The 144,179-nt window shown below is 32.7% G+C and overlaps 8 protein-coding genes and 2 pseudogenes across 8 annotated transcripts; 7 read left to right on the top strand and 3 right to left on the bottom strand.

Annotated features, from left to right (window-relative positions):
• Window positions 1-10,736: 10,736 nt before the first annotated feature.
• LOC131598635 (uncharacterized) lies at window positions 10,737-16,506 on the top strand (annotated as a pseudogene).
• A 16,555-nt stretch (window positions 16,507-33,061) lies between these two features.
• Window positions 33,062-37,325, top strand: LOC131596632 (beta-galactosidase 5-like). Its single transcript, XM_058869355.1, has 16 exons — window positions 33,062-33,431; window positions 33,521-33,616; window positions 33,739-33,851; window positions 33,985-34,051; window positions 34,130-34,222; window positions 34,352-34,495; window positions 34,692-34,780; window positions 34,876-34,981; window positions 35,071-35,158; window positions 35,241-35,521; window positions 35,606-35,784; window positions 35,878-35,987; window positions 36,081-36,190; window positions 36,280-36,504; window positions 36,595-36,797; window positions 36,878-37,325. The coding sequence occupies exons 1-16, from the start codon at window positions 33,258-33,260 to the stop codon at window positions 37,035-37,037; spliced, it is 2,238 nt and encodes a 745-aa protein (XP_058725338.1). The 5' UTR covers window positions 33,062-33,257; the 3' UTR covers window positions 37,038-37,325.
• A 79-nt stretch (window positions 37,326-37,404) lies between these two features.
• LOC131596634 (thioredoxin H-type 1-like) lies at window positions 37,405-39,152 on the bottom strand. The gene is made up of 3 exons (XM_058869356.1): window positions 38,989-39,152; window positions 38,080-38,202; window positions 37,405-37,738 (listed from the first exon to the last, which is right to left on the bottom strand). Exons 1-3 carry the CDS (start codon window positions 39,073-39,075, stop codon window positions 37,592-37,594), a joined length of 357 nt encoding a protein of 118 aa, XP_058725339.1. The 5' UTR covers window positions 39,076-39,152; the 3' UTR covers window positions 37,405-37,591.
• An 8,517-nt stretch (window positions 39,153-47,669) lies between these two features.
• Window positions 47,670-50,460, top strand: LOC131594203 (uncharacterized). Its single transcript, XM_058866289.1, has 7 exons — window positions 47,670-47,811; window positions 48,152-48,293; window positions 49,222-49,369; window positions 49,448-49,523; window positions 49,627-49,738; window positions 49,866-49,957; window positions 50,229-50,460. Exons 1-7 carry the CDS (start codon window positions 47,779-47,781, stop codon window positions 50,274-50,276), a joined length of 651 nt encoding a protein of 216 aa, XP_058722272.1. The 5' UTR covers window positions 47,670-47,778; the 3' UTR covers window positions 50,277-50,460.
• A 9,185-nt stretch (window positions 50,461-59,645) lies between these two features.
• On the top strand, window positions 59,646-65,929 carry LOC131596635 (probable GTP-binding protein OBGC2; annotated as a pseudogene).
• A 17,913-nt stretch (window positions 65,930-83,842) lies between these two features.
• Window positions 83,843-88,891, top strand: LOC131596636 (probable GTP-binding protein OBGC2). The gene is made up of 10 exons (XM_058869357.1): window positions 83,843-84,012; window positions 84,083-84,531; window positions 85,836-85,927; window positions 86,263-86,346; window positions 86,712-86,789; window positions 87,186-87,386; window positions 87,478-87,585; window positions 87,786-87,860; window positions 88,034-88,221; window positions 88,374-88,891. The coding sequence occupies exons 1-10, from the start codon at window positions 83,897-83,899 to the stop codon at window positions 88,471-88,473; spliced, it is 1,491 nt and encodes a 496-aa protein (XP_058725340.1). The 5' UTR covers window positions 83,843-83,896; the 3' UTR covers window positions 88,474-88,891.
• Window positions 88,892-91,046: 2,155 nt separating this feature from the next.
• LOC131594204 (dehydration-responsive element-binding protein 2F-like) lies at window positions 91,047-92,355 on the top strand. The gene has a single exon (XM_058866290.1). The coding sequence runs from the start codon at window positions 91,146-91,148 to the stop codon at window positions 92,028-92,030; it is 885 nt and encodes a 294-aa protein (XP_058722273.1). The 5' UTR covers window positions 91,047-91,145; the 3' UTR covers window positions 92,031-92,355.
• Window positions 92,356-105,905: 13,550 nt separating this feature from the next.
• Window positions 105,906-108,447, bottom strand: LOC131594205 (protein WALLS ARE THIN 1-like). Its single transcript, XM_058866291.1, has 6 exons — window positions 108,154-108,447; window positions 107,895-107,957; window positions 107,583-107,699; window positions 107,038-107,482; window positions 106,720-106,871; window positions 105,906-106,332 (listed from the first exon to the last, which is right to left on the bottom strand). The coding sequence occupies exons 1-6, from the start codon at window positions 108,366-108,368 to the stop codon at window positions 106,137-106,139; spliced, it is 1,188 nt and encodes a 395-aa protein (XP_058722274.1). The 5' UTR covers window positions 108,369-108,447; the 3' UTR covers window positions 105,906-106,136.
• Window positions 108,448-114,388: 5,941 nt separating this feature from the next.
• Window positions 114,389-114,901, top strand: LOC131598636 (uncharacterized). Its single transcript, XM_058871217.1, has one exon. It carries the CDS (start codon window positions 114,389-114,391, stop codon window positions 114,899-114,901), a length of 513 nt encoding a protein of 170 aa, XP_058727200.1.
• A 22,919-nt stretch (window positions 114,902-137,820) lies between these two features.
• On the bottom strand, window positions 137,821-139,581 carry LOC131598637 (uncharacterized). Its single transcript, XM_058871218.1, has one exon. The coding sequence runs from the start codon at window positions 139,579-139,581 to the stop codon at window positions 137,821-137,823; it is 1,761 nt and encodes a 586-aa protein (XP_058727201.1).
• Window positions 139,582-144,179: the final 4,598 nt, after the last annotated feature.

The raw sequence follows: 144,179 nt of genomic DNA on the forward strand, positions 1-144,179 counted from the left end.
GATGCTTCAGGTCAGAAGGTTAATTTCTCTAAATCTATCATTTATTCTGGTTCTATTCCTAGTCATCGGCTCTCCATCATTGCTAATCGTCTGGGATTTAGTACGGGTCAGATTCCCTTCACCTATCTTGGAGCTCCCATTTTCCGAGGAAGGCCCAAACCTCTTCATTTCCAAGGAATTGCTGACCGTATTCGTATCAAACTCTCGGGTTGGAAAGCTAGCTCACTTTCTATTGCGGGCAGGATAGTTCTCGTGAAGTCGGTAATCCAAAGCATGATGATCCACACTTTAATGGTTTATTCGTGGCCTAATTCTGTCTTGAGATGCATTCAGCGATGGGCCAGGAACTTCATTTGGAGCGGTAATATGGACAAGCGTAAATGCGTCACAGTTGCTTGGGATATTTGCTGTAGGCCGTATGATCAAGGGGGTCTTGGAATTAGGTCCTTGGTTACTTTAAACGAAGCTGCCAATCTAAAACAGTGCTGGGAATTATTCAACTCTCAAGAACAATGGGCTAGTTTGCTGCGAGCAAGAGTTTTAAGAAACAACAAGAAGATCTCATATCATATCTACTCTTCTATTTGGAGTAGTATGAAAACATCTTTAGAAGACATCAAAAGTAACTCAAGTTGGTTAATTGGCAATGGTAAAAAGGTTAGATTCTGGGGCGATTCTTGGATCGGTTCGCCTGAACTTGATTCTTTCATTTCCTCCGCCGGCTCTCATCCGTTCCGTCATGACAGAGTTGCTGACTACATTCAGCATCGTCAATGGTGCCTTCCTGAAAACGTTCAGGTTCTATTTCCTCATCTCTCTGTTTTTTGTCTAAAATCCATCTGTCTGTGAATGATAAGGAGGATTTTCTCATCTGGTCCCCTGCTACGGACGATTTTCTCTCTTTGAAATTGGCCTACGAGTTCCTCTTTCGTGACCATAATTTGATGGAGTGGGGAAAAGCTATTTGGAATGTCAATATGCCCACATCTTATTCTCTTCTGTTCTGGAGATTGCTTCATAACAAGGTGTCGACTGATATCTCTCTTGTGGGTCGTGGTTTGCACCTCCCTTCTCGCTGTTCTCTTTGTGGCTCCCATGAGGAATCCACGGTCCATCTGTTTTTTAATTGTCCGTATGCGGTCAGATTCTGGAATATTATTTCATCTTGTTTGTCGCTCATAACTTGTTCGGTTGAGGATATTTGGAGGGCATACAACAAGCTATCCCCGGCTCAAGGAAAATTGGTGATGCTGGCAGTAGTGATCTGCATTGTTAGTAAAATTTAGAAGGCACGAAATGCTAAACGGTTTGAGGACAAGGAGATTCCGTGGGCTTCCCTTCTTAATGAGGTTAAAGTGGAAGTTGCTTGCTCGGGTAACACCACCCAAAAGGTTGGGTCAAATTCCATTTTAGATTTTAATCTTCTCAAATGTTTCAACATTAAAGTTCATCCTCCTAAAGTTTCCATTGTGAAAGAATTTCTCTGACATCCACCCATCCTCCATTGGATAAAATGTAATACTGACGGTGCGGCTTCGGGTACTCCTATTCCGGCGGCTTGCAGAGGTATTTTCCGGGATCACGTGGGAAATCACAAAGGTAGTTTCTCCAAGTTCATTGGAGAAGGTAACTCTCTTCTTGCTGAGTTATATGGGGCTGCTATAGTAGTGGAAATTGCTAAACAAAATAATTGGTGCAATCTTTGTCTTGAGTCGGATTCTAAGCTTGTGGTGCTAGCTTTTACTAAACCGGATATTGTTCCATGGGAACTCCGAAACAGGTGGGAAAATGTGCTTCATCATACTAACTCGATTAATTTTTTGGTTACCCATATTTATAGGGAGGGGAATCAATGTGCGGATAGGCTAGCTAACATAGGATTACATATTAATGATTTTAGATGGTGGGATGTAGTTCATAGGGAGATTCTTATGGACTTTGCTAGAAATTCCATTGGTCTTCCCAACTATAGATTTATTTGTTAAGGGGTTTTGGTTTGGTCCCCCCGGTTTTCCTCTCCCTGTATCTTCTTTTTGGTTTAATATATTTTGTGGTGGCTTTGCCCACCTTATCCAAAAAAAAAGTAATAAAAAAGTTAGATTCAAATTTTTTGTTTTTTCAACTTAATGCTAAATAATAATTCATACAAGAAAACTATTTCATCCTTAACTATCGGATTGTAGGAAAATGTATTTCTTTTAAATTTTTATTTTTTGAATTTTAAAGTTTTAAGAATTAGTTCTTTAACACTTATTTTTTTATTATGTATTTGTTAAGGTTGCTCGACAAGAAGTGGATGATGATAATATGCTTCTTGTGATGATTACGGAGGAAAATTATGGCAGTAGTAAGGTGCTGGACAACAGCAGTAGTAGCTACAAGTTATAGGATAGCAGCTGCAATAGTTTGAAAAGTGTTGCAGAAACGTGTTTGAAGCAAAACGTTATGGTAACGGTTCGAGATAGAGTCTGAGGTAGTGATGAGTGGTACTTGGATTCTGGTTGTTCAACACACATGACAGGTAGAAAGAATTGGTTTGTCAAAATCAATCAAGCCATGAAGAATAAAGTGAAATTCGCGGATAACACCACTTTAGCGGCCGACGGGGTCAATGATGTTTTAATCATGAAAAGGGATGGTGGTTATTCCTTGATCAAATATGTGTTATACATTCCTAGAATTAAATGTAATCTCTTGAGTATTGGCCAATTGCTTGAGAAGGATTACACGATTCGCATGGAAAACAAGATTTTACGTTTTTTTGGACAGAAACATGGTTTTAGTCCTTAAAGCTTTTATGCCTGTCAATAGGACCTTCAAGATATATTTGAAAGTTATGGAGCATAGGTGTCTTGCTACAGCGACAAGTCGAGAAGAGTGGATGTGGCACTACCGTCTTGGACATCTCAATTTTCGAGACCTCGACGCGTTACATAGGAATGGTATGGTAACCAGGTTGCCAAGAATCATTGTTCCAACTGAGATGTGTGAAGATTGTGTGCAAGGAAAGCAACACAAAGGTAGTTTCAGCAAAGATGTAGGTCATGGGACCAAATGTCACCTTGAGGTGGTGTACTTCGACGTTTGTGGTCCAATGCAAGTCAACTCGTATGGTGGCAATCGATATTTTGTCACATTTATCGATGATTTCAGTAGGAAACTATGGACTTATCTAATCAAGAGGAAGGATGAGGTATTTGAAGTGTTCAAGAAGTTCAAGTCCATGGTTGAGCGGCAAAGTAGTCACAAAATCAAAATTCTCAAAACATATGGTGGAGGTAAGTATACCAAGAATGAGTTTGTGAATTATTGTGATGAGGAGGGTATAGTGCGTGAGGTTGTAACACCTTATACGCCTCAACAAAATGGTGTTGTCAAGAGGAAAAATCGTTTGATAATGAATATGGTCCGTAGTATGTTGAAGGGTAAAAGTTTATCGAAGGAATTATGGGGTGAAGTCGTTTCTAGAGCCACCTATTTGTTGAATAGATGCCTTACAAAGAAGATGGACAAAGTGACTCCAGAAGAGGTATGAAGTGGATTTAAACCAAGTTTAAGTCATTTGAAAGTTTTCGGTTCAGTTGCATTTCGACATATTCTAGGACAACTTCGAAAGAAGTTGGATGACAACGGAGAATTGATGTTGCTTATTTGGTTAGCATCCTACCGGACATTACAAGTTTTTTGATGTGAAGAGTAAGAAGATCGTGATCAGTCGTGATGTGGTTGTGGATGAAGTGAGGTTGTTTGACAGCAGAAAAATGACCATAAAAGAAGTGGAAATCAATTCCCCTTCTGGTAGAAGTCGATTTCCTTCACGATATCTGCATACTGAAGGTTTTGATTTTTGAATAAGTGGAAATTGATTCCCCAATTCCTGGAAATCGATTTCTTGAAGCAAACCCAGAAAATCAGCATTTGAAAATCCTGAACAGCAGCAGATCAAAGTCGAAAATGATGAATCTAGTAGACGACCAGCAAGGCAAAGAGGTTTGCCTCAGAGACTTCGAGATTGCAAAGTATTATGGGACAATGAGATTAACAATGATGGTGATCTTATTCACTTTGCGCTTATGGCCGAATTCGAGCCTGTTAGCACGTAATAGGCATTAAGCGATCCAAAGTGGCTGTGTGCGATGAAGTAAGAACTAGAATCGATTGAGAAGAATAATACTTGGGATTTGGTTGATTTACCAGAACGAAATAAGGCAATCGATCTGAGATGGGTCTATAAGGTGAACGCAAATCTAAAAGGCGAAATTGTCTAGCATAAGGCTCAACTTGTTACGAAGGGATTTCTGCCAAGAGAAGGTATAAACTTTGATGACGTATTTGCACCAGTTTCTAGGCTGGAAACCATTAGGCTAGTTGTTGGGATTGTGAATTGCAACAATTTTTCGATGTATCAAATGGATGTGAAATCTGCATTTTTGAACCGTCCACTTGAGGAGGAAGTTTATGTAAAACAGCCCCTGAATTTGTTGTGACAAATCAAGAGGGAAAGGTCTACAAGTTGAATAAAGGCGCTCAATGGTGTGAAAAAATCTCCAAGAGCTTAAAACAAACGCATAGATGGTTTCCTTATCGATGTTGGCTTCAAGAGGTGTGTTTCAGAGCATGGTGTCTATTTGAAGACGAATGCGAGCAAAGATGTGATAATACTTTGCTTATATGTGGACGATGTGTTGATCACATGAAGCAATGAGTTGAGCATTTCTAAGTTCTATAGTGAGCTTATGGAGGAGTTTGAAATGAATGACCTTGGTATCATGACTTACTTTCTTAGAATAAAGTTCCACAAGTCAAAATTGAGACTACTTATGCATCAAAGTAAGTATGCACTTGAGATATTAAAGAGGTGTGATATGGAGCATTTCAATGCTGCCAATACACCGGTTGAGGTAAGGTTATAGTTGTCTAAAAGTGATGATGAAAAGGATGTGGATACAACGCAATATTCGAGATTGATTGGATCGTAACGTTATCTATGCAATACGCGACCAGATTTGGCGTTTAGTATCGGTATTGCGAGTAGATTCATGGAGAGACCGAAGGTGTCTCACTTGGAAGCAGTTAAGAGAATCCTACGATACATCAAAGGTACTCTTGGCTGCAGAATTCTTTTTCTCGCAGCTGACACGGGCAGAAAGTGTGAATTGCTCGGTTACACGGATTCCAATTCGTGCGGAGATAAGGACGATCGAAAGTCTACGGATGGTTATATCTTTATGTTATGAGGAACACCAATATCTTGGTTTTCTAAAAAGGAACATGTGGTGGCACTCTCTTCTTGTAAGGCCGAGTATATCGCAACGTCGTTGTGTGTGTGTCAGACTGTGTGGCTTATGAATCTGCTGGAAGAGTTGACAGCAAGGTGGAGGAAGTTGTCACACTCTTGGTTGATAAATTTTTAGCTATTTGTCTTGCTAAGAATCCCATAGCACATGAGAGAAGCAAGCATATTGAGACGAGGTTTCATTACTTGAGGGATCTGGTGTGTGCAGGCCAATTGCGATTAGGATACTGTCGAAGCGGAGAACAAGTTGCGAATTTGTTAACGAAAGGTGTAACAAATGTGGTTTTCAAGAAGGTAGTGACAAGTTTAGGTATGAAGAACTTTGAACATTTGACTTAAGGTGGTGTATTCAAGTCCTTGATAATTCAAATGCAAGTGTGAAAGCTTTTGAGACCATTTTGTGGAAAGCAGCATATTGGAAAAGCACTTCTGGAAGTTTGAAAATTCAAAGTTGCGAAGTGGAAATCGATTCTCATATTTCTGGAAATCGATTTCTTGAGAGTTGAATTGTTTTATTTTTAGATTTTCAGTTGTGGAAATCGATTTCCTGAGAGATATTTTATTTTTCAGTTGCTTTATGTGTCTGTTTTGATTCCAACTTGTATTGTTGTGTCTTATAAATATCTCTCATGTAACATTGGTCAAAATTAATGTCATTTGTTATAATTTTTTTCAATTACTCCCTCTCACTCAATATCTCAATATTCTTCATCTTCTAAAATTCTCCATTGATTCACCCACAAGTTTTGTGCTTGCTCTAACAAAAATTACCGTAAATTCATTTTTTTATTACCTTTATTAGTTTATGTGAAATGAAAAATTAAAACACTCTTTGAAACTTTGAAATAGATAAATAGATAAAGTTAGTCAAATGATAATCAATACTATACTAAGAAAACTGAAGCCTCAGTTAATTACATTCTGATCCCATAATAATCCATGGATTAATCTCATTTTAAGGATAAAAGTGTCATTACAAATATATTTAGTCTGTCATTAATTTATTAAGTATTTTCATTAATTATTTTGGATGCTTTTACGTTATTTATGCAGCAGACATAATCATCATACAAGCTGCCACCATTTGGTCCAATATCCTATGCCTTCCATGCGCCAACTTTTAACCTTTCCAACTTCTGAATTCAATTTTTAACAACTTCCAATGAATCCTTCCAAATATTGGCCATTCGGATTCTTATACTTGCTATATATCAATGACATCCGTATAGACCCTCCCAAACATATTTCTTTCTCCAACTTAAACCCTAACAAAAATCGATTTTCTTTCTTTTCATCTTCAATGTCTCGCAGAACCGATTTCATACGTGATGTTGATGATTCTAAAGAAACATGGCGCCTTGCTGTTCGTATCAACGATCTCTGGACTGTCGTAAATAGTAAAGGTGTCGAGCATCTTGAGATGGTTTTGATTGATTCAAAGGTTGAATCGTTTTTTTGTGGGTCTTTGTATAGCAAGGGTTTCTTATTGATCTTCTGTATATTTTTTTTCGCTATCAGCTTATCTAATATTGTTCTGTTTGTTGTTTTTTTATTTAGGGAGATCGTATTCAAGCCTTGGTCCGTGGTGACCATACTTCGAAGTGGAAGCAACTGCTGAAAGAGGATATGACCTGCGTCATTAATAATGGGAATGTTTATGAAAATGATTTCCAGTGGAAGCTGTGCGATCATCCCAAAATATTTGTTTTCTTAAGCGGTACAACTGTTAAACCAGTTGACCTTAACAATATACCATCTGAGAAATATTTCTTTAAAGATTTCGCCGACATACTCGCGGGGGGATGTAACATGGACAGACTTCAAGGTATGTCAAAGATATTGTGTTTGAATATATATTTTGAGTTGCTTAATACTTATTAAATATCTGTAATAATTTATTCTTACAATCTTTTCATATTCAGATATCATAGGTGTGGTTGATGAGATTGAAAACTGCCAATCCAAGACAGGAGGAAAAAAGATTGTCATTTCTTTTAAACTCAAAGATTTGAGGTATATTTCGATAATACTGTCGTACTGAATTCTTATTTTGTCTGCTGATTACACATTTTGATGGCTATTTATAATTTGTAGTGGGAACATTGTAACTTGCACGCTGTGGGACACTTACAGAACCAGGTTTTTAAATTACTATAATGACGATTCAAAATGTGGAGCAATAGTCATTGTTCTAACTCATGCAATCATTAAGGATTCTCAGGGTAAAATAGAGTTATCTGTTTATAATCATAAATCATGAATGGATTTTTAGTAAACTTAGTAACTTTTTCTTTTTTGCAGTCTCTAATGGCTGGAGTGGCTCAAAACTGTTTATCAATGACGATATTGCTGTTATCAATGAATTCATGTCAAAGTATATCACAGATTTTGTATTTTGTGTTTTTTATAATAATTGTTCTGTTAAATAAGAATTTTACAACGTTTGATTCATTGATTCATGGTAATTGTGTTATTTTGTAGGCTGTCTGAGTCTCAGAGGAATGAAAGACCATTGCAATCCACTCAGACGATGTCTTCTTGGTCTGGGTCAACCCAATACACAACTATTGATAAGTTTATTTATAATGCCAAATGTATGTCGCTAGCTGAAGTGGCAAAGTTAAAACAGGTATAAGTCTGAGACCTTTTTTACATAATTATGGTACATGGATTAGTGAATAAAATTTTTGTTTGCAGGAATCTGTGTGTGTAACTGTGGCTACTACTTTGAAATTTGCTGTTTCCAAATATGGATGGTTCTACTATGGATGCACCGGCTGCACTTTGAAGGCTTCCAATCCAGATAATCCGTTTAAATGTGGATGTGGTGAAAATGTTGTGAAACCTGTACCAAGGTGATTTAAATACGATGTTTAGGTTATTCAGATATTTTTTCATTTTTTTTAGTGACTGCTTATTAAATAAATTTTATTACCTCAAATGTTAGGTACAAGGTTGATATTCATGTAATTGATGGAGAAGCCAAGTTCCGCTTTGTATTTTGGGATACTGATTGCTTTAATATCATTGGAAAAACAGCCGACGATATGCGCAAATCCATGATAGAGGTTTTTAGTTCTGAATAAGATTTTACCTTACGTGATTATAATACATGTTTTAATATTTTAATACCGCATCTAAATCTGCCATAATCTATTTTCTATGATATGTTTACAGAATGGTGAAGATGATCCTATGGTATATCCAGACGAACTTGACGTACTTTTGAAAAAAAGATTTGCTTTTAGAGTTAAAGTGCAGCCAAACTTCAATCAAGGATCCGTTCAGAAACTTTTAACAGATTCATCTTCTGTTGATCAGATTTTAGAAAACTACATCAAACAGCAAGATGAGCAAAATAAAGACATTGTAGTCAATGAACCAAAAACACCAACAGATTCCTTGGTAGACACTGCTATATTTTATTTAAGTTTTTCCATAACTGTTCGGCTATTATCAAATTTAATTCCTAATTTCTCCATTGTTGTTTCTTCAGAATTTCAACATTGCTGGAAAGGATCCAAGAAAGGAAGATACCATTGATTTCTCAGCTGTAAGTACATATCAAACTCCTCAATCATTTAGCTAAACATTGCATTTTTAGAGTTTAATACATTTTTATTGTCCTGTAGCATTCACTTTCGGCATGTGGAGAAAATGAACCCGAAATCAACAGTACGGTCACCCCAACAAAGGCGAAGTCAACAAATGCACCAGACGGTGAAAATGAATGTGAGTTTGTCGGAGCTACACAGTACTCGGGTACCAAACCCCTAAAAAAAGTGAAGATAGAAGGAACCAACTGATATGTTGGTGATTAAAAAAGCACTTACTTTAAGCAGAATGTTCATTTTCAATTTCATGTTTTAAATTTTTGCTTAATATTTGGATAATCATATTTGGTTGTAGAAGTATGTTCCTTTTCAAACTTGGTTTTCGATAAGACCATCCCATTTTGGATAATATATGCTTATCAAGGTTTTATAATATTGCTTCTATTATTTACAAATACCGTGATTATTTTCAAATGTTGATACGTCATATATCGCCTGAAAAAATATTCAAATCACGTTGGACAATATGCTTTATTAACACATGCACGTATGAAAACTAATAGGAGGTTTTGAGTGTCTTTTTAATATAATTTAATTCTGTTACAAGATTATTGTCATATTCTTTTAATCTTATTATCAAACACTTTTTTGCAGCAAATTAATATAATATGAGAAGCTACCTTTATACCTGACTTTTCGTATTAATTTATATGTAAAATAACCCTAAAAGCGCAATCAAAGGATAATTATTAATATGTAGTTTATGTTTTGTGCTATACGCAACTTTGGAGTGTCTTTTACAATATGCTCTATTAACACATGCATGTAAGAATATTGATAGGAGATTTTGAGTGCCTTCTTAATATATTTTAATTGTGTTTCAACAATATACTCATGAATTTATTTTATAAACTCAAATAATAATTTTTCCATGAATGTTTTTGGGTTTAGAATAATAATTACCATATATAAGAATACATTAACAAGTCGCTTTTATAAATATACAGTAGCATGTCGCATATATAAAAACACACTATCAAATATGATTATCGAAACAAGTATTTTTTTTAGGATATTTATTAATATGTAGTTTATGTTTTGTGCTATACGCAACTTTGGAGTGTCTTTTACAATATACTTTATTAACACATCATGTAAGAATATTGATAGGAGATTTTGAGTGTCTTCTTAATATATTTTAATTCTGTTACAACAATATACTCATGATTTTATTTTATAAACTCAAATAATAATTTTTCCATGAATGTTTTTGGGTTTAGAATAATAGTTTCCATATATAAGAATACATTAACAAGTCGCTTTTATAAATATACAGTAACATGTCGCATATATAAAAACACACTATCAAATATGATTATCGAAACAAATATTTTATTGAGGAGCTACCTTTTAACGTGACTTTTAATATTAATTTATATGTAAATTTCCCGAAAATCAAAAAAATGTAGTATATGTTTTGTGCTATGCGCAACTTTTGGTATACCCATGTAACTAAAATGTCAAATAATATATATACTTAAGAGAATAAGGTATTATACATCTTAATACAATAATGTGTTCACCTACTCCATAACTATTCGTATTCCTTTGTTTTATAATGTAGCAAAAATAAATTAAATAGCTGTCAATGATGTCATATAAGGTTACATATGATTGATTTTAATAATTGCAAGCTAAAACTATTGTGTTACGTATTAATAATGACATTTCGTTTTTCCATGCTAGCTATTAATTGATGGCGTGCATATTTTGTTAAAGCATGCTCTTCCCCTTAATGAGTTCGTTAACATAAAATCAATCTTGAGTAACAACATGCCATCTATATATTACACTTAGAATACTGCAGATGCTCATAAACATATTAAATGGAGTTTGGTAATCGATCTGTGGATTTTAATATGGATGATGAGAGTTGTATATTTTTACGTCAGATCAGCAAAATGAAAGCTGCTAAGGCAAGGTTTAATAGAATGAATGTCCTCAGGCAGAAGAAGGCAAAGCGGTTGAAGAGAGCAAACAAAGAGAACAAGTGTTTCTTCTCTCCATCTTCCGTCCAACAATCTTCGTCGTTCCGAACACCTTTATCAACAATAACTATGAATACCATCAACATTTCCTCAGCATATTCACCTAACCACTTTCAACCATCTTCTTTAAGTCCCCAACCTTCAAACAGATTGGGTCTGAATCTAACAAACAAAGATAATGACTTTTTCTTCTCTCCAATTTCCGTCAAACAATCTTCCTCCATCCGAACACCGTTATCAACCATAACAATGAATACCATCAACGTTGCTGAGTCATCTTCACCTAACACATGTCAACCATCTTCTTTAAGAACTCAACCTTCAACTGTTGGGATTTTAAAATCTCGGAGACCCATCACATATCGTACGAACGGGCTGGGTTTGAATTTGACAAAAAAATTTAACAGCACCGTCAGTGGTTCAAATGATCATCCTGAGGTTTCTGCAACTCCTGTCCCGGCCACGGACAATAGCAATTTATTTTCGGATTCTGATGACAATAGTACAGAAAGTATATGAATATTAAGTACTTCTATTATTCATAACCCCTTATCAGATTGTAATTAACAAATAACATGCAATTTTTTTATTTATGCTTCAGGTTTTGAAACGGACTCCGATATTGAGTACCCGGATGAATGTAATAACATCTCTACAGACATGCATTCTGCATCGACTTCTTCAAATGGTAATGCATTCCCCTATGCGTGTTAAACTCATTATTATAGGAGGTAATACTACAATAAAAATATTATACTCAAATACTTTTTATTTTTATAGGATACTACGATGTAGGAGACGCTGATTCTGTATGTCAACAATGCGGTGCGCAAATGTGGTATCTTGAAAGAAAGGATAAACATCGGAATAGATCTATTCCAAAATTTTCAATGTGTTGTCGAAATGGCAAGATTCAACTTCCATTTCTCAAGATGCCACCTAAATATCTGCAACATCTTCTATTTGACAGTGATACGGTTCAGTCTCGCAATTTCCAGCAAAACATTCGAATGTATAACATGATGTTTGCATTCACATCTCCTGGTACTAAGATGGATAACCGTTTTAACAATGGAGGTGGTCCTCCTACTTTCCGTATTCAAGGGCAGGCCTGTCATAGAATTGGTAGTATGTTACCCATGCCGGGACAGACTCCAAAATTTGCCCAGCTATATATTTACGACACTGAACATGAAATACAACACAGGATTAATGGGATGAGGTATTTATTTGCCAATTATTTTTTGTCACGTCCATATTTGTTATTTGAGATGTTTTGATATTTTTTTTAATTTTATCATGTAGAACAAAAACTGGCGTTGACATTGATATTGTTACAAAATTATCTCAAATGTTGTACGAACACAACGTACATGCTCAGTCTTTCCAAATGGCAAGAGATATTTTGTCTCAACGAAGCGTAACAGATTTGAAATTGAGACTTATTTCAGACAGAAAAACTGATGGACGTATTTATAATCAGCCAACTGTTTCCGAAGTTGTCGCATTGATAGTTGGTGATGTCGATACAGCTGAAAAAAGAGATATCATAATGCACAAACAGTCGGGCGATCTTCAAAGAATTTATGAGTATCATAGTTCTTATCTTGGATATCAATATCCATTGCTTTTTCCATATGGCGAGGATGGATACAGGCCAAATGTGAAACATCGGGATCACGGTCACGTGGTACGTTCCACCACACCAAACAGTCGTGTTGAATTGGAATACGATGATGTTCCATGGGAAGAAGCTACAAAGAGAAACAGGCTAACGATAAGAGAATGGATGGCATTCCGAATTCAATCAAGACTGAACGAGGCACCGACACTGTTAAGAGCGCGAAGGCTATTCCAACAATTTTTAGTTGATGGTTATACAATGTTCGAATCGGAGAGACTTAGATGGCTTCGTAAAAATCAATCCAAATTAAGGGTTGGAAAATATCACAATTTGAATGAGTTAAATTCAAACAGTGTGACACAAGGCTCAAGCACCGGAAAAAGAGTTGTTTTACCGTCGTCATATGTTGGCAGTCGTAGATATATGGATCAACAGTATTTTGACGGAATGCCAATTTGCAGCTATGTTGGTTTTCCTGACCTATTTATTACATTTACATGTAATCCAAACTGGCCGGAGATACAGCGTTACGTAAGACAATCAAACTTGAAGCCGGCCGATCGTCCAGACATTATTTGTCGAGTATTTAAGATGAAGTTTGATGAGTTATTGTCCGATCTAACCAAGAAATCTGTCATGGGCAAGGTCCTTGCCTGTAAGTACATTTGTTTTCCTTCATTCTTCCAAACTTAGAATTTTCGTTTTAAAATGGTTCACATATTTATATGATGCAATTTAATTGGAAATATATGACATTTCATTAACAGATATGTATACCATTGAATTTCAAAAGAGGGGTTTGCCACATGCTCACATAATAATTTTTCTTCATCCGACCAGCAAGTATCCAAATGCAGAGGATATTGATAAAATAATTTCAGCCGAAATACCTGACGAGAATTCTGATCACGAGCTCTATAACTTGGTAAAGTCACATATGATACACGGTCCATGCGGAAGACTTAACCTAAATGCTCCGTGTACAAGGGATGGTAAATGTTCCAAGTATTTTCCAAAGGAGTTCCGTCCTCAAACAATAGTCGATCAAGATGGCTTCCCTGTTTATCGAAGAAGAGACAATGGTCACACTGTGTTAAAGAATGGAATTCGGTTTGATAACCGTCACGTTGTACCATACAATTCAGGATTATTAAAGAAGTTTCGAGGTCACATAAATATGGAGTGGTGCAATCAAAGTTCTTCGATAAAGTATCTGTTTAAATACATCAACAAAGGTTACGACAGAATCACTGCTGCCGTTATTAGGAATGATGAGGTGACCCAAAATGCCCAAAAAAATGTTGACGAGATTAAACAATATCTTGATTGCAGATATGTTTCTCCTTGCGAAGCATGTTGGAGAATATTCTCTTTTCCCATACATGGAAGAAAACCCGCGGTTGAGAGGTTATTTTTTCACTGCGAAGGAGAGAATTCTGTGTTTTACAGAGACATGGATCGCTTAGATACCGTGTTGGAAAAGCCAAGTGTCACAGAATCAATGTTTACTGCTTGGTTTGAGGCAAACAAAAAATATCCTGAAGCCAAGGAGTTAACATACAACAAGTTTGTTGGAAAGTTTGTTTATGTAAAAAAAACAAGGGAATGAAAACCGCGGAAAAAGGGTTATACAATTGGTAGATTGGTATGGGTTCCTCCAAGCTCGGGTGAGTTGTACTATCTCAGAATGATGTTAACGCATGTAAAAGGTCCACATAGTTACGAAGACATAAAAATAGTTAACAACAAGAGATGTAATTCTTTCCGCGATGCTTGCTTTGCTATGGGATTTATTGGGGATGATAGGGAGTACATCGCTGCCATTGAAGAGGCAAGTCATTGGGGATCTGGGCATTATTTGAGGTTACTTTTTGTTCATATGCTACTATCAAGCAGCTTGAATAGACCAACACATGTTTGGAAAAAAACATGGCAATTATTATCGGACGGCATATTATATGAACAACGTAGAATCGCAAACAATAGAGGTTAGTATTCATCAATACTATATAAAAAGAATATACAGCGCATGCCACCCATAACGCTATTGAATTTTTTTTTTTTCAGAGATGATTTTGTCAAATGAAGAATTGATCAATTTGACATTGGTAGAAGTTGAAAAATTACTTCAAAAGAACAGGAAGAGTTTATCCGATTTTGTGGGAATGCCACAGCCAAATGGATATGTTGTTCAGCAATTAGGCAACAGGTTGATTTATGATGAACGTAACTACGACATCATAGAACAACGTCAAGAATACAATACATTATATCAACATCTCACAGGTATTTGTGCATTTCATAAATTTCAGTTTTATCTGTTACAAATTTACGTATCTTATTTGTTGAAAACCGTAATATATAATTTATTACGATTATAATTAGATGAACAAAGAACTGTTTTTAAAACTATTATCGGCTCTGTCAATAACGAAAGAGGAGGTGTCTTTTTTCTGTACGGCTATGGCGGCACGGGAAAGACGTACATTTGGAGGACATTGGCGTCTTGCATTCGTTCGAGAAAACAGATTTGCTTGACTGTTGCTTCATCTGGTATAGCTTCTCTCTTGCTACCAGGAGGTAGAACAGCACATTCAATGTTCAAAATTCCAATCCCAACATTGGAGGAATCCATGTGTGACATCCCAAAGAATACTGAACGAGCCGAGTTGCTTCGGTCAGCCAAGTTAATTATCTAGGACGAAGCTCCAATGGCTAACAAGTACTGTTTTGAAGCACTGGATAAAACCCTTAAGGACCTTATGTCAGACACAAAGCCTTCCAAGTCTATATTTGGTGGTAAAGTTGTTGTTTTTGGCGGGGATTTTCGTCAGATCCTTCCTGTTATTCCAAGGGGCAGCCGTTCTGACATCATTCACGCGAGCATCAACTCTTCATACATATGGGATCACTGCAAAGTTCTCAGGCTAACAAAAAACATGCGTTTGTTGCAATCCACCACACCTTCAAGTTCAACAGAATTAGAAGAGTTTTCAAATTGGACTTTAGATGTTGGAGATGGAAAACTGGCTGAACCGAATGATGGATATGCAGATATTGACATACCAAAGGACATGTTGATATCCAATTTTGATGAACCGATAAAGGCAATTATAGATTCGACCTATCCTGACTTTCTGCAGAATTACAAAGATCCCCAATACCTTCAATGTAGAGCAATATTGGCTGGAACTTTAGAGACAGTTGATGTCGTAAATCGTTATGCGCTAGATATGATTCCAGGTAATTATAATATACGCTGTTGGAAAATTTTTATCAATTAAATCTTTGTACTGCTAAATTATATTTTTACATTCTGATACAATCTTTTGCCTTGATTGTAATTATGTAGGAGATGAAAAGATTTATTTGAGCTCCGACTCAGTTGATCAAATGGACGCTGATGCTTCTGATTCTTTTGATGCTTTGACAACGGAATTTTTGAACACCCTGACGGCATCCGGTCTTCCACAACACAGCATTAGACTTAAAGTTGGCACCCCTATAATGCTCCTGAGAAACATCGATCAATCTGAAGGGTTGTGCAATGGTACAAGACTCATTGTTACAAAATTGGCCGACCATGTTATAGAGGCGAGGATTATCTCCGGTAAAAATATAGGAAGTTCATTTTATATTCCAAGAATGGATATCTCTCCAACACAATCACCCTGGCCTTTTAAATTAACAAGAAGGCAATTTCCAATCATTGTGTCCTACGCAATGACGATTAACAAGTCGCAAGGTCAGTCGTTAGACTATGTTGGGTTGTATCTGCCAAGGAATGTCTTCAGCCACGGTCAGTTGTACGTTGCAATATCAAGAGTGAAAAGCAAAAACGGTCTCAAGATACTAATCCACAACAAAGACAATGAAGCGGCAGACACTACCACCAACGTGGTATTCAAAGAAGTATTTGAAAATGTCTAATTATAATCCATTTAATTAGTATCATTTTGTAATCCAGTGTTTGTTCAAATTGTCACGTGGATGACTGTTGTAGTGTTGGTATTAAATTACAAATACTGAACCTGATAAATGCATAGTCTGAATTTTTTGGGTAGATTCAAAAGCCCAACACATGGTTCCTTTCATATTGTAAAAAAAGTTGCCATCTATTTTAAAGTTACCATATTCCAAAAAGGGTTAAGAATTAATATATTCTCTAAATCCAAAAGAGAAGCCTACATATATCACACACACACACCATTTGAAATTATAAAACAGACCTAACAACTTAAAGTTAACAACTTTCGAATTCTTTTAAAATTAATACAATAGTTATATATATATATATATTATATATCCAGCACCCATTCATATAAAAATACTACTTTAATTCGTGCATTAAAAAAAGTACTTATACCATCCTGCATGGTTATCCATAATTTGTTTACAGCAAAACAAAATTAAACTTCCTTAAAAAGCCAAAATAGTTCACAGAATTATAAAACAACACATAATATATCAGCAACACATTCTTTAGTTATTCCCACGGACAACGCAGACCAGAATTTCTTCGACAGGTGGGTACCTAATGGTGAAATGCAAGACATCACCTTTCTTGAAAGTCCTGCTCTTCCCAAACTCATACCACCCCCTGCAAAGAAACATTTCATTCTTATCTTCTCTCTTCTTGAGCACACAATTGTATGCCTTGCGTCTGTCGGTGTCATACAGCCCAATTGTGTCCTTGCCTTTCAATTCACACGCAGTTATGACCTCGGCAGGAATTTGCTACAATGCAGTATAAATTACAGACATTAGTAAATGGAATACTTTCGGTTACTTATTGTCTTATTAAGAACTTACAAGAACTTGCGTGCCCACTGATGGTGGGTTTTTAACCTCCATAATCCAACTTTTTTCATTTTGAATTACAACCGAATCATCATTATGCCTGTATTTCAAATAAATAGTTAAAACTATTATATAATTAACCAAATCTAATACTAAAACGGAATATACATTTACAAATACGACACTTCTACATATTTTTAAACATATAACATAAATTAATTTAACTTACCCTTCCGTATCTGATGATATTGAAACGTGGTCATCTTCAACCTCTTCCATAACCTCTTTTCCCTTCCTGTATGAATCCCTTTCTTTTGCAATGTTACTTGGTCCTTCTTGGTTGTTTTTGCTCTTAGACGGCTTATTAAATTCTTTCCCACACCCCTCTTCACTGCATCCAGAAGAAACACAATAAACCATTCTTTCTAACATTTTAACTTCAAACACAGCCTTATTATCATTATTTATCACGCGCTTATTATCATCTTTAAATTACATGTATTAAATCGTTTCCTGCTATCAGGATACTACTAACACGCAAATAATAAATATCTAAATACCAAATAGCAAGTCTATTGTATCTAAACATTTAAACTATAATCACACTACTTTTATCATTCTTTATTACTTACTGATTATCACATTGCATCTTAGAGATATCCAACATTCATCCAGAAACGAATCGAAACATTAACTGACATAATTTTTAAAACAATAGACAGGCCAAGCAATTAATATCTATGTAACATATATAGTGTATACATTTTACCTTTCAGAATCTGAAGACAATACAATCACATTTTGTTGGGCTTCTCTTCTCGACATTCTTTTCCTTTTCCCAGCACCAACAACTACATGTTCTTCAGTTCTTGCTTCAGTGTTTGCAGAATGCTTTCTGTACACCCCAGATTTGCTTGATTGCCATGCTGCCTTCCATTCAACTGAAGTGCGACTGTTCGCAAGACCAGCCATTATTGCCTTAAAATCAGTTTCGCGTCTCCAAAGGCATCCCTTCCATTTTTTCCGGTTATTCCTCTCCCAAACTTTCCTCCATTCCACTACAACATGAATCAGTTCCAACACCCTGCGAATCCCAGCCTCCCTCCTTAGTCTTTCCCAATTGTTCTCCATTCCAAGTTCCTCGATAGTCCTAAAAATTGCAACAACAAAAATTATAGCGGAAAAAAACAACAACAATCAACATGCAACTTACATTTCTTCAGATTTAACAAAATCTACATATTTAACAGACAATCCAAGCATTCAAGCTAAATGATATTTACATCTCTTCATAAAAAACAACATCTACATGTTTATTATACGATCTATACATTCAGTATACATGCAACTCACCGATCGGGAATGTCATATGGCGGAGAGTACGTCATTGCCAAGCGAAAGTTTCTTTGCTGTGGAGACCAACTGTTCCTCACCAGTACGAAACCCTAACGTCCTTTGGAGAAGTAATGTTTATTCACTTAGGATCCCAACCTCTCTATCTATACTTCTTGAACCAAACGACGATAATTTAATATAATAGTTAAGGAAACAAATGTATCTGAAAGGTTACTTTAATTAAAATGTAATACAATTGGTTAATATAGGAAGTCCGAGCGCACGTTTCCAATCAAATCTAAATGCTTATTTTTGGATACTCAACAGTTTTTTGGTTATAATATACCAAGTCATGACCATTTTTCAACAACTTCCTATATATGATAATTGGCACACACTTAAATGTTGGGCCGTGCAACATGTCCACACATATTGTAATCAATATATAATAGATGCACTAACTATTTATAAAGGACAGCATTGTAACAAAATTATAGTTTTCATATTTACATTAAAAAAACCACATTAAAGATAGATGTCACTATATTTATCCATAACATACAAAAAACACATATAATGTGCAAACAAACAAATACTATATTCGTATTATATGAAAAATATATTTCAAACTAATATTCTATCAACAAAATATGAAATTTATATTTCTCAATAATATTATAACAAAACCCATCATGTTGGCCCTTAACATGTTGGAAATTTTAATTGGGACGCGACATAAATTTTTTAAATTTCCATATCTTTTCATATATTTTTTAACCTTTAAGATTACTTAATATGACTTACATATTTAACGAAAAAAGTTGTTATGTCTTGATTTTCAACAATTAAGGCCTACAAAATTTTTATTTTATTCAGCTATTAAACTTTTTTAAAAGGTAAATTATTACCGATTTCTTTTACAGTTCCCTTTTATCAGTCCCATAATTTAATATAATCAGGATATTTATCAACAACCATTATCGAAAACAATGTACATTATAGAAAGAAGTTTGCTTCATAAACTTAGTACACCCATCTTAAAATATTTTATTAAATTCATTGGATGTTTTATCATTTTATTACACAAATAAAACTGCCTCCAAATGATTAAATTATACATTATATCCTTTTTCTATTTGTCAGTGTTAAACAACACATATCAAGTTTCTGTTTGTAATGGTAGAATGGTTGAAATAAAATCCAACATTATTACACAAAGATTAAACTCATGTTATACAGGTTTTTACAATTACAAAAACATTTGATTGTATCATTCTGAATTATAAAAAACAGCACTTTACAAAGTCCCCATCCTAACGCCTTTCCACGATTAAATGCACATAAGGAGAAAACCGCAACATGCTCCAGACTAAAGTATCGCCATTGCAAAGTTTGATACTCTTAGCTAATTCATACCAGCCCTGAGCCATGTACCTTTCATAAGTGCTTGGGACTCCTTTCCTCCTCGCCTTATGAAGCCTGCAGTTGAACACATTTCGAGTCGCCGCGTCTACAACTTTAATTTCATCCTGATATACTCGGAGGCATTTCTTAGCTATGTCCTTTGGAAAATGCTGCATAAATACACATATATTTTAGCTTACATTTCATATTGTTCCTATATTAAATGAATACGAATCACATTAAATTGTGTTATCTTACCATCACATTTTTTGCACTTTTTTTGCCGTTTGTAATACGAGTTTTCCAAGTGAATTTCTTTGCGCCATTCGACAACTCCTCTCTAATATCAGTAGACGCCTTCCCTTTCCCTTTCTTTGATTGATTTCCCTTTCTCAATATATGTTGATTGACTTTTCCCCGTGATGAAACCGCCCGAGCTGAATTTTTTGCCTTTTCTTTAATTCCTACGCTTCGTTCACCACACAAATTTTTCTTTGAAACCATCCCTGGATCCCCATTAACACTGTCAATCGTTTTATCCTCAATCGTTTCTTCCATTGGCTCCTCCTTTACATCCAGAATCACAACATTTTCATGAGTTGAAGGTTGAGGAACTGCAGTGGGGGATGTCGTAGCCATTTGATCAAACCGATGTACTTTCCCATGTTCTTTTGCTCTTTGCGCTTTCTTCGAAGCTTTTTTTGCCTTATCTGCATTGTACCCCGTTTCAGCAACCAACCCATCTATCAACCTCCACGCCCCTTCGTCGCTAACAACCAAAAACAATCATAACAATAGTTAAATATTTGTCTTATAAATTTAACGAAATTATTAAGCCATTTGAATTACTCAATAAAAATTATCTTTATACGAACAAATTCAAGATTACTGATGATTCACAGGAAATGATGTTGAACAATCCCCAAATATTCAGAATATGAACAAACAAATATGTAAAACGATCCTTAATAGAAACACAGACTTAATACAAAAAAGAAAATGCATACCCAACAGTAGTAAAAACCCAAGAATCACTAATCGAACCAGATGTAATCTGTTTTTGCAAATTCAGTTTGAAATACACATTAACCCTAACGACTCTTGGTACGTATTTATTTAACATACACCTACATACTTAGAGAACACTGAAAAAAACTTCACAGAAAAAACACGACACAACCGCCAATGTTTCGTCACCCCCACATCTATAATAGCCATAAGAGGGCATATATCCTAGTTAATCATTAAAAAGTTGATTTCAGAAAAAATTTCAATTGCAGATAAATTTTCGCCTTTACCAAACACATGCATCTCAACCCATTTAGAAACAATAATGCTTCAACACTGAAACTTGAAATAATAACAATCGGATTTATATTCTTAAAGTAACGATGAAAAGAAGTACCTGATTTCTACGCCGTCTTCGTCTGATATACATCCGTGGACAGTTTTCCTTTCTCCGGTCATCTTCTCTACCATGCAGGAAATCTGGAATTACCGTACTGTTCAGAAAGCTCGCGCGTTTGGTTTGCCGAGGGTGCTTTTGTTTTCAATAAAAAATGAATTTATAACCTGTCTCTCTGCTACCTCATAATGTTGGCAATTTACAGCTATTAATTTCCAATGGGCCAAGATAATTGTTGGGTTGCCCTGACCAAGAAAATTCCCAATAGCCCAAGAAATGTAAAAGCGATTGACTAATATGTTTATTTAACAAACACAATTAATAATTAACATATTCTTTTTTAAAATAACCCACTCATCATATTAAAACTAATAATTTTTTTTTATATAACAAAATTACCAATATATTAATTTGTTATTATTATTATTTACATCTTATTTAGCACAATTAAATACACAATAAAATAATTTTAACAGACAAAATTTGTGGAATATATTTTTTAAGCAATGCATCATAATATATTCCCATTTCATATCATGTATATTTAATTTATTATATCAAATCCACACAATGTCAAAACAAGAGCAATTGCATAACAGATTATCATAACATACATAACAGTAAATTAATATAACAGATTATCAGAGCAACTACATAAGTTCTTATCAATCCATAGCAAATTAATAACCAAACAAAAATTCTGAACATTAAATAAAACAAGTTCTTAAAATTACATTCAAATTAAGAATGCAAAATTACTAAAACAAGGTAAATGATTAAACCAAAAAATATTGTTCTTCAAAAAGTCGTCATCAATGCATCCACACTAACCATTAAGACATCAACAAATCACCATCTTCTAAACCTGCATTTTACATTCATAACAGTGTTAAAAAAATTCCAGAAACATACGGATTAGATGAAAAGCATTCAATATCAATGTTATACAACATTATATGTCAACAAATACAATCCTAACCATTGTTTTCAGTTTCTTCACCAACTCTGTCCAGATCTTCCATTCACTGTCATCCATAATACAAGCATTTTATGATTCTAAAACCCAAAAAATATAATCTAACATATTTTCAAACTTTTCGTAAAACTCTGAACAATAAAGTTATACCTTTCATTTTCAAAGCGTATCCAACCAACACACACTCCATCTGATATCTCTACCATTCTTGGTTTCATATCCAATCCCACACTGCCCATAACATCAGATACAAACTGAACATCTTCAACAACAGCAAACCTAACTCCAGATCTGATTCTTTCATGACGAAGCATCCAATTGATTGCAACCATCTCATTCTGCCACACCCCTCCGATGTTCCTCACCTTGCTATCACTCTCCCACATGCATGCAACATTGTCCCGTACATAAACAGCCAAATCAGTGCACGCCTTCGTAACCCGCTCTTTCTTCATCTTCGCCCTCATGCGCAGTAGTTTAGATCTTTCTCTAATCTTCCTTTTAATGGCGAATCCCTGTAAACGATCTTCAACCATAATAAATTTTAAATTTCTGCATGATAAAGAACAAGGTTAAATCAAAATCAAACTCTTAAAAAATATGAAAGAAATATTTTGGATTTAGAAGAAAAGAATCCACAACCTGCATGCTTTCTTAACCTGGGAGAAGGTACCCATTTTCGTTCAACAGATGCAGTGGATTTCGCTTCTGAGATTAAAACCTAATTTCAAGTTCCTCTCATCCACTTATATACTGAAACGTTCCAACCTCTTTAGTCTTCTTTTCCCAAAGTACATCTTCACATACATTATCATTACTCAGTAGGGAAACGTGCAAAAAACGTGGGAAACTGGTATACTGGCTTTTTAGATGACCACATTAAAATTATATTAAATTTTTCAAATGAATAATTAATATCGTTTTATCTAAATACACATCACTCTGTTAATTTTGAAAAAATTTAATACATTGAACTATTTACATTGGGTCTTCACTTTATTTTTTTCAAAATTGAATTCGATTTATTTTTAATTACATTAACTCAATTTAATTTTTACAATTCCTTTACTACTTAATTTAATATTAATTATCTTCATTCATTGCTTTTTTTGTCTTCTATATTTTTCGCCAAAGAAATTTAATATATTCCCTTTTTTGGTCTATTTTTTGTTATATATTTTTGACAAGCTAAAATTTATTATGCTCAAATAAATTGATTTCTAAACAAATACATATATTTTTTTTTATACGACATTATTTAAATATCAGAATGAATTTTCATACACAATATAATAATTAATGAATTTATATGTGGAACATTTTAAAACAATTTTCATAATAATATTATTATTGGTTATATAAATTATTACGCGACCCATGCGAACCCAGGGGTAATGGATACTTATGGTATATTTTAAAGAATAACGTTCGAGTGCGAACACAATGGTGTCTAACTACCTAATTATATGAATTTCATATTAAATTAAACTAATTTTTATACGCATTTTATATTATTATATAATTTATTATTATATATATTGAATTTGCGTGACCCGTGCGAACGCACGGGTCCTTTACTAGTAATAATAGTAGTAGTTATAATATTGAAACATAATCAAACCGATAGAGTTGTTGATACTAGTTTGTAATCTGCAGATAGCTAATGGAAAGGATGACCAAAGTAAATGGCAATCATTTATAGTTGATGCTACTTTTATTTTTATAGCTACCAATGTTTTCTTTTGATTTTGTTTTGTCAGCACATTCTATTTGATAAAAAAAAAAAGTAGTAGGTAATTGGTAAATTAATTACAATGAATAATAAATTAGTTGATTGCGGACAAATTATTAAATTAAATTTATTGTGATTTCAAAATTTTAAAACTAATTTATAAATATGAGATCACATTCAAAAAAAGTAAAATATAAACTCTAAATTAGTTAGACAAAAACAATGGTGCCAGCTATGAGCTATCTACATAAAATTAAAGAAACCTAATTTGATAAGAGGGATCAATTTAGGAAGAAAACAAGAGTGAACATTTAATTGATATATGAGGTACACCAAACATTAGCATCAATTATGTTTATTCTTATTATAAAGAATTTGTTTGTTTCTTATTTGGCCACGATGCCTAAAAGTTAAAGAAAACAAATACAGATTGATGCTATTTGCATATGTATATTTGTCTGTTTGTCACCATAATATATGCCAATAGTAACCACTCCTAGCTAACATTTTTCAAGCAAAAGAATGTGTTTTTTGTTTCTCTATTTTTACTTCTTTTTTTATAATATTTTTGATAGAATGTTGAGTGAGTGAAATAATTAAATAAAAATTGTGTTTTGTGTAACTGTTCTTTGAATCTAATTAAATTATTGTATTGTAAATTAAGAGTGTTATCTTGTAAGATTGATAATATTATGAAAATAGTTAGTTGAATTTGAGTAAAAGTTCAATGTTAGAAAGGTGTAGGATGATCGTGAGATAAAAGTTTAAGTTGTTAGTTGAACTCTCAAAGAAAAATTCTTATGAGTTTAAAAAAGTTGCGTGATTTAAGATTGAACCAGTATAAGTTCTAGTGTAGCTTCTTATCTTTTAGTTTCCTTATTTACTAATTCACGATTAAATATTTTTTTCACCTCTTTTTTAAAGTTGACCAAATAAAATTTATTGTTTTTGTAAAAGTTTTGAAAATTATTTTTATCCTAATTTATATTTCTCTTCTGTTTGAAGTCAAGACATATGCATCATCTTGTCATTTTTGTCTTTCAATAAGCTAATGGCGTCCTTTGCACGACCACTCATCTCAACATCAAACCATTTAAAATAGTTACATCCTATTTTTGTAGCACCTATATCAAAATCCAAAAATATATTAACACAAATTAATTAGAATGGGATGATTACCAACACTATAGCAATCAAAAACATAGCATAAAACAATGACAACCATTAAACCTTCTTGTTAAATTTTCGTAGGCACACGATGCAATCAATAATGATTCAATATTACACTAACATCTATTTCTTTTTTTCTCAGACCAGACTTATTAGCGTTCGCAACAGTATAATTAAAATCAGTCATGGTGAAAGAGGAAATATGTGAATCAAAAAGAAGAAAGAAAGAGAAAAAATGAGAAGAAAACGATGAAACAAGAGGATCGGTCACAAATTATATTTTAATAATATTAAATTAATATAAATAAATAATAGTGTTATAAAAATATTAAATAATAGATTATAATTTTAATTGTTCACTTAATACTTAACACATAACTGAATGAAACGTCATATCATTTAAAATGAAAGTTAAACAGAAATACAAGATTGAGTGACTAAAATTCAAAAAATATAAAATTAAATAAATGGACCAAATAAACATTTTTTAATGAAAGAATTGAAAATAGAAAGAAAAATAAAAATATGAGTTTAAAAACACATTTAAGTTACATTTTTTAAAATAAAACAATATAATATATATTGTGGTATGAGTAGCAGTGATCATGACACTATCAAATTGTCCTTTTTACAACGGACCCATCATAATATGATGATGGACTTAGAAGAGAGGCTTATCAACTAATATATTATTATATCTATAATATAAGAAAATTAATGGTTATGGAAAAGTCAAAAACACCCTTATTTAACTTTTTGCCACCACATTAAAATTGTGGTTTTTTGGTCTTTGCACCAAAAAGTTTTTAATTTTATTATTAAAATAATACAACTCTTATATTTTATTAAACTTACCAAATCTCTCTCCATTCTCTATTTTTTTTATCTTTCATCACTTTCTCACTTCTTTCTTCCACAAAAAATATTTTATTATTGATATATATTTTTTATATACGAAAAATGATATTCATGATCGAAATATTTTTTAGTCAAAAATGATATACAGGAAAAATTTATTCAAAAAAATCTATTATTGATCTAAATATTTTTATATACGAAAATTTAATATTGATTCAAATATTTTTGTAAATGATACCTAAATAAAAATAATATTTGTATACGGAAAAATTATATTACTTACGAAAATTGGTATTTATGATCTAAATATTTTTTATTTAAAAATGATATACAGAAAAAAAATCTACTATTGATCTAAATATTTTTATATACGAAATTTACTATTGATCCAAATATTTTTGTAAATGATACCTAGACAAAAATATACAAGAAAAAAAAATCTATTATTGATCTAAATATTTTTATTTACGAAAAATGTTATTTATGATTCAAATATTTTTTATCCAAAAATGGAATAGGCCAAAAAATCTATTATTTTCTAAATATTTTTATATACGAAAATGTGATATTGATCCAAATATTTTTGTAAATGACACATAAACAAAAATAATATTTGTATATGAAAAAAAATCTATTATTTAAGAAAAATGGTATTTATGATCCAAATATTTTTATTCCATAATGGTATACGGGAAAATAATTTACTATTGACCTAAATATTTTTATATACGAAATTTATTATTGATTCAAATATTTTTGTAAATGATACCTAAACAAAAATGAGGCTTGTATACGGGGAAAAAATCTATTATTGATCTAAATATTTTTATATACGATAAATGATATTTATGATCAAATATTTTTTATCCAAAAATTGTATAAGGAAAAAAATATATTATTGATCTAAATATTTTAATATACGAAAATTTAATATTGATCCAAATAATTTTGTAAATGATACCTAAACAAAAATAATATTTGTATATGGAAATAAATCTATTATTTACGAAAAATGGTATTTATGACCCAAATATTTTTTATTCAAAAATGCTATACGGGAAAAAATTTATTATTGATCTAAATATTTTTATATACGAAATTTACTATTGATCCAAATATTTTTGTAAATGATACATGAACAAAAATGAAGTTTGTATACAGACAAAAAAATCTATTATTAATCTAAATATTTTTATATACGAGAAATGGTATTTATGATTAAATATTTTTAATTCAAAAATGGTATACGGGAGAAAATCTATTATTGATCTAAATATTTTTATATACGAAATAATCAATTAATTATCTAACTTTTTTCTTTTTTTTAACATTTTTATTTAAAATAAATTATGTATCCAAATTCGTCTAACTGAACAATATTGAATATTAACGGAAACTTGAAGTTACTGATTAAAATATTTTTTATTAACAAGAACATGAAGTTACTTATCACACTATATATATATATATTGAATATTAACGGGAACATGAAGTTACTTATCATAATATTGAATATTAACGGGAACATGAAGTTACCGATCACAATATTGAATATTAACGGGAACCTGAAGTTACTGATTAAAATATTTTTTATTAACAGGGACATGAAGTTACTGATCACAATATTGAATATTAACGGAAACTTGAAGTTACTGATTAAAATATTGAATATTAACGAGAACATGAAGTTACTGATCACAGTATTGAATATTAACGGGAACATAAAGTTGCTGATTAAAATATTGAATATTAAGGGAACATGAAGTTACTGATCAAAATAGTGAATATTAACGGGAACATGAAGTTACTGATCAGAATATTAAATATTAACGGAAACCGGAAATTACTGATTCAAATATTGAATATTTAACGGGAACATGAAGTTACTGATCACAATATTAAATATTAACGGGAACATGAAGTTACTGATCACAATATTGAATATTAACGTGAACTTGAAGTTACTGACTAAAATATTTAATATTAATATGAACACGAAGTTATTGATCAAAATATTGAATATTAACGGAAACATGAAGTTACTGATCAAAATATTAAATATTAATGGGAGCATGAAGTTACTGATCAATTTTGTTCCTTATTTTTTTTAGACACAATTTAATGTTAATTGTTCTTATTTTTTTCCACAAAATGTTAATTACTTTTAATTTAATTCTTTTCTATTAAAAAATATATATGTGAAACAAATGCGCGTCCCGTACCAGAACCCGTGCGAACGCACGGGTTTGTTACTAGTTTTATATAAAATTATATAACCATCTTTTTATAAATATATAGATCTACCCACCTCACTTTCTTTAATATTTAAAAATTATATTTTTAACTTTATTACTATTTTAATTATTTCATTAATTACTCATACAAGGTTTTCATTTCTTATCAAGTAAAAGCTAACATGCTTATATAGTATTCTTTTCTTTCTTAAGAAAAAGAAAGCCCAAAATATATATCTAGTGTACAATCATCATGGACATATTTAACTCTAAATATGCTATAGCTAGTAGCTACTACTCTATGAAAGCTATTATGGGTATGCATAATACATTTACCTAATATTTTACTTCTCTTTAGGAAAAAGAAAAGAAGCAAAATAAGGATATAGCACAAAAATGGCACATGATGAAGTCACATGGAAGGATACCCTACAAGAGAAGGGCATCACGAAGCTATAATGGAACAGACACACATAGAAGATAAAATTTGTCGTGTGGGAATAATAAAAAAAAAAGAGAAGTAAGCATTAGGGTAGTGGTATGGAATGGACATATGCAACACGAGTGAGGAAATATGGGTCAACAGCACATGCAATGCAAACAAACAAACTTGTGTGATGCACAATGAGGTACGGATAAAAGATTGATTAATAATAGATTATCTTGAATCAATTGCGAAGACAAATCTCTTATGATGATATTTTGATCAAGACAAATATATATAGAAAAGGAAAAAAAATTAACAATGAAATAAATTTTAAGATAGGTTGTAAGTCTCTTAGCAAATGATTCAAGATTTCATCAAACTATAACATTTAGAAATTAATCATGGCATAGTTAAGGTACAAATGACATAGTTAAGGTACAAATGTTTTGATAATATAAATTTTAGATGCTCATTTAAAAAGTTATTCTAAGCATTATTTAATTATTTTTCAAAAATAGCATGAAGTGACACTTTTAAATTTTGAATTTTTCTAAATTCACGAAAAGGCTAATCGATCAACTCAAGATAAAGGGACCAAGATATATGTATTTGTTTGAATAGAACTAGTAACAAACCCGTGCGTTCGCACGGGTTCTGGTACACAATGCGCATTTGTTTCAAATGAATATTTTTTAATAAAAAAATGCTTGGTTACCCGTGAAAAAATAATAATTGAATGTATAATTAATAAAAAATATTTTGATCAGTAACTTCATCTTCCCGATAATAATCAGTATTTTGATCAATAACTTCATGTTCTCGTGTACAAATATTATTTTTGTTTAGATATTGTTATAAAAAATATTTGGAGCAATAATAAATTTTTCGTTTATAAAAATATTTAGATCAACATTTTTTGATAAAAAATATTTAGATCATAAATACTATCTTTTTTATATACAAATAGTCAATAAAAGATTTTTTTTCTGTATACAAATTTTATTTTTGTTTAGGTACCATTTACAAAAATATAAGAATCAATAGTAAAAATATTTTGTGCTAGTACAATTTCCATTGTTATTGTTATTGGATCACCTGTATAATTTTTCGTTTATAATATTTTATGTGTAGAAATATTATTTATTGTTTTGACATTATTTATAAAAGTATTTGAATCAACCATATACTTTTTCCGTATTTTTCTATATAATAGTATAAAAACATGTATCATAATACTTTCCCGTATTTCCTGTTTTTGAATCAATCATACATTTTACTCATATGGTTCTATGTATAAATAACACTAAATAATAACATAAATTTAAATTTTAATATTATTATAATTTGGGTTCTCTTACAAAATTTATTATTTTCTAGTAACAAACTCGTGCATACACACAGGTTCTGGTCTGATGCGTGCATTTGTTTACATAATATATTTATTTTAAATATAAGATTAAAAAAGGAAAAAATATTTAAATCAATAATAAATTTTTCCGTGTATAAAAATATTTAAATCAATATTAGATTTTTTCGGTATATCATTTTTTGATCATAAATATTTGGCTCATAAATATCATTTTTCGTATATTAAAATATTTATATCAATAATAAAAAATATTTCGTATACAAATATTATTAATGTTTAGATATCATTTACAAAAAATTTGAATTAATAGTAAATTTTCGTATATAAAAATATTTAGATCAATAATAAATTTTCTCCCGTATACCAAATTGAATCAAAATTTTGTGGATCATAAATACCATTTTTTATATATAAATGGCATAGTTAAGGTACAAATGTTTTGATAATATAAATTTTAGATGCTCATTTAAAAAGTTATTCTAAGCATTATTTAATTATTTTTCAAAAATAGCATGAAGTGACACTTTTAAATTTTGAATTTTTCTAAATCCGCGAAAAGGCTAATCGATTAACTCATGACAAAGGGACCGAGATATGTATTTGTTTGAATAAAATATTAAATTTTCAAAAGTGTTAATCACTACAAGAAAAAACGTCTTCAATCTCGTAATTTAGCGACGTGATAAGAGAAATGACTAGTTGTCTTAAAATTTTGCATAAATATATAATATCAATTATTTTGGATCATGAAAGTTTAGCTAAGGACAATTTCACGTTTTCAATCTCCTCAACAAAAATCAACTTCGAATAGTGTAAATTTCTTTACTGAATAGTATGTTAATATTTCAGTAAGCATTTATATATTTCATATTTTAATTATTTAGTCAAACATTTCAATTCTAATTAATATGTATAAAGAAATATCTGTTGAAAGATATTAACTTTTCAAATAGATTTCAGTTAATTCGATATATTAGTTTCTCAGTTATTAATTAGCTAAGAAATACAGCTCAAGTTCATGGTCTACTCAATAAAGATTTGATTGTTGCACAAGGATATGTTTTCAAATTTCACAACAAATATGATAATCTAGTTGGTGATTGATTATAGCTTATAAGTTAGTCCCTACATATGTTAGCATTTTTATTTTTTCGGTGACCCTTCAAACAACTCATCAAAAATATTATAAATAGTTAAAAGAAATACGAAAATATAAAAATTTAAATATATTTTTATTCATGCAAATATAGAATTTTGGTTTTTTTGGCTGTGTAAAAATATTTTTTCATTTTTAGTTTTTGTAAATATATAATTTTTCTATTTTAATTCTTCATGTTTTGTTTTAGTTTGTCAGTTCTTCGTGTTTGTTTAGCTTTTGAAAAATAAATTTAAATTAAAATTGATTTGTGATGTTTATTTTTTTATTATTTTAATATAAAATAAAATATTTATACATTATTGAAATCAATTTTAATATGAATAAAAATAAAACAATATAGACAAAAAAACATGTATACATTTAAGGTGGAAAAATAAAATTTAAAGAGATTAAAATCAGAACTCTTCTTATTAACATGATAATTTGCTTAATAGGTTATAAATCCTAAATTTTAAGATCATATTAATACGAAGAGTTCTGATTTTAATACTATATATATATATATATATATATATATATATATATATATATATATGAAAGTTCATTTTGACATTAATCTTTGAATATCTAGAAAATTTTATTATTAATTTAAATATTTTTATATTCAGAAGATCGTATTTATGATCCAAAAATAGTATACGAAAAAAAATCTATTATTGATCTAAATATTTTTATATAAGAAAATGTACTTTTGATCTAGTTATTTTTGTAAATGATACCTAAACATAAATAATTTATATACAGAAAATGATATTTATGATCCACAAAATTTTGATTAAAAAATGGTATACGAGAAAAAACTCTATTATTGATCTAAATATTTTTATACACGAAAATTTACTATTAATCCAGATATTTTTGCAAATGATACCTAAACATAAATAATATTTATATATCGAAAAAAATTATTATTGATCTAAATATTTTTATATACGAAATATGATATCTATGATCCCAAAATTGTATACGGAAAAAAATTTAATATTAATTTAAATATTTTTATATACGAAAAAATCTATTATTAATTTTAATATTTTATTTTTTAACCTTCTATTTGAAAAATATATATCATGTAAATAAATGTGTGTATCAGACCAGAACTCGTGCGTATGCACGAATTTGTTACTAGTTTTGGAGATGGTGTAAAAGACAATATCAAATAATTTTCCAAAAGAAAACTTGTAATCAAAGCACATAAATTAAATTTCTTCATAAAAAAATTTCAAATTTTTATAATTTCACATCCTACTTTATCAACCAAAAAAAAATCAAAGAGTTCAAATATGAAAATTCTCATTCCTTAACACTTGAAGTGAAAGCACATCAAACTGTATATATACACAACAATCAATTATGATCATTTCCACAACAACACTTTCAACTTCTTTTCCATATTTTTTGACCAAAGTTATATCAAATATAAATCTAGTTGTAGTAAAGTTGAAGACATTAAAGCAATAAATAGTACCCCTTTGATTAAAAAAAAGAGCAAAAACAAGAACCTTTTAGCATAGTACTTTCTCACTCTCATTCCCACATATTCAAAACACTTCTCAAATATCAAAACAAAACAAAACAAAAATAGTAATAAATTTCAAATTACCCTACATGTAAGGAATTTCCATTAGTTAATATTACTACTCCTAGAACAAATAAATAAAATCACAGACAAAACATTAATACAACAACATCGTCGTAGGTACAGTGTTTTTTTTTTCTTCCTTAGATCAGATTCAAAGATAACAGAACAAAACAGAACAGAACACACTTCACAACCCATTATGTTTCTTTTTCTCTCTATTTATTCCTTCTGCTAAACTCAACTTCTTACATCTTTTCAAAACTTTCCCTCCATTGTTCTAAGCTATGGAAACCATCTCAGTTTCCAAGTTTCTTCTTTTACTTTTCTTCTCTCTCTTCTTTCTTGGTTCTCAGTTTGCTCATTCTAGTGTTACATATGATAGAAAAGCTATCATCATTAATGGACAAAGAAGAATACTTATTTCTGGTTCCATTCACTACCCAAGAAGCACCCCTGAAGTATGTATACTCTCTCTCTTTCTCTCTCTACTTTCTTGAAGAAAAAAATAGTCTTTTTTGTAATGTATGTTGTTGGTTTTTGTGTATAGATGTGGGAGGATCTGATTCAGAAAGCAAAAGATGGAGGGTTGGATGTTATTGACACTTATGTGTTTTGGAATGTTCATGAACCTTCTCCTAGTAATGTACTATTCTGGAATCTGGATCTTGTTTTGATTAAGTTTGAATATTCTCTTAAAGGATCTTTTTTCTTCTTAATTCTTGTTACATTTTTTGTTTGTTGTTTTAATGATGTTTTGTGTTGCAGTACAATTTTGAAGGAAGGTACGATCTGGTACGGTTCATTAAGACTGTTCAGAAAGTGGGTCTCTATGTGCATCTTAGGATTGGTCCTTATGTATGTGCTGAATGGAACTTTGGGTATGTAAATATGCAATAATGCAAGCTGAAACATTTAATGTTTTGTTTCTTAATGTAGTTTGTTTTTGTGATTAACGATGATGTTTTTTTTTGGTGTGATTTAGAATGATGTTTTTTTTTTTGGTTTGTGTAGAGGTTTTCCTGTTTGGTTGAAGTATGTTCCTGGGATCAGTTTTAGAACAGATAATGGTCCTTTTAAGGTTGAGTTTAATTTTTAATAGTTTTGTTTCACTAAAGAAATATTGAAACTTTGTTGCTTAAAAAGTGCTTTTTTTTAGGCTGCAATGCAAGGTTTTACTCAGAAGATTGTTCAGATGATGAAGAATGAAAAGTTGTTTCAGTCTCAAGGTGGACCAATTATTCTTTCGCAGGTAAGTTGTTACTTTCATGTTTGACATTTTGGTTCGAATTAGAATATTATTGTCTCCTACATGTTGTGAAAGATCAAGAAAGAATGGATCTAACACGATCGAGTTGATGATAAAATCTTAACTTTGTAGATTGAGAATGAGTATGGACCGCAAGGAAGAGTACTTGGAGCTTCTGGTCATGCATACTCAAATTGGGCTGCAAAGATGGCTGTTGGATTAGGTACCGGTGTCCCTTGGGTGATGTGTAAGGAAGATGATGCTCCAGATCCGGTGGTGAGTGACCCTTCTCCTGATCTTGTGTGATTTACGATGAGTTTGATGAAATCACTATGACACTGCGATTTTGTTGAAGTTTAAAAGTGTAACTTTTGATGAAGTGAAGTCATTGTCATTCTGTCAAACTCACCGTCGATTATGGTTACCTTTTTAGTTAAGAGTCGAGTATGATTCATCCAATACTTTCTTACAGATAAATACTTGCAATGGTTTTTACTGTGATTATTTCTCGCCCAATAAACCATACAAGCCTAAACTCTGGACTGAGTCTTGGACTGGCTGGTAAGTTATATATAACATTGTTCATGTTTAAAAATCCGGTTGGGAAAAATTAGACACATTTGTCTTAATTATTTAACCTTTTGGTCTTTTCTCAGGTTTTCGGAATTCGGTGGACCTGTTCCTCAGCGACCGGTTCAGGATCTAGCGTTTGCAGTTGCTCGTTTCTTACAAACGGGTGGTTCATTTTTTAATTATTACATGGTAAGTTAACTGATTTTTTTCTGATAAACAAAACATGCTTTGTTAATTTACTAAATACGAGTATTAATCGTGATTAATGATAACTATAGTATCACGGAGGAACTAATTTCGGACGATCAGCTGGAGGACCATTCATAACTACGAGCTATGACTATGATGCTCCAATTGATGAATACGGTTAGATAATTAATCATACTTTGAAAACAACTTAAATATCCTCATTAGCAAATCGTAATCGAGAGCTTAAAACTGATTTCAGGTTTGTTAAGGGAACCTAAATATGGTCATTTGACGGATCTTCATCAAGCTATCAAACAATGTGAACATGCTTTGGTTTCTTCGGATCCTACTGTTACATCATTAGGAACATACGAACAGGCACATGTATTCTCTTCAGGAACGACGTGTGCAGCTTTTCTAGCAAACTATCATTCGAATTCGGCTGCAAGAGTGACATTCAATAATCGGCACTATGATTTACCTCCTTGGTCCATTAGCATCCTCCCTGATTGTAGAACTGATGTATTCAACACTGCAAGAGTAAGAATATCCAAATATTTATTATTATTAGCATTGTCTTTGGGATCAAGTTATTGATGATTGGATTGTTATGGTTTCATGAAGGTGAGGTTTAAACCTTCACAAATACAAATGTTCCCTAGCAATTCTAAGTTGTTATCATGGGAAACCTATGACGAAGATGTATCGTCTCTAGCGGAAAGTGCCAGAATTACAGCTTCTGGACTTCTAGATCAGATAAGTGCTACTCGAGACACTAGTGACTATCTTTGGTACATAACCAGGTTAGTGAATTTCTTCGTCATCGAGCTTTTTTCTTTAACCTTTTTAGTTCGATGCAGTTGAAATCTCACTGTTTTCTGGTTTTCATGATACAGCGTAGACATAAGTTCATCAGAATCATTTCTTCGCGGAAGGAACAAGCCTAGCATTAGTGTGCATTCCTCTGGCGATGCCGTTCATGTGTTTATCAATGGAAAATTTTCAGGCATGTATAGTAGTATCTTATACTTATTGTAATCAACTTTTCTCATTCAATCAATTTCAAATAATTGAGACCGATTCCTATTTCCTTTTGCAGGCTCAGCTTTTGGGACAAGAGAGCAGAGAAGTTGCACGTTTGACGGCCCTATCGACCTACGTGCTGGAACTAATAAAATCGCACTTCTCAGTGTAGCTGTTGGATTACCTGTTAGTACCTTGCTTGTGACTCCAACTTGTACTCGATCATCACTATGCTAGTTATTCACTTCTTTCGGGTTTTTTTTCTTTTTCCGTAGAATGGGGGAATCCATTACGAATCATGGAAGACAGGAATCACCGGTCCAGTTTTACTCAAAGGTCTCGATCACGGCCAGAAAGATTTGACAGGGCAGAAATGGTCATACCAGGTCGGCCTAAAAGGCGAAACGATGAATTTGGTGTCTCCTAATGGTGTATCATCTGTTGATTGGGTTAGAGAATCATTAGCTTCACAAAACCAGCCACAGTTGAAATGGCACAAGGTAATAACAGTTACTTACTGGTTTACATTACTAATAACATCTATTGAAAGTCTATCACGAAAAGCTTCTAATCTAATTCAAAAATTTCAGGCCTATTTCAATGCACCTAATGGTAATGAACCATTGGCATTGGACATGAGCAGTATGGGAAAGGGTCAAGTATGGATCAATGGACAAAGCATAGGAAGATATTGGATGGTTTACGCAAAGGGTAACTGCAATTCTTGCAACTACGCTGGAACGTATCGTCAGGCGAAGTGCCAGCTCGGTTGCGGACAACCTACTCAACGATGGTACGATACTACTTTTCTCTAAACTTCAACATTGCTTCGTTATCTCTAGGAAAATGCAACTCACTACTTCGATTTTGCAGGTACCATGTTCCACGGTCATGGTTAAAGCCGACAAATAATTTGATGGTAGTTTTTGAGGAATTAGGAGGGAATCCTTGGAAAATATCTCTGGTAAAGAGGTTAATACATACTCCAAGAACTAGTGAATCAAATTTAATGTCTAATACAACACGAGTATGAGAAGCCAAATGGCGATCGACAGAACTACATATAAAAGGGCCATATTTATGAAGAATAAAAAAAATGCAGGTGTGAAATTTCTATAGAGGTTCTATTGGCATTATACAAAAGGTGTGTGACCAAGTTCATTCTTAATTTATTCTTTGAACTTGAGTGTCAATTTTTATTTACCAGAAAGAGAGAAAACTACAAAATTCAGAAATGTTAGTGCTTTCTATGCATTATTCATGTAATTTGTCTGTATATCTAATATCTATGAATCTATCTATCTACAAATGCAATTATTTAGGTGGTTGGTTGGCTTATTCAATAATCACTTGATCTATTTTCTTAGTTGTTATCAACAATCATCAACCAGAAGGGACCATTTTCATCAACATATTTTAAAAGCCAGCCATTAACCAACTATGGCATTTTCATACAAATATCTTTTAGTCAATAATAGTCATTTGAAGTAGGCCATTAATGCCACAATTTATTTTGAAGTATAATGAAAAACGCGCAAACCAACACGAAAATATTAACTGTATTATTGATGATCTTGATATGATACTTCAAGCAGTAGCAACAGCTGTTGCATGCTTGGTTATTGCCAGCTGCAGCTCTTCTTTCTTAGCACCAACTACCTTGTCCACTTCCTTGCCTTCTTTCAAGAACAAGAAGGTTGGCATAGCCTCGACAGACCATTCCTCGGCAACACTCTGAAATAGTACACATGTTTCAAACAATGTTAGCATAGTATGATCATAACATGACAAATAATCGTAAAATTTGATTGTGTTATCTGACTAGCTGTGAGTTTGACATAACACGACGTGCTGGTGTGATCTTACCAAGAGTTAGTTTGACTGAATCACGTTATCACGGTGATTTTATAAAACTGTACGCGCTTTCAAACATGCATTAAACTTAAAAAAGAGTTTAACAAGAGTTGGACAGAATCACGCTATCACAGTGATTTTATAAAACTCAACGTGTTTTCAAACATGCATTAAACTTAACAAAGAATGAAATAACATAGACTAAGATATGTTTATTATACCTTTAATTCGTCGATGTCCACCTTAAGGAAGATAACTTCAGGTGTCTTCTTAGCAATCTCGGCTAGAATTGGAGCAATAAAACGGCATGGACCACACCACGAAGCAGTAAAATCCACCACAATCTATGATTATACAGTGTAATGCAATTAACTTAAAAGCATATTAAAATTCTTAAACAATTAAGCATAAAGGTGGTTGGTTACAAATTAAGCCAAACATGAAATTGAATTTTGCAAAAGTCATTTCAACCAACAAAACAATGTCCATAAATCATGAGTATAATTACGTGTTGATGTTAACTCTTCAAACAAAAAAGTAAACAACCAAGTTATTGTATATAATCCAGCTCTTTATTTATTTATTTTGTCTATAGACAAAGTTATAACTTTTAAAAACTCACACATAATTGTAAGTATCAGTGTTCAAATCCTAGTGATGACATCCAATCTAACAGTATCGTTTTCGGTCAAACCTTTTGTCTGCTGAATTAGGATTTGCGGATGATTCAGCTCATTTCAATAGTTAATTGTTTGAAACAATTCCAAATTAGAAATGAGATTTTGACACATAAATTTGAAAATAATTTAGATGATTAATCCATTACAAATAAGTGACTAATTAAGTTCATCGGAGGATCAATGAATATAACAAGTGTTGCAAATGTATTAATCATGATTTTAAAATATCATTAATTAAGATTTTCAAATACTCAAACATATACTATAAACCTCTTTGGATTAACTTATCTGAACTTATCTACCAATACAAGTTATATGAGACGGTTTCTGAGATTTATGAGTAAATATTTTTCAGAAAAGAAGATAGAACAATTTCATAAACACTCATAGATAGTTTTGCAAACCACACATAAATAATTGAAGAAAAACGTAAAGTTTGATAGTATTTACCAGTTTTTTGGATTCGGTTCCCTTCTGGATCTGTTCCTTCCATGATTCAACGGAATGAACACCGATCACCTCATTTTCTGCTGCCATTTGTTTTTCTTCTTTCTCTTCCTTGGAACTTTGGTTGCTTAGCCTGCACGATAAAGCATATGCACTACTACTAGTCACGATCTCTCCGTTTTATAATATTTCATATTGCACTAAGATAAATTATATTCTTAGCATATTGTAAACTTAATTATACCTTTGTCTAGATAATAACGTTAATTTAACTTTTTTCCTTAATAGTTTAATTTTTGAAATTTCACTATTTAAATAAATCCAATGTTGGAAATTCGAACACATTCCCCAACTATCAATGTTCACACAAAAATTTAACTATTATTCCAACACATACTATTTCTCTCTAATATGAAATAAGGATAAAAGAATTTATGCTTTGTATGAGAGTTTGGAAGAAAAGAGAGAGGGATTTTGAAAAAAGAAAAAGATTGGGAAAAGTAGAGAGAATTGTTTTTTCCATCTCTATGAGTTCTTTCACACCACCTTGAAAAGATTAAAATGTTTCAAGCGTTCGAAAATACATCTCCGGACGCACCTTTTTCATATACTACTGTAGTAAATATGGTGAGAAATCCTTATTCTATAAAAAATTGATTTGGAGATGCATCTCCGTATGCATAAAAGGTTGATCCAAGGATGCATCTCCGAAATGCCTCTTAGTTCATTAGTCAATGAGCATTTCGGAGATGCATCTCCGGAGTATCTCTATTAGATCATAGCAGAAATAAACTAAAACAACAATGACATAATGGAATTGGACAAACTTAAATTAAATCCAAAATAAACATTACATAAATATGTTATTTAAAACAGGTATTCCACATTACCTTCAAATCATCATCCGTCTTCAGTTCAAGCATTGTGAACTGTATCTTTCCTTCGTTGTCTATCGAGGGTGAATGGTACTCGAGCTTGATATCTCTTCGATTTTTAGATATTGCAGGGGAATATTCAGTTTGGTTTTTAGATTGACGAGAAGTATGTCCTCACAGATTCGAAATTGAAGTGGGGAGATTTTGTGCCATTGAAATACACGAAAGCAAGATGGAGATATGTAGACATTTTGGTTTGAGTAAAGAAAACAGAATGAGAGACCCTATTTATAAAAGTTGTAGAGTAATAAGGACTTTACATACATGATCATGTTTGCATGATATACCTCAGAGATACGTCTCCGGATCCGCCTTATTTTTTCAAAAAATAAGGGTATTTTCAGAGATGCAACTCCAAATGATCTCATGTTTTGTTTTTTTTTTTAATTAATAAAGGGGTGTCCGAAAATGCATCTCCGGATCCACCCCAAAATTATGCATAAGAGAACCATTCTAATTATGTAAAGCAGAATTTGAAAAACAAAAAATGTCCAAAAAATACCATCCAATTTTACAACATTGTTCTGGCGCACCTTTGTTCGTATCCATTCAAATCAAATCTCATGGTTTCTGTCATGTATGCCCTAAGAATGCAATTGTTGTTTCTCTTTTTCTCTTTAGCTAATTCCATCCTTTTGCTTTCCCTTGACTCCCGGTTGATGTCCCTGTCTATCATGCCCTGAGCTTATCAGAACTACCTTGCACAAAGCAACAAACGCATAAAAACTACAAAAGATAGCACCTATTGTGCTTTTCGCAAGCTACTCTAAATATAACAAAAAGCAATAAATTTAACTACTAAATGACAAAACAAAAAGAAATAACTAAGAATTAGGGCTTGTAGTAACTCACATATTATGGGTTATAAACGACTTGTGGTCTTGGAGGGGAATGTCACACCTAATGAGAATTTGGTTGTGATTAGAATGAAATTTACACAACACCTGAACATATGCCTCAGGGGGAGCTATGTGTCAAGCAACATCGACCATGGCTCTAACCAACTTGTGATAGACCATTCGTTTACCTGTACAAGACCTATTCCAAGTGAATTCCCCATCATCCATGTCTAATTAAACTAAATTACATTTATCAATGACATCTAACAAAGAAGATTCCCTAGAATAATTAAAATTACCTCCTTTTTATTCACTCGAATGAATTATGTCATTAAAGTCTCCAATCAACATCCAAGGACAATCAACAATGTTCCTTCGGTCAATGAGGTAGAGGCACAAGTCAAAATGAGAAGTGTACACGAGACTAGCATAAATTCCATTTACATGTCAAGAGGAAGTTCTTAATGATATCTTGATAGTAAGTGTATCCATAAAGACATCATGCACAACAATTACAATGGTACTACCATTCTACTTTAACAACAAATGCCCCCAAGTTGACCATGCACATCCACGTAGTGAACACTCACATATCCAACTCTGTCCCAGAAAGACTTATCTTATGAAAACCAATGTGTGTTTCCATAATGATTAAAAACATGGGAGATTGTTTTCTAATCAAATCCATCATGTGTCTTTTTGTCTTATCTACTATCTACCCAATACTATAATGTTGCCCAAACTTCCTATTTTACCCTTCCATCTAAAAAAATTTACACTGCAGAAAGGCTATCTATGTAATTAACAAAAGAAATATTCAACTATGCCAATTGTATTCTTCTTATTGGTCAATTCAAAAAACTTATGTACTAACAATTGTATTCTTCTTAAAGGTCACTTCAGATTTTGCAATAGGGACAAAGCCAAAGCATGGCACACATTGCTCCTCTCTGTTTACCGTAAGGAGAACCTTGAACAAGGCCTTCATCAAACGTTTCCAGAAATCGGTAGCTTTCCTTCCTCAGGTATGAATGGTCCCAACAAGTCATAGCTTTCCTTTGCCCGTTTAAATCGTTTCTTCATCGAACTTCTTTCTCTTGCTTATCATTATCATATTTCTTCTTTCTCCGAACAACATGTTCTCTTGCTTGCCGCCTTTGTCCGCGAATGACTTGAGATAGAATATCGCATTCTTTCTCCAAATCTTTTTTTTTTTATTTCTTCTGATCTGTAATGATTCTTATGTTTTATGTCTGGAATGCTCATTATTTTTTATTTCTTCTGATCTGAAATGCTATTTATCTCTCATTCTATGCTCTGAAATTCTTTATTTTATCTCTGCTATGTTATACTTTCCATCTATAGCAGAAAATATGTCAAAACCTCCCATTTTGATTAAAGATTTGGTAAAAGGAAATCAAGTCTGGAAAATGCACATTAGGGTGGTTGATGTGTGGGTTGTTATTGAGAAAAATGGGAACCAGACAACATGAAGTCTATGCGTTTAACCCTTCTCTCTTCACAGTTCTTCGGTTTCCACAGGTAATGAAATCTATGCGTTTAACCCTTCTCTCTTCTTCTTCTTCATGTTATAACTTTCGAAGCTGATTTTTGTGAGTTTCTTTTCCAAAACATTTGTGACTTTCTTTTCCAAAATGGTGTATAAATGTAGAAAACACATAAAGTACTGATTTTTATAGTTCTCTTTCTATTGATTTTGTTTATTGATGTTAAAGTTCTGATTTTTATGGTGTTCGTCACAAATATGGACTATCCCTTCTCTCCCTTCGCTCTGCCCCTTCATCTTCATCTTCATGTTTTATTCACATTTGTGTTTCACATTTTAGTGTTCATCAAATTCCATCACAAATATGGGTGTCCATATAAGAATTTGATTTTATTAAAAACATATTAGTGAGACATCCATACACAGTTCCTATTCTATCACAAGCTTATAGTTTGATTTTAAGATTCTTATGCTTTTATTAGTGATTCTTTTGTAAAGGAATTGATTACCTTTTGCTTATAATCTGATTTCGAGTGCATCCTTTTTTTCTTTTTTTTACTGAAAAAATGTGTACATTCTGAAATATTCATGATTCTTATACTCCCATGAGCTTTGAAAATAAAATATTCTGGACGATAAACACAGATGAAACATGATTAATCTGTAAGAAATACATATAGATAAAAGACTGAAGGCACATAGAGTGGAGTGTTATGAATTCGGACCTTCGGTTTCATTCAAGCGTGGAGTGTTTGTGGAAATGCCGAAGCTGTGGCTGGGTTGTGAGAATAACTGCTTTAAGTTTTGCTTGATCAATTGTATCTTGATATGGAATATGCTTATGGAAACTTAGCTCATTTTTAATGTTATAGATTATAATTAGCATATACTTTTGAAGATCTGTTGCTTTCGTTGGTATGTGTCTATCTTAATTTAGTCTTTAATAACAGAGGATGAAATGTCGCAACCGGATTCAGTAGTTCAGTTCTGGTTCAATTATTGCGGACAAGGTGTTTGATAAAATGTTTACACCAGCTGGTTCAAGTTTTGCTTATATTGTTATTGGAGTACGTGTGTTGATATTCTAATTTTAATGTTTTTCTTTTATGGAAATTATTTCTAATCACTTGACACTATTTCTTGTGATCCTCATTTGGGCTATTAGTTCAAAGCCAGATAGTGTAAAAAAGAGAGTAAGAAACTGAAATTTCATAGCAAAATGGAGAAGTTGGTTCTGAAAGCAGGAAGCAGACCTCCATGGGTTGGACTAGCTGCTGCATTTTGGATTCAAATACTTGGCGTGAGCATGTGTTAACGAGGTTATCATCATGACAGGTTGAAAACACTACCTAAAACATTTTGGATGGCAATTACACAAGAAATTATGATCATAGAATTTTTGCTTTATGCTTCAGCTCTAGATGGAACTCTTTATGTCTGCAACAACTTTACTTGGAGTGTGCTATGGAGTTCAGTATTCTATAATGGTTGCAACTGTTTCTGAGATTTTTGGTTTGAAGCACTTTGGTGTAATTAGCAGCTTCAGGGTTGACTTTCTTCAACCATGTTTAATTTAATATTGGCATAGAGTCTTTACACATGCATCAGGTTTGATTTAGGATCTTCTGGAGTTTTGTTTTTAATATACCAGAAATATCAATAAACCTCAAAGATGGTTGGCATGGCTTTGCATGCACCGAGAGAGAACTACGTTTGGAGGCTTGATTAGAAGAGGGGGTGAAGCATGGCTAGCTGACTGGTTTTAGTGGTTATATTTGTACTCATTTGATGTATTTTTATTGATCATTTTGATCATTTTGTTTTGAGTTTCTGAACTGGACTATTTTCTCTTATGCAAGATCGGCTGTTATGCTTCTGATTACGTCATGACAAATTGGCCAGTTGCAAATACGTGGAGATGATAGAGTGGTGATGAATTCGACGTAATGTCATATCGATGCCCTGACTGTATAGCTTGTGGGCTGCCGTGATTATTGGTAAGGACTGATAGGAATGAAGTTAGCTGGCAGGCTTGGACCGGTTAGTTCAAATGTTAGTTTGAATTAGGTTGGTTCTGTCAATACTGTTAACTGATAATCAGGTTAGGTTAATAGGTTCAAAATGTGAAACTTGAATGTGAATTAGGTTTTTTATGGATGATTGAGATAGTCTTGAACAATGTTAGGCTGCAGGTTTGGCTTTGGGATTGAATAAATTAATTGTAGCTCATGTTGAGCTGTTATGCTATCTGAATACTTGGCTTTTGCATCTGGTTGGATTTTTGAGATGAGTATGTGTGGCGTACAGGTTTATTTGTGTGAGTACAGGTTTATGCGGACACCCAAATCAACATTTGAAAATATTAAGATTTTAGATTATCATGTTGTCTACCATTTATAATTTCTGCGGCTTATGATCAATGTCCAATTCATGAGAACAGAACGTAGTGATTTCTAATGTATTTCAATTTTACTCATTTGTAGTTATGTTCTTTTGTAGTTATGTTCTTTTGATTTGAAAAATGTAGTGTTAATTTTACTCATCAATCTCATTTGTAGCTTTCATTTGAAACCAAGTTATAAAAATTAATCTCCTAATTCTTAGTTGGTTCAGAAACTAGAAAACTCTTAAAATCATCAGGGGTGGACTAACAAATTTTCAGCTTGACGTTATTGCTAGAACTCAATTTAGCAAGAAAATTAGTGCTAAAATTTCTTTCCACTATGTTTGAGTATTTTAAGAACAGAGCAGATTACATGTTAAAAAACTTTAATACAAAGTTGTAAGTAAAGGATATGTTAAAAAAAAAGGTTTCTCAATATTTTTTAAAAATAAATTATATGTAAGAAAAATATATGTTTATTGATCAATTATTAAAAAAAATTGTCTTTATAAACTACTACTTAGATAAAAAACAATTATTTATCAAAGAGACAAAAGAAAATCATGAACACATAAATTGCTTTAAATTTCTTTTTATTGTATAATCATATATGTCACGGCTATTAAGATGTACATAAATTCTTTACAAATCCATGTTTAAAATAATTAAATTTTTAAAAAAATTATTTTGTTTTCTTTTTCTTTCTTTTTCCATCTCATTAATCACTCCTTTTTCTCTTTCTTTTTTTCATTATCATTTAATACAATTAAATTTATATAATATTTATTTATTTTACAATTAAGTAACTTATTTTAAATTTAAATGTAAGTGTAGACCTTAAGGTTATTGAAAAAATTAAGAGAAACATGATATAATTTTCACATGAGACACTATCACAACAATGCCTATTTTAATGAAGTGACCATATTTAATTTAATATTTTATTGTCTTGAGATGAAATAATTAAGAGAAGTATAAGTTGAAAAAATTAAGAGAAACATGATATAAACTTTCACACGGGACACTATCACAACAATACCTATTTTATTGAAGTGACCATGTTTAATTTAATATTTTATTGTCTTGAGATGAAATAATTAAGAGAAGTATAAGTTGGAAAAATTAAGAGAAACGTGAAATTAACTTTCACACAGGACACTATCATCACCAGAATACCTATTTTATTGAAGTGACTATTAATTACTTACAATTGTTTATTATATACATATTATCTCATTAAACTTTCACTTCTACTTATTTCCTTACAATTACATATTATCTTGCACTATTACATTGTGATTAATTAGTACTCTGATACATAATTACTATACTTCCTGCTTACTTCTCCTTTCATTATATACATTTCTTAACTTTGACTTAGTAAAATTCAAACCCGTGCGGACGCACGGGTGATCTACTAGTTATTATAGTAGGGATGACAACAGGTCAGGTCGGGTGCAGGTTTCATACTACCCAAACCCGCACCCGAAATCGGCACCCGAATCTGAACTCAAACCCAAATGTTGTTAGGGTGGCAAAATAACACCCACGCCCACATCCGTTGGGTTCGGGTTTTTTCACCCAAACCCAAACCCGCAACAAAATACATAAAATACATTTTTCCTACAACTTTCCACAATATATATATATATATATATATATATATATATATATATATATATATATATATATATATATATATATATATATATATATATATATATATATATAAGCGGGTGTGATTTCGGGTGCGGGTTTCACACTACTCAAACTCGCACCCGAAATATCGAGTGGCACCCGAACCCAAACTCAGTCAACTCGGGTTTTTACCCGTTGACTCGGGTTCGGGTGCGGGTCTGCTTGTCATCCCTATATTATAGGCTCCCTAGATATTCCACGAAAGCATGATGACTTATTTGAAACTTAACATAACTAGTTAAATTGATAGAGGTGACAAAGCAAGTCCTTGACACGAGACAATTTACGTAGCAGACTTCCATTCAATGCGAGTTTCATGAAAAACTTCATCTTCTTGCGCAACACCCTCATCCACAGCCCATTGGTTATTTCCATCTGAGTCACTCGTCGTTGGTTTTAAATGTTGAATGTTGTATTGTGTGATGGTCTCCAAACCCAAATTTGCTATGAGAACGATGGAGGCATACACTTTGTGCTGGGAAAAAAATTAAAAGTTGGCCCTATTTTATGTGAAGGCCCATGGGTCCACTCTTATCAAATCGTCATTTCTTGGAAATCGTGTCAAGTTGATTGGGTCCAACAATTTTGTTGTCAATGCTTATTTCTTTTAAGGAAACATCAATTCCTATGATTTTTGAACTCCCCGTGTCTCTAAGCGTATTATTGGATAAAGATTCCCCTTGTCTGTAATTGTCTATTATGGTGTTTTTTCCTCTGCACCACCATCCAATCACCATGAACTGCATTTGTTTCTCCAAATTCTTTTTGTTATAATTTCGGCACTATCATCGCCCATTTTCTTATAGAGTTCAATTAGTTCTTACTCATGGACATCATTGTTTTTCCAAATGACCTCTTGGTTGCGCCACCGTAGGAACGCCCGACTGCATTTGGTTATCTAGCGTTTTCTTGCAATCACAGGTATAATGTCCTTAAGAGCCAGAAATAGGACAAATAACATGAAGACCTTTATACTAATTTATAGCGGTTGACTGATGACTGATAGTTTATAGCTTATAGGTGATGATTGAGACTGATAACTAATATGCTGATTGAAATTCAAGTAACTTATAAATATAAATGATATAAAAAATATTTAATATATAATTATTTTATTTTAAATTAAAATAAATTATAAAAAATAAAAACTAATTTTTGTTAAAATAGTAATAAAAATAAAAAGGAAAAAAATAATAAACTATAAACTTTCAAAACATTAAATTATAATCTCGTAATGAAAAAACAATTATCAAACAAGTTTAAATTATGAATCTCGAAAGATATAAGGTCAAAATTATCTCATTGTACTAATTTAACTTTATAATGTTGAAGTTAATGTAGTATTTGAGTGCCGTCTATTGTATGCTCTCTTCTCCTTCTTAGTCGTGTCGTGACACACTGTGACATATTCCAAGACGATTCAATTTAACCATGGAAGTTGATCCTCACAACTACGATGACATTGTATGTATTCTCTCCATCTCTTACCACCCTTCCAATCACACTCTCCGATATCACTTACCAATCACGCTTTCTTACTCTTAAACCCTAGAATTTACTCTAATCATCAATTCTTACTGCTTTTCTTGCAATCATGTGCTTCAAATATCATGTTTTCAAGATATTATTTTTCTGAATTTCTATAAAACTCAAGCTAATCAAGATTTGTTGCTATGCTGGATCCAGTTAGTATTAGCATTTTAGGGTTTTATTGGGTATTTTCTGGTTATGTTTATTGTCTTGTCACAAGCTTTGTAACTTTGTTCTGTAAATATTTTGACTTCATGTTTGTACTTATTTACAGTCTATAAATGAAAAAGATGTCCCCAACATTGTTCTCTCATACCTTATACATAACTGCTATGAAGAATCCGCAGAGTCGTTCATTGCCGGAGCTGGGACGACGCGGCCGACAGATTATTTGGATAACATGGAGAAAAGAAAAGGTATGTTTATTCTAGTTTTTGACCTTTGGCTACTTGTCCTAATGCCATTTATTTGCTTTAGTTCTTAAACCTTTGCTTAATATCAAAATTTGTAACATATGATATAAGACACTAATGTTGGATGCTAGTGGCGGAGCTTGTTCGAAATTTATGAGGGGGCCAAAATCCAAATGTATAAAGAATATATATGGTAGTATTGTCAATTATTTTCAACATTAGTTTACTAGTCTAGTGCAGTGTTTTTAATAGTGGATCACGGAAAATAGCGGTTCACCAAGGACTGATATGAGAAATATCTGATAGCGTAGTGGGCAAATAAAAGAAGCTACAAAGTGGTTAAAAATTCTAGTGTCTAGACGGAGTGAGTTCAAACCTGATCTTAAACATTTTTTCCCAAAAAAATGTGAAAAGGGGTTTATTTATGCCATAAAAAAAATACTTAAAATGGGTTCTTCAAGGCTTGAACACGGAACCCGAAAGCTACAAAACAGAACTAAGCAAACAAGTACAGTACATGGTAAATTGGTAATATTTTGGACATGATATATATACATATACATTGATACTAGAATATGTACATATATCTGATAAAAATAGGAAAATTTTGGGCAGGCCATAGCCTACTCTAGTTCACACTAAGATTCGTCACTGATACAGAATCAATTTTTGCTCTTATTGCTACTTGAAACATACGCCGCTTTTTTACAATAGTATGGCATTTTTGCATACAAATGTTTTTTTCCCCCTCGTATTGCGTTAAGATACCAAATTTCCTTCTCTTGACTACTATGTATTTCCTTCCCTCCTCCGCACTTTGGTTACATAATATGGCGGAGTAGTCCTCCTACTATATGCAATTAATTGTTTTCAATTGGAGGATATGTTAGGTTGTAAAGCTTCCCTGACAGTAAATTCCATTTTTCTTTAGAAATCATTCACTATGCAATGGAGGGAAATGCACTTAAGGCTATTGAGCTAACTGAGCAGCTGACACCAGAAATTCTGGAGAAGAATAAGGACTTGCTATTTGACCTTTTAAGTCTTCATTTTGTAGAGCTTGTCCGTTCTAAGAAATGGTAAGATGAGATTAGTTTTTTATTCCTAATAAAACGTTGCAAGTTTTTTGCCTTAATAGAATCTCATGTTATTGGCAGCACAGAAGCTTTGGAGTTTGCTCAGACCAAGTTGAGCCCTTTTGGAAAGGAGACAAAATATATGGAAAAACTTGAAGTATGTTTGCTTTTTGCATAATGATTCTGTATTACATATTTGTGCGCGTTTGTGCATGTTTCAAGGTTTAAGTGACTATAAAGCTATCCTTTCTTTTTTGCAGGATTTTATGGCCCTTCTTGCTTATAAGGAGCCAGAAAATTCTCCAATGTTTCATTTACTTAGCTTGGATTATCGTCAAGAGTTTGCAGATAATTTGAATCGAACTATCCTTGGTTAGTTAACTTGACTATACTCCTTGTGATACGTATTTGATTACAAATCTCAATACATTATTTTACCCTATTATATACATGATGTATAATTGTCGTTTTCTTTTCCGGTGATATTGGTGATTGGCAGCATACTTTAACCTTCCCAGCTACACAGCAATGGAGAGGCTTGCACAGCAGGCGACAGTAGTTAGACAATGCTTAAACGAGGTATCTGGAAAGGTAATAGGAAATTGATAATTTCCCTCTTTCATCAGCTTCAGGTTTTGATGGCTGCATATGTGGGCTAGTTTTCTATGCCATAGATTGTTGTGCAATTTAAGCCGACACAAATTTCTGTCTAACTGAGTAACCATTTAATTGGCTGTCATTATAGAGTGAAAGAACTTGCGCAAGTTCACCTTGTAACAACTAACAAAGAGATATAATTACTATACTTGATTGTCCATAAATCACGTAATGTTCAAACTGATTCCCTATTCACTCTCTGCAGGACGGGCCTCGACCATTTTCTTTGAAAGAATTTCTTAAAAGGCGATGAGAAAGCAATTACATATCTGCTAGAAATTGTGGAGTGAAGCACAATTACCTTATGCACATTTATCTGATACCTCTGTTGTCAATTGTTGGATTGGTGTATGATTTGATCATAGGTGTAATGTTGTCTGAATGCTATACTTGTATAAATTTTTTCATATCAGGCTATCTAGATTTTTCTAGTCTTACTGCAATAGTACTAGTTACAAGTGTTCATGAAAATGTGGGAAAATACATTCGGCATCGGATGGAGAAAATAATTTCCGCATGGGGAAGTTGATCTAGGAGAAGTTGATCTAGTGTGTAGTTTTAAGTCAACACAAAAAAAAATTCATGTTATGAAATACATATGCATATTTTGGCTACATTTTTTGATGTAATTGGAAGTGTATGACAAGTTTTGGGTCAGTGATCAGTCTCTTCAATATTTTTCAAGCAATATGTAAAAGCATCTGCGCTTGGGGTATAGCCTGAAACATTTTTTGGTATGGACCAATGATATGTCTGAAGTTCTCTATGTAGCCGGATACTTTGTACACCTATCAATTGAATTGTCCTAGCTATAAATTGAGTTATCTTAAGGAGACTATCTTTAGAACTATGTATTATTGAGCTAAGTAACTTTTCAGCTATAGCTAGTTTTATCAATAAAAGGGGATTTGATTTTATTAGCTTAAGAGGTTCTCACCACCAATGCAAAAAAATCAGGGGTTTTAGAAGTTATGATTATCAACTATGTGTTGACCACCCAGTTTTGTAAGCCAGAGTTCAACCGTTTTAAATTGTAGAGCTAAGTGTCTCTTCTTGCCTTGCATAAATAACAATATTCATCCCCTCACCCTCACCATGCTTTTTTTAAAATAAAAATTTAAATATCAACTTAATTTTATGATAGATAGGACTATATCAACTTAATATTATGATAGATAGGACTAAAAATACATCTGTATAGATCGTGTGAGGGAGGAACAAGAGACTATTGCTATTAGGTGGACTCTGTCACCATATTGTTTGTTGGGGTTGAGTAGATAAGCTTCATCCTCGAAGTTGAGTTAGCATGTGCTTAATGAATGAGCTTAATGAATATCCGTATTAAGTATTGAAACTTAATGCTGACGAATTGGTTAATAAGATGAGAAATCATCTATTAGGTATGACGATTGATCTCATGTAGTTATCTCAGATTTGAGTTGCGATGAGAACTTCGAGCAGTAATATTAATAATTGATTAGAATTTAATATTAGTGCTAAAGGATGTGACTTGAGAACATGTCAATGAAATATAACCCCAACAAGTTTTCTCACGGTTAAACAACACAAGTTCAATTTTATTTTCTACTATTTTATATTTGAGTGTTCACGAACAATCAATCATATGATAAACCAAGCTTAAAGTAATAGAACTATTGAGCGTTCTTTAAAACACAACCAGTCCTTGTGGAGACGACAAAAATTGCACTTGCAATTTTGTGATGCAACAAAATGGCGTAGTTGTCGAGGACTGGAGGTAGTTGTTGACGACATTGCAATAGTTTTTACCATTTTAATTAATTTGTTTATATCTGTTAATATTTTTGCATATTTTATTTATAGTCACTAAGCTACTAATCGTGCTAGCTAGTTTTGTTATTACTTGTTTATGCGAGGTAAGGTTCCTGCAAAACAACTTCTGTTTGATCCAGAAATTGAATGAATCGCATGCATAAACAATAGTAAGAACAAAAAGAAAAGTTGTAAGCCAAGAAACAAGATCTAGAAGAGTATTCTATTTCAAAGAAGGTAACCATGGCTAATATGGACAACAACAACAACAACAATAATGACAACAATACAACAATGGAAATAATGTTGGTGGCATGTCATGCCACAATATTCCAAGACATATAACACATAACTAGACCATAAAGGAATGCATGTAAAATAGAAATGGAAAATGGGATTGCTACAAATTATAAATGTTAACCCTTTTGCAGATTTAGACCATGAGGAAACACCTCACGAAGTTCTATGAGATTTCTAGTATGCCATGAGCTCTAGAAACTAAGGTGGAAGTGATAATCTTGAGATTGTCTTATTTGGAAAAGAAAATGAGAGGTATCTAGACCAACTGACATCGACAATGACAAATTGGAATGCATTGGAGGAAAAGTTCTTGAGCAGATTCTTCCCTTACAACAAGTTCATGGAAGTAAACACAACCATTATGGTGATCCCTCAAGGTGAAATTAAACTCTTTGTGAAGCGTGGGAGAGGTAAAAATTCATGCTAAGGATATGCCCAAATCACAGTTTTGATGATCTTACATAAATTCACATCTTCAAAAATGGATTTCAATAAGGATAAAAGTTGTTACTATATGCTACTGTAGGGGGTTCTCTAATGTCAAATAGCATAAAAGATGCAATTGCAATTATTGAAAGAATAACGCTTAATGATAATCAAGGACAATATAACATAAATCTTTTTCAAAGAAAGAAAAGTTTTATAGAGTTGAATACCAATGATGTTATTCTCATACAAAACAAGATGTTGACACAAATAGTGGATGAGGTGACAAAGCACTTGTATAAACCCTCACAACAATTAAAAGAGATGCACGGGTCGCCACAACAAAGGCATATTACACTTTGTGCATTATGCAGTGGTGAACATCCAACTGGATTTAGCCCCAATTGATGAAGAAGTCAAATATGTAAGAAATCAACAAAGGCCTGGGCAATATGAAAACAACAACTTCCCAAGACAACAACTTCTATCAAGGATGGAGATTTGAAGCTGACCTAACAAATAGACAACCCTATCACCATTACACACAAGGAACTCCACAAAATGCAAAGCAACAAAGTTGGATAGCATACTCAATCACTTTATCCCTGTGTCTATTGCCAACCAGAAGAACACTAAAGCCTCTTCATAAGGAACCTTGAGACACAAGTCCTCCAATTAGCTAACAATTGACTGGCCAACAAAAAGACACATTCAATGCCAACATCCAAACTAATATAAAAGAACATTGTAATGGTATTGTTATTGATGAAATAATTGTTGTTAGGGCAAAAGAGAAAGAAACATTAATTCATAGGAGTCGCAAGAGGAAAACTGCGAGATTACCCAACTGACTCTATCCCAGAAGGAAGCAGATCCTAGTGTAGTCATGTTACCTATATCCATAGGTAATATGGAAGTTAGAAATATACTCACTAACTTGGGTGCAAGTGTAAATGTAATAACATTTTCAGGGGTAAAGAAAATTGGTAACTTCCAAATAGATCCAATTATGGAAACATTGAAGATGGCAGATAAGACATGCAGGAAACTAGTGGTAACGATCAAATATGTTTTGATTGAAATACTCAAGTTTTCATTTTCTATTTATTTCATGGTGTTGGATATCAAGGCAAACACAAAGATACCTCTTATTTTAGGAAGATCATTCATGAACCTCAAGGATGTTGGTAGACATTGACGAAGGTCAAATTAAGGTTATGATCAAATATCATGAGGTATGTTCTAAGGTAATTGGTATTATGTAACACTGAAAATCGTCAAGACACAAACGTTAAACAAGCACTTGTTGGTAAACCAACCTATTTTATAGTCTTTTGAATTTTCTCAAAAATCATTTTTATTGAAACAAAATGTAATAAATAATAAATGGCATCTCCCTAAGCGCACTTTGACATGTGCCAACAATTTCTTAGCGCGCTCAATGTAGAAATACTAGGCTAATTAATTGCTGAGTTCAAATACTTAAAACACTCTTCAAAACATTATTGGAACTATTTGCTTGATTAAGTTTACGAAAAGACTGTGAAAAGAACCCAAAAACACTCTGAGGAAAAAATAAACTTAAAATTGACTTTGGACACAATCAAGCATCAAACACTTTGCATATATGCCTAGCAACATGGTTTGGATACATAGGAATTAATGAAAGGTAAAAGGGGCCTCCTAGGAAACCCTTTGGGGCATCTTGGGCAACACGGGCTTTGGGGCAGCATCGGCCACATGAATCCAGGAAGACGATGATGGAGACACATGAACCCGTGGAGACAATCCCTCACCAACAGAATAAATCTCTCCAATTACAGGTCGCGAGGGTCTAGCTTTCTCCCTACGAATGAAAGCATGTTGGGACACTCTACCAAGTCTTAATCTTTCTTGGTTGTCAAATACTTTTTCTGCAATCAAACAAGCATAATAGAGAGATGTCATAACATGAAAATTGAAACAAGCCAGACCAAAAATCACATAACAGGTAACTCTGAATTCCAATTTCTAGACTAAGGGTCCGAATTGTTTAATTCAGTTATATTCAAAATTTGAACAAGGTCCATATATAATTGAGTAGAGATAAATATAGCTTAAAGATGATAATTAAGATGATCAACTTACCAATTTCGAAGTTAAAATGAAGAATTTTTTTTGAAAGTTAGAAAAAAAAAACACAATTGAAAAACTTATAATTAAAGACAAAATAATATCATATTGTTTCAAAAGACTTTTTATGATAATTAAAAGACAATTACCTTAATTTTATTTAAATAAAGATATATCTGAAACTTGCAACATTAATAATTAAATATATCTTAATAGGTTAATTTAAAATTTTACTAGTTCATTTTGTTTCTTTTTTACTTGTCTAAATAGATGTGTATATCTCATATTTAATTATAGGGTTAATAGTAGTTCAGCCCCCTGTAATATTAGCGAATTTTGCTTTTTCCCCCTCCCTACCTTTTGGCAACGGTTTTTTCAAAAAAAACGTTGCCAAAACCTGCTTTTGGCAACGGTAGAGAGGTAAACCAAAACACGCTCATATTACAGGGGGTAAACTACTATTAACCTTTAATTATAATAATAATAATATGTACAAATACCTTTATCTCTTTATAATTATATTTTAATTCATTTTTTTTTTGTATTTGTACAAATAGATTAATCTCTTTATCATTATATTATACACTCCTGATATTGTTTTAAGCCACTTTTTTGAGAAGTTGACACACTTTGTACTCTTGCCACGACTTTATTAAACAGTAATAGGTGTATAACATATATGTGATTTATGCCAGTAATGTTAGTTTTATTAGTTTTTTATGAAAATATTATTATCTTTATATTACACTCTTATATTTATATTACACTCTCTATACTTTTTGCATATGTACAGTGATTTATCTGTACACTTTACAGATGTCAACTCACCCATTACTCTTGAAACGACGTCATTAAGTAGGTCTCATCACCTATTCCCCTATTTTTCTGTTCAAACAAGGTCCACTTTTATGACTGTGACAAGACCTTTTAATTCTCATCTCTCAATATTTGTAGTTGTTAGATATTTTTTTTGCAATCAAATAAGCATAACAGAGAGATGTCATAACATGAAAATAGAAACAAGTCAAACCAAAAGTCATATAATAGGTAACTCCGAATTCCAATTTTTGGACTGAGGGTTTGAATTGTACAATTCATACTGCACTGAGATATACATGCGAACCCTAAGCTCTGGTGCTAAAAAACTCAATGCAAGGTAGTTCAAGACAAACACAAATGACATATCTATTGGATTTAACCATAAATTCTCATAACTATAAACTATTTAGGTAATGCATGCATCCGAAATTAAAAAAGGAATAGAATGGGCAACTTACCAATGCAATGGAGAGGAACTTAGAATAAGTGCAATGCAATGAAGTAGAGATGCGATAAGCTTCGGCACAATGGATAAAAGTTATGAGAATGATTGAAAGTGAGGAGAACAAGTTTTGTAAACGCAAATGAGGAGTAACTCTTCATATTCATTATTTTTGCTCTTTTGCATAAATAAAAATGTGAATGTAGAGGGAAAGGCACATGTTTACTTAAACATAAGCGTATGAATTTCAATATGCAGATTAAATTTGGACTTTGGAATCAATATTTTTTTTTTAAAATTGTGTGGTCCTAAGGTTGACCATGGATGTGATCGGTTAGGCGCGTATGGATTCCAATATTTATAGTTTACACTAAATAGATTCCAATCTCTAGAGTTTTTTAATATCTAGCTATGGTGTGTTCCAAAGATGGTTTTTTGTGTATTAAGTGCATTCAAATTTTAAATCCAGGTTCAAGTCTTATTTGTGGAATTTTTCTAGAGTGTGAGTTACTAATGTGGTGCAATGAGTAATACAAACAAAATTAGGGAATTTACTCTTTGCACCTTAGCGGTGCTCACCCACCATAGTGAAAAACCAACAGTACCTCTAAAATCTGGAATTAAACTCTATACACTCTCAAAATGCAACCAATTATGTGTTCTTATGGTTTCGTCTGGTACAATAGTTAATTTTTGGATTTTCCTAATATGTATAGTTTGTTTGATTTTGTCTGTTCTGTCCCCTGAGTTTGACTTCTTTGATTACTATATAATTTTTCTGGTTTAATTAAAGGTAAAATGTCAGACAACCGAGAAAGATTGAGACATAGTAGAGTGGCCTAACTTGTATTGTTGGTGTCACTTCATTTGATGGAGAAGTATTATCCTCTTGAGTTCAAGTGTCTCCAGCATCATCTTCTCGAGGCATGTGTCCCCTGCTGCTGCCCCACAAGTCCAACCTACTGAACTTGCTGTTGTTGTTCTTGATGTTTTTCAAGAAGGCCTCTCATACACCTCATTTTTTTAACAGTTATGCTTACTCTTTATAAATGAAAATATAAGTTTTACTAAAATATGTCGAATTTATAACAAACTTACTGCACATGATATTTTAGACTTTTTTAAGGGTGGTTCTTCACCACTAATGGTGAGAAGAGCAACCCAAAAAATTAGGGAATTGCTTAAGGCACCTTATGGATTGCTATCACACCCTCGTGAAAAATAAAAAATAACCTTTGATTTTAGAGATGCATCTCCACAAGCACCCTAAACACATTGGTTCCTAAATTGGGCCCTAAGACGTTGTAAAAAAAGTCACAGAGATGCATCCCCGGATGTTGTTTTAATCAAAAGGGCGCCCAAACCTTTCTCCTTCTTCACTTCTCATAACACTCTCTCAAACTCACTCAACTCACATTCTCTCAAAATCATTCAACTCACTTCAAATCTTCTTCCATCAAACATCAAATCAATGAAAAAGCTCACTCAACATCAAACTTAACTCATATTTGGTACGTTTTTTATTTTTCTAATTTTTTTTATTTTTTATATACATGTGTATAAATTGAGCATTAGGTTATGTAGTAGGTAGTTCTGATATGTGATTTACATGAGCAATGATTTTGATATGTAGTTTTAATGATTAATGCATTATTTTGGGTGTTGACATGGTTGCTTTTTCGCCATTAACACTCTTCTAAGTTGCACAATATTATGAAGATGCATCTCCGGAATTTTCTAACATTTTGATTTCCAAAATCGGGAGATGCATCTTTGAAGTTTATATATCATTATTTTTTGGCTTGACCTCATTGTGTTTCATTTGTGTAATGATTGTGTGCTTTAATTATAAGCTTTATGGTTGATAACCATGATATTATAAGGCACAACAGAGTTGTACAACATGCATTAGTTAGGAAGGAAAAAGATCGATCATCGCATGCACTTTGAAGTTTGATTCAATTTATAGCTTGATGAGTGGTTACCGTTGGAATCTAGCCGTTGAGACTTGTTTGAAGATTTGCTTTGAATACTTTGTCTCGTATGATCCTTTAATGACAAGTGTTGTTTTGCTGCAGAGCCTTATCTTCAATAAGATGATTACAGTTGGCGGCGTGCTTCTTTGGTTTAGCTTGTCTTCCCAACGCGCTGCATGTGGGTTGCTTCTTCAATCAGCCTTGGGAGTAGTTCCATTTAATTGTTGTAACCGTTTTGCTAATGATGATGTTTGTAACGGTTCTCCCTTAGATTCTGAGACTCCTTTCAAGACTGTTTTTATATGATAGCTTGTCTTCTTGTTCTTTGTAGACAGAGAATAAATGTCATGCGATTTTATCAAAGCTAGTTGTCTTTAAAGCTTCTGAATCTTCTGACTGCTGAGTTATGAGTATCTTCCGTAGATGTTGTAGTGGACCAAGATGTTGCTTGTGCTAGTGCTTATTGTTTTGCGTGATGACTTGATCTTCTGTCTTCAATTGTTGAGATGCTGCGTTGCAACATCAGAACTTCTGATCTTCTATTCTTGTTGTACCGAGACTTCATGTATCAGATGATTCTTTGTAATTCCTTGAGGCTTGTCTGATGTACTTTTCTGATTCTGTGCTTGTTGTATGTAAGCATTGGTATTGCTTGTTCTTCTGAGTAGTATTGTGTTTGATTGTTGCTTCTTTTGTTTCTGATCTACGGTCTTTGGTTTGTTTGACGTATTCTTGATTAGAACATCTGATAATGATGTTTAGCTTTGTCAATCTTCTGGATGTAGTTGTTGTACTCTTTTTATGATGAATCGGGTATAAGATTTATGACATAATATCTGCACACTAAATGAAACCATTAATAATGAAATTGTTACTCACAAAATATATGCTTGTTGTCATCAAAACTATATTCTGAACATAGATTCTCAAACTTGTTCTAACATGCATGACTCTTTTCTCTCTACACAGAAGCATGTTGTGCTACCCTTCCGTGTCCCAATCAAGATGCTCAGTCAGTCATTGCTCCTGTAGAAGCATAGAAAAAATGTTAACTCAAGGACCAATGCTGAAAACAAACTTGAAAACACATAAGGGAAAAAACTGGAAATGCACTTCCTGTTTTGTTCTTGATGAATATCGCAAATGCATTTTCGGTTTCTGCTGCGATTTCAGTGGTTTGTTAATGGCACCCTACCCCCACATGTGAACTCACTGATCATTTAAAATACATGTCTAACACCTTAGTAATGATTTATAATGTTGAAAACAAGCCATAATTCTTAATTTCTTACCTAAAACACACATTTGAGTGGATTTTACATAAACTCTAAAAAGTTCAAAGTCAGCTTACTTGATTGATTGTTGTTGTTTTTTGTTTATTGGTTGTTGTTGGATGCTTGATATACTAGTTCTTGATGCTACGAACAATTTCGGTGGGAAATGCGGTTGTTTCGGTGAATATGAAATTGAGAGAGTATTTTGTGTAGTGTGTTTTTGAAATTGTAATGGAAGGGGAAAAGGCAACGCGCCTTTTAGGTGTCCCACGAACCGAAAATATACTTACGGTTCTATACCGTAATTATATTTCCAGTTAGTTTCAATGTTAATGTCAATTATGATGCGAACCGAAAATATATTTTCTGTTTTGGGGGGCATTTTAGGAATTTCACGTGTTGTGCTGTAAAAAAATGGGGTGGAATAAAAAATTCCAATATATATTGGGCTTTATACTCAGTCTCCTGCGGCCCAACTTTCGTTCTTCATTCCCATCTTCATCTTCATCTTCCTCTCTCAATTCAAATTTCGGATAATGGCTTCACTGACTTCACCACCACCATCATTCCTCACCTTTCATCCCCGCCAAACTCGCCTCTTCTCCAGTTCCGCTCATCACTTCCTTCCACTCCCACTTCATCTTCCACCAAGGTATCATCATTACCATTTCACCATTTCTACATTCATCCTCTCCACTAACTAACACCATTCATTCCTTACATTCATTCATACAGGACAATCAAACTCCATCACAAACGCAAAACAGTAGAATGCAGAGTTACGAATCCAAACCCTCCATCGTCAACGGCGTTAACAAAGGAGCCTCACAAATACTTCGACCACGTTACCATAACCGTTCGCGGAGGCGACGGCGGTCACGGATCGATTCTGAACCAGAAACCTAAAAAAGAAGCTGAAAAGGGCAAAAAAAGAAAAGGGATTGATAATCATAAGAGAAGTGCATTGAAAAGGGATTTTGATGGATCGGTTATACTTCCGATGGGCGGTCATGGTGGCGATGTTGTTATCTATGCGGATGAGAGTAAAGATACTTTGTTAGAGTTTCATAATAAGAATAGGTTTAATGCGAAACGCGGAGGGAATGTTGATGCGGTTGGTGTGTTTACTTCTTACTTGCGGAATGGAATTGCTGCTCCTGCTGTTAGGATTGCTGTTCCTCTAGGTTTGTGAATTTCATTCTGGTTTTGCTGTGTTGTTGTTGTTATTGTTGTTGTTGATATTATGCATAGTTTATATGCTCCTTCTCTATAGATAGATTTGATATATTTTGATTAGCAACACCAAAGAAAATTAGTTGTAGTGTAAGTGGAAGTGAAGATGCTGCATTGAATGTGTAGCATTGAAAATAAAAATATTAGAGACTAGAGAGGGAGAGTTGAGGAAGCACTTTAGTATTTAGTAGAAAATATAGTGGAAACTGGAAACTAGACTCTGGTGCAAGTTTTTAAAAACAGTCGCGTAGTGGTGACATAAAGACTTTCGCGATTTCAGTCGGTACAAATATTGCTACACTGATTACAGTCGTCGCAGTGTGAATTAACCACAACTTAATAACGGTATTGCTTATACCATTTTGCTGCGTCTGTTTTAGCGGTTAGGGACTGTATTTTAAAAACCTTGCTCATGTGATTTGGGCATGTAGAGGAAAGACCTGTAGAGGGAAGACATATTAACTTTGTAGTAAAATACTTGGGGTAGTTAAACCATTAGAGGTAGAGGAAGACTTAAATTATGGCGCTGATTGATCTTAGTGAGATGAGGCTTGGTTGTTGTTATTGAGTTGCAATGTTAGTAATATTACATTTAATTGGTTATTCTTGAATTCATCCCAAATGGTGCAAAGATTTACATTGTATTTTTAAAGGGGACTTGGAAAATAAATACAGTTTAGTTTATTTATTTTTTACCTTGTAGTCCATTATATGTTGTATTTTTAAAGGGGATTTGGAAAATAAATACAATTTAGTTGATTTAAATTTTACCTTGTAGTCCATTATATGTTGGAAATGTGAATATAGATTAGATTAAGGTGTCGTTTTTGTAATTACGAATACAAATATCACCTAAATCCAAGTTAAATGAATTGTTTTAAAAACCGAACTGGTGTGATATTTGAATCAATGTTCAACTGTTTTAAACTGTTTGAATTGGGACCCAATCCTGATCTAACCGTTCAAGTAATTGAACTGTAGACAGTTTCTGTTCATAATTCAATTGGTTTAAATTGTTCGCTTGGTTTTTAAAGCATTGGTAAAAAGCCACCTAAACTGTATTGGCTTGTTTTCTTGTTTTCATTTTGAACCAATATGTTTTTCAATATTATTACAAAAGTCGTCACCTTGTTTTCATTTTATTTTCTGTTTAAATTTTTCTGTGAAAAAGATTGCGAAACAACATTTTGGTGAAAAGGACTCTTAGAAAACTAAACTTGATATCTCTTATTGTGTTTATGATTGTGAGTTACAGGTACAGTTGTGAAAAGCAAACGAGGAAAGATGTTAGCTGATCTAGCACGACATGGTGATGAGTTCTTGTTGCGAGGGGTGGACAAGGAGGGGTAAATAGCAATACACACAGATTTGAAATTCTTTCAAAATTTTAATTGGTTTTTGTAACCGCAGAGTAATGAATCGGGCATGTTCAATCAGTTTAAAAATAACCTAGTATCACATAAGTTGTGCCAGTTCAAATTGGTGACAAAATCAAATAGTTTGACAGAATAAATAAATTCATATTCTTGGGTACTGTACTCTGTAAGGATTATTTTTGAGAATTTTCGTTCTAACATTATATTCTTTCCCTGAAAATATAGGGTTACTCGTGGTATACACATATATTAGGTACTATTGTTGTATTTTGCACAAGATTCCAACTTTTTCTATGTCTTCCCAGATTAGCTTGTTAGAAATGCCAAAACATAATAGGAAAAAGACGACGAGTTTGACAACAAACATGATGAGAGATGACTCGGATAAGGTAAAATCTATTGAGTATTTACGTGTTCATTAAAAGATATCATTACTGGCCTCTTACAATTAAGACTTCGTTGTGCATGTATTAAAGGATTAAATCAACAGGGGCCAGTAATGGCCAACCAATTTTTTAAATCCAAAATACATGCTCTTTACTCAGTATTTGCTGGGGCCTGGAACTGTGATCGTAAATCATCAATTTCATATTTGGTTTTATAAAAGATTTAAAATGTATCTTGAATCCATAAACAATAGTATTTGAACATTTTGTACTTACTAGTTGCAATTAGATGTCACTGCATTTTGCTAGTTGTGTTCCTAATTCCTATCTTGCTGTAATATAAAACCGTCATTTTAAAATTGTTACAGGTTTTAGTTCACGGTCAACCTGGGGAGGAAGTTAAGTTGGAGTTGACCCTACGAGTCGTAGCTGACGTTGGTTTGGTTGTAAGTATTGTGTCTATGCATGATGCCCTGTTTAATTCTATATGGGTCTTCTTACTCTTATCTTCATAATATCTGTGCAATTTTGATGGATGGATTTTGTATGTGTCTCTTTATCAAGGATGATACTTTTAGATTTAGATTTCTGAGAAACTAAAATATTGGTTTTATCGTGGCTAAGCTTTATTGAAGATTGTGAAGGATAATGGGGTGATGTGTAAAGCTTGAGTGGTTTCATTTAGTTTCTTTGGATTGTATTAATCATATTTTAATACGGTGAACAAAAGTTGCCTATTACTGTTTGTCCAAGTGAATTTTGTTGGCTGTAGAGTAAGTGAAGGTTTTACTCTTTCAAATATGTTCATTCAGCTGCTCAAGATCAAGTTAATCTTGTTGTAGGGACTTCCAAATGCTGGGAAATCAACGCTTCTGGGAGCCATTACACTTGCAAAACCCGATATTGCTGATTATCCTTTTACAACATTAATGCCAAATCTTGGGCGCCTTGATGGTGATCCCAACTTGGGAGCTGGAATGTATTCATCTGAAGCCACATTGGCTGATTTGCCCGGCCTTATTGAAGGTGCTCACTTGGGAAAGGTATCCATAAATTTATATATGTTGTCAAATGTCCCTCCTTTAAACCATTGAGATGCTAAGTAGTTAAAATGAAATCATTTTTATCTTTCAGGGTCTTGGTCGCAATTTTTTGAGGCACCTAAGAAGAACACGTCTATTGGTCCATGTTGTTGATGCATCTACTGAAAACCCTGTAAACGACTACAGAACTGTCAGAGAAGTATGTACATTGCATTTTAATAATAACAACTCTACTGCTTATTGTTTATCCTTTCCTCATGCAAATAAGTCTAGTCAGTTTAATGTGCATAAAGTAATATGTAGCCAGTCCAACTTTTCTTGTTGTAATGTTTATCTTTCCCTCATGTTTTGGTGTCTTTAATCTTGTTAATTCTCTTTCTACTCTTTTAAGTACATATTCATAGCAATTCCTGCTACCACTTGACCATATGGTCAATTGGTAGCAGGAATTGCTATGAATATGTACTTAACCCCTAGGTACATGGTTCGATTCCTGCGGGAGGCAAAAACAATATTTCCTGGGCAGCCGATAAGCGGACCTAGGGGGGATTATTGATTAAGCCGGTAACATGCTCGGTTGGCCGACACGGTTGATGCGTGCAGCGGATATCGGGGTGTTACATTAAAAAGGCAGTTGTAACGCCCGGAAATTCGATTATTCGCTTACTTTAGACGTTTGGAGTAGGGAGTTTAATAAAATAAAATTAATTGGGATAAATGTTGTGTTGCCCATGTGAATTAGTTTAGCCCAAAGTAGGATTAGTGAGGTAATATATTAGGTTTAGAAACAGTCAGTAAGGGCATAACTTTAGAAGAGAAAAAATTAATTGGGATAAATGTTGTGTTGCCCATGTGAATTAGTTTAGCCCAAAGTAGGATTAGTGAGGTAATATATTAGGTTTAGAAACAGTCAGTAAGGGCATAACTTTAGAAGAGAAAGCAGTTAGCAGAGAATTGGGAGAAACCAGTGCACGTGAAATTGCCGAACAAAAGAATTTTTGGGGATTTTTGATCGGGACAATTTAGAGAAACCTTCAATCCAAAGGTAAGGGTGGGGTTCTTGCTCTATAAATAGGGACATGATGGATTGTATGTGGGTTTGGGGAATTTATTGCCTCTATGTTTTCGATTGATGTCCTTTCTGTTATGTATGAATAATTTGTATGATATTTGTGTTGCAATTTGTCTGTGAAGGTATGCTAGTGGTTCTATTATTTGATTTGTGACTCTGTGATGCGTTGGTTGAATTAGAATTGTGATGGGTGATGGTCCGAAATTAATTATGCGATTGTGATAATTTTGTTTGGAATAAAACTGGGAACCGTAATTGAAAATTGACACTGAAAAGGAAGAAGGAATTTCTTAGGGGCGGGGGCCTTCTAGCCAGGGGCGGACGTCCCTTGTTGTTGTTGTTGTATAGTGGGGTGGCTAGGTGGGACGGTAGCCACAGGGTGAGATGAGGGTCCCTTATCATCTTAGGCAAAATTTGTATCATAATTAGTTTAGGTAGTAGTCATAATATATAGTACTAAATGATTTAATTAATAGTATGTAGTACTAAATGATATAACTAACAGTATGTTATACCAAGTGATATCACAAACAGTATGTAATACTAAGTGATATAACTAGTTTTAGTTTTAGTGAATAGCACGTTAGATTAATTTAAAAATCTAAAAAAAATAAATAAATAAATTGAGTGAATCAATATAATTAGTAAAGGATGATTGGCAACAGAAGAATATAAACTCTAGGATTTAGTAGAATAACTTCATGACATTAACAATGCTAGTAACCAGCAGAGTAATTGTTAGAAATAGTAGAGTAGCACTGAGCTAGTGTAGCAATAACAGAACTAACTATTGAGCATATCAGTGACCGAACTAAAATTAATAAGAGAATCGGGAATTAATTAACCGAGTAATATAATTTAGGCGAGTCCGGAATTAATTCGGTATCTGTAAATTGACGATGTATTTTGGCGATGTAGTGACGTAATGTGTATATTGTACTATTGCAAATTTTTTTGATGTTGCAGGAATTTAAAGTGACGAGTAATTATCAATTATAATTGATATATTTTGGCGATGTGGGCGAATGCCTTATGCGACGTTGTTTTGTGATTGATTGTGGTTGTTGCATGTCATAGTGTCTCATGAATTGCATGTTGTAGCGACGGCCTGAATTGGCAAAACAGCGACGGAGGCTTATGCCTGTTTTTGATGCCTCTATTATCTGGCAATTGGCGATGGGGGCTGAAGCCCTGGGTACCACATGCATGATGCATTAGTCGTGTCTCATCCATTTGCTTTATTGCGACGTTGTGCGTGATTATGTGATTTTGATTTTTGAATTGTTTGTGATTGAAATTGAGACGTGAGATATATATTATGACTTGAACCGTAATATACTCTTTATCATGACTTTATTTATATTGTTTGATATCTCACCCTTTGCTTGTTTTTGCCGTTGCCTTTATACTGGTAACGTGCAGGTGATGCTAGTGAGTGAAGAATTAGCTGTCGCGAGTTGAGTCAGTTGTCGCTCTGATACGTAGCACTCGGGGGGATAAAACGATTGTTTTTATTATTGTTTTAATTGCTGAATTTTATTTAGTTTTGACTTAAATTGTAACTTAAAGTTACCGTGCAAAGATGCTACGACTTGAATTGAATATTTATGAAGTTTGATGATTCCGCTGCGAAGTAATTTATTAGATGAAGTGTTTTTTTAGGATTAAATTAATGCTATAATTTGTCCACTTTCGTTTAAGTGCTATGTATCTATGTGGAGGCATAATTGCCGTATGTGAACTAAATGACGAATGTGACATCCTATTTCATCGTATGAAAATTTTAAAATACTCTGATTTTTGTTTATAATTATCGGGTAGATTTGGGGTGTTACACATATGAACAAACATGAACAAGTATTAACAAACATGAACAGGTATGAACAAGTATATATGACAAAGTGTGTGTATATAATGGAGTTTATGAAGGAAATATACCTGTAAGCATGATCCATTTGTATACACAGGGCTCGGGACTCACACTCGGGGAGAGGTCCACTTGAATTTATTCAAAGCTATGTAAACAGGTATTTACAAAGGGGCTTGGGACTTATACCTACATGGAGGCCCATGGTATTTTTGGGAAGATTTAAAGAAAACTTCATTTTTGTTTTGTTATTCAAAGTTAAAAAATAAATTGATCGAGATATGTACAAAACGGTGTGTGTACAAAAAGGCGTACAATGAAATACCTAATTTCATGTACTGGAATGGGTATGTATAAAAGGGCTTGGGACTTATACCTACGTGGAGGCCCGTGTTTTATTTTATAAAACATGGTTGGTTGTTTTATTTACAGACGCGTTGTTTGAAACACTGTTTGAAAGTTTGTTTTGAAAGAGTTTTCTGTTTAAAACTGTACAAGAAGAAAAGAAATGGGACTTACACTCTCTAATATTCGAGAGGCCCCACTTCATTTTGAAAATCATTTGATCAATTAAAAAAAGTTTAATCAATAGTTTCAAAAAGAAATGGTTTATCGTCTTTGAAGAAAAATGCGATCGCTTGTTTTAAAACGATTTGAATTTGACAAAAGTCAACTTAATTAAGTTAAAACAAGTTTTAATACTCAATTAAGACCTAAGTGATTTAGGGTTTGATCAAAAAATATTTACAAGTGATTAGGTTTGAAAATTAAATGAAAAACAAATATTTAAAGTATTTAAAAATACTTAAAAATGTATCATTTTAAACCTAATTAAAAACACATTAAATAAATCTTTTTTTGTGATTTTTTTTGATATTGTCAAAATATGTATATTAAATAAGAGGTGTGTAAAAAATGAAGAAAAAATAAGTTGATTTGATTGGTCAATTAATTAAGTGAAGTTGTGTAAAAAATGGAAGAAAAATAGTGATAAAAAATATGTTTTGGCTCCTAGAGGTGTTGAACTCGTGACCTGAGGGTTACCACTCAAAAACACTACCAACTGGACCACGCGCGTGGTCTGTTTAACATTTGCAATGAATGAATTATATTTTTGAATCAATTCCTAATTTCAGTTTCAAAATCTGGCGCCAAGAACACAACCCTAACTTGAATTTGAAAAATCTGAAAACTGAACCATTTTGATCAAGTGAATAGCCTATCTTGCTCGATTTTGGACGAGGAACATGATGGTACCATTTAATTTCATTTATTTTCACTCTAAGATCATTAATCTTCTGATGAACACGAAGAACCCTAATTCTATGATTCAATCTGAAATCGTGTATGTGCAAGTTATGATGCAATTGATTGAGGGTTAATGATCCATATGTATGCAGAAACATGATGGTAAACCAGTTTTTCATTTATGATGCATGAATGATAGAGTTTGAAGTTCAAGAGAGCTTACCTTCAAAAACGGCCAACTGAGAATTGAATTCTGATCTGGAGGTGTTACAGATGCTTTGTGATGATTTGGATAGCTTCAATGATGATTATGGAAGGTGTCTGGATGTCTGGAACAAGCTGAATTCATCTGAGCATGGTCATGGCACCCGATCTGCAGTTGCTTCAAGTATGAATCGAATTTGAAGATGGAGGTGTTTCAGATCATGGATGATGGTTGGGATAGCTCATATATGGTATATGGAATGTATTTGGATGTTTAACTTGGACAGAAATGAGCTAGAGTGAAAATTGGCATGATAAGGCTCATTATGTGTTCATATGGAGGTTGAAATGCAATTATGAGTTTTGGGGTAATTTGAGGTGTGTGAGTGGTTCAAACACTTCCTAATTGATGTTTAGAAGTTGTTGGAATCATCACTTTGGCCAGAACTTCAAGGATTTGGAGGTTGGAATTTCTACCTCCTTGAAACTTAAGAAACTTGCATTCTAAGAAAGAAAGAGAAAACCTATAATTGTGAGGTTTTGGTGTGATTTTGAATAAGGTTTGGACCTCTATTTATAGGCCAAGGATTCTGAACTCCAAGCTTTGCAAGTTGATCAAAGAATGGTGATTTGGCATTTGGAGATAAAATGGAATCTTTACATTTAATGCATGATGGTTAAAAATGACTAAACCATGGTTAAACTTCAAGCTTCTTATCCTCTTCCATTCTGATCTTCTAATCAGAAAATATCTTCAATTATTGTCTTGATGCATCATTACTTGCATTATTTGGCAAAATGGTTCATAACTTAGTGAAAATGGCTTGAAATTTCAAGTGAAAATGATCACTAAATGCATAATTCAAAACCATAGCTATGCTCCATATTTTTTCATGCTCTTGGACATTTTGGAAAGCTCATGTTACATACTTCAAAACCCTAGTTGAAAGTTTCTTCAAGACCTTTAAGGAAATGGGTGAAAAAGATCCATGAACTTTGAAGAAAATGAGATTTCAAGTGAAGTTTTCAAAAAGTACCAACTTTGAAGCACCATATCTCTTAAATGGTTGATCTTATGGAAAAAATTTATATGTGTCAAAGTTGTTTATTGGATCAAAATCTACAACTTTCATGTTGGAAGTTTTTTTCAGTTTGTAGGTGAAATTTTGAGAAATTCCCTTCCAAAGTTTGGAAAAAACCATTGAAAAACACTTAGAAATTTTTCTAAGTATGAAAAGTCAAACTTTTGACTTTTGATTCTTGATTGATTTTCTTGATTTTTCTTGATCAAATGACTTCTCATATCATATATTGATGATTTAAAACTTCAAAAGTCATGGTTGACCAAAATTCCTCAAAAGTCAATGGTGATCTTGTACAGTTGACTTTTTTCAGACGAATCGCGTTTCTGGAGATTTCAAATGAAACAGGCTATCCTCATCAAATGAATGGTATGAATGGATCATATTGAGGTATTAGAGGATATTGAATCATAGTTTGAGTTGTGGCACCATGTCCTGATTAAAAAGGTCAGTTGTTCAGTGAATTAGGTCAAAAACCCTAATTGTCGACCTGATGAAATTGATGACTGTGGATCTTGAATTGAGATACAATTTCCATTGTATATTGTCATAGGGATTATTTGAAGATGATTGAAACCTTTGATTGACTCCCTGGGGATTTTTAGGGTTTCCCAAATGTGATCCCTGATTTCAGTCCCTGATAGTTCAAAACCCTAATTCTGAGGATTTGTCTGATCAATCTTTGTGTAAGAGATGTTATGAGCCAATGGATTAGGTCAAAATGATGCACTTGGGGTCTTGAGGTCATGTCCCAAGTCATTAGGTCAAATTCTGAGCAAAAGTCAGGAGTATGCTGTCTTCAGTCAAAACCCTAACTCAGTCGATTCAAAGCTGTTGAGCTTGTTGAAATGAATCTCTGAGGACCAAATGTTGATTATTGATGAAGATAATTCATTTGATATGAAGGGAGAACAAAACCCTAATTGATTGTTACTTGTACTGATGAGTGATTTCTTGATTAAATCCTGCTGAGTCACAAGTAACAAACACAAGCTATGCAATTTGTTAGAGATGCAAATGATGCATATGCTATGATATGAGGTGGTATCTTAGGTCAAAAATTGGGGTATGACACAAGCAAGGCTCACTAAGCCACTAACATAGGCGCACATAGAGAGCAAAGGCAAAAAAGAAGACTTCATAGTCAAGTAAATTCAAGGTTAAGCAGCTCACCTCACTAAGCCAAGAGAACATGGACGCTTTACGAGCAAAGGTGCTTTATGACTTTAGGGCTAAGTTACTTTAAGATGAAGGAAGGGTTTGTACGCTCTGATAGGATGGGTGGTGCACTTAGTGGGCAAAAGCGAAAAAGAAAATTGTAGTTGAGCTGACATTTGTTAGCAAGGAAGAAAATAGGTGTGCTAAGCGCAGATGAGCGGTGCACTTAGCGAGCATACATGTCCAAGCCTTATAAATAGGGGTGTCATTAAACTCAGAATCAATAATAGGTGGATTTGAGGTAGTTCTTAGAGAAAATAGTTTAGTACTACAAATCACAACATGAGAGAATGTGAGAGAAAGATTGAGGTTGGAAGTAGTGCTCGAGGAATCGTCGCAAATGTTCTTCAACTTTTTTTTGGGGCTTAATTGTAAAGCTACATTGAATAAGAATGGCTAATTTTCTCTTTTGTTAGAGTTAAATGTAGTTGTCCTAGTATTCATGTTTTGACCCTGACTGTGGTTTTCTATGTAATTTTTCTTAAATTTTAATATTGATGGATTCTTCGTTCTTAATGCTTATTTTGGATTAGCTACTAAAACATGTTTGTATGGTATGACTTGATATTCGAAAGGTAATGGTCATTATTAGATATTTAGATCCAAGTTTTTCATTTATTGGATATGCTAAAGTCTAGACATAGATTTAGACATAGATTTAATATTGATGGATTCTTCGTTCTTAATGCTTATTTTGGATTAGCTACTAAAACATGTTTGTATGGTATGACTTGATATTCGAAAGGTAATGTTCATTATTAGATATTTAGATCCAATTTTTTCATTTATTGGATATGCTAAAGTCTAGACATGGATTTAGGTTCAATATCCGTATTAATGCTGACGAATTGGTTAATAAGATGAGAAATCATCTATTAGGTATGACGATTGATCTCATGTAGTTATCTCAGATTTGAGTTGCGATGAGAACTTCGAGCAGTAATATTAATAATTGATTAGAATTTAATATTAGTGCTAAAGGATGTGATTTGAGAACATGTCAATGAAATATAACCCCAACAAGTTTTCTCACGGTTAAACAACACAAGTTCAATTTTATTTTCTACTATTTTATATTTGAGTATTCACAAACAATCAATCATATGATAAACCAAGCTTAAAGTAATAGAACTATTGAGCGTTCTTTAAAACACAACCAGTCCTTGTGGAGACGACAAAAATTGCACTTGCAATTTTGTGCTGCATCAAAATGGCGTAGTTGTCGTGGACTGGAGGTAGTTGTTGATGACATTGCAATAGTTTTTACCATTTTAATTAATTTGTTTATATCTGTTAATATTTCTGCATATTTTATTTATAGTCCCTAAGCTACTAATCGTGCTAGCTAGTTTTGTTATTACTTGTTTATGCGAGGTAAGGTTCCTGCATAACAACTTCTGTTTGATCCAGAAATTGAATTAATCTCATGCATAAACAATAGTAAGAACAAAAAGAAAAAGTTGTAAGCCAAGAAACAAGATCTAGAAGAGTATTCTATTTCAAAGAAGGTAACCATGGCTAATATGGACAATAACAACAACAATAATGACAACAATACAACAATGGAAATAATGTTGGTGGCATGTCATGCCACAATATTCCAAGACATATAACACATAACTAGACCATAAAGGAATGCATGTAAAATAGAAATGGAAAATGGGATTGCTAAAAATTATTTATGTTAACCCTTTTGCAGAACTAGATCATGAGGAAACACCTCACGAAGTTCTATGAGATTTCTAGTATGCCATGAACTCTAGAAACTAAGGTGGAAGTGATAATCTTGAGATTGTCTTGTTTGGAAAAGAAAATGAGAGGTATCTAGACCAACTGACATCGACAATGACAAATTGGAATGCATTGGAGGAAAAGTTCTTGAGCAGATTCTTCCCTTACAACAAGTTCATGGAAGTAAACACAACCATTATGTTGATCCCTCAAGGTGAAATTAAACTCTTTGTGAAGCGTGGGAGAGGTAAAAATTCATGCTAAGGATATGCCCAAATCACAGTTTTGATGATCTTACATAAATTCACATCTTCAAAAATGGATTTCAATAAGGATAAAAGTTGTTACTATTTGCTACTGTAGGGGGTTCTCTAATGTCAAATAGCATAAAAGATGCAATTGCAATTATTGAAAGAATAACGCTTAGTGATAATCAAGGACAATATAACATAAATCTTTTTCAAAGAAATAAAAGTTTTATAGAGTTGAATACCAATGATGTTATTCTCATACAAAACAAGTTGTTGACACAAATAGTGGATGAGGTGACAAAGCACTTGTATAAACCCTCACAACAATTAAAAGAGATGCACGGGTCGCCACAACAAAGGCATATTACACTTTGTGCATTATGCAGTGGTGAACATTCAACTGGATTTAGCCCCAATTGATGAAGAAGTCAAATACGTAAGAAATCAACAAAGGCCTGGGCAATATGAAAACAACAACTTCCCAAGAAACAACAACTTCTATCAAAGATGGAGATTTGAAGTTGAGCTAACAAATAGACAACCCTATCACCATTGCACACAAGGAACTCCACAAAATGCAAAGAAACAAAGTTGGATAGCATACTCAATCACTTTATCCCTGTGTCTATTGCCAACCAGAAGAACACTAAAGCCTCTTCATAAGGAACCTTGAGACACAAGTCCTCCAATTAGCTAACAATTGACTGGCCAACAAAAAGACACATTCAATGCCAACATCCAAACTAATATAAAAGAACATTGTAATGGTATTGTTATTGATGAAATAATTGTTGTTAGGGCAAAAGAGAAAGAAACATTAACTCATCGGAGTCGCAAGAGGAAAACTGCGAGATTACCCAACTGACTCTATCCCAGAAGGAAGCAGATCCTAGTGTAGTCATGTTACCTATATCCATAGGTAATATGGAAGTTAGAAATATACTCACTAACTTGGGTGCAAGTGTAAATGTAATAACAATCTCAGGGGTAAAGAAAATTGGTAACTTCCAAATAGAGCCAATTATGGAAACATTGAAGATGGCAGATAAGACATGCAGGAAACTAGTGGTAACAATCAAAAATGTTTTGATTGAAATACTCAAGTTTTCATTTTCTATTTATTTCATGGTGTTGGATATCAAGGCAAACACAAAGATACCTCTTATTTTAGGAAGATCATTCATGAACCTCAAGGATGTTGGTAGACATTGACGAAGGTCAAATTAAGGTTATGATCAAATATCATGAGGTATGTTCTAAGGTAATTGGTATTATATAACACTGAAAATCGTCAAGACACAAACGTTAAACAAGCGCTTGTTGGTAAACCAACCTATTTTATAGTCTTTTAAATTTTCTCAAAAATCATTTTTATTGAAACAAAATGTAATAAATAATAAATGGCATCTCCCTAAGCGCACTTTGACATGCGCCAAAAATTTCTTAGCGCGCTCAGTGTAGAAATACTAGGCTAATTAACTGTTGAGTTCAGATACTTAAAACACTCTTCAAAACATTATTGGCACTATTTGCTTGATTAAGTTTACGAAAAGACTGTGAAAAAGAACCCAAAAACACTCTGAGCAAAAAATAAACTTAAAATTGACTTTGGACACAATCAAGCATCAAACACTTTGCATATATGCCTAGCAACATGGTTTGGATACATAGGAATTAATGAAAGGTAAAAGGGGCCTCCTAGGAAACCCTTTGGGGCATCTTGGGCAACACGGGCTTTGGGGCAACATCGGCCACATGAATCCAGGAAGACGATGATGGAGACACATGAACCCGTGGAGACAATCCCTCACCAACAAAATAAATCTCTCTAATTACAGGTCGCGAGGGTCTAGCTTTCTCCCTACGAATGAAAGCATGTTGGGCACTCTACCAAGTCTTAATCTTTCTTGGTTGTCAAATACTTTTCTTCAATCAAACAAGCATAATAGAGAGATGTCATAACATGAAAATTGAAACAAGCCAGACCAAAAATCACATAACAGGTAACTCTGAATTCCAATTTCTAGACTAAGGGTCCGAACTGTTTAATTCAGTTATATTCAAAATTTGAACAAGGTCCATGTATAATTGAGTAGAGATAAATATAGCTTAAAGATGATAATTAAGATGATCAACTTACCAATTTCGAAGTTAAAATGAAGAATTTTTTTTGAAAGTTAGAAAAAAAAACACAATTGAAAAACTTATAATTAAAGACAAAATAATATCATATTGTTTCAAAAGACTTTTTATGATAATTAAAAGACAATTACCTTAATTTTATTTAAATAAAGATATATCTGAAACTTGCAACATTAATAATTAAATATATCTTAATAGGTTAATTTAAAATTTTACTAGTTCATTTTGTTTCTTTTTTACTTGTCTAAATAGATGTGTATATCTCATATTTAATTATAATAATAATATGTACAAATATTTTTATCTCTTTATAATTATATTTTAATTCATTTCATTTTTTTTTTGAATTTGTACAAATAGATTAATCTCTTTATCATTATATTATACACTCCTGATATTGATTTAAGCCACTTTTTTGAGAAGTTGACACACTTTGTACTCTTGCCACGACTTTATTAAACAGTAATAGGTGTACAACATATATGTGATTTATGCCAATAATGTTAGTTTTATTAGTTTTTTATGAAAATATTATTATCTTTATATTACACTCTTATATTTATATTACACTCTCTATACTTTTTGCATATGTACAGTGATTCATCTGCACACTTTACAGATGTCAACTCACCCATTACTCTTGAAACGACGTCATTAAATAGGTCTCATCACCTATTCCCCTATTTTTCTGTTCAAACAAGGTCCACTTTTATGACTGTGACAAGACCTTTTAATTCTCATCTCTCAATATTCGTAGTTGTTAGATATTTTTTTTGCAATCAAACAAACATAATAGAGAGATGTCATAACATGAAAATAGAAACAAGTCAAACCAAAAGTCATATAATAGGTAACTCCGAATTCCAATTTTTGGACTGAGGGTTTGAATTATACAATTCATACTGCACTGAGATATACATGCGAACCCTAAGCTCTGGTGCTAAAAAACTCGATGCAAGGTAGTTCAAGACAAACACAAATGACATATCTATTGGATTTAACCATAAATTCTCATACTATAAACTATTTAGGTAATGCATGCATCCGAAATTAAAAAAGGAAGAGAATGGGCAACTGTTGAATGCAGTATAGGGCAAGCAACAAATTTTTTTTGGAAATATTGATCCGGGAATTATCGTCCTCAGAGATGGAGAGATGCCATTCAACAGTTTCTATAGTTTCGAGCTTGGGTTTGAATGAACGAAAGGTAAACAAAGATATAGACAGGAAAAGAATAAACACATTCTTAGAAGAGAAATAACTTACCAGGAATGTAAATATATTCACTCTTCACAAACATACACTTACCAACCCGTTATACTCAACCTACGATACTCATCTATGTCATCACATATCTCTCACATAAGCGTCCATCTCTGGAGCACAAACGAGATCATCTCACAACCAAGGTTATCTCTAACGCAAAGTCACGAGAACATTCGTATTCTCGCGTCGGCGATCTGTCGCGCGCCGCTCAAACACGAAAGCATTAAGAACAGATACAAACAGTGAATGCTAGCTCTAAATCTATCTCTAGAGTTCAGAACCAACAGATTATCATCCTAGATAAGGATTCAAGAAGTTTATCTCTAAAGCACCCCAAATCCCCAGCATAGAGCAAAAATCCAGGATAACATCAACACAGATTCGTAAAGCAAGTTAAATATAACATTATAATCGGTAAATATACATAAGATTCGAGTAACTATACAAACAAACCCAACACAAAGAAATACACAGAGAATAGAAGAGATAAACCAAACATCTCGCGGGTTGTCAGCTCCTATTGATGAGAAATCCACCTCCGATCTTCAAAGTGCATGATCCGGTGTTGTTTTCTAAGTCAGTCCTACTCTAAGAATGAAGTTGATGGTGTTGGGACTCAAAAATACCCAACCCATGACCTAAAAATTGTGTTTTGGCCCCTTTTAACGAGCTTCTGTCTTAGCAGGTCCGCTTAGCAGACCCCCTCCGCTCAGCGGACTCAAAATTGCATCCAGACGCTGATTTGCTCCGCTGGAGCTCCGCTCAGCGGATCCCCCCTCCGCTTAGCGGAGTCTGCTAAAAATCAGATTTTGTTTTTGCCATAACTCGAGAACCGTAACTCCGAATTGCGTCCGGTTCGAAGCGTTGGAAAGCTTATTCAATTCTCTATCCAATAATGAATGAATGGAAACCAAAATGATTATTTTGGTCATCCTTATTTTGAGTCTTTGGAAGTCCGCTTGATGGTGGCTAAGCGGGCTTGCACCAAAACTGCAAAATCGAAGCCGTGCCTTTGACACTTTATTCCTCAAGGCTCCAATAAGCATGAATACCTATAAAAACAAAGGAAAAACTATCAAATGGTATAAAAGTATATGAAAATACAACTATTCACAAAGTATACGTATTTATACACAAAACGGAGAATTATTCAAACAGTATTAACAAAAGTATCGATAAGTGCCACTATTTACATACACAAAATAAGTACATTTTGGCACTTATCAAACTCTCCCCAACTTGAAACTTTGTTTGTCCTCAAACAATGTCAAATAAATCAAAGAATTGAAAGTAATAAACCAAAGAATTGTGAATCAACAAGTTTAGAAAAACCAAAAACAAATGTATGGCTCAATATTAAAACGTATAAACAAAGTAAATACTTACCACTATCCTACAACGAAAACATGTAAACGAAACGAATCCTAAGCACAAAAAGCATACAAAACATTCTAACACAATACATGCTCACATCATGAATCACACCTAGCAAAAATTCATCAATGGATGAAGAACACACAAAGGTGAAGGACTTTTAATACTCATCCAACAATCTTGCAAACAAAAGATTAAATTATGCATTCATCCAAAAATCACATTGAAGATACAAAAGCAAGAATCACAAGGACTTTTCAAGGTTGTAATGTGGCTTGGTTAACAAACAAGAGATAAGTCCTAAGGCTAATCGAAACAAAAACTTGCCTAAACCTAAGGGAGTGATCAATCCACCAAAGATTCAAACAACAAAATCTCGATCAAACTTCTTCCTTAACCACAAGTTTCTCAAACCAATCACAATACTTATTAGCACAATTATTCACTTCTCTTTTCTTTTTGTTTTTCAAAACTTTTTCTCCTTTTTTCTTTCTTTTTCTTTTCTTTTCACTTTTTTTTTTCTTTTTCTTTCTTTTCAACCTCATAGCAACAACCAAATAAGTACACAACCATTTCTCTCCCCAACTTGAATTCAACCACACCATCATATGAATACTCCCTACTTTCTAAGGCAAGGTAAAAATTCATACCAAAAATCATGGTTGAGGGTTCAAGAAAACAAAGAATCAATCATCCATGAAAAAATGAGAACTAAACACTCAAAGATAAGCATTTAGCAAAAACAACATGGACATTGACAAAAAGCTCAAAAGGGTTAACAAATGATCACACACTCACAAGGTGAATTGACTATTTGGTTATGGTGGTTGTGCTCAAAATGAAACAAAATGCCTTGATCCTTTTCATGCTTTCATAAAATCAACATAAACAAAAGATTAAGCATAATAAAATCCAGTTAAAACAAAGATTGTGGCCTCCAACATATATGAACAATGGAAAGCTTCCTCACATTTATGGTTTGGGAACTAAAGTGATTCAATCAACAAGCAAGTAATGCAAAAGAATGAATGGTATGGTAATTGTACAAATGAAAAGTTTCCTAAACATGTCATGCTATAGAAAGCGATAAATGAGTACCTTGAATGATACGACTTTAAAAACAATATCCTACCATACATCCGCAAGTTGGAACACTCAAGCTTTGGAAAATCACCTCAAAAATCTTCGAATTACCGACAAAATTCGAGTACAAACAACCAACAAAAGAATTAGAAAAATAAAACTAGTATCTACTACTAAATAGCCTTGGTGAAAGTGGGAAAAACGAGTGAACCAAGTGGAATGGGAACCCCACTGGTACAGAGCAGAAAAACAAAATTCTGCTATGCTCGCTTAGCGGAGCTGAGCTCGCTTAGCGGGCACATCAGAACTCAGAAAAATCAGAATTGCACCAGTTGTTTCAATCACTCGCCACTTCACCTAAATACCTCATAAACATAAATATAAACAACATTTACAACCGTTGGGGTACCTCCCAACAAGCGCTTGTTTTACGTCGTTAGCTCGACGCCTTTATTGTTTTGGTGTTTGGAAAGTAGCTTCCTCCAATCATGCCATGGTGATGTCTCACCGCACAAGCCTAAGAAAGTGTCCTAACCAACCACTCCACAAACGTTACGGGTACAAATATATACAATGATTAAACGAACATAAAGGAAAACACAAGTATACAAATATGTACATGAACAAACACATATATACAAACATGAAACACATATAACTATTAACATACACAAAGAGAAAGTTAGTGAATGTTGGATGCACGAGTTGAAAAGTGAAGATTTGTAAGTAAAGAGCTAATCCGAGATCAACATGTTTCACCAACATTCACTAACAAAAGTATACTTGAATGTAACATATGTAACATATACAAGTAAAACTATATGGTGAACATAAACAAGTAAATATGTACAAGTAAATATATATATACAAGTGAAACTATACAATATATACGATATATACAAAGCTCAAAACCACGAAAACTATTGCGATGCAATCATAACCATCCCCGGCAACGGCGCCATTTTGTTGAATGCAGTATAGGGCAAGCAACAAAAAAGATTTGGAAATATTGATCCGGGAATTATCGTCCTCAGAGATGGAGAGATACCATTCAACAGTTTCTATAGTTTCGAGCTTGGGTTTGAATGAACGAAAGGTAAACAAAGATATAGACAGGAAAAGAATAAACACATTCTTAGAAGAGAAATAACTTACCAGGAATGTAAATATATTCACTCTTCACAAACATACACTTACCAACCCGTTATACTCAACCTACGATACTCATCTATGTCATCACATATCTCTCACATAAGCGTCCATCTCTGGAGCACAAACGAGATCATCTCACAACTAAGGTTATCTCTAACGCAAAGTCACGAGAACATCCGTATTCTCGCGTCGGCGATCTCTCGCGCGCCGCTCAAACACGAAAGCATTAAGAACAGATACAAACAGTGAATGCTAGCTCTAAATCTATCTCTAGAGTTCAAAACCAACAGATTATCATCCTAGATAAGGATTCAAGAAGTTTATCTCTAAAGCACCCCAAATCCCCAGCATAGAGCAAAAATCCAGGATAACATCAACACAGATTCGTAAAGCAAGTTAAATATAACATTATAATCGGTAAATATACATAAGATTCGAGTAACTATACAAACAAACCCAACACAAAGAAATACACAGAGAATAGAAGAGATAAACCAAACATCTCGCGGGTTGTCAGCTCCTATTGATGAGAAATCCACCTCCGATCTTCAAAGTGCATGATCCGGTGTTGTTTTCTAAGCCAGTCCTACTCTAAGAATGAAGTTGATGGTGTTGGGACTCAAAAATACCCAACCCATGACCTAAAAATTGTGTTTTGGCCCCTTTTAACGAGCTGCTGTCTTAGCAGGTCCGCTTAGCAGACCCCCTCCGCTCAGCGGACTCAAAATTGCATCCAGACGCTGATTTTCTCCGCTGGAGCTCCGCTCAGCGGACCCCCCCTCCGCTTAGCGGAGTCTGCTAAAAATCAGATTTTGTTTTCGCCATAACTCGAGAACCGTAACTCCGAATTGCGCCCGGTTCGAAGCGTTGGAAAGCTTATTCAATTCTCTATCCAATAATGAATGAATGGAAACCAAAGTGATGATTTTGGACATCCTTAGTTTGAGTCTTTGGAAGTCCGCTTGATGGTGGCTAAGCGGGCTTGCACCAAAACTGCGAAATCGAAGCCGTGCCTTTGACACTTTATTCCTCAAGGCTCCAATAAGCATGAATACCTATAAAAACAAAGGAAAAACTATCAAATGGTATAAAAGTATATGAAAATACAACTATTCACAAAGTATACGTATTTATACACAAAACGGAGAATTATTCAAACAGTATTAACAAAAGTATCGATAAGTGCCACTATTTACATACACAAAATAAGTACATTTTGGCACTTATCAGCAACTTACCAATGCAATGGAGAGGAACTTAGAATGCAATGCAATGAAGTAGAGATGCGATAAGCTTCGGCACAATGGATAAAAGTTATGAGAATGATTGAAAGTGAGGAGAACAAGTTTTGTAAACGCAAATGAGAAGTAACTCTTCATATTCATTATTTTTGCTCTTTTGCATAAATAAAAATGTGAATGTAGAGGGAAAGGCACATGTTTACTTAAACATAAGCGTATGAATTTCAATATGCAGATTAAATTTGGACTTTGAAATCAATATTTATTTTTTAAATTGTGTGGTCCTAAGGTTGACCATGGATGTGATCGGTTAGGCGCATATGGATTCTAATATTTATAGTTTACACTAAATAGATTCCAATCTCTAGAGTTTTTTTAATATCTAGCTATGGTGTGTTCCAAATATGGTTTTTTGTGTATTAAGTGCATTCAAATTTTAAAATCCAGGTTCAAGTCTTATTTGTGGAATTTTTCTAGAGTGTGAGTTACTAATGTGGTGCAATGAGTAATACAAACAAAATTAGGGAATTTACTCTTTGCACCTTAGCGGTGCTCACCCACCATAGTGAAAAACCAATAGTACCTCTAAAATCTGGAATTAAACTCTATACACTCTCAAAATGCAACCAATTATGTGTTCTTATGGTTTCGTCTGGTACAATAGTTAATTTTTGGATTTTCCTAATATGTATAGTTTGTTTGATTTTGCCTGTTCTGTCCCCTGAGTTTGACTTCTTTGATTACTATATAATTTTTCTAGTTTAATTAAAGGTAAAATGTCAGACAACCGAGAAATATTGAGACATAGTAGAGTGGCCTAACTTGTATTGTTGGTGTCACTTCATTTGATGGAGAAGTATTATCCTCTTGAGTTCAAGTGTCTCCAGCATCATCTTCTCGAGGCATGTGTCCCCTGCTGCTGCCCCACAAGTCTAACCTACTGAACTTGTTGCTGTTGTTCTTGATGTTTTTCAAGAAGGCCTCTCATACACCTCACTTTTTTTAACAATTATGCTTACTCTTTATAAATGAAAATATAAGTTTTACTAAAATATGCCGAATTTATAACAAACTTACTGCACATGATATTTTAGACTTTTTTAAGGGTGGTTCTTCACCACTAATGGTGAGAAGAGCAACCTAAAAAATTAGGGAATTGCTTAAGGCACCTTATGGATTGCTATCACACCCTCGTGAAAAATAAAAAATAACCTTTGATTTTAGAGATGCATCTCCACAAGCACCCTAAACACATTGGTTCCTAAATTGGGCCCTAAGACGTTGTAAAAAAAGTCACAGAGATGCATCCCCGGATGTTGTTTTAATCAAAAGGACGCCCAAACCTTTCTCCTTCTTCACTTCTCATAACACTCTCTCAAACTCACTCAACTCACATTCTCTCAAAATCATTCAACTCACTTCAAATCTTCTTCCATCAAACATCAAATCAATGAAAAAGCTCACTCAACATCAAACTTAACTCATATTTGGTACGTTTTTTATTTTTCTAATTTTTTTATTTTTTATATACATGTGTATAAATTGAGCATTAGGTTATGTAGTAGGTAGTTCAGATATGTGATTTACATGAGCAATGATTTTGATATGTAGTTTTAATGATTAATGCATTATTTTGGGTGTTGGCATGGTTGCTTTTCCGCCATTAACACCCTTCTAAGTTGCACAATATTATGAAGATGCATCTCCGGAATTTTCTAACATTTTGATTTCCAAAATCGGGAGATGCATCTTTGAAGTTTATATATCATCATTTTTTGGCTTGACCTCATTGTGTTTCATTTGTGTAATGATTGTGTGCTTTAATTATAAGCATTATGGTTGATAACCATGATATTATAAGGCACAACAGAGTTGTACAACATGCATTAGTTAGGAAGGAAAAAGATCGATCATCGCATGCACTTTGAAGTTTGATTCAATTTATAGCTTGATGAGTGGTTACCGTTGGAATCTAGCCGTTGAGACTTGTTTGAAGATTTGCTTTGAATACTTTGTCTCGTATGATCCATTAATGACAAGTGTTGTTTTGCTGCAGAGCCTTATCTTCAATAAGATGATTACAGTTGGCGGCGTGCTTCTTTGGTTTAGCTTGTCTTCCCAACGCGCTGCATGTGGGTTGCTTCTTCAATTAGCCTTGGGAGTAGTTCCATTTAATTGTTGTAACCGTTTTGCTAATGATGATGTTTGTAACGGTTCTCCCTTAGATTCTGAGACTCCTTTCAAGACTATTTTTATATGATAGCTTGTCTTCTTGTTCTTTGTAGACAGAGAATAAATGTCATGCGATTTTATCAAAGCTAGTTGTCTTTAAAGCTTCTGAATCTTCTGACTGTTGAGTTATGAGTATCTTCCGTAGATGTTGTAGTGGACCAAGATGTTGCTTGTGCTAGTGCTTATTGTTTTGCGTGATGACTTGATCTTCTGTCTTCAATTGTTGAGATTCTGCGTTGCAACATCAGAACTTCTGATCTTCTATTCTTGTTGTACCGAGACTTCATGTATCAGATGATTCTTTGTAATTCCTTGAGGCTTGTTTGATGTACTTTTCTGATTATGTGCTTGTTGTATGTAAGCATTGATATTGCTTGTTCTTCTGAGTAGTCTTGTCTCTGATTGTTGCTTCTTTTGTTTCTGATCTACGGTCTTTGGTTTGTTTGACGTATTCTTAATTAGAACATCTGATAATGATGTTTAGCTTTGTCAATCTTCTGGATGTAGTTGTTGTACTCTTTTTCTGATGAATCGTGTATAAAATTTATGACATAATATCTGCACACTAAATGAAACCATTAGTAATAAAATTGTTACTCACAAAATATATGCTTGTTATCATCAAAACTAGATTCTAAACATAGATTCTCAATCTTGTTCTAACATGCCTGACTCTTTTCTCTCTGCACAGAAGCATGTTGTGCTACCCTTCTGTGTCTCAATCAAGATGCTCAGTCAGTCATTGCTCCTGTAGAAGCATAGAAAAAATGTTAACTCAAGGACCAATGCTGAAAATAAACTTGAAAACACATAAGGGAAAAAACTGGAAATGCACTTCCGATTTTGTTCTTGATGAATATCAGAAATGCATTTTCGGTTTCTGCTGCGATTTCAGAGGTCTGTTAATGGCACCCTACCCCCACATGTGAACTCATTGATCATTTAAAATACATGTCTAACACCTTAGTAATGATTTATAATGTTGAAAACAAGCCATAATTCCTAATTTCTTACCTAAAACACACATTTGAGTGGATTTTACATAAACTCAAAAAAGTTCAAAGTCAGCTTACTTGATTTATTGTTGTTGTTTTTTGTTTATTGGTTGTTGTTGGATGCTTGATATACTAGTTCTTGATGCTACGAACAATTTCGGTGGGAAATGCGGTTGTTTCGGTGAATATGAAATTGAGAGAGTATTTTGTGTAGTGTGTTTTTGAAATTGTAATGGAAGGGGAAAAGGCAACGCGCCTTTTAGGTGTCCCACGAACCGAAAATATACTTACGGTTCTATACCGTAATTATATTTCCAGTTAGTTTCAATGTTAATGTCAATTATGATGCGAACCGAAAATATATTTTCTGTTTTGGGGGGCATTTTAGGAATTTCACGTGTTGTGCTGTAAAAAAATGGGGTGGAATAAAAAATTCCAATATATATTGGGCTTTATACTCAGTCTCCTGCGGCCCAACTTTCGTTCTTCATTCCCATCTTCATCTTCTTCTTCCTCTCTCAATTCAAATTTCGGATAATGGCTTCACTGACTTCACCACCACCATCATTTCTCACCTTTCATCCCCGCCAAACTCGCCTCTTCTCCAGTTCAACTCTTCAATTCCTTCCACTCCCACTTCATCTTCCACCAAGGTATCATCATTACCATTTCACCATTTCTACATTCATCCTCTCCACTAACTAACACCATTCATTCATACAGGACAATCAAACTCCAACATAAACGCAAAACAGTAGAATGCAGAGTTACGAATCCAAACCCTCCATCGTCAACGGCGTTAACAAAGGAGCCTCACAAATACTTCGACCACGTTACCATAACCGTTCGCGGAGGCGACGGCGGTCACGGATCGATTCTGAACCAGAAACCTAAAAAAGAAGCTGAAAAGGGCAAAAAAGGAAAAGGGATTGATAGTCATAAGAGAAGTGCGTTGAAGAGGGATTTTGATGGATCGGTTATACTTCCGATGGGCGGTCATGGTGGCGATGTTGTTATCTATGCGGATGAGAGTAAAGATACTTTGTTAGAGTTTCATAATAAGAATAGGTTTAATGCGAAACGCGGAGGGAATGTTGATGCGGTTGGTGTGTTTACTTCTTACTTGCGGAATGGAATTGCTGCTCCTGCTGTTAGGATTGCTGTTCCTCTAGGTTTGTGAATTTCATTCTGGTTTTGCTGTGTTGTTGTTGTTATTGTTGTTGTTGATATTATGCATAGTTTATATGCTCCTTCTCTATAGATAGATTTGATATATTTTGATTAGCAACACCAAAGAAAATTAGTTGTAGTGTAAGTGGAAGTGAAGATGCTGCATTGAATGTGTAGCATTGAAAATAAAAATATTAGAGACTAGAGAGGGAGAGTTGAGGAAGCACTTTAGTATTTAGTAGAAAATATAGTGGAAACTGGAAACTAGACTCTGGTGCAAGTTTTTAAAAACAGTCGCGTAGTGGTGACATAAAGACTTTCGCGATTTCAGTCGGTACAAATATTGCTACACTGATTACAGTCGTCGCAGTGTGAATTAACCACAACTTAATAACGGTATTGCTTATACCATTTTGCTGCGTCTGTTTTAGCGGTTAGGGACTGTATTTTAAAAACCTTGCTCATGTGATTTGGGCATGTAGAGGAAAGACCTGTAGAGGGAAGACATATTAACTTTGTAGTAAAATACTTGGGGTAGTTAAACCATTAGAGGTAGAGGAAGACTTAAATTATGGCGCTGATTGATCTTAGTGAGATGAGGCTTGGTTGTTGTTATTGAGTTGCAATGTTAGTAATATTACATTTAATTGGTTATTCTTGAATTCATCCCAAATGGTGCAAAGATTTACGTTGTATTTTTAAAGGGGACTTGGAAAATAAATACAGTTTAGTTTATTTATTTTTTACCTTGTAGTCCATTATATGTTGTATTTTTAAAGGGGATTTGGAAAATAAATACAATTTAGTTGATTTAAATTTTACCTTGTAGTCCATTATATGTTGGAAATGTGAATATAGATTAGATTAAGGTGTCGTTTTTGTAATTACGAATACAAATATCACCTAAATCCAAGTTAAATGAATTGTTTTAAAAACCGAACTGGTGTGATATTTGAATCAATGTTCAACTGTTTTAAACTGTTTGAATTGGGACCCAATCCTGATCTAACCGTTCAAGTAATTGAACTGTAGACAGTTTCTGTTCATAATTCAATTGGTTTAAATTGTTCGCTTGGTTTTTAAAGCATTGGTAAAAAGCCACCTAAACTGTATTGGCTTGTTTTCTTGTTTTCATTTTGAACCAATATGTTTTTCAATATTATTACAAAAGTCGTCACCTTGTTTTCATTTTATTTTCTGTTTAAATTTTTCTGTGAAAAAGATTGCGAAACAACATTTTGGTGAAAAGGACTCTTAGAAAACTAAACTTGATATCTCTTATTGTGTTTATGATTGTGAGTTACAGGTACAGTTGTGAAAAGCAAACGAGGAAAGATGTTAGCTGATCTAGCACGACATGGTGATGAAGTTCTTGTTGCGAGGGGTGGACAAGGAGGGGTAAATAGCAATACACACAGATTTGAAATTCTTTCAAAATTTTAATTGGTTTTTGTAACCGCAGAGTAATGAATCGGGCATGTTCAATCAGTTTAAAAATAACCTAGTATCACATAAGTTGTGCCAGTTCAAATTGGTGACAAAATCAAATAGTTTGACAGAATAAATAAATTCATATTCTTGGGTACTGTACTCTGTAAGGATTATTTTTGAGAATTTTCGTTCTAACATTATATTCTTTCCCTGAAAATATAGGGTTACTCGTGGTATACACATATATTAGGTACTATTGTTGTATTTTGCACAAGATTCCAACTTTTTCTATGTCTTCCCAGATTAGCTTGTTAGAAATGCCAAAACATAATAGGAAAAAGACGACGAGTTTGACAACAAACATGATGAGAGATGACTCGGATAAGGTAAAATCTATTGAGTATTTACGTGTTCATTAAAAGATATCATTACTGGCCTCTTACAATTAAGACTTCGTTGTGCATGTATTAAAGGATTAAATCAACAGGGGCCAGTAATGGCCAACCAATTTTTTAAATCCAAAATACATGCTCTTTACTCAGTATTTGCTGGGGCCTGGAACTGTGATCGTAAATCATCAATTTCATATTTGGTTTTATAAAAGATTTAAAATGTATCTTGAATCCATAAACAATAGTATTTGAACATTTTGTACTTACTAGTTGCAATTAGATGTCACTGCATTTTGCTAGTTGTGTTCCTAATTCCTATCTTGCTGTAATATAAAACCGTCATTTTAAAATTGTTACAGGTTTTAGTTCACGGTCAACCTGGGGAGGAAGTTAAGTTGGAGTTGACCCTACGAGTCGTAGCTGACGTTGGTTTGGTTGTAAGTATTGTGTCTATGCATGATGCCCTGTTTAATTCTATATGGGTCTTCTTACTCTTATCTTCATAATATCTGTGCAATTTTGATGGATGGATTTTGTATGTGTCTCTTTATCAAGGATGATACTTTTAGATTTAGATTTCTGAGAAACTAAAATATTGGTTTTATCGTGGCTAAGCTTTATTGAAGATTGTGAAGGATAATGGGGTGATGTGTAAAGCTTGAGTGGTTTCATTTAGTTTCTTTGGATTGTATTAATCATATTTTAATACGGTGAACAAAAGTTGCCTATTACTGTTTGTCCAAGTGAATTTTGTTGGCTGTAGAGTAAGTGAAGGTTTTACTCTTTCAAATATGTTCATTCAGCTGCTCAAGATCAAGTTAATCTTGTTGTAGGGACTTCCAAATGCTGGGAAATCAACGCTTCTGGGAGCCATTACACTTGCAAAACCCGATATTGCTGATTATCCTTTTACAACATTAATGCCAAATCTTGGGCGCCTTGATGGTGATCCCAACTTGGGAGCTGGAATGTATTCATCTGAAGCCACATTGGCTGATTTGCCCGGCCTTATTGAAGGTGCTCACTTGGGAAAGGTATCCATAAATTTATATATGTTGTCAAATGTCCCTCCTTTAAACCATTGAGATGCTAAGTAGTTAAAATGAAATCATTTTTATCTTTCAGGGTCTTGGTCGCAATTTTTTGAGGCACCTAAGAAGAACACGTCTATTGGTCCATGTTGTTGATGCATCTACTGAAAACCCTGTAAACGACTACAGAACTGTCAGAGAAGTATGTACATTGCATTTTAATAATAACAACTCTACTGCTTATTGTTTATCCTTTCCTCATGCAAATAAGTCTAGTCAGTTTAATGTGCATAAAGTAATATGTAGCCAGTCCAACTTTTCTTGTTGTAATGTTTATCTTTCCCTCATGTTTTGGTGTCTTTAATCTTGTTAATTCTCTTTCTACTCTATTATGTTTTGCAGGAGTTGCGCATGTATAACCCTGAGTACCTTGAACGACCATACATTGTTGTTTTGAATAAGATTGACCTTCCAGAGGTATGTAGTTTCCTTCTAGTAACCTCTATGAGAGTTTGAGTGTATCTTTAATTTCCTATTATCTTGTAAAGGGGGCTCAATGCATATGAGATTCCCATCACTGTGAAGTCTAGTGAGGGTAATACGTTTAGACCCTGCGAAGGGAGATTCTGTATCTTTAATTTTCATTTCAGGTTGAGGACAAGCTTCCAATATTGACTCAAGAAATTCTAAGAATTGGCAGCGATGGTACAGCTTCAGCTTCTGAACAAAATCCAAATTCTGAAATTCCTGCTCAATTATTGTCTGACGAAAGTGACACAAAGGAAAAAAAACTTGAGGACTATCCACGACCTCACTCTGTTATCGGAGTTAGTGTTCTGTAAGTTCTTGATGTTTTATTTCATATTGTTTCTTTTCTTAACTGTTTTCCTTCATAACATTTCACACACGCCAAATGTTTAAACCTTTTGTATCATACATTTCATAGTACCCCATCAGCTAAGGTCAAAATTTCACGTTGTCTTATCACAGAAAGCGTATTAGGATTAAGGAGATGTTAAAGGAGATAAGGGCCGCTTTAAGGCATTGCAATGATTCCAATGGAGCATTGGCTTCCAGTGTCGTGCGGTGAGATTTGCGTCCTATGCTTTGTCAAACACTTAAGTTAAACAAGGCTATCTGCAAAGACTACACAAAAATCGGTTCTGGTGTTAATTTGGCTTTATCAGAGAACAACTATTAAGACAATCACCAGTTAGTTATAGAGAAATTACTAACGCAATGTGAGATGCCGGACGCATTATGAGGTGATAGTCCATGTTCCTGGACCTCATATATTGTTGCAAGCAAGAATGGCAATTTGACATGTAAATTATATCAGTTGTAGTAAAACTTTAAAAGATGCTTTTAACATCCACTACTTGTAAAGGAAATGTTGTACTCTATTTGTAATGCTAATATTATTGATATTGATATACTATTCTTAGGACAAAGGAAACATTGTACTACATTAAATATTGAATTATATACACGCAAGCCTGTTAAGTGTGTCTTGCTTGTCTTCATTTATCTACAAGTTATTTAGCTTTTGTATACCTGTAATTCCATGAAATAGTAATGATGCCAATTCATGGATCAATATGTGTAATGTGAATTGTTAATTTGGTCAAAGATCAAAGAGAAAGTTAACAATGTTCAACTTATCTTAAACTAACAAACGAACAAAAAAGTTAGTCAATGAGAAATAGAACACTCCTTAAAACTTTGGAAAAATAAATATATTGGTTTTCTTTTCCCATTGTTGATACCCTTTATTGTAGAGAAATGTTACTTGAACACAATCTAACATCAACACCACTTTTTTTATAACTTCTTTGTTGTTTTTTATTACTATTTCTCTCTTCTAACACTTATTCAATGTATATTTTATAGTATTCATTCTTGTTGTGTCTAAATAACATAACTCTCACCTTATCCATTGTGTTTGACTTCAGAAAAGATAAGGTAGTCTTTTATGGAATTTAAAGCTATTTTAAATGATGAATGTGTCATGCACTCTTTCCTTTCAAATGGGATAAACTTATTATATATGCTAAATAATAGAGTCTACTTATCACTTCTTCACATCAATGCATCTTATTTTAAAGATCCGTCCTTCAGGAAAACACATCCACATGAGTTATCTTTATAGATGCGTGTATCTGAAAAATGCGTCAATTTTATGTGTTTTGAAAGTACACTTTCGACAAAAATATGAAGTTTGAAAGCATACTTTAAAAAAAAATAATGATTATTTAGAAATAAACTTTCAATTGTGATGACTAACAACCATTAAATTCAGTTTTTATCTATTTATAGATAAATAGTTCACTTGAAAGGTGTTATGCACAATTCTTAAAGGATATATTCCTAACCGGGACTTAGAGGAACCACTTTTACTAACTTTAACCACAACACAACAACCAAAAAGAAAAAGCACAAGATAAATAGTACTAGTAGTGTAGAACAAAATAAGTGCTTATCTAGTTGAGATTCTTAAATCTTGAACCATAAGAAAATAAAAAGGAAGACACACTAGTGCAATGCATGATGATTTTATCAATTTCGATAAACTCGCAAATGTGTCGTAAGTGATGTATAATTCCAATGTATCTAACTAGTTTTTGGCTGTTTTACTTGCCACATTGATGACTGATTCTAATTCTCTTAGCACTTTGAAACACCTGGGATTGTTTCTTTCCACGTACAAAGCCTTCTCATGTGAGTCTTATTTTTTTTGAAACCCTTGCACGTACTTATCTTCAACCGTTTACTCTAAATGTCACCGAACCTACCCAATAGTAAATGTCCATTATCCAAATCCACATTGCTAAAACAACAGTAAACAATCCTTTTATTTACTTTTACCTTCCTTCTCACCATATTGTTTTCTATAGCTCAACTAGATAATGAATTTCAGATAAATACGAACAATCAGACGAAATTCAGACGAACTCGCATTATCTTATAAATTAACAAAAACAAGTTTGTAAGGTGAAGATTACATTTACTTATAAATATATGTTCAAATTTAATCTCATATAATGTAGAACTCTTAACGCACTCTCATTGTTATAATTGGACATTTGGAACCTGAAACAAGTGGTCCGACTATAATGACTTGATAAGAAACTCGAATTTTAAATATACTCTCATACTATCTTATAGTAACCTTTTTGATTAGACTGAAATTAACTTTACAATGTAATCATGATTAGATTAAACTCAAATTTGCAAAATCGATTTTTAAAATAAAGACTATCCTCATTTATAAACACATGATCTGATGTGATCAGATCGAAATCAAGACGCTTTAACATACTATTATTAGATGCTTCACTTTCAAGGTTAAGACAAAAATATATAACTACATTAATTTGATTTAAGAGTTTCATTTATTATTTCAAAGAAAAGAAAAAGAAAAAACAAAGAAAAAAAAGGGAAATCAAGTGAGAATTTTGTTCTTGATAATTAAACTATGTAGAAAAGCTTAAGCCAAGTGTGTCCAAGATATATCAACAGTAAGGATCATAGTTGACACGGTTAGCCTTGTTCACGATGACAAGTAGCAGCTCAAACTAATTAAGGGCCACGTTTCATATGCATGGATTTAGTACATTACTACACATGTTTTCACATATAAATACCATGCATTCATCAAGCTTTTTCTCTCAACATTTTCACACATAACACACTCATAGTCACATTTCAGTTCTCTGCTGAAACCTGAGTGTGTAACAGAAAAAACACACCACAAAAAAAAAAATGATGAAATCAGGGTTGGGAAATGAAGAGAAAAAACAGTTGAAAAAGCCAGCACAAGCAAGTTCAAGAAAAGGCTGCATGCGAGGCAAAGGTGGACCTGAAAACGCCAGCTGCACTTACAAAGGTGTTAGGCAGAGAACCTGGGGCAAATGGGTGGCTGAAATCCGCGAACCTAACCGCGGCGCTCGTCTTTGGCTCGGTACTTTCGAAACTTCTCATGATGCTGCTTTAGCTTATGATGCTGCTGCTCGTAAGCTTTACGGTTCTGAAGCAAAACTCAATCTTCCTGAACTTTCTCCTCGTTCTGTTGCATCCACTGGGACAATATCACAAACACCTCCCATGCAACATCAACCAATTCAATACCAACAAATCCAAGTTGAACCCAACAACCTCAACAACAACAACAGCTTCAATATGTCAAATGTCAATCCATGCAACAACATCAACATGACCAACATGAACAACATGACCAACATGAGCAACATGGACAACATGATGATCAACAACAATAACCTCAACAACACTGTCCACAGCACTGTTTATGTTGGTGATATTGGACCAATATATAACAGTGACAATTCTGTTGTGTCATTTCCAATGGATGTTCCAAACACAATGGAACAACAAGTTGTTGATCCAAGCTACAACATAATTGATAATTCAAAGGGTATTATGGAAGGTAATGATTCATTTTTTGGAACAATGAATTATGAAAGCACCATGCCAGTGATTGATGATGATTCAATCTGGAGAGAAGCTGCTATGTCTCTGGATGCTGCAATTTCAATGGATTATCCAATGATTACTGATCCTGATGGAATATATAACTCTGCTGGAAATTTCAATGGTTGGGATTCTCTACAAACTCCATGGTGCATGTAAACCAGATGAAGACAACAACAATTATCATCATGCAATAATAATATTATTAGTGTGTGTATGTATATGTATATGTATGCTATACTATATATATTTATATATAGTATAGTATGTATATATTATGGTATTATTATAAGGAGTGGAAGATGTTTAATATATGTTATGATAATAAGAATAAGTTGACTCAAAGATCATGACATGGTGATTTTGTTAGCACTTTTGTCATGAATCTTTGTAGGGTCAAATGTTGTGTATAGATATTTTATATAATGTTAATAGAATGTAATGTATGGTTATGAATGAATGTGAGTTTGATTGTATTATATTATATTATATATATATATGTATGTCAGTAGTTTGCAGATTAAATATATTTAAAACTTTTTATAAGATCTTAAACAATTCTTTATTCTTATATATAAGTGATTTTAAGCGAAGAAAATCACTTTTAATTCGGAACATATTTAATCACCAATAATTTTTGGATGTTAATGTTTAAAAAATTGAAAATATGAGTATTTAAGTCATTTTCATAGATATTTTTATTTGGATTTTGAATTTGTTCACAGTTTAATTCTTTTCAATTTGTGCAAAATAAATTTTAGACTGTTTTTAATGTAGTCTATTAATTTAAATGAATAAATATTTTGTTTTTACATAAAAATTGAATGTTTTTCTTGGAATCTAAAATAAAAGATGACTGTTTTTTTTACCTTTATTATAAAAGTGAATTTAATATATCACTTTTGTTTATATTTTATCTCAGTTATATTCAAAATATGAACATTCAAAAGGAGATTTTCACCTTAAAGATGATAAGTAATTAAGATGAACAACCTACTAACTTTTTAAATGAAGAAAATTTCTTCAAAGTTAGAAAAAAAACACAATTAAAAAACTTATAATTAAAGACAAAAGAATATCATACTTGTTTCAAAAGACTTTTTATGATGATTAAAAGACAATTATCTTAATTTTATTTCAATAAAGATATATGAAACATGCAACGTTGATAATTGACTATATCTTAATAGATTAATTTAAAAATTTACTAGTTCATTTTATTTCTTTTTACTTGTCTAAATAGATGTGAATATCTCATATTTAATAATAAAAATATGTAGAAATTTTTTTATCTCTTTATAATTATATTTTTATTAATTTTGTTGTTGTTGTATTTGTACATGTAGAGTTATCTCTTTATCATTATATTATACACTCCTGATATTGTTTTAAGGTAATTTTACAGAATTAACTACTCTGTACTCTTGGCACGATTTTTGTTAAACAGTAATAGGTGTACGCCAACCATGTTAATTTATTATTATTATTTTGAAGGGAATCTTTTTTATCTTTATATTACACTCTTATCTTTATATTACACTCTCTGGACTCTGCATCTGTACAGTGATTCATCTGTACATTTTACAGATGTCAGCTCACTTATCATTCTTGAAACGGCATCATTAAATAGGTTTCATCACCTATTCCCCTATTTCTTTGTTCAAACAAGGTCCACTTTTTTTGACGGTGACAAGACCTTTTAATTCTTATCTCTCAATATTCCTGAATAGAGTAACTCCTTCTTCAGAACATCTCGTTTCATCTGTAAATCAAAGGTAACTTTTTTTGACCCTTTCTTTCCAGAAGAAAATAACTCTATTCAAAGGATTTTCTATCTTACTCTCAATATTCCTGAATAGAGTAACTCATTCTTCAGTACATCTAATTTCATCTGTAAATCAAAGGTAACTTTTTTGACCCTTTATTTCCGGAAGAAAATAACTCTATTCAAAGGATTTTCTATCTTCATATGAGAACATTTATCTTCATATGCAAACATCTAAAGAAATCAGAGAAGTTATGTGTTAATTTCAATTTTTAAGTTATACCGGTAAGTTATTTAACTCATTCTTCAAAAGCATTTTATGTCTTTTTCTAAAAACAACAACTCTATTTAAAATCTTCCTATGCGAACATACGAAGAAATTAGACAGGTTCTGCATCAATTTGTTTTCCAGATTATAGGGTAAGTTATTTAAAATTGGAAATTCAAAAGTTCTACTATACAACTAATTTCTCCTACAATTCTTTATTTAAATGAAGAAAATCACTTTCAATTAGGAACATATTTAATTTCCAATAATTTTTAGATGTTAATGTTTAAAAAATTGAAAATATGAGTATTTAAGTCATTTTCATAGATATTTTTATTGGGATTTTGAACTGCTTCACAGTTTAATTCTTTTCAATTTGTGCAAAATACATTTTAGGCTGTTTTTAATGTAGTCTGTTAATTTAAATAAATAAATATTTTTCTTTTACATAAAAATTGAATGTTTTTCTTGGAATCTAAAATAAAAGATGAATGTTTTTTTACCTTTATTATAAAAGTGAATTTAATATATCACTTTTGTTTATATTTTATTTCAGTTATATTCAAAATATGAACATTCGAAAGTAGATTTTCACCTTAAAGATGATAAGTAATTAAGATGAACAACCTACTAACTTTTTAAATGATTTTTAAATGAAGAAAATTTCTTCAAAGTTAGAAAAAAAACAATTAAAAAACTTATAATTACGATGATTAAAAGACAATTATCTTAATTTTATTAAAATAAATATATATCTAAAACATGCAACATTGATAATTGACTATATCTTAATAGGTTAATTTAAAAATTTACTAGTTCATTTTATTTCTTTTTAATAGATGTGAATATCTCATATTTAATAATAAGAGTATGTACAAATATTTTTATTTTTTTATAATTAGATTTTTATTAATTTTGTTGTTGTTGTATTTGTACTAGTAGATTCGTCTCTTTATCATTATATTATACTCTCCTCTCCTGATATTGTTTTAAGGCACTTTTATAGAATTAACTACTCTGTACTCTTGCCACGACTTTATTAAACAGTAATAGGTGTACGTCAACCATGTTAGTTTATTATTAATTTTTTGAAGGGAATCTTTTTTATCTTTATATTACACTCTTCTCTGTATCTGGACAGTGATTCATCTGTACATTTTACAGATGTCAGCTCACTTATTATTCTTGAAACGGCATCACTAAATAGGTTTCATCACCTATTCACCTATTCTCTGTTCAAACAAGGTCCACTTTTTTTGATTCTTATCTCTCAATATTTTTGAATAGAGTAACTCCTTCTTCAGTACATCTAATTTCATCAGTAAATCAAAGGTAATTTTTTTTACCCTTTCTCTTCAGAAGAAAATAACTCTATTCACATGATTTTCTATCTTACTCCCAATATTCTTGAATAGAGTAACTCCTTCTTCAGTACATCTAATTTCATCCGTAAACCAAAAGTTTACCCTTTCTTTCCTGAAGAAAATAACTCTATTCAAAGGATTTTCTATCTTCAAATGAGAACATTTATCTTCATATGCAAACATCTAACGAAATCAGAGAAGTACTGTGTCAATTTTAATTTTCAAGTTGTATCGGTAAGTTATTTAACTTATTCTTCAATACATCTAATTTCATATGTAAATCAAAAGTATTTTTATATGTTTTTTCTAAAACAACAACTCTATTTAAAATCTTCCTATGTGAATATAGGAAGAAATTAGAGAGGTTCTGCATCAATTTTGTTTTTCAGATTATAGGATAAATTATTTAAAATTGGAAATTCAAAGGTTCTCCTATACAACTAATTTCTCCTACAAATAAAAAAATTAGATATTTTTTCGAGAATATTCAGAGGATTCTCTATTTTCATAGGTGTCAATTTCGATTTTCAGGTTGTATGGATAAGTTATTTTTCGAGTCGAATGGATAAGTTATTTAAAACTGCAAATTCAAAATCTTATCACATATTTTTGTTTTTAAATTTTCTAGATTATTTTGAGATGATGTACCATGTAAAAAAGATTTACGAATGGAGTTACCCACACTTGCTAACTTCACATCTCCACAGTGATTCATAATTTATTTATTTTTACTTTGAAATGCTTAAACAACTTATCTACTGGTACGTACCTCCTTAAACCCTTCTAATAATTTCTTTTTATTTATTGTTTAAATTTTAAAAGTAATTTTATGATCTTATTTAATAGTATATTTTTTAAAATAATTTTGTCTTGTCCAATGCTATAGTATTTTGTTTAAAAAGTTTTTCTAAAATAAAACTATTTTTATAGCTTCTTATAAAAAGCATTGTGGCTACCATCACTAAAATTAACTTGAAATAAGATTTAAGTATAATTTAGATTATTTGATAAAATGGAGGGGCCGGGGAAAATAATAATAATAATAATAATAATAATAATAATAATAATAATAATAATAATAATAATAATAATAATAATAAAACAACTTGATGTTTTCCAAAAATATCTTCAAATAATTAATGCAAAATTTGTGATTAAGGATTTTTAGTACAATACTATGCTTTTAAGTATATTTGTGTGTTCAATTTTATTACAATTATTATACAGATTTTTGTGGTTTGATTGTATTTTTGGAACTAAAATTTAACATACTTTTTGTATTTTTTAAATCTCTTTTCTTTTTTAACTTGATTTTTAGAATAGTTTGTAGTTACTCAATAACAATCTTAAAAGTAATTGAACCCGTCCTTTTTTATTTGAATAGGAAGAGCATGATATAACCAAGAGTCACATTTTTCTTCTTCTTTGCACTATAGTTTTAACCTAATTGATACTTTGTCTGGACTTATATCTTGGCCAATTAAGACCTTTGTTGCGATTATCTAAAAACTAAAGATATGTGGTCCTATAAATTTTATATGATTTTGTTATTTTGTTATTTTATCATATATGATTATATGTCATTTTTCTACTAGAGAAGCTAGAATTTGATTTTTCTGTTTAAGATTCTATTTATGATTCTGTTGACAATATATGTTGGTTCCTGACAATTATATGATACAAATATTAAAGTTTAACACACTCTGTTAAATTAGGACTAATAAGAATAAGAATGATTGGTATTTAAATGTATTAATCATATTTTTAATATAAATTCAAATCAACTTATAAATAATGGATATTAATGTCTCCATTTATTTGAATATAATATTCATAGTCAAATGCATTTTAATATAAACATAGTAAGTGTTTTAAAGTTAAAAACATCAATAAATTTGTATTAACATATAAAATATTGTAATATTTAAGCATAATTTTTTCACTCCAAAATATAATCGTCTTTTCTTATTTCTTTTAACCATACACAACAATTTATATTATTTATTTATAGAATAAAAATATTATGAGTAATGGGGATAATTGCATTTGATATACTCATAGAAATATAAACAAAAAAATGAATGAAAATAAAAAATAAATAAAAAAGCACAATATAGATTTGAATTGAATGTATTCAAATTAATAAGATTAAATGAAAATTAAACCACTTTTAATGTTAAGACTTAAGAGAATTAATTGATTGAAATAGTAACACCTCACTATAAAAATTGACTTGATATTAAATTTAATGATTTAATGATATGTAGTTCTTTTTATTTATTTTTAAATACAATGCTATATTAGTTATGCTTTATTACAAAAAAATGCATGCAAGACAAATTCAAACATATATATATGCATAAAAATTTAATGACACAATAATATGTTCATATGTTATTTTTTAATATTTTTGATAATAATTAAAATTTAATATATTTATGTAAAAATACATGCACATGAAAATAGTTTGGATATAAATTATTAAATTGGTTATAAAAAAGGTAACTATTACAAGTTTAATTTAAAATATAAAAATATTTATTAACAAATAAATGAAAAAAAAAGATATACATCATTAATAATTTTAGTGTATTAGTGAGTAATTCAATTCGTTATATTTTTGTATTTATTAAAGTAGATTAATCTCTTTATTATTATATTATACACTCCTTATATTATTTTAAAGCATTTTTTATAAGTGTCAAATAACTTTGCACTCTTGACACGACATTATTAAACAATAATAGGTGTACAACATACCTGTCAAATCACTTTGCACTCTTGACAACATTGTTAAACAGAAGTACTCTATATTTTTTCCATCTGTACAATGATTCATCCGTAGGTTTCATAGATGTCAGTGATTCATCCGTAGGTTTCACAGATGTCAGCTCACTCATTATTCTTAAAGCGGTATCATTAAATAGGTGTTACCACCTATTTATGACTGTGACAAGACCTTAATTTTTATCTTTCAATATTTCTGTACAGAGTAACTTCTTCTTCCATACATCTAATTTCATCTCTCAATAGTACAGTAACTCCTCCGTAATACTCTCTCTGGTCCAATTTATAAGAGAAGATTCTCTTTTAGATACATTGAATAAATAATGTATTTAGACAACATATTGTCCAGATACATTATTTATTCAATGTATATAAAAAAGAATCTTTTCTTATAAATGGGACCGGAGGTAGTACATCTCATTTCATCGATAAATTTATCTTTTTTTCTTAAAAATAAAATAACTCTATCTATCTTCATATGCTATCTTCTTCTGCGAACATCTCAAAAAATCAGAGAAGTTCTGTGTCAATTTTGATTTTCAATTTGTATCGGTAAGTTATTTAACTCATTCTTCAATGCATTTATTTTCATCGACAAATCAAAATAATTTTTATATTTTTATATTTGAAAAAATTAGAAAATGTTTAATTTTTAATATTATATGGAAAGTTATTTAAAATTGGAAATTCAAAAGTCCTATTACATACTTTTGTTGTTTTTAAAATGTAACTCCCGCCAAACATATAATTTTATCTACAAATAAAAAAAATTGATTCTTTTATTTAGAAGATTCTCTATTTCCATAACTTTTATTTAGAAGATTCTCTATTTCCATAATAAAAATTAGAGAGGTTCAGTGTCAATTTAAATTTTAGATTGTATAAATAAGTTATTTGAAATTGGAACATGAAAATCTTATCGCAGATATTTTTTTTTAAAATTTCTAAATTATTTCGAGATGATGTATAATGCACAAAAGATTTAGGGATGGAGTTACTTGCTAACTTCACATGTCCATAAAATATATATATAGGACCAATTTTGTTATTGGCCTATTAAGACCTCGTTTTGTTCCGATTTTTAAAAAAAAATACAGATATGTGGTCCTATAACTTTTATATGATTTTGTTATTTTATTATTTTATCATATGATTATATGTCATTTTTCTACCAGAGAACCTAGTATTGGATTCTTCTGTTTAGGATTCTATTTATTATTCAGTTGTCAATATATTGGTTTCTGACTATTATATGATACAAATATTAAAATTTTAGAATAATAGGAAATTAAATTTAACACGCTCTATTAAATTAGGACTAATAAGAATGATTGGAATCTAAATGTATTAATTATATTTTTAATATAAATTCAAATCAAAATATACATATTATTGTCTCCATTTATTTGAATATAATATTCATATTCAAATCCATTTTAATATAAACATAATAAGCGTTTTAAAGTTTAAAACATCAATAAATTTTTATTAACAAATAAAATATTGTAATATTTAAACATAATTTTTTCACTCCAAAATAAAATCCTCTTTTCTTATTTTTTATACCATACACAACAATTAATTTTATTTATTTATAGAATAAAAATATTGTGATTAATGGGGATAATTGCATTTGATATACCCCATAGAAATATAAACAAATAAATGAATGAAAAGTCAAAATAAATAAAAAAACCCAATATAGATTTGAATTGAATGTATTCAAATTAATAAGATTAAATGAAAATTAAACTAATTTTAATGTTAAGACTTAAGAGAATTAATTGATTGAAATAGTAACACCTCACTATAAAAATTGACTTGATATTAAATTTAAGAGGAAATTATATTGACCTCCCTCGAGGTTTCACTAAACAACACAAACACCCCCTCTAATTTTGAAAAAACACACACCTCCCCTCAAATTATGACTGCTAACACCATTAGTATAAAAAAAAACATTCCTACACATAGTTTTTGAAGTTCTTAGAATTGTGCTCTTGCTTTCTACATTTTCCTCTTCAATTATTTAAATTAGATTTTAGTTTTTATCCTTTGTATTTGATTTCTTTGAACTATTTTACATTTCTTCTAACATTTTTGTTAGCTATGTATGTCTATAACATTTGAAAAATGAAATTGTGGATAAGTTTGTGCTAAATGAAATTGTGGTTAAGTTTGTGCTGCTATACATTTGAGCAAGGTAATACTGCCTTTTGAGTAGGTGATAATACACGTGTTATCAAGTTTTTAGCGCAACAGAGTTGACATCATGGATTTGTTGTCATGGCAACAACTTGCCTCTTATCATGGCAGCAACTTGGTTTAAAATGAAAGTGGAAGGAAACTTAGTAGGTGGAAGAAATTAAAGGAAAGATGAGCCCTAGCAGTTTCCCAATTGAAAGAAAGAAAGTGGAAGGGAACTTTTTCTGTTTTAACAGAGATAAACGGTGTTAAGAGAGATATTTATCATATTAAATCATTAAAATTGAAGTAGGGGGAAGTGAGTGTATGGTAAAAATTAAACAGGGGAGGTTAGTGTTGAGTATTAAAACGGAGGGGGTGTGATTGACATAATTTTCCCATAGCCTTCTTTATGATTGGTTTGAATAATATGCACACCATCTTCATCAACTTTATCAAATGAGGTAGGAACTTGTGTTTTTGTAAGAAGGAGTGGACGGAATATGAATACTTTCATCACTAAGAGGAATGTGTTTTCCTTGAAGAATGGTTGACCATTTCCCCGATATGTCTGAAGAGTCAGCCACATAGAAAACTTGTTTTGCTTGAGAAGCCATGATGAATGGTTCGGTCATTAAAGATGCCTTGTCAAGGTCAACTCGGGTGAATCCAAAGTCATCAATGTGTACACCATTACTATTATTGGAAATTTGATTTTAAATAAAGGCACTTTAAAATAACATAATCAATCTTCCAAATCAATGACACCATAGAACGCGGTAGTTCCCAATACAAGATTCTTATCTTCCGAACTAGAGAAATACATCGATTCAGCTTCAACCATAACCCTACTATTTTGCATTGTACTACGACCATCTTTTGATTTTGTGTGAGAGGTATAATGACCACTATTGTATGCAGTCCAAGTTATGACATTAAATTTTGGCATATACGACAACTATTTCAGTATCTCGGATGCACTACAATCATTAGATACACTTTGAATGGCTTTGTCGCCTGTTGAAGCGGTAAAGCGGCAAGCAACAAAAGATTTGGAAGTATTTATCCGGGAAATTATCGTGTCCACAGAGATTAGTGATATCGAACTGCCATTCAACAGTTTCCATAATTATGAGTTTGGTTTTGAATGAATTTAAATATGAAAACGGAAAAGTAAATATCAACACAAAAGAATTCATTCTTCAGAAAGAAAAGACTTATCAAGCCTGGTATATAATCTACTTCTCACAAACTTAAACTTATCGACCAGTTATACTCAACCTACAATACTCGTCAATGTCATCCGGCATCGCTCACACCCTAAGTCATTTCTAACTCAAAGTAGAGAGAACTACTATATCATCTCGGCGACGATCTCTCAGCACACCTCAACAACACAACATACATCCATATCAATCATATCGACGATCTCTCAACCGACACAACCAACACGAAAGCATTAAGCTTCGACACCCATAAAGATTGTTAGCTCTAAATCTATCTCTAAAATCCAGAAACTAATAGATAATCATCCTAGATAAGGATTCAAGAAGTCTATCTCTAAAACAACTCAAATCCCTAAAACAGAGCAAAAATCTAAGACAACAATCAACAAAGATTTGTAAAGCAAACTTGATATAACGCCATGGGCGACAAATATACATGAGTTCAAAGTAAATATACATACAAAACTCAACTAAGAGAAATACATAGAGAGAAATAGAGATAAAACCACAAATCTTCCGGTTTGTCAGCGCCGATTGATGAGCAATCCACCTTCGGATCACCGAATGCAAGACCCACAGTTGTTATCTAAGCTAATCCTAAGGAAAAATGGGTGACATTGGCATGGGAGCACAAAAATCCCCAAAACCAACCACACAAAACCTAAAATGTTCTAAAATGAAACTATATACAAATGTTGCTACGCGACTTTCGCCCGACGAGCCAATTGCTCCGCCCGGCGAAACCTTTATTCCTGGCCACACAGCCTCTGCCACGTCAATAAGTTGGTAAAATATCTTCTTTCGCCCGGCGAACGAAATACTTCGCTCGGCGACTCCTTCTTCTTCCGCCCGGCGACCATGAGGCGGACCAAGGCAGAAACTTGACATTTATTTTCCTCGCTCTCCCGGCGAGCCAATTGCTCCGCCGGGCGACTCACACCCGTCTGCAACTTTTTACTTCTTCAATTGCAACTTCTAATGGCTACTTTTTTATTGATCAAAAAATGCACCCTTGAAGCTTTATTACTAAATGCTCCAATAAATGCTCAAATACCTACAAAATGAATGAAAAACTATTAGTCGGTACATAAATGAATCAAAAACTTGATTGAACACAAAAGCTACATATTTATGTAATATACACTAAAACTCGTCTAAATTGAGGAAAAAGAGAAGATAAGTGCCGCAAAACTATACACAAAAATAACTACAATTTGGCACTAATCATCGCCTGATTCCCTTTGAGCGTAACGGATGCAAAAGCATGTGGCATATCCTCAGTGTAGCTCAGAACACATGACCAACCATATATGTGTGGGGAGTGCTAGAGGATCCAAGCCTGAAAATGGTACATGTAAATCATTAGTAATGACGTAGCTCAAGTGTTATGAAAATGACACACAAACACAAAAAGATGCAGAAATATTATCGTTAACAGTGTGTAGCTAGTTGTCAGTCATTTGTTTGATCTTCCATATATAATTTTCAGCTACCTTGAAGTATAGGTAGACCAAACAAGAGGCCCCCCCTCAATCATACTCATGGATCCACTCAAAGTCAGCGAAGTATCTTAGGTAAAAAAACATCAGCATAAGCGGCACACTTGACCACAAAAATGAAATTGCCAACCAAAAACAATAGGTATGCTCTCATTGTGTATGCTTTATGTTTCATAACATGCTCATCATCACTAACGACTTGCTCTTCCGCATGAAGTTGTTGTGCATATAGCTTATCTAGGAATCGAAACCTAGCATGACACCCTCGGGTTGTTTCTAACTCCTGAAGGGCAAGTCCTGGGTCAACTCCCAGATATTCCACCATCATATCCACTATCTCATATGTGTTAATCATGTCGTGGTCTAACAGTCTTACACTTATCAGAAGATGCACCAGGCATGAAATATTGTCCAGTGTGATGGACATCTCACCATGTGGAAGATCAAAAGATGATGTCTATGAGTGCCATCTCTCTACAAACGCGGACAACATACCATGGTTAGTAGTAACATAATTGATCGTGCAAAAGTCTCGTAGCTCAAATAGTTGTATCACATCCTGAAACCATTGCTCAATAGGCTACGAAAGACTTTTAATCTTTTGTTCATGGTTTATGTAGTTTAAAGCATCATGGTCCTGTAGAAAAATAAATCCTTGTTAAAACTTCAAATATTATAACAAATGTGTTTTTCAAAGAATGAATACAATTAGGGCTTCCAAATATTTACCTCTTCGACCCATACATGCTTGGAAGCATGGTCCGAATATAGATGCAACACCGATAAGTCAGAGGAGCCTCATCCAAACCCCTGAGGTGCTTGGGGTGTCGTCTCAAGTGTCTCGGTTACCTTAACATACCAATGGGGCTTATGAGGCATCAAGAGGTGACACTTGTCTCCTGCGGGAAGACGAGGAGGAAATGCATGAGCCCCAAAAGTTGTCATCTCCGCATTAACCGAACTAGAATCGACTAGTGCCTGCGAGGATTGGGCTCTTTCCCACCGAACTGATGCAAGTGCGCAACTCTGTCGAGCCTCAATCTAGCTTAGTTATCGGTCATATTGCCTATAATTACAAGCATGAAACACAATGAAATGAAGTCAAACAATGCAGACGAAAAAAATTGAAAATGCATCTCCTGATTCTGGGAAAACGTTGAAAAAATTCGAAGATACATCTCTTTAATGTTCTATAACTCAAAAGAACGAAAAATGGAAGCAATGCAACTCAATCTAACATATCCAAAAAAATGCATTGATAATTTAAACTACCTATCAAACACATTATTCATTTAAATAACAAATCCAAACTACCTATAACATAACATAATGCTCAATTTCTACAAATGTCTATTGAAATAAAAAAAGTAAAGAGAAATAAAAAACTTATCAAATGGGAGCTTGATGATGAGCTCTTTAATCAATTGGATGTTGGTGGAAGAAACTTGGAAGTGTGTTCAATGAGTTTAAGAGTTTGTGAGATAAGAGAGTTTCGAGAGTTGAGAGGTTTTAAGAGTTTGAAGAGGTGAGGAAGGAGAAGAAACTCTGACGCGTATTTGATTAAAATAGCGTCCGGAGATGTATCTCCAAAACTTATGCGGAGATGCAATTCTTTAATTTGTCTTGACATAGTCTTAGAGTCTGGCTCAAAAATAAATGTGACCGTAGTGCGTTCGGAGTTGCATTTTCAGATTATAGAGGTAGTTTTAATTTTTTTACTAGGTCTACAGTTTTGATAATTATATTCGACACTATAATAGAGTTGAGAAAAAATAAGTTGGTCCTCACTTAGGATGTGTTTGCCCTTGTCTAACTTTGCCACAACTTAGGGACCATCAGATATCCCTAAAATCGTTTATCCATCAATCTCGACTGCAATTTTATTTATTTTAACTATAAGCAAATAGTTACATAATCAATTAGATGAATTAGCTATGGCTGCACTCAGTCCATATTCGCCCCCTCTATCTCAATCCTTGAATGTTGGTTGTTAGATATCCTACACTTACATTTAGTAAAATAGTTATATTATCTTGATGCGCTCGGTATTTTTACTAGCATGCACCTAGCTCATTATATAATCGTAGTAATTGACATGAAAGAGCTTTCAATTCAACCAAACCGAAGTGATGTTTCGGTTTAAGAGTTACAATTTGTGTCTTATCATTATCAACAACTTCATGCTTGCTTAATGCTTAGCACACATTTGTAACCAATTCAAATCTTAAGAAATTATGTGGGTCTCTATGCTTGTCACTTGCATGTCATCATAATAACTAAACTATATATGAAAATCTCAAATAATTTCTTTCCATAAATCAAACCATGAAAAATTTACCTTGTACCTCTACAATTAGCACTATACCTCTATAATTTTTGAAAAATACCAATTTTATCTTTTAATAATTTTAACCATTTTATCATTTCACTTTTTATTATTTATAAAAAAATAAATAAATAATTGCACCCCTACGCATGTAAACTGAAACACTTTTTAAAAGTGTTCCGATAAAAAAATTGTCATACCAGAACACTTTTTGAAAGTGTTCTGGTATGAAAAAATAGTTAATTTGTCAGAATTTTCACTTTTCTTGCAAAATTATTTTTCATTTCAGAACTCTTTGGCAAAGTGTTCCGGTATGTAAAATAAAAGTTAAAACAGACTACCGAAACTCTTTTGCAAAGTCTTCTGGTAACCAAAATAAAAAATCGACTACCGGAATTCTTTTGCAAAGTCTTCCGATATGTAAAATAAAAGTTAAAAATGACTACCAGAACTCTTTTGTAGAGTCTTCCGGAACACAAAATAAAACTTGAAAAATTTTAAAAAAATAATTACCGGAATTCTTTTGCAAAGTCTTCTGGTATGCAAAATGAAAGTTAAAAAAATAAAATAATAAATTAGTTAAAAATACATAAAGATAAAATTGACATTTTTCATAAAAATGTAGGGGTATGAGAATAAATATAAAGGTACAAAATAAAATTTTCTCAAACCATATTGGACTCATTTCATAAAGCTCTAGGCCTAGGCCCCATTTTAAGTGAATCCACTATTACAATATTCCCATATCAAAAAACTCACATTCTAAATAATTAAAAAAAAAACATAGGATCACATCACACACAAACTTCATGACATAAGATAGTAGTAATTAATTCAATTCATTGATCAAACATTTTCATTTGATGAAGAGAGAAATGGTTGATTAAGTGATGATCCTTTAGCAACACTTGTGGGCCTAATGTTGCTATGTTCTGTAGTTGATGATGCAATTGCTAGCTGCTCTTTTGCAAATTTCTTCTCTTCACTTTTACCCCACAAGACAAAGTATAGACCAGCTACAATCAATATTGCTCCAATGACCCTATAATAAAAAGGGACATTATTATATGAATAAAGTAAAAAAAATAAAGGGGACAAAAAGTAAAGTAGATTTTATTTAATAGAAGCACACGAGACATGATCTTCCATTCAATAGTATATCCTATGATTAATATTGTTTCAACCTTTTTATATTTATGAAGAATCAATGAATCATTCAAAAGTGAAAACCTTTTCTGTTTTCAACCGAAAGTAACAAACTTGTTCAAAAGAATATTTTTCATTTTTCACCTTATAGTGTACTATATAATTTTTAGTATTATGTATAAGATGAAAATTGTGTATATATAGTTGAGTATTTATGATAAATTATGTATGATTTAGGATAAAAATTTATATTAAGAGGTGCTTAATTAGGGTTAGGACTAACCCTCCCAAGTAGAACTCTTCTCCTAAAGCAATGGAAGCCATGATAGCAACAACAAAAGTTTGAACAGGTTGATAGACAGCAACAAACACTGGACCTCCTCTATCAATACACCATATTTGTACTGCAAAAGCAATTCCAGATGCCACCACTCCCTGCATTAATTAAAAAAATTGATACTATATATAGTAGAAAAAAATTAATTAAAAAAATCTCATAATTCTATGGTAGAAAAAAAATCAGAAAAATCGCGTGTTATAAAGTTTGAATCGTCAGCATGCAAAACTGCGTTTAAGTCTAATAGTTTTGATGATAACTTACGGCGTATAGAATAGTGAAAGCTTCGCCACCAGAGTGAAATAACCAAGCTTGAGAATTTCTTTCACAAACCAAAGCAATAAGAAGAAATTGCAAGAGACCAAAGAAACATGTATAAGAAGTGACAGAAAGACGAGCAGGATACTTCTTAAGGATCGGTGCTTGAAACACAAGCCAAGCAGACCAAGACAAACAATGTCCAATAAGATAAATACATCCTAGTGTCCAGTTTTTTCCCTCAGCATCACCCAAAGACCATGTTCCAAAATCAATCATTGGTGTTGTTGTTACTTCTGTTATCAATGTTGCAGTACTATTTAGGTGATTGCTTGGAGTATATACTGTTGGACCTTTGTATAAGGTAATCACTGTTGCACCGATTACACAGAATATTGTTCCGGATACTTTTGCTAATCCATCTTTCCTATTCAGTCTCACTTGCTCTATTCTGTTGATGAAATTTTGCAGATGAAATTTTTGTTATAATTAATTAATATTTTATTGTGTCACATAATATAATATAGTATTTAATTAAGAGATTAGGTTACCTTAGTATTACTGCCATAAGAAATGTTATAGCAGGGACTGAATTTTGTATTGCTGATGCAAAAGTTGGAGTTGTATTCTCTAAACCAAGCAAGTAGAAACCTTGATTTGCTGTAATTCTGTTTAAAGCAACATATTTATCATCAAATCTTAAAAATATAAAGTCAATTTTTTTTACACAAAATCATATATATATATATATATATATATATATATATATATATATATATATATATATATATATATATATATATATATATATATATATATATATATATATATATATATATGTATATATATATAATGAAACATACCCAATAAGTGCTAGAAAAAAGAACTGGCATAGAAAGTTGAAATTAATTGGTGGTCTGTCTTTCCTGAAAAAAGGAAAAGAAACATGTTGATGAGAATCATAGATATTAATTAAACAAACATATATTAGTAATACATATATACAAAATGAACTAACTATATGTTATAATATTATCATGTAATTTTCTCGTGGATATTTTTTGACAAGCTTTTGTTACTATTTTATCAATATAATGTACATAGATATTTAATGGTACTAACTTTTCCAAGAAATAGGCAAAGGGAAGAAGTAGAAGAAGAGCAATGATGTTCCTATAAACAGGAAAAACAAGTTTGCTGATTCCCATGTTAAGAGCAGCTCTTGAGACAACATGAAAACCAGCATAACCAAACTGCAAAGCCAGCATGGCCACATGCAGTTGAAACCTTTCAGGAATAGAAAACCACATTCTCTTAGAAGAGACTGAATCAGCCATTGTTGGAAAATAATGTTCACACTGTAAGTATAGTATGGAGAAAGACTATATGAGTTTGAAGATGTGAGATGGTGAAGAGAAGATGAAACTAGAGGGTATAAATATAGTGTAAAGAGAGAGGTATGGCCCACAATAGTCCTCAAAAGAAGAAGTGTCAACTGTTGGTTATCCTTCGATGTTTTGTTATTGTCTCCCACATTCTGTTTAGGTGACAAGACAGCCCCCACTGCGTTTGGTTTCAAATTGAAGAAACAAACTGAACTGAAAGAGAAAATATATAGAGTATATAGTATTGAAACATTTTGTTAAATTTTTAATTTAATTATTATATTTTAATATTTGTTATGTGGAAAGATATATTTATTTGTAAAAATTAAATAATTAGTAGCGCTTTAAACCGTTACCAAATAAATTATATTAGAATTTATAAAATCAAATTACGACGGTTTTAACCGTAAGGATATCATTTTTAGGACAGTTTTGAACCGCCGGGAATATAAACGAAAACATAAACCAAAGGCATATTCACGACGGGGTTTAACAGTCACCATTTCTAGTTTAGGTCAATTCCAACCCGTCGTGAAGTAGCGCGACAGTTGGAGTGACGGTTTTGGCAACAATCGCGAAACAAGTTGGGGACACACGATTCTGCAACCGTGCTCCAATCGTCGTAAGTTGTAAATTGCGACAGTTTTAACCGTCGTAATCTGCCAAAATAACTATGCCAATTTTGATTTACCTTCATTCTTCAAGATGTGATGCTTTGTGAATCTTAATTGTTACATTTGAGTTGTTCCTATGATGGTTATTGCTTATGATTTGGTGGTATTTTCGTGCTCAAACACAATCAAGATCATAAAGTGTTTGATAATATGTTTGATAATATGTTTGATCAAGGTTTCCTTTCTTTTGATGATGTTTTGATTGTGTTTGATCTCTAACAGAAATGCTTCTGTTGTGAGTGCATACTATTGGAAAATAATTCCTTGTCTTTTTCATCCCCTTGAGGGTGATTATATATATCTGTACAACATCACTTGTTACCTTATTTAGGTGAAACCAATTCACCTATTCTAGCCTAAGACTTGGCATAGTATCACACTAATTATGGACAGTATCAAGCTAATTATTACAATGAATGTGGACATATATACATTTAGTCTAATACACCCCCGCAGTCGAAGCGGGAGGAGGATGGATGCTGAGGCTGGAACGAAAATCATCGAACAACGGTTTTGGAAGGCCTTTAGTAAAGATGTCTTCATATTGGTATCGTGTAGGCACGTGCAGAACATGAACTTGACCAAGTGCAACTTTTTCTCGAACGAAGTGAGTATCCATTTCGATATGTTTGGTACGTTGATGATTGACGGGGTTTCCTGAGAGGTATATGGCACTTACGTTGTCACAATAGACCACAGTTGCTTTTGAAATGGGGCAGTGAAGTTCAAGTAGCAGGTTTCGAAGCCAGCAAGACTCAGCAACGACATTGGCAACACCGCGATACTCGGCCTCTGCGCTAGAGCGGGATAATGTTGCTTGTCGTTTGGCAGACTAGGAGATGAGATTGTCACCCAAGTATACACAGTAGACCGAAGTAGATCGACGGGTATCGGGACAGCCGCCCCAATCGGCATCACTATAAGCACTTAGGTTGGTGACAGTAGAAGGTGAGAGATGTAGGCCGAATTCTTTTGTCCCTTGAATGTATCGTATAATGCGTTTTAGGGCTGCAAAATGCGATGTTCGTGGATCATGCATATAGAGACAAATTTGTTGAACTGCGTAGGAGATGTCTGGCCTTGTAAATGTAAGATATTGGAGAGCAGCGGCAAGTGAACGGTAGAGTGTTGGATCGTCAAATTTTTCACCAGAAGTTGCACTTAACTTGGATTTGGTATCCACTGGTGTGAGTGCCGGTTTACAATTCACCATTTTAGCACGAGAGATAATGTCTTCGGCATACTTGGATTGATGCAAGAATAACCCACCAGAATAACGTGTAGCCGACACGCCTAGGAAGTAATTCAAAGGGCCCAGGTCTGTCATGGAGAATTCTGACCGAAGAGCAGCAATAATGGTGTCACGAAGAGAGTGTGAGGATGTAGTGAGAATAATATCATCAACATAGAGAAGAATATATGCTGTGTCGTCGCCATGAGTGTAGATAAACAGAGAGTGGTCGGTCTTGCTATTAACAAAGCCGATGGTGGAGAGAAAAGATGTAAACCGTTGGTACCATGCTCTTGGGGCTTGTTTAAGGCCATATAGAGATTTCTTTAGAAGACAGACATGGTCCGGATTATTTCGATCACGAAATCCAGGAGGCTGATGCATGTAGACAGTTTCAGAAAGGTGTCCATGGAGAAAAGCATTCTTTACATCAAGTTGATGAATGGTCCAATTCTTTGACACGGCAATGCTGAGTACCACACGAATAGTAGCTGGTTTCACCACTGGACTGAAAGTCTCGTCACAGTCGATACCTACCTGTTGAGACCTGCCATTAACAACAAGACGAGCCTTATACCGCTCCAAATTACCGTTAGATTTATATTTATGTTTAAATAGCCAAATACACCGAGTAATATTAACATCAGGAGGACGGGGAACCAAGACCCAAGTCTTATTTTTAATAAGAGCATCAAATTCATTGGTCATGGCCTGTTTCCAATTCTTATCATGGAGTGCGGATATTGGGTTTTTGGGAATTGGTGAGATTGAGGTGGTGATGGAGAGGTCAAAAATGGCTTTGGGTTTGTGAATGCCATGTTGTGCTCGTGTTCTCATTGGGGGAGAGGGGACAGGTGATGCGGCAACAGTTTGATGTGTGGGTTCGGGTGTGGTTACCTGTTGAGCCATAGGAGAAGTAGTAGGTGATGTAGTAGGTGAAGTAGGAGGTGATATTGTTTGGTCGTTAGATACAAGCGGAGAGTTGATAATGTGTGTCATATACGGGGATGGATCGCTGTCTAAAAAGGAGTAAGAAGAGGCTGGTGTAGGGGGTTATGTGATAAGGGAAAGATTGATTCATTGAAGGTTACATGACGGGCTGTGATAATCTTACGTGAGGATATGTCGAGACAGAGGAAGCCACGGTGATGCGACGGATAGCCGAGGAAGACACATGGAGTGGAGCGTGCATCGAGTTTATGGATTGTCAATGACGGGAGGTGGGGATAGCATAGACAACCATATGTTTTTAGTGAGTTCTAATCCGGGTATCGTAGGTAGAGGGAAGAAGTGGGAGACACAAATTTGTTTGACTTACTAGGAAGGATATTGTGTAAATAAGTTGTCATAGAGAGGGCGTAATGCCATTTTGAAAGGGGGATGTTGGCGTGAAGTAGGAGGGTTCTTATCGTGTTGTTGAGTGTCCTGATTTTACGTTCGGCTTTTCCATTTTGTGGGGAGGTGTGAGGACAGGAAAATCTAAACGTCATGCCGTGTTTGTTGAAAAATTCGTGAAATGGTGAATTATCGTACTCACGACCGTTGTCGCATTGAAGATTTTTAATAGGGCAATTAAATTGAGTTTTAATAAACTTGTGAAATTTAGTGAAAATATTAAAAACTTCTGACTTGTGTTTGATGGGAAAAGTCCAAAGAAAGTTAGTAAAATCGTCAAGAAATAACACATAAAAACGATGACCCATAGCGCTAACAATAGGTGAGGTCCATAAATCACCGTGGACGATATCAAATGGATAACATGTAGAAGAAGTAGATAAAGAAAATGGTAGTTTTGTATCTTTACCCAACTGACATGAATGACAAAAATGTTTAGAAACCGAACGACATTAAATAAAGTTATTATTACGAAGAACACTAAAAATGGCTGGACCCGGGTGGCCCAAGCGGTTGTGCCAAGTAGAAGCGGAAATGGTCGTGAGAGCTTGAGGTGCTGAACTCTCGGGTTGGTGCGTGGGTAGGAAAGGGTAGAGCTCGCCCAAACTATTGCGCCTCATAAGTGGCTTCCCCGTCTGCATATCCTTCACAGTAAAACCAAAACGGTCAAATTCGACAGATACGTTATTATCAGAAGTGAATTTTCTTACTGAAACAAGGTTTTTAATAATATGTGGGGCATGGAGAACATTTTTTAACAGTAAGGGCGGCAATGGAGGTTGAAGTTGTTTCGCTCCACAACCAAGAATTGGAATTTCAGTACCATTTCCAACAATAATTTTATTGTTGGTGCTCAAATTAAAATAAGAAGAGAGGGTACCTGCATTCGACGTCATATGAGAGGATGCCCCTGTATCCATATACCAATTGTCGTCGGGCTGCTGAAGAGACATGGTCTGCATAGTGGCCGCGATGTCAGTGGGTACAAGTGCCCCTTGCGGTGCACCAAGAGTCTGATTTTGGGAAGAAAAGCGTGTGGTCTTGGTCCCAAAACACCAGCACCACGACCAGTAGCAGAAGGAACCCAGCCTGTGGTAGGGTATGGACATGGAGGTGGGTTCCAAGATGGCTGTTGTGGCCAAGAGGGAGGCGTAAAAGGAACCCATGTCCAAGAAGCAGGCTGATTTCCTTGTCTGTTATTTCTGCCAGAGTTATTTTTGTTATTGTCAGAGGAATTCTTGTAAGAGTTACCTCTGTGATTATTATTGCCCTTGCCACGATATTGCTTTCCACGACCTCCGGTGTTGCGGTTGTTGTAGCGAGAAGGTGCAGCATCAGAAGACCGATTTGGAGCTGCAGAAGAAACATCAGATTGTGTGTGGAGGAGGGCAGACTCGGCACCAGTGTTCTTATTGCGGCGGGTTTCCTCAAGTGTGAGCATAGATCTCGCTTTGTAAAAAGATGGCAGCGGATCTAATTATTGAATGATGGTGGCGAGACTATCGTACCCACTTGAGAGGCCTGTCACAAGGCGGAGGACCAGGCGATCCTCGCTGATCGGAGCCCCAATATTGCCGAGTTGTTCGGCTATCAGTTTCAATGCTTGGCAATAAGACGACGCATTTGGATAGTTATCCATGTGGATTTGAGAGAATTGTTGTTCTAGGTATACGGCTCTAGAGTTTTTATTGTCGTGAAAGATGTCCTTCAAGCGATTCCATGCTTCTTGAGCGGTGGCACCGGGTTTTAGAATCGTATGTAGGAGATCAATGGATATCGTGCTATAAATCCATTGTTTCACGATGGCATCGAGTCGGGACCATTGTGCATCTTTCTGAACAGTCGCATCCTTGGGTGGAATAATGTGATCGGCGACATCAAAGGCATTGGCCGCATTGAGGAACAATTCTGCCCATGAATCGTAATGAACATTCTCCATTTCTAGGGTGATTTGAATGTGGTTTTTAATGTTAGAGACAGAAAAAGCGGGATGGAAAGTAGATTTAGATGTGGAGTCGTTGCCAGCCATTTGAAAAGGGAAGGAATGGGCTCGGTGGAGAAGAGAAAAGAAACAGAGTATGATAGAGGGGGATCGTTATAGGGCTGATACCATATTGGAAAATAATTCCTTGTCTTTTTCATCTCCTTGAGGGTGATTATATATATCTGTACAGCATCACTTGTTACCTTATTTAGGTGAAACCAATTCACCTATTCTAGCCTAAGACTTGGCATAGTATCACACTAATTATGGACAGTATCAAGCTAATTATTACAATGAATATGGACATATATACATTTAGTCTAATACATACAATAACTCAGCTAATGGTTGGCATGACCCTCCTTCTACGCATGTCTTCTGCATTAGACATATTGCACAAAATTTCACATGAGAGATTAAAGACCGAGCTGTTCGCAAATTGGTTATGAACGCAGGGTATGCATTAACTCAACCATCGTTCAAACATTATCGCAGAGAGATCAAATTGTCAAATCCAGATGCAGGTAGTTGGATTGATAATATTTCAGTGGAGAAATGGACTAGGTCATACGACAATGGACAACGATGGGGCCACATGACAACAAATATTATTAAATAAATGAACGATTTCTTCAAAGGCATACAAAACCTCCTTGTAACCGTTTTGGTAAAATCAACATATTCTAGGATGGCTTCACTATTTGCACAAATAGGTGAAAGGTGGGACGCGGTGTTACGATCAGGACAATTATGGAGTGAATGTTGCACAAGATTTATCAAGGAAGAAAATGCGAAGGCCAATACACATATGGTTACAAGGTTTGACCGTCATAATCAAAATTTCATGGTCAAAGAGACAATTGACCATAACGAGGGGCTACCAAGACAAGAGTATAGGGTTCCACTAGAAGAACGTTGGTGCAATTGCGGAAAGTTTCAAGCATTTCGCATGCCTTGCTCCCATGTCATTGCAGCATGTGTGTATTCTTTCATAGATGCATTAACACTTCTGTCTCCCATTTACAAGTCCGAGACCTTGCTTCATGTATACAACAATGGCTTTGTAGTGGTAGCAAAAGAGGATTATTGGTCTGCGTACGAGGGGGAAATTATTTGCACAACGACCAAATGTGAAGAAATAAAAAGGGTCGTCCCAAAAGCAAGCGTATCACATCTGAAATGGACGAGCTTGACAAGCTAGAAAGAAAGTGTGGTTTATGCCGTCAAGTCGAACACAATAAAAAAAATTGTCTCACTCATGCTAGTGGCTAAAGCAATTAAAATTTGTATGCACACTTCTTTTATAATCTAAACATGGATTTTTCATTAAGAACATTTGTTACAACACATACGCTTACTAAAGATAAAATGACATAACGACTAAAAAAACAACACATATAGTGGATACAAAAAACACCAACAACACGACAAAATATCTAAGAAATTACAAGCACCAAAACAATGTCATCAGAACCGTGCATCATCATCATTATGTCCCTGTCTCTTTCAACTTCCTCCAACCAAGTGCGAGACGTTCCGGTTGCAAGTGAGGTGGCGGTTCTTCTTCTCTGGATTCTTCTGATTTCTTCATCCTTTGGAATGTCCCTGTCTAACCAGCGTTTCAACTCTCTCTTAAGACGCTCCATAGAATGGATGTGCCAAAATTTCATTTTTATCGTCGGTTTCAGGGGCGAGAAAAATACATAGCCATCTCTTTTGAAAATCTCAAAGCCCATTATGACAAAATTTAGGAGGAAATTTCTAGGTGCAGCGAGAAAGTGTGAAGAATGGTGGAGAAAGGGGGTAATATTTATAGAAAACACATATGCAAGGAGGAGCCATATATATGAGATGGCTCCTCCTCCTAAAAAGATAGTAGAGGCGCCATCCCACATGGCTTAGTCGTACTGCAGGAGCCATGTCAGATGGCGCCTAAGACAAAATAAAGCAGAGGAAGCCATTTCAGATGGCTCCTTGGTGTTATCTATTTTTGAAACATGGTTATTTGCGTAATTTTCTCCAAAATGTGGTTATTTGTGTAATTTTTTTTAATACCTGATTATTTAAAAAAAAAATCACATGAAAGGTATAAGAATAAATAATAATAATAAATATATAATATTAATAATAATAATAATAATAATATTCAGCCACAACTATTAATAATAATAATAATAATATAAATAATTTATAAGCTAATAATAATAATTAAAGAAAATAATAATAATAATATTAAAATATCCCGCTACCACTACTATAAAAATTATAATTATTTATCTATTATGTAATAGTCAAAAATATATATTAATATTTATCTATTTTTTGTTTAATATTATGGATCAAATAAATATAGTGAGAGATTTAGATGTTTGTGAAGTGAAACATGAAAGGTATAAGAAAAAAGATATTTTTTATAATGTGCAATATTTCTGTAATAAATTTATGACATTGAAAGAAGTATATATGCATTAGCCATAACACTTAAACTAATCACATTTTGAGATAATGATTCTAATACATCAAAATAAACACTCAAAATAAACACTACTAAAAAATTCATTTCTAGTGACGGATTTAGTGACCGAATTTGTCACCAAATTTTGATATTATTGAACCAATTTTAAGAGGTCACTAAATCAGTTACTAAAATAAACCAGTCACCGATTTAGAGACAAAAATTTTATGACCCCCTATTTGGTCACGGAAATTGATTTTATATATAATTTAATTTATATATATTCGGTCACTTATATATATATTTTTTAATCCTCTTTATTATGTTAATGTTTCCTTTTCATTTTTTCAAAAATTATAATTCTCTTTCAATTTTTAATTTTTACTAAAGTTTTATCTTTTTTATTGTTTTAATAAATAGTATTTATATAAAAATATATGTACATAAGTTTAAACATAAAATATAATATTAGATTTATGTAGTGGTAATATTTTATTGAAATGCATGGAGGTCACGAGTTTGATTCTTAGGTATCACAATTTTTAATTTTATTTTACGCAAAAGAATATAAAATTGGTCATTAAATTTGGTCACCAATTTGGTCGCTAAATTTTGGTCAAAACGTTTTAGTGACAAATTTTTAAATTTTTTCAATCTATAATTCTGTCATTAAAAGCAAATTTTTTAATAGTAAAAAAATTAAGCAACAAATAATCACATTTTAAGATAATGTTTCTAATGCGCACAACAAATAACACTAGAGTCTAAGAAACAATTATTTGAAACGTGTTTGGATCCTCTCTTTTCCTATTTTTTTCTCCTTTACACAAAATAAATGTAAGATGAAAGAAAAAATCATTAAGAAAGTTATAAATTAGAGTAGAGAGATGAAATATAAGCGAGATATAAAGAGAAATTAACCAAGAAGAGAATTGGTGATAAAAGTAGGGTTAAATATGTTTTTCGTCCCTATAAATATATCAATATTTAATTTTAGTCCCTAAAAAATTTTACTTTAATGAATAGTGCTTCTAAAATTTTTATGCATGCAGTTTTACTCCCTATTATTTTCTAAAATTTATTATTTAATTACCCTTTAATTTGTAAATTTGTAAACAATTTTTTATACATGTTTAGAATTTCGTAAACTATTTATTTACCAAACTTTAGAATTTTTTAAAATGAGAAGAATTAAATATGAATTTTTCAAATTTCAAAAGATAATAATAAAAATTATGAAAATTTCGACTTAGAAATTGAATTTTGAGTTCTTTTTTTTTTTCAAGAATTTTTTTAAATTGTTCTAAACATATCTGCAAAATAATCACTCAAAATTACATATATATTAGTTTAACAGCATAGACTATAACTACGTACATAATGATTGTATAGGGATCAAGACATATCATTTACTTTTATAAGAACCGAAAACAAAATTTGATATTTTATAAAAATCAAAAACATATTTAACCTTAAAAAAATAAAAAGATGGAATCCAAATCCCTTCAAAATCTATGTAAACCAAAATTACTTGAAAGCCTGTGATGATATGCCTTATCAATTCTCACCCTTATAAAAGCCTAAAATCCTTAAACATGCATAAAGCCTAACCTCAACCATTATCCATTCCATTGGTCCCATAAATTAAGATTGCCCCACTCTACTCGTTATGAGCCTCACACAATACTAGCAAGTAGCCTCTAGCTAGTGAGTAATGACTAGCCCACTACTTCTCCTCTGTAAAGAATTGTAGCATCAAAGTATGTAATATGTATCTACTCTTGTATGGTCATGATAAATCGATGACCAACGTGTGTATTTACTTACTTTAAAATTTATAAAATATTGAAAATGCTAATTGACAAAATTATGTCCAAATTTAAAATAAGAAAAATATTTAACATTTATAAAAAGAAGAGTTGTAAAAATAAACAAAAAGTTAATACTCTTTTTAGTCTTACTTATACCCTATTTTGGTCCTTTTTTTTTTTTAAAGGATCAATTTGATCCTTTATTTTTTCTAACTGTGTCATATTCATTCTTTTCGTCAATTTTTTATTAACGGTGTTTAATTTTGCTTGTGTGACATCTTAGTTGGCATATAGTCATCATCTTGTTTTTTTCAGAATTAGGAAAACAAATTTTCCATTTTCTAAACCAGAAAAATAAATTTTTCAAATCCAGAAAAAATATTTCATGAATAAAATCATTATCATCATCTTATTTAGTCGACTTCAATCTGGATTCGCTTGATGCAACCTCTCACTACAAGCCTCCGCAACTTGAGCTCCACGGTGACTATTATAAATAGCAAAGAAATCACATTTCAGACTTTCTTTCACCGCAAAACCTACTTTCACACTCACCGCATCCTCAATTGCCTTCCTACAAACTATCACCGACACCAAACCATATAACATATATTCCTCTGATGACGACGAAATCGCCAACGACAGCGAGATCTCAAGCGGTTTTGGTTGACAGAGTCATCTCCTTTGGTTGATAGCTAAACCTCTTTCGCTGAACATTCTCGATTTTCTTAACCGACTCAACTGAATCCATTCGCGAGATTTGTAGATACTTCATTTTTCAACCGAATCAATTTTTCATTTTTATCAGATTTGTAGATTTACAATTTTTATTTTTGGATTTATAGATTTATCATTTTAATCAGATTTGTAGATTTGTACCTTTTTGCATTTGCAGATTTGCAAATTTGTATTAACTAGCAACAAACCCGTGCGTTCGCACGGTTCTGGTACGGGACGCGCATTTGTTTCAGATGTATATTTTTAATAAAAAAATGTTTGGTTACTCGTAAAAAAATAATAATTGAATATATAATTAATTTTATAAAAATTTGATAAGTAACTCCATGTCCCGTTAATAATTAATATTTTGATAAGTAACTTCATGTCCCGTTAATAATTAATATTTTGATCAATAACTTTATGTCCCGTTAATAATTAATATTTTCATCATATATAAAAATAAAGTCTATTAGAAAAGTATTTGAATTTTTTCCCGTATATAAAAAATATTTGTTTCATAGATTTCATTATATTATCAATAACAAATAAATGTTCTTATGAAAATTAAGATAAATTCTTAAAAAGAATGAATGTTCTCCGTTAAAATCAATTATTTTATTTTTTAATATTTTAAAAAATCATATTTAAAATATCTAGTATTAGTGATATCATAAATAAAGATTGACCTTAAAAAAAGAAATCATAAGATTCAGTATTAATGAAATCATACATTTTAATTAAACCCTATTTAAACACTTTTTAAAATGTGAAATTGAAAAGTGGTTAAGAAAAGTGATTGAGTAAAGTAGGAATGAAAATAGGCTAGGCTTTATAAGGCTTGGGTCTGGCCTACGGTAAACTTGAAATCATATTTAAAAAAAGAAATCATAAGATTCAGTATTAATGAAATCATACATTTTAATTAAACCCTATTTAAACACTATTTAAAGTGTGAAATTGAAAAGTGGTTAAGAAAAGTGATTGAGTAAAGTAGGAATGAAAATAGGCTAGGCTTTATAAGGCTTGGGTCTGGCCTACGGTAAACTTGAAAGGCCTGAGTCTGACCTGGGTGGAAATAGGCCAGATTGATAACAGGGGCCTACAGGCTAGCCTATATAGACTCAGACCAGGCCACACATTATTTTTAAATAGAAAAGGCCTAGGCTTTTTTATAAGCCTATTTAGTTAAAAAAAGCTAGGCCTCAGGCCTAAAAAAAACCTTTTAAGCCTATCAGATCGACCTATTTAAATAAATATGAATACTTTTTTTATTATCATTATATTATATTTTGTACTTTGAATTAAAATAGATTAATGAAACTTGGTTATCTGGAAGAACTTGTGAAAATAAGATGAGAACACCTTATGAACATTGTTCTCATAAGTTCTTTTAGTTAGTTAGTCTATTTAAGCACTATTTTACTTGCTTATTTACATATATCTAAAACAAATAAGCTTTTATGTAGGCTAACAGGCTAACCAGGCCTTCGAAAAGGCCAGGGTCAGGCCTAAAAAATAAGCATACGACAGGCTACAGGCCAGACTTAGGCTTTAGTTTTTTTGACAAGCCAGACTTAGGCTCGGCAAAGCCTAACTCGACCCAGCCTATTTCCACCCCTACCTGTGGCCTATAATAGGCTCTCTTTTTTGGCCAGGCCTAGCCTTTTTAAAAGCCTGGCCTTTCCTGAAAGCCTATTTTTCATTATGGTTTTCAATTACTCCATATTATTTAAGAAACCTTATAAGTCGTCTTATATATGCATATATAGGCCGACGTATTTAGCTTTTGTTCTAATATATATAGATATAGCTTGCTTATTTAGTCTTTTTTTCTAATATACATGCAAATATAGACCGATCTATTTAGCCTATTCTTAATATACATGAAAATATAGGCCGACCTATAAGGCGGCTTTTTTAATAGCCTAAGTTTGGCCTATTTTATTAAATAGACTTTTAAAAAAGCCTAAACCTGACCTTTTTGTTAAATAAGTCTGGTCTGCCCTGACCTTATATAGGCTAGGCCATAGGCCCTGGTAGGTCGGTATGGCCTATTCCCACCCCTAAGTACAAGTTAAAGAATAGTATTGAGTAAAAGGTAGTATTGAGTATTTTATTTTAAAGTTAAATGATATTATATTGTAAATTTTTTTCAACCAACCAAGCGCTTGGGCTCGAGTGGAAAACGAGTCTCTGCAAAGGACGACATTAGGAAAATACCGAGTTCGATTCCTGTGCGAAATAACGCTTCGCCAGTTGCCAAAGAAAGGTGCTGAAGATATACACGTGGCGACATGTTCGAGCAGAATGATAAATAAGTAATTTCCAAAGCAATGGATTTTTTATATGATAGATTTTTCATCTTTTCATTTTTTACAAAGATTTGCAAATTTGTAACAATTTTTCATTTTATCAAGGGTTAATATTTACTAGTATTTCTGGAAAATGTTTCTGATTGAATATTTATGGAAAATTGTATCAAGGGTTAATGTTTACTAATTTTTTGTAAAAGAGATATATTTGGTTAATATTTATGGAAATTTTTATCAAGGTTAATGTTTATGATTAAATGTGTTTCTGGAAAATTGAATGTTTGTGATTGAATGTTGCTGCATTTAGATGTTAAAACTTAAAAGAGATATTAAAGCAGCATGTCTGCTAAAGTGAGGAGGCACGTATCAGAAATCAACTTAAAAAATAAATAAATACACCATTTTACACATAATATTATATATTAATATTTGTTTGCATGTTTTATTTAAAAATTATGAGAAATAAAAAATTGTAATATTTATAAATATGAGGCAGCATGTCTGCTAAAGTGAGGAGGTACGTATCAGAAATCAACAACCAGCACACTGTGCTAACTTTGGTAGTGGGAACCTAAATGCAAACACTACTGTTTCTAGTTACTGAAAGTGACCTTAGATTTTTTCTGCTTAATTAACTACTACTGTTTCTTTGATTATTATTATTATTATTCTTAATATTAATCATCAATTAAAAATAAAGCATGTTTATATAAATGAAAAAGGGAAACGAATTCCGGTTTTGACAAGAGACTGCTACTTTTTATTTTTCTGTTTACGAAGTGCAAGCATGGTAAACAAAACAATAGTACTTTTCCGATTACAAGATGAATTTGTTTTAAAATATTACAATAGTTTGAGTTATACAACATCTATTTAAATTATATTACCTTATATAGGATAAGACAACTATAGTTTCTTTTGCACTACAAAAAAACTCCTCCCCAGCGACATAAGTTGCGACGTGGACAACACGTGGCTAGAAAATTCTGGTTGCGACGTGATCTAAACATCGCCACCTATATTTTAATAATAAATAACTTTACAGCTTTAAAGTGACTAGAAGTCAGACATGGGGTAATGTGAAAAACAGTTGCGACGTGGGATACACGTCGCTACATTAATTACATAAATTAATTCACCACACCCCATAACGTTCAAATGGGGGGAATATTCAAATTTATGAAAAATTTGGTTGTGACGTTATTACCACGTCGCTACATTTAAAATTCAAATACAACGTTCCATTGATGTGACACAGTGGCAGCTCTGCAGGCGTGTATGTGACCGTTGCCATGTTGCGACGTGTATGTCACGTGGCAACTAGCGATGTGCTTTCCACGTCGCTACATTGTCTTTTAATCCAACCATTTCACTTCCCCCCACCACCATTCACGAACCCTTTCACACTCTTTCTCTGCAAACCCTTTCTCACTCTTTCTCTGCAAACTCAAAAACCATTTCTCTGCAAACCCAAACCCTTCTCCTAAAATCCAACCCTTCTCTCCCAAATCAGTTCAATCCCAATTCTTTTTTTGAATCAAAGGTAGTTAATGTTATTTTGATATTTTGTTTATTTTCTGATAATTTTATTATATATGTTGTTGTTAATTTTTGATTTTTTTTTGTATAGGTTAATTAGTAGATTGAAGAAGGTTGTAGATTGAAGAAGGAGGAGTAGATTGAAGAAGAGGTAAGTTATTTTTGTGTATTATAGTATATATTAAATAGATTTAATAGGTATATATGTTAATTTGTTTATAAAATTTGTTTAATAGGTATTGTATTTGTTGAAAATATATTGTGTTTGTTATAAAATTCTAGTATATATTGTGTTTGTATATATTGTGTTTGTTATATTGTGTTTGTATTTGTTGTAGTATATATATATATATATATATATAGGTATGTTTATTATATATGTTTATTTATTAGGTATATTATAAAGTTTTTATTTTTAATTTTTATTATATATATTAGTTATTATAATGAGTAATTATACTATATTTTAAAAAAACAGAATATATATTAGATATGTTTATTATACTATATTTATATATATTTGTTTATTAGATATGTTTATTATATATTTTTGTTTATTAGATATATTATACTTTATTATAAAAAAATAGAATATTTATTAAAATATTTATATAAAATTTAATTTTTATTATAAATTTAATTTTTACATATATAGAAATTAACTTTTTATGTTTATAATAAAAGGATAATATTTTTATATTATGGATTATGAAAATAAAATATTAACAAGAAAATAACTTTATACATATAAGTTATGAATTTTTTATGTTTATATAAAATAAGTTATTTTTTTGAAGAATAGAAAGATAAACAAACTATAATTAAAAATACATCATTTTTATATATATTTGATAAAAATAGTTTTATTAAAAAAATTCTAATAGAATATGTTTTATATGTAATATATATTATTGTTTTTAAAAATAGAAATTATTATTAAAAATAATATACATATTAATCTTAATGAGTGTAAAAGTTATGTTTACAAAATATTATTTATATTTAAAAATAAAAAATAAAATATTATAATTTAAAATAAAATAATATTTTTAATAATAGTAAATATTTAAAATTAGTATTTTTATTAAAGAATATTTTTAATATGTGTAGCTTAAAATGTGTAGTTAATAAAATAGTAACTTTAGGGTTAACATAGGTTCAATATAACATGTTTAGTTAAAAATATTAGTAGTATTGTTATTAAATAATATTTTTAAGAATAGTAAATATTAACTAGTATACGTCTAAGAATAGTATCAAGTTGATTAGTATTCTAACTCAAAATGACAATGATTGTATAAATGTGCAGTATGGAATATTATCGGTATTATCGTAGTTGGATGTACGATAGAACATTTCCAGGAAGAATGGGACTTAAACCCAATTTTATAGTAGGAGTTGAAGGGTTTATAAGTTGGGCGTTTGCTCAGGAATTATGTCGAAGCGAAGGAGGAGTTAGGTGTCCCTGTCTTAAATGTGAATGTAGACCAATAATTAGTGACCCACAGGAAATAACAGCTCATTTGCATAGAAGGGGTTTCATTGCAAATTATTGGGTTTGGACGTTTAACGGTGAAGAACTGCCTAGTAACGTACAAGAGACTAGCAACTCTCATGCTTCAAGTAGTCGGCCGCCTGTGGAATATGAGGAAAACTTTAATCTGATTGGTGACATGGTTGAAGATGCTTTTGGTGTGAACGTGACCTATGATGAGCCTGAAGATTTTGGTGGGGAAGAGTTGCCGAATGAGGAAGCGCAAAAATTTTATCAGTTGTTGAATGAGATGAATACGCCGTTGTTTGATGGATCGTCTGAGTCAAAATTATCAATTTGTGTGAGATTGTTGGCCGCCAAGGCAAATTGGTTTTAAATTTTAAATTTTATTTAATTGAATTTATTATATAATGTTTATTATATTAATTTATTTTATATAAATTTATTATATAAATTAGTTTTTATAGATTTTATTATATAAATTTTATTTTATAGATTTTATTATATAAATTTTATTATATATATTTTATTATATATTATATTTTATTATATATTAATTAATTATATAAAATATATAAAATAAAACAAATCTAGCGTGAATCAATTTTTTAAAAAAAAAAAAGCATTTAATGTAGCGATGTGGGAAACACGTCGCTACATTGGTCAACAAACACACTTCCCCACACCTGCCACACCTGCTGTGTGTGCAGTGGGATGTTTCCTATGTAATCCTGTTGCGACGTGGGAGTCACGTCGCTACTTTCTGACGTGGTCTCCACGTCGCTACAATGTTGCCACGCGTGCTCCTGCGACATAAATGCTCACGTCGCTACTTTTTGTTTGCCACGTGATTTTGCATGTTGCGACGTGTAATCCACGTCGCTGCAGAGAACATTTTTTGTAGTGTTGGTTTGGCTTAATATCTCTTTAGTCATTTACCTATACGCATGAGTTTATTTTAGTTTCTTTTCTTTTAAAATGATGAATTTGATTTTTTATTTTTTAAAAATGTGGTACGTTTGTTTGTCTTTTCTGTTAGATCTGTTAGTCAAAATTAAAATTGTGTGTCAAATGACACTAAAAATGACACTAATTTAGCAAGCTGAAAGTTATATGTGTGCCATATAATATTATGTGTAAAGTGGTGTATTTATTTATTTTTTAAGTTGGAAAACTGTTTGTTTGATTAAAAATATAGGATTTGATATACTGAAATAATTATTGTTTAACATTTTTATATATAAATGAAAAATTGTAATAAAATAGTTAAAAAAGAAGAAGAGATTTTTATGAACTTAATTTTACTAACATGGTGCATTTTTTTATCATCATAAAAATAGAATGCAATATAGTATTAGTTAGATGATACAATAATAAATGAATAAGTGAACTTTGAAAAAATAAATGTAACATTTCATTTTAAAACAATTTTCTTTTGTCAATATAACATTGAAACACTAGACCAAACAGATATTCTTTTAAAAAATATTGTTCATGAAAGATCTAAACTCTAGTCTGTACAAAATATTTTAAGTATTATTTATGGTGTGCTAGCAAAGTTAATTTTTGTGTAAAATATATGACAATTAATTTTTATGCATGATTCCGTCAAAAAAAGAAAGGCATGTTATCATAATTAATTTTGAAGCATCATTATTGGTGTGTTATCATAACAATAAACTTTTAACCATCATTAATAATTATTTATATTAAAAAAGTAATGAAATTGAAATCTGTAAATTTCTAAAGAGAAAAAAATAGAAACAAAAAATTAAGGAGATCCATAACAAAAATTATACTATAGACAATTAAGATTATTCCTAATTTGACTAATGTATTGCTATTTATCACAAAAAATAATTTTGTGTTTATTTTTTAGATTGTTTTGAAAGTCTAATCTAAAATATAATCCGATTTAAGTGGTTTGTATAAAGTGACATATGAATATATTTAATAATATTTAATTTTATATCATTTTAACTTTTTTTAATTAATTTACAATTTAGTTTAAATCAGTTTGGATTTAAATATCTTTATCAAATATATAAAAAATAATAATTTATTAAACAAGATATTTGGTATCGGTGGTGATACAATTGCGGTGAAACCACGTTATAAGATCTATTGTTCTCTTTTTTCAAATATTACGGATGAAAGACTATCCTTTAGAGCAAAAATCAGCTTGCTTTTTTGTAGAATATAAGGTTTTTCCTCATAGTCCTAAACACAATGTTGAATATGAGCAAAGTATGACTCATGTAGATGATGTTAGAGTACAAAAGTAAGTCAGAATGTTAAACATAATGTTGAATATAAAGCTTGTGTACTCAATTCTCTTTGACTAGATATTAAAATAATATAAGTCCCACAGTTTATGCAAAGAGAACAAAAGTAAGTCAGAATGTATAAAAATAATTTTGAGATGTTTGATACTTTAAAAGTATTAATAATTTTGTCTCAAGAGTTAATTCTATTTAAAATTCTAATTAAGATTTATAATTTTTAAATTTAAATATAATTTATTAAGGCTTAAATAATGATTTCATCCCTGTAAGGGAGGGTGTTTTTGGTTTTAGTCCCTGAATCTTTTTTTTTTTGTTCCAAGTCCCCATATGTTCATTTTTTTTTTTGTTCCAAGTCCCCATATGTTCATTTTAAAAAATGTGGTTCCACCAAGTGTTGAACCTATGCCCTTTATATTAACAAAACACTCCTCATCCACTAGGCCACTTGTATTGTTTATATAGTAACTGCAATGCATTTCTATATATTACATATTGTAGAAATTTATTTATTAAATAGATTATATTTTGTTTTGAGTTTTGTTATTAATTTTTATTTTTATTAAAAAGTAATAATAAACAATAATATATGCAGTAATATATAAACTATTAATATTTTAACTATTAAATTTTTCAACTAGATTAAGCACTCATGAAAGAACTCACATTGGTTTTAGATAGATTAAGCAATGAGATGAAAATATTGATAGATGAATTATTTAATAAATTAAATAATTATTAAATAGTTAACATATTTAATAAACAAATAATTTTAAATATTAATTAGTTAAGGTATAGTTGAAATTAATAGTTTATATATTAAATAGTTAAATATTATCAGTTTATATATTAAATAGTTGAAATATTTAATAAATTAATGTATGCTATTTTTTAATGCATTTTTATGCTATTTTTAAATGCATTAAAATGTATGCTATTTGTATTCGTTAAATGTTATTTAATTTATCTAAAAAATAATTAAAAATTAAATATACTAATTACAATAAATAATATGTTTATGTTTAATGTTGTTTTATACTAATTATAATTAAATATACTAATTACAACAATATATTTGTTTTATATTTTGTTCTAATTTTTGTTTTGTAAGCAGCAAATTTTTTTATTTATAAACAGCAATATATTTATTTATATGCGATGGTATTAATTTTTATTTTGCTCTAAATAAATAGTAACATAGAGTAATTTATATATGTATTAAATAGTTTGAAACATTTTAATTATTATTTAACTATATTATATTAGTATTACAAATTAAAATATTTGATATTTCATATTTAATATACTAATTTAATAGTTGAAATATTATGAAATAATTATTAAATATATAATTATTGAAATATTTAATAGTTGAGATATGAAATAGTTAAAATATTTAATAAATATTTGAAATAATTGTTAATCTATTTAATAAATATTTGAAATATTTAATAGATATTGTTAATATTTATTAACCTATTTAAGGTTAATGTGTAGCGTTAATATTAATCGTTAATATTTATTAACCTATTTAGCGTTAATATTTACCAATTTTTTAATCTACTAAATATTTTATTTATTAATTTTTTAAATTGAAGACTAGTAAATACTAAATATTTGAAACATTGCATAGTGGAAATAATACGAAATATTATGTAAAATATTTACAGTTATTTATTATTGTATATTATTATTTATTAGAACAAAATAAAAATTAATATCAAAACTCAAAATAAAATAAAGTCTATTTCAAAAATTGGTATTAATTAAAGTATATTATTATTTAATGTATAGGAATGAATTGCAAATATAATACAAGTAATAGAAGTGGCTGAGTGGAAAGCCTTTGATGTTTATAAGGTTAATGTCATGGGTTCAAAACCCATTGGGACCATTTAAGCATTTTTTTTAACGGAAGTTGGACGTCAGGGACCAAAATGAACAAGAAATGGACATATGGGGACTTGGACCCAAAAAAAAAGATACAAGAACTAAATTCAAAAACACACTAACTTATAGGGCCGAAAACACTATTTAAGCCATTTATTAATCAATTATTTTTGTATGAATATAGGCAAATATGAATTATTTTATATTTTGTTCACTTAAGTATGAAAGTATTCAAATATAAATTATTTTATTTTTAATTTACTTTTATCCAAAATCAATGACTTAAAATTAATTTTATATAAAGTTAAACGCACACACTTAATGTATGTTTGGTTATGTGATAAAAATAATAGAAAATTTCTTTAGCCACCTCCTATCCTTCTTGGTCACCTCTGGCGAATTTACGAAAATACTCCTTGTTTCGAAAGTTCATTTCCGAAAACGCACTTTTATTGGAAAAAATGTGTTTTCGGAAATGAATCTCCGAAAAGTTGAATATTTTAATGAAAAATATTGACTTCGGAGATGCATCTCCGAAATAAGGTTAATTTTCAGAAAATTGGTGAATTCGGAAGTTCATCTTTGAATTCACCCCCCTTGGAGGAATTCGGAAATGAACTTTCGAAATAAGGTCTGGACAGAAGAAAAATAACAAACAAGAATGATTCGCTTTATTTAATCGGATGAAGATTACATCGATCACATTACATAAGATTAAAGTTACATATTGTTAAACACGGATAGGTGAGGATGAGTCAACATTTTGATAACGTCGGCCCCCGATCTTTGAAGTTTCGCGTCCAACTCGATCGGACCCTTCGAAGAAAATCGGTCGAACGTTGTCCACAAAACCGCTAAATCTTCGTCGTTCTTGATCTCAAAAGGTGTGAATTCAATGCCTCCCTCGTCGTTAAGCGATGGCGAGCGGTACTCGAGCTTGACAACCTTTCGATTTTCGGGATATTGCAATAGCGTGTGGAGCGACGTTATCAACTCCGCAAACGGCGTGTCGCGCGAGAAGCGAAATTGGAACGGCAACGGGTAGCCGGTGGTGAAGTAGACGAATGCTAGGTGGGGGTAGGTTTGTGTCATTTGTGTTTCTAGGTGTGAAGATGATGAAGAAGAGTGTGTTGTATTTATAGACTTATTGGAGTAATAATGGCCCAACAAACCTTATCTTGCACTCAGTGGATGTTTCGGAAATGAACTTCCGAAAATTGGAGGCAGACTAGTATAATTCGGAAGTTCATTTCCGAATTATGCAGAAACAGACATAAATTTTGCATTTTATTGATTGGTTAGTGTTTTGTGTATAAATTGCAAAAGGAATCAAAATAGACATAAATTAGACAATGATGACATAAAACATACTTATATTATATATGTATTGAATCGGTCCGATTTTACATGATAAACAACAATACATACAAAAATGGTCATTACAAACAAAAAACGATCCGGAACAAACTAAAATTCACCGAACCAATCGGTGGATCCTAAGTCCAAAATAGGTACGTTCTTCGACCGCTATCTATTTTGCTCGTGCTCTTGGCTCATCATTTTTTCAAACTCCGTCATTCTCGAAACGAACGGATCCGGCCAAGTCTCCGCCTCATTTGAACGATGTGCCGTCCATTGACAAGAAGTAGCCGGTATAGGACACCCCGGTTTCAAAAACACTTGGACAAAGTGCCGCGATCGTAGATACCCGATGCATACGATGCGGCTCGACGCGTCCAACGACAGTCGACTATGAAGTGGAAAGAAAGTCTCACTTAGTCCAAACCTCGTCAAATCGACACACACCATATCATATACACTTGCTATTAGATGACCCATCTCGGGGAATGACATCCACTTCGAAACCGGAGCCATACCGGTAAGTGATGGAACAAGTGCATCATGAATTTTTGCAAACTTTTCTTGATTTTCATATAGTCGGCCGTATATGTCCCGATACGAAGTCAACTCCACAATGAGTTCCCGTCGGACTAAAGTGTGATTATTTTCCCCTTTACCGAGCAAACCCGCAACGGCCCGATATTCACAATTGCTGTCGCCTCCAACATGAACGATGTTATCGATATATTTGTGCATAAAAAGTGGCATCTCATCAATGTAGACAATCGGTGATTTTTTTATCGGCGGTGTGCGAGGTGGCTTCGAAATACGGGCTCCTTTGTTACCACTACACTTGGACTTCGGTGTCGGTGAATCCGGGAATGATGCATCAACATGTTCAAAGTAGGAAGGAGATCGTTTTGTTGATGTGTCTTCTTGTGTAACTTTGGACTTTTTCGGTGCACCTTTCGTTTTAACCGGTTGAGATGAGGGTTTCAAATCGGTGGTCTCCGGAAATGCAATTTTTCGCAATTGTTCTTTTATGTGCATTTTCGTGGTGTCATCCGCTTTAGCAAACTTCTCCATTATCACTTCCAACTCGTCGGAGATGGTGATTTTGGAGTCATTTTCTTTCGGCGGGTCAAAATCATCAAAACGAAGTTTCTTCCAATGGTCGGCTACCTCATCCATGCGTATTGGTGAATTCAACTTCTTCTTTTTTGAAAGTATACAAGCACATGGAAGGCCGTATGTATTTCTAATGGTACACCCACATAAAGAACTATCCGGCCCCGTGGTATCTGACCGCTTCGCTTCATGAAACAAAAAATTCAAACTCGTTCGGGATATGTTGTAAATCAATTGGGAGAATAAAATTTGGCCCTTATACCGGTGTTCCATAACCATCTTGCTCCAACCGAATGATGTTTGAATTTCATTGTGTTGATTTTCAAGCATTTGGTTCACGGTGTCCCATCCCCGACACAAATCTCCCTTGCTATCACCCAACCACCTCTTGAAGACCGCATGTGCGGATTCAACTCGGTTAGTCGTGGTGCAACCAAGATGTCTAACTCGATTTGTCCAAGCGCACACGACTTTTTCTCTTACTTTGTCAAGAATGGTGGATTCGACGTAATGACAAAAAGTCTTAATGGAACCACACAAAGACCTAAAGTGTACAAATTTCTCGGTATACACCTCTTCGGAGTATGCATCTAAAATTTCCCTCCATGCCGCCATTATCCTCTCAACCACAACACCGGCTTTGATAACTTTACCGTTTTCATCCGGCCTATCTTTTGTCCCAACCGCAGGTTTCAACTTACTTCTCACGTTGCAAGTTATGTGATACCGACAAAGTAATGCGGTCGATGTCGGGAAGACGGTATCAACCGCATTCATCAAAGCATTGTCCCGGTCGGTCACAATGACTTTAGGCATAACATTTTGATCAACCAACAAAGACTTGCATATTCCCAAAGCCCATGTAAAGTTTTCTTCTTTTTCACACTCCAAAAAAGCAAACCCGACCGAATAAGTCTTGTCCGTCGAGGTGACACCGACGATCTCTAGAAGAGGAAGCCTATACTTGTTTGTCTTGTACGTCGAATCCATGACAAGAACGGTTGGAAATGTGTTGAATAATTTGATACTTTCGGGATGAGTCCAAAAAATATCACGCACCGTAACTTTGTCCTCGGACGTTCAGAAGCTTGACACATATTTGTTATCGCCTAATAGTTTCAAAAGTTGTTGCATTTCCGACCGAGGGCCCATTTTCAAAACTTTGAGATTGTGTTGTTCATTGTAAACTTGCTTGATATTTGAAACGCTATCCGGTTTTTTACGCTTCAAATCGGCAAGTATGTTGCGAGGCGCCACTTTGACTATCGTTAAATCCGAAATCACATTCTTCTCTTCGCGGGACAAACGACACGCCATTGGATGTCCGTGTAACTTGGAATCCAAGGCATGATTATGAATTCCACAAATCACGGTTAGACGCCACAAATCATCAACCCTCCGAGTCGCCCGCAACTTAAACGGACACCCGCACTTTCTCGATCCCGTGTCTTCGTGTTTTAGCACCCGGTTTGATTGTGCATAACTCCCACCCCGTTCGCAATTCAAAACAACGAAAGCTTTCCGCCTACTATTTCCATTGTCGGACCTTAAAATTACAATTCCAAATCCAACTTTACTAGCTTCGTTCCGAACCCAATCAATCAAATGTTCGCGACTACCGAAGCTCCGATCATTGGTAAATTGTTGCCGAACATCAACCGCATTGATCATAGCTCGATCGTCGATAACCGAATCGTTTTTAACGTTGACAACTTCCGGAACTACTGTGTCATCGTCTTGCACAATGTTGTCCGGATGCACCATACCTAACATATGCAAAAATTAGCAAAATTGGCCAAAACTGTTTTTTTTAACTGCCAGGGCATATTTCAGAAGTTCATTTCTGAAATTTGTTAGGTAATATATTTCGGAAATGAACTTCCGAACCATCGCAGGTTTCAGCAGAAAATTCATCAATCAATGTAGTGAAATATGGGATGAAATGGGAGATAATTAGCTCAAATTGTAGCTTTCTATGCTCCCTTTAACGTGATCAACGGTTTGAAACTTGATTTTGAGACGAAAAATGGATGGAGATTGATTGAGTTTTGGAGAGGGTTTGGAGAAGTTTTGGAGAAAAAAATGATGAAATAGTGAAGGAGGGAAAATTGTATATGCAGGAATATTTTCGGAAATGAACTTCCGAAATATTCACGGTTTTGAATTTTTTTTGACTTCGGAAATGCATCTCCGAAAACACCACTTTTTTGGTGTTTTCGGAGATTCATTTCCGAAAAGTATGAAAATTCAAAAAAAAAAAAAAAACTTCGGAGATGCATCTCCGAAGTAGGGGTAATTGGGGGTTTTCGCTGGGGGTGACCCCATAGGGAGGTGGGTAAAGAAAAATTCAAATAATATCTGACTTTAAATAAGTCTATGTTTAGAAATCACTAAAAATTACGGCAAGGCTAATCAACATCGTTTTTAAACACATGTTAAATCGATTATATTAAATTGATTCTAACTAAAAGTGAGTTAAAAATAAGGTGATTTATGTTTGGTTAAATTTATATAGAAGTGAGTTGCGCACATTAAATTTTAATGTGAATATCACGTTTAAATTCAAAAATTATAAATTTCAACTTCAAATAGAATCAATTATTAAGATAGAATGGATTTCACTTTAGATAAATCAAACATCTCAAAATCAATTCGGCATCTTTAGAATTATTTTGTCACTTCCATAATATAAGCCAGACATACACTTATAATATGTTTGGTTTAGCTCTTAAAAGAGTCCAAATGTGTATGCTTGGTTTAATTTTTGAAAGGATAAAAAATTATTCTAGAGATGAAAATTTGATCTTGGAAAGATTTTAAAGTTTTTGATTTTTCTATAGCATAAATTCTACTTCAAATTAGAATTTATAATTTTTAAATTTAAACGTTATTTTTATTTTAAAATTTATTATTTAACTCATTTCTAAATAAATTATTTATCTTCAACTCACTTTTAATTAAATTAATATTGCATAATCAATTAATTTAAAATTAATTCCTTTCACAGCAGAATCAAACAAAAATAAGTTTACATTCTTCTCTATTTTAATCAAAATCAATTCTACATAGTTAAAAAAAAAAGTTAATTTGCATACAAATTCCTCTCATAAAAAATCTAATGCCCAAACTGAACCTCACCCGGTCTGTATGAACCGGTCGAACAGTGAACCAAACCCAAGCTGTTCACTATTGTGTTGTGTTAATTGCGTTTTCCACGAGTTTTCCATCTTTTAGGTTGCACAAGTACACTGTTCTATCTGACACCCATGTATGCACAAAAGAATATTTCAAAAGATGCACCAACACACAAAACCTGTGTCTAGGTCGATTCTTCTCTCCCTGTTACTCCAACTGTTGATGCTTGTTACCTCTGAATTATGGTCTCCTCTTGAACATATTTTGCTTTCCACCAAACACACTCACTCTCCTTGTTGCTTACTGATTGGTTGACTATTATAGTATTAATACTTGTATTACTGTTTTCTTGAATTGCATCACCTTGATCAAATATGAAAAGAAGAGAACTTTATCTAAGTTTGTTTCTTGGAGAGAAAAGAAAATGAAGGGGAGACAAGTGAGGAATATTTGCATGCAAGCACATCAGACAAAGAAAGTATGATTAATTAAAAATATAAATACATGCTAATATATTTGTTTTTTTTTTTTATAGAAACTAACTTTGTTTATTTTAAAATTGATTTTAGAAATGTTGATTTTAATTGATATGGGCGGTACTTTGCATATGAGTTAGATACTCTTAATTCCATTGATGAATGTGAAGGTTATGAGTTTTATATGGATTTAGAATATGAAAATGTACTTTAACTTGTTTGTGTTCTTCTCTTGGACATTCTTTGGATGAATGCAAGAAAAATTATAAGGTTGCAGCTAATAACTCCGAGAATCTTCTCCATACATTGAATTTTTTTTTTAAGGCAAATAGAAGGGAAACACTATCGGACAATGAACAAGGAATATTTGAAATAAGCGATACAAGTAGTATCACTTCCGAAGAAAAAAACAATACAATTAAACAAAACAACAACGAAAAAACACAAGGAACTACAAACAACTATAATATCCCGGTCACTAAGTGGAGGACCACAAAATGTAAGAAATGAGAGGAAAATCACAGATAACTAGAATTCAGATAAAGTTAGATCTCCCTAATTCAAGAACGCCTGCACAAACAACCTAAAAAAACGTAACAAGAACACATCTAAAGGAGGTCAAAGCCACTCACTCTACTATTAGCTCATAAACAAGATAGGGTTCTCCAGCCAAGCCGAGAAGGCACGAGAGTTTTCCACATACCTATCAAGATATCATTTTTAAGTCAAGACGATACTAATGTCTTTCACGTTTTTGGTGTCACCAAAGAACCAGAAAAAACTACATCATTCTTAGATTTCCAAATCGACCAAACCACGACAATGTCAGACCATCCTCAAACGCCATCTAGTACTAGAGCTACCACCCAAAGGAATAAACATTTGGAAAAGATTCAATAAATCTCTAAGAAAGACAACACACAACACACCACCCTAGCTACCTAAAAATATATCAAATAATGGATGCAACCTCATCGATCACAAAGAGATGAGAGGATGACTCAATGAAAAGCGAACAAAAGGGACAGGAAATAATTCCAGAGGTCAACTGAACCCCCCTCTTAAGTAAGTTATCTCTTGTTGGGATGCAATCCTGAAGAAGCTGTCAAGAGAAAACTATAACTGTAGAGGGGCCCCGACTACACCAAATAAACAGGATGACTAACTCAACATGAAAGATCTGCCGACTTGGAGGGAACTGTCGGGCCAAAAGACAAAAGGAGGCAGAAGACACAAAATAAACACAACCACTCGACTCACACCACCTCCACACATCACTCTTAATCGTAAGGGTAAACTAAAGCCTCTAATCACATCCTAAAGATCGCTAAAAAGAGTCAACTTATAGTCAAAGAACAAAGGTCTCTATCACCTGAGATCTCAGATCCAACTCTCCCCCTTCCATCTCCTGACCTCCCCCACAAATTTGAAGGCCTGGTTTGAAATAGGAAGAAGTATATGGAATCTAAGACGAATGGAAACACGACCAACCCAAATATCCTCCCATAAAGAAGTAAGGAGGCCATAGCCAACTTTCAGAAAAAGGTCATTCCTAAACCATTCAGAAGAGTCGTCTGTTTTAACTTCAAGGAGGGAAACCCATCTCCACTAAAATAAGGCCGGCCGGAGATACATGGCTCTTCCGTCCATGATGGTACATGTAAAGGCAACCTCGTATCTAACCGTGAGGTTATAACACCAAATACTAGAAGTCCCTGAAAGAATGTGTCACATCCACTTGCCCAAAAGGACCAAGTTGACCAACTGAAGGTCACGAACCCCAGAGCCCTCAAACTTCTTAGGCTTGCAAACATCCACCCACTTAATCAAGGCAATTTTTTAGTCCCCTTTCACTCCTCCTCTAAGAAACCTCTTCTTGATCTTCAACTTCTTCCAAACTTTGATAGGCATCTTAAAATAATATAAGAAAAAGATCAGGATGACATTAAAGGCAGAGTTAAGGAGGATCAATCTCCCATTCAGAGAGACATACATATGCTTCTACGAAAAAAGTCTTCTAGATAGAAGATTAACTAGAAGTTCCACGTAAAAGTTAGGTGGGGATTAGCTCCAACCGGGGATTAACTTGCAGTGGAAAAACTCACAAGCAAGATCTAAGAAAACCTATTAATTCACCTCGATGAGAGAACTTTTGAAAAAATTCACTCAAAAGCCTGAGTCCTGACTACTTCTTACTTTGCTCATGCATTTAAAACAGTTTATATTCACACCAATTAGTCTGCCATGTCTATTATTGTTAGTCATATGATTGAAAAGAGGTGAAGCAAAAGAATTTAGTAGTTTGTATTTCTTCCTAGAATAGAAACGATGCCAGTGGAAGGAAATATGTTGAAAATATTAAGAATAATGGTTTTTTCTTTCTTTCTATATTTGAGTTTTTACATAATCATTCACCTTACATGGTCAAAAGAAACTATTATTTTCTGTTTCGATTGGATATTTTCCTCAAGTTGTTATTCACCTTACACGGTCCAATATTTAAGTTGGTATATTATTAAAGGTACAAATTAAACATTCAACAAAAACAATAACTGGTTTGAGTACTATTGGATTGAGTTGAGTCAATTTATAAAATTCCAAACAACAACACAAAAAGAAATATGAAAACGAATACAATTTCTTTACCATCAAAATGTTATAGTGAAGTCTCTCTCAACTTAATTAATAGTGAAAGAAATGATGCATTTAGTCAACAATAACAATTAATTAGTTTTATTCTACTAATTGAATCGATTATATGGATTACATTACATTATAACATTACATTATAGATCATTGATAAAAATAATTATTACGTAATAAAATGTTATATTTTTGTTTCAAGAAATTTAAAATGATATATGAAAACAATGATATCCACTAATCTCAACTCGCATGCATATGCTGGCTGCATGGCACAATGCGAAACATCTATGATGAAGAATATTGAAAAAGAGGGAAGGATTGAAAATAGAATCAAATCAAGGGGCACTATTTCTTTTCACGCCCAAACATTATGTTGAAACACTTGATTTTTTATAACATAAAAGCCAACCTTATATGCCTTTAATTAACGGTTACATCATTGCTTAGTACCATTAATCAACATGGACACTTAATGTTCGGTCATTTTGGTTGATAATGTTTAGTTAAATTTGAGACTTTTTTTTTAATCTTGTAGATAGGGAATGGATCTCATCAACATTTGGCAATATATGTATTTGCTTGTACACGTCAAATTTCTAATGAGGTACTCATCAGATTTCTAATTAGGTGTTAAGACTATAGATACATGCAAAATTGAACCTCGATCAGTGGCGTGGCGGAACCAGACCATAAAGTTTGAGGTGGCCACCAAATTAAACTATGATTTATAAATAAAATATTCATACCATAATGTATATAAAATATCTAAATTGTAATAAACACAAAGTTAAACATGAAATAGTTAAAGAGTTACATAAAAATACCTTAAAGTAATGCTCTACGATTTTTGAGTAGCTTGAAATCATCAATAATAGTCTCAGAATCAATACTTAGCTTGCAGCAATTTCTCTTTCAATGTTAACCGTCATGCTATCTCCTAGAAAATCAGCTTCCATTTTGTTTCTCAACCTTGTCTTGATAATTTTCATTGCCGAAAAAGATCTTTCTGTAGTAGCTGTAGATACAGGGAGAGTCATGATAAGGCGGAGCAGTCTATCAATCAAATAATAAATTTCCTTCTTTTCAGTTGCAACCAAAGATGAACATAATTCTTGAATAGTTGACAAATTATTCAAACTTGATGCTTGACAAGCGTCAATAATAAAATGCCGAAGTTGAAATTTCAAATTAGTCTTCTCTTGCTCATTGAAGTCCATAGGATAATATTTTTCAACTAGAGTGCAAATGCTATCAAGATTAAAAGCCTTGTAATTGTCCGTTGGAGCCAAAGCGCAACTTAGAGTTAACAAATCAATCGCTTGCTCACTAAATCTGTTATTCAACTCTTGCAATTGTTTGTCAATGGTAGTGAAAAATATTTCAACTCTAAAATAATGCTCAATGGTTACCTGATTTTCTTCAAGACGAGAACGACCAAATCTTGTTGTTGAATGGACATCATTAAGATCAGGAATCTCAATATAATGTTTTTCACAAAAAGACTTCACAGTAGCAAACAATTCATCCCAACCAATTTCTCTTAATTCTTGAATAAGAGTTTTTGTTGAACAAACCAAATGCACAGCATTAACTACATCCTGAGATTGTTGTTGTAAAGCTTGACAAAGAACATTTGTGATCCCCATAATTTCTTTCATCAAATGCAATATGAATATGAAATCAAATGACTTCAAATAGTTGTAAGCACTATCTGCATCTCCACGTGAAGCATAACTTAATCCTTCCTTTGCAAATTTTCTTGAAACAGAACAAGTTGCTTCATACATATTTATCAAGCTAGAAATAGAAGAGAAATGTGATCCCCAACAAGTATCCCCTGCTCGCTTCAAAGTACCAATTTGATTTTCACCTTTACCCGTTACAATCTCACCAATCTCTAATAAATGTTCAATTTCATCTAATTGGGAAGCTTGTAACTCGTCATGGCGCTTTGTAGAAGAACAAACAACATTGAAAATTAAAGTCAACTTCTCAAAGAATTGATGAATTGGTTTAACTTCTCTTGATGCAGTAACCAAAGCAAGTTGCAATCGATGCGCAAAACAATGAACATAATATGCATAAGGACAATCCTTCATAAAGAGTGCTTGTAAACCGTTCCACTCTCCTCTCATATTGCTAGCACCATCATACCCTTGACCACGAATGTTAGAGACATCAAGATTATGCAGAGAAAGTATATCACAAACTTTTTGCTTAAGAGTTAAAGATGTAGTGTCATTAACACGTGCAAGGCCAAAAAATCTCTCTTGTATAAAACCATCTTTATCAACAAATGTCAAAACAAGAGACATTTGCTCTTTTTTGGATTCATCACGCGCTTCATCTACAATTATACAAAATTTGGAATCACCAATTTCTTCACGGATATACTTTTTCACCCTACTTGAAAGAATGTGCAAGATCTCTTTTTGAATAAGATGTGAAGTATACTTGCTATTAGATGGAGCATTTTCCAACACAACTTTTGCAACTTCATCATTATAACATGCTAAGAGTTTTATCAATTCAAGAAAATTACCTTGGTTTAATGATGTTGTACTTTCATCATGACCTCTAAAAGCACACGCTTGAAAAGTTAACCAACGAACAGTGTCAATTGAAGTCTTGAGACGTAGTCGATTCTTCATTATATCAATTGAACTTTGAGCTTGAACAATATTCCTAATGTGACCATCCTGATTCAACAAGTCTTAACAAGCTTTCATAGCATTGTTATGTGGTGAGCAAGGATCTTTCCCTATGTGTTTAAGAAATGCACAATTCTTTCCATTTCTAACTTTCTTCCAACCTCTAAAACCTGTAGAAATGAAGACATCGGAACCAGGACGTCCACTTGGTCTTTTGCTAAAAAGATAACATGGTAAGCAATAAGCAGCATCTTCTGAAGGTGAATATTCTGACCATGAAGGAAAAAGGCTAAACCAAGCGTGTTGAAAGCGTCTTTGATGATCTTCTTTACCAGATAACGGATATTGCTATAAATTCATTTGATATGGACCCCATTTTAAATAAGCTCTTCGTATTTCATCCATTTGATTTACATTATATTCCCACATTGAAGGACGTTTTCCAGGATCGTGTTCTAAAGAATTCTCAATGTCATCCGAACAAACTCTATTAACGTTTTTTTCAATTCTTGGATTCTCAAGAACTCTTTGAGGTTCGGGGATAGGTGTGAAATTCTCTTCATCTCTTTATTTCCTCTTGAAAAAAGAATCAATTTTTCTACTCTTCATTATCACTTTTGTGTGCTGCATAATCAATTAAATAAATTAACACAACACAACAAAAGTCAAAATCAATCTTAGTGAGAATCACTCCCAAATTAAATTCAAAATTAAAATCATAACCTAACAAAATCTTAGTGAGAATCAATCCCAAATCAATCCCAAGTCAAAATCATAACACAACAAAATCCCAAACTAATCCTAAATCAAAATCATAACACAACAAAATCACAATTCAAACTCTAAATTTACAATACAATATTACACAACTTAGTAAGTTAGTAATAAAACAAATCAAATCAATGAGTTTATCACAATCATAAGACAAACCTAGAGGATAAATTTATTTTTTTCAAAAACATAACAAACAAATAAATTAATCTTACTCAATCAAGTGGTAGCAAGTTGTTAGATGAAGAAGAGTTGCTATTGAAGCAAATGGTGGAATGAAAAAAGGTAGGTGGTGGTTGGATGAGTTCACTTCACCGTAAAAAAAAATTGAAAAGCAGTGTATTTGATTGTTGTGAAAATATTAGGGTAGTTGGCAAGTAAAGAGTAAAAGGACTTAATGGCAAAGTTGTTAATATTTATTTTAACTAGGGGTAGTTTAGTATTTTCACATTATAAAAAAAAATTAAAAAAAAAGCTTGGGGGGGGGGGGGCGTGGCACCCCCTAGTCCTAACTATGTTCCGCCACTGACCTCGATGGATATAACTTCCTTTATGGTGTAATAGTTTGATTTGGACCAGTTTTAAGTTTAAAAGATTTTTAAACTGAAATTTTTATCGGTTTAATTTAGTTCAGTATTTTAAGAGTTTTTCAAAAGTGAAATTGCCAGTTTGATTTAATTTATGTGGTTCGATTTATCGGTTTAAAATACTTTTTTTCAAACAAAAATTAAAAATATATAACATGAAATACTACGAATTTTTTAAAAAACAAACTATAAATTTTTCAAACAAATTAAACTTTAACATTTTCTCTATTTACAACAAATTCAAATTAAATTAAATACGTTTATACAATATAATTTAAAATTTAATAAATTCGTACAACATAACGACCATTCAATAGAAATACATTCACTCTCAAATTAAAAAAATTCATACAACATATTCAAAATAATGATAGCTCACCATCAAATACAAATAAATTCATACTACATACTCGATATCGATTCTGGAATTTCACTCTAACTTCTGTCTAAAAAACCACCTCCCATTTTTCTTTCTTCTCCACTGATCCAAACGATGCTCTCCTTATGTAACTTCTAGCCTATGTGGCACGACACTCTCCTGGTCGTTCCGCATGCACAGCTTTATTCAACGACTCTCGCATGGTATTCACAAGCAATCGTTTTTGTTTGCTCTATTTCTGTTCGTCGACGGCGGACAGATTCTAGAGCTCAGCTACACTTTTTGGGTTTGGTTTTGTTGGATCAAATGTTGCACGTTTCAATTTCAGCTGGAGCATTTATGGATGGAGGTTTCGACCTTTTCTCCAGTGGATCTTTTAAATGATGGTGGTTTCGCCACTGTCACAGTTTCATCGGCAGGTGTTCCTTCTCCAATGGTAAGCCACGATTGCAAGTTTTTATTTCTGATGCAGGGTTGGTATATTGAGCTTTTGATTTATTGTTTGGATTCAAATATGTTGAGATTTGCAGGTTCCAAGATTTAAGGTTTGTCTCATATGCGTCGACACTAACTTAATATATATATATATATATATATATATATATATATATATATATATATATATATATATATATATATATATATATGAGTCTTCACAATAGATGTCAGATCATATCCGTATCATTTTATTCGAAGTTGGGTTGTTTGGCTCAAAACAGTCGTATTGCTTGGTGAATTTTTCTCTAGAGGTTGTTGGTTCATGAATCAGTCTGTGTTGGCGGTTGATTCATTCACCGTGTTGAAAAGTGAATGATCACACAAGACTCTTTCTTTTGATATTTGGTTTCACACCCATAAGTGAGTTCGCTGGAAAATGTTTGACGTGTGCGTGTGCTATTGCTTTAGTTATTAACAAAAAACACTTTTGTTGTATTTGATCTATATGTATACCTTTCTGGGTTAATTTTATGGGTTTGGTTTATGTCACCCCGGTATTATGTACTTTCTTTATTTTCATTTTATATGTATTTGACTTATTAAAAAAAATCATATTACAAACTCAAAATGATGGTAGTTCACCATAAAATAGAAATACAATTATCATAAAATTAAGTTCATCATAAACTTACAAATATAATAAATATGAAATTTTAAGTCATTTCCAAAGATGGAAAGAGATAGACAACTAACCAAAAAATTATGAAGTGAAGCAACACACACATATTGTGTTGTGTTGTGTAGGACCAATTATTCATGGGATAAAAGCATGACATGATTATACACATTACTTTGATTCGTCAATTTCACGGTTTTGAAAATGAAAATTAAGAACCAAACCAAACTAACGTAGTTTTTGTTACTTAGGTTCGATTTTTGTGCCAAACCACAACATATTGATTTTTTTTCCTGATTTGATTTAATTTGGATCTTCAATTTGGTTTCTCAATATCCATGATGTGTCTTCTTCTAATGTGCCACATATTGCGTTCGTAAACCTCAAACCTATTGTGAAAGGTAAATTGGAGTGATTCCTTTCACTTTCAAAAAATATAGTCGAACATTTTTTAAATAGTTGAGGCATTCTTCTCATGACATCTTATGTGTCCTTTGCTTGCCTTTAAAGTTTCTATTAGGCCTTTAAAGCTTCTATTAAATAGCTGAACGCCAATGCTTTTAAGTTTGTTCTAGGTTTTGTCCAATCAGATAAAATGAATGCTAAGAAATGGATCCTAAAGACTCTAACAAAAAAGGAAGGTTTCTAAGAATCAAAGTTAAGATCAATCTTCGCAAACCTCTCAAAAGGGGGACTATTATCAAATACCAAGATCGAAGGCTGGAAGTGTTTTTCAAATATGAGCAACTACCAACCTTTTGCTTCGTTTGCGGAAAAATAGGACACCAATTCAAATATTACAAAAAATTGAGGGAATGTGGGGTAAAAGGCTATGAATAAATTGAAGAGCATGACTTGTCTTTTGAACCTTGGCTAAGGGTTTGCCACATACCAAGGAATGTGGAAGAGGTTCAAAAAGAGCAAAGCTCTGGAAGTTGCAGCAGGAATTTATTTGCTTTAAGTTAGAGTAAGAGTAGCGAGGCCTTAAATGATAAGAGATCGAGGAAAGCACAGATACAAGCTTCGAAGGTAGAAGGTGGGGAAAAGGAAAGGGAAGGAACATGCAAGGAGAAGACATCGATAATGAAAGAAGACATGGAGGTGAAAGTGTTCTTGAGTCTCTTAGAGAGGTTATAATTTCAAAAAATATGGTGGAAAGTACCAAAGGAGGCCATTGGGAAGGGAAGGAAAATAGAGGCACCATTGTGGAAGAGGAAGAACATGAGCAAGCCAAAGACAAATTTAAATGCGAAAAAACTAAAGGCTAAGATGCGAAAGAGACAACGAATAGAGGTCATGGTGGAAGATGTGTCTCCTATGGAGTTAATGGAGGGTGGAAAAAAAGGAAACAATAGGTAATAACATAAGCAAAGAAGGTACACAAAGAACCAGAGGTGGTGTTGGTAAACCAACATCCCATGTTACAATGAAAATCATCAATTGGAATTATAATGGGTTGGGGAATTCCTCTACAGTTTGAGCCTTGTTGAAACTCATACATTTGGAAAATCCCACTGTGATCTTCTTAGTGGAAATGAGACTCAAAGATTTAGAAGTGGAAATGGTTAGATTAAAATGCAATTTCAATAATGTTTTGGGCGTTGATTGTTCTGGCCAAGGCAAAGAGAAAGCTAGGGGTTTAGCGCTAGTATGGAGGGGACTTGTGAGTCTATCTATAACCTCTTACTCACTACACCACATAGGGGAACTTTTGAGGATGAGACTGGTGGAGAATGAGTGGCTTTCA

This window comes from Vicia villosa, linkage group LG4 (assembly GCF_029867415.1).
Source record: "Vicia villosa cultivar HV-30 ecotype Madison, WI linkage group LG4, Vvil1.0, whole genome shotgun sequence".
NCBI lineage: Eukaryota > Viridiplantae > Streptophyta > Magnoliopsida > Fabales > Fabaceae > Vicia > Vicia villosa.

Bases quoted from the DNA above. Each gene is read 5' to 3' on its own strand.
- LOC131596632 (XM_058869355.1), top strand. From the start codon at position 33,258: ATGGAAACCATCTCAGTTTCCAAGTTTCTTCTTTTACTTTTCTTCTCT. The intron at 33,617-33,738 runs GTACTATTCTGG...TTTGTGTTGCAG, and splicing joins ATGAACCTTCTCCTAGTAAT to TACAATTTTGAAGGAAGGTA. The intron at 36,191-36,279 runs GTTAGTACCTTG...CTTTTTCCGTAG, and splicing joins GTGTAGCTGTTGGATTACCT to AATGGGGGAATCCATTACGA.
- LOC131596634 (XM_058869356.1), bottom strand. From the start codon at position 39,075: ATGGCAGCAGAAAATGAGGTGATCGGTGTTCATTCCGTTGAATCATGG. The intron at 38,203-38,988 runs GTAAATACTATC...GTATAATCATAG, and splicing joins GAACCGAATCCAAAAAACTG to ATTGTGGTGGATTTTACTGC. The intron at 37,739-38,079 runs GTATAATAAACA...GTACTATTTCAG, and splicing joins TGGACATCGACGAATTAAAG to AGTGTTGCCGAGGAATGGTC.
- LOC131594203 (XM_058866289.1), top strand. From the start codon at position 47,779: ATGGAAGTTGATCCTCACAACTACGATGACATT. The intron at 47,812-48,151 runs GTATGTATTCTC...ACTTATTTACAG, and splicing joins CTCACAACTACGATGACATT to TCTATAAATGAAAAAGATGT. The intron at 49,739-49,865 runs GTTAGTTAACTT...GGTGATTGGCAG, and splicing joins TTTGAATCGAACTATCCTTG to CATACTTTAACCTTCCCAGC.
- LOC131596636 (XM_058869357.1), top strand. From the start codon at position 83,897: ATGGCTTCACTGACTTCACCACCACCATCATTTCTCACCTTTCATCCC. The intron at 84,013-84,082 runs GTATCATCATTA...TCATTCATACAG, and splicing joins CCACTTCATCTTCCACCAAG to GACAATCAAACTCCAACATA. The intron at 87,586-87,785 runs GTATGTACATTG...TATGTTTTGCAG, and splicing joins ACTACAGAACTGTCAGAGAA to GAGTTGCGCATGTATAACCC.
- LOC131594204 (XM_058866290.1), top strand. From the start codon at position 91,146: ATGATGAAATCAGGGTTGGGAAATGAAGAGAAAAAACAGTTGAAAAAG.
- LOC131594205 (XM_058866291.1), bottom strand. From the start codon at position 108,368: ATGGCTGATTCAGTCTCTTCTAAGAGAATGTGGTTTTCTATTCCTGAA. The intron at 107,700-107,894 runs GTATGTTTCATT...TGCTTTAAACAG, and splicing joins TTTTTTCTAGCACTTATTGG to AATTACAGCAAATCAAGGTT. The intron at 106,333-106,719 runs GTTAGTCCTAAC...TTTTTATTATAG, and splicing joins GAAGAGTTCTACTTGGGAGG to GGTCATTGGAGCAATATTGA.
- LOC131598636 (XM_058871217.1), top strand. From the start codon at position 114,389: ATGGCTTCACTATTTGCACAAATAGGTGAAAGGTGGGACGCGGTGTTA.
- LOC131598637 (XM_058871218.1), bottom strand. From the start codon at position 139,581: ATGAAGAATCGACTACGTCTCAAGACTTCAATTGACACTGTTCGTTGG.